Here is a 144,179-nt window from a genome sequence, read left to right as displayed (position 1 = left end):
TCTTCCAATCCCTGAACAAAATTTGACCATTTATTTATATATGTTCCTTGATTTCTTTCACCAATATTAAAAATATTCAACCTACAGATGTTGTATTTATTTTGTTAGAGTTATGGATAGGTATTTCACTTGGGAAAGTAATTGTTATTTTTTAACTTTTATTTAATAAATATAAATTTCCAAAGTACAGCTTATGGATTATAGTGGCTTTTTCCCCCCCATAACTTCCCTCCCACCCGCAACTATCCCATCTCCCGCTCCCTCTCCCATCCCATTCACATCAAGATTCATTTTCAATTATCTTTATGTACAAAAGATCAATTTCGTATATATTAAGTAAAGATTTCAATAGTTTGCACGCACACAGAAACACAAAGTGTAAAGTACTGTTTGAGTACTAGTTATAGCATTACTTCACATAGTACAACACATTAAGAACAGAGATCCTCCATGAGGAGTAAATGCACAGTGACTCCTGTTGTTGACTTAACAAATTGACACTCTTGTTTATGGCATCAGTAATCACCCTAGGCTCTTGTCATGAGTTGCTATGGAAGGCTATGGAAGCCTCTTGAGTTCGCTGACTCCGATCTTATTTAGACAAGGTCATAGTCAAAGTGGAAGTTCTCTCCTCCCTTCAGAGAAAGGTACCTCCGGGAAAGTAACTGTTAAGTGTCTTATTTTAATTTTTGGTTTCCATATACTCATTTAGTATATGTAAATACAGTTGCTATTTGATTCTGGTCTTGCAACTTGGCTGAAATCACTTATTCTAGATATTTGGAAGATTTCTTGGGATTTTCTACATAGATAAGAATATCAACTGGAAATAGGGCATAAATATTAAATGTAAATGTCTGTATTTAAATGTACTTAAATTTAAATGTCTATTTAATTTTCTTACTGCACTGGCTAGGACTACTAATATCATGTTGAATAACAGTCATTAGAACAGACATGTTTCTCTTTATTTTTTGTCATAAGATTTATTACTTATTTGAAAGAGAGAGGGACAGAGAGAGAGAGAGAGAGAGAGAGAGAAAATCTTCTATCTGCTGTTTCACTTCCCAGATAGCCAAAACAGCCAGGACTAGGCCAAGTCAAAGCAAGGAGCCAAGAACCTCCTCCAAGTCTCCCACATGGATAGCAGGGGCCCAAATATTTCAGCCATCTTCTACTGCTTTTCCCAGGCCTTTAGCAGGGAGCTGGATCAGAAGTGGAGGAGCCAGGACACAAACCCATATGGGAGTCTAGCACTGCAGATGGTAACTTTACCTGCTACACCACAATACTGGCCCTTGGACATATTTTTCTTTGTCCATGCTTTTAATGGAATACATTCAGTCTTACCAATAATGTGATGTTAACTGTAGCTTTTTTGTAAATGCTCTTTACCAAGATGAGGAATTTTCTGTGAATTCTCTACTTGCTAATAGGTTTATTTTAATCACAGATGAATATTAAATTTTATCAAAGACCTTTTCTCCATCCATTCAAATTATATTATTTTTTCCATTAACTGTTGACATGGTTGGCTGACTTTGGAATAGTAAACTATCATTGCATTCCTGAAATAAATCTCATCATGAAGCCATCTGGGTCTGGAGATTCTTTTTTGAGATTTTAAATTCCAAATCAATTTTAAAAAGATCTTTAGTTTTTTGAAAGGCAAAGTTATAGGGAGAAAGGGAGAGATACAGAGAGATCTTCTGTCTGCTGGTTCACTCCCCACATGGCTGCAATGGTAGGGGGTTAGCCATGCCAAAGCCAGGAGCCTAGAACTGCATCTGGATCTCCTGCATGAATATCAGGAGCCCAAACTCTCGGGCCATCCCCTGGTGCACTCCCAGATGCATTAGCACGGAGCAGGAACGGCAGCAAACTAGAACTCATATAGGATGCTGCCATTGCAGGTGGTGGCTTGCGCCACTGTGCCACAACACCAGTCCCAGATTCAATGTCTTAATTTTTTTTAAATTTTAAAAATGTATGTATTTTATTGATTTGAAAGGAAGAAAGCAAAGTGAGAGTGAGCGTGAGGTTGAGGGCGAGAGTGAGAGCGCGCGAGAGAGAAATCTACTATCTGCTGATTTGCTTTACAAATACCCACAACAGTCAGGGCTGATGACAAGAGCACAGAATTCAATTTAAGTCTCCAACATGAGTGGCGAGGACTCGGCCAGCATCTGTTACTTCCCAGAGTGTGAATTAGCAGGAAGCTGAAATCAGATACAGAGCGAGGACTCATACCCAGGCACTCCAACATGGCATGTGGGTATCCCAAATATGGAGGGTTGCCCGGGGCACCTGGTTGACTGGGAAAGTCCCTAGCTAAAGGTTGTTCAAACTCCCTAGCTCTGCCCAGAATGGCAAATTACCTACTGGGAAGACCCATTGGACCACAAGAAAACTCATCCTGTGAAGAGACTGCAATTAGAAGTATGCCTCTCAGATTATAGTTCAGGTGGCAGCAGCATGGAACCTCTGGATGTCCTGCCTGCCCACTGCTCTCTTGCAGCATGTTCAATAAATCTAACTCTTCTCACTCCACCTGACAGCTCTGGTGAATTATTTTACCTGCTGTGATGACAGCCTCAATCAGACACTTTCCACAACACCAAGCAGTGTCTTCATAGCTGCGCCACATGTTGGCCCCCATTAATTTTATTGTTAGGACTATTACAATTCTCTATTTCTTATTGTCTGAATGTTGTTAGCTTTGGTGCTTGGGGAATTCGTATATATTGGAGGCACTGTGTCACAGTGGGTTAAGCTGCCTCCTGCAGCATCAGCATCCCATATGGGGGTGGGTTCAAGTTCAGGCTTTTCCATTTTCAATCCTGCTCCTTGCTAATGTGGTACTTGGACCCCTGCACCCATGTGGGAGACCTGGATGGAGTTCCTGACTCCCGGTTGGGCCTGGCCCAGCTCTGACTGTTGCAGCTATTTGGGGAGTGAACCAGTAGATGAAAGATTCTCTCTGTATCTCTATTTCACTCTATAACTCTACCTTTCAAATAAATAAATAAATCTTTAAAAAAAGAATTGATTTATCTATTCTATGCTTGTAAAGCAAAATCAAAATGCCAATAATTGTGTACTCATTTTTTAATATCATTGGAATCACATGTATCATTCATGATATTGGTAATTCATGTCTTCTTTCCTCTTATCATTTCTTCTACAGTATTTTGTCATTATTGGTTTCTTGGTCTTTTTAAAGAATCCTTTGATGGGGCTGGTGCTGTGGTGTAGTGGGGTAAAGCCATCGTCTGCAGTGCCAGCATCCCATATGGGAGCTGGTTCGAGTCCCAGCTGCTCCATTTATGATCTAGCTCTGCTATGGCCTGGGAAAGCGGTAGAAGATGGCCCAAGTCCTTGGGCCCCAGCACCCATGTGGGAGACCCGGAAGAAACTCCTGGCTCCTGGCTTCGGATAGGCGCAGCTCCAGCCGTTGCGGCCATCTGGGGAGTGAACCAATGGATGGAAGACCTCTCTCTCTGTCTCTACCTCCGCCTCTCTGTAACTTTGTCTTTCAAATAAATAAATAAATAAATTTTAAAAATAGAAAATCCCTGATAAGAATTGATTTTCTCTTTTGATTTCAGCTTGTGTCTTTATAATATTCTTCTTTTGGATTTCTACTTTTATTTTTAATAGATAAATAATAATTGTATGTATTTATATGGTACAATGTAATGCTTTGATGTATGTTTTCAATTTTTAATAAAGCTAATTAACAGAGGCTGGTGTTGTGCATTAGGCCACAGGTTGCAAACCTGGTATCCCAAATGGGAATGCCCTTTTGAGTCCCGGTTATTCCACTTCTGATCCAGCTTATTGCTTATGTGCCTGTGAAGTCAACAGATGATGGCCCAAGTCCTCAGCCCCTACCACCCATGTGGGAGGCCTGGATGGAATTTCTGGCTCTGACCTTCCATCTGGCTCATCCCTGCCTATTGTAGCTATTTAGGGTGTTAACTAGAGGATCTAAGATCTCCCTTTCTCTCTGCCTCTCTCTCCCTCTTCTTTTCCTTCTTCTTCTTCTTCTTTCCCTTCTTCTTCTTCTTCTTTTCTCTCTCTCTCTCTCTGTATCTATCTATATCTATATATAGCTATCTCTATCTCTATCTCCAACAAATACATCTTTTAAAAAAGCTAATTAACATATCATCATCTCATATGAAAGAATTACAATTATTTTCATTTTTTCAGCACTTGAAAAACATGCCATTCCTTTTTGGTCTCCATTGCTCACTATGAGAAATCTATTGTTACTTGAATTATTGTTTCCCTGTATGCAATGCATCATTTCTCTACAGCTGCTTTCGGGTTTTGTGGGTTTTTTTATTTTTATTTTTCAGAAGTTAGAATATGCTACATCTTGGCACACATTTCTTTTCCTTTACACCTTTTGACAAATTATAAAAGTTTTCAACCACTATTCATTCAAATTATTTCCTTCTTCTTTCTGATGACATCATGTCTATAGCTTTTATTAGTGTCCCAATATTCCTAAACTTGTTAGTTAGTTTTTCATCTATTTTCTTTCTGTTGTTCTTATTTGGTCAGTTCTTTTGATATGTCTATTGCTTTGTCATTCTTCTGTTGGCTCCGATCTATTATTCAGCCACTGAAAAAGCAGTTTTATTTCAACTGTTATATTTACTTTTTTTTAAACATTTTATCTTTCTTTTTTTTTTAAATTAATTTATTTATTTTATTTATTTATTTTTTTTGACAGGCAGAGTGGACAGTGAGAGAGAGACAGAGAGAAAGGTCTTCCTTTTGCCGTTGGTTCACCCTCCAATGGCCGCCGCGGCCGGCGCGCTGCGGCCGGTGCACCGCGCCGATCCGGTGGCAGGAGCCAGGAGCCAGGTGCTTTTCCTGGTCTCCCATGGGGTGCAGGGCCCAAGCACCTGGGCCATCCTCCACTGCACTCCCTGGCCACAGCAGAGAGCTGGCCTGGAAGAGGGGCAACCGGGACAGAATCCGGCGCCCCGACCGGGACTAGAACCCGGTGTGCCGGCGCCGCTAGGCGGAGGATTAGCCTAGTGAGCCGCAGCGCCGACCGTTATATTTACTTTTTAATTCTGATTTAATTTATTTGATAGCTTCAATTTCTTTATTCATATTTTCTATTTTCCATTTGTTTCTTGAGTCATAATAATTGTTCATTAAAACAAATTTATTGGGGTTGGCGCTGTGGTGCAGCGGGTTAACGTCCTGGTCTGAAGCGCCAGCATCCCATATGTGCGCCGTTTCAAGACCTGGCTGCTCCGCTTCCCATCCAGTTCTCTGCTATGGCCTGGGAAAGCAGTAGAAGATGACCCAAGTCCTTGGGCCCCTGCACCTGCGTGGGAGACCCGGAGGAAGCTCCTGGCTCCTGGCTTCAGATTGGCGCAGCTCCGGTCATTGCGGCTAATTGGGGAGTGAACCAGTGGATGGAAGACCTCTCTCTCTCTCTGCATCTCCTCTCTCTGTGTAACTCTGACTTTCAAATAAATAAATAAATCTTAAAAATATTTATTATTAATGCCCTAAAGTGCCTGTCAAGAATAGGCATTTGGTGTATTGGTTGGAATGCTGAGTTGGGATGCCAGCATCCCACATTGGGTTTGAGGTCCAGGCTCCGGAATCTGATTCCAGCTATCTGTTAATGAGAATTGTGGGAGGCGGCAGGTAATGGCCCAGAGTAGTTGTGTCCAGTGACCCTGCCACCCATATGAGAGGCCTATATTGAGTTCCTGACTCCTATCAGCCTGGCCCAGCCCTGACTGTGGTGGGCATTTGGGAAGTGAAACAGTAGATGGGAGTGTGCTCGTTCTCTCTCTCTCTCTCTCTCTCACTGTCTCTTAAAAAATAATGAAATATCTTTCAGATAATTCCAACATTGAGTCGTCTCAATTTGAAAACTGTGTTGTCTTCTCTCATTCAAATTCTATTGTCATGTGTCTTAGTATAAGTTTTTAAAATTTTATTGGGGACATTTTGGATAATAAATCATAAAATTCTGGATCCTATGTAATCTTCCTTGTTAGCTATTACCCTGTTTAGGTATAGCATACAGATGGGGGTAGATGTTCAGTCCATTGTGGCCAAAGGGGGACATTGACTTGCAGTACCTTCTTGCTAATGAGTGATAGTACTATTTGAGCACTTCTTTCTGTCCTAATAATACCTTCCAAGGAAAAATGAGACACGAACTTTCACTACCTCATTGCAACTGCATTTAGCAAGAAGTTCAGCTCCTCTGCTGCCATGGGGGGTGTGGGTAGAGTGAGACAGAAAAAAATATTACAGTGCTAGCACCCTAATATTAGATTTATAGCCTCTGGAACTGTGAGAAAATAAATGTTTAAGTAACCCAGACTATGAAATTTTGTTATAGCAGCCCAAGCAGAGTAAAATGTATTAGATGTATTTAACTAAAGGGAGTTTAAGAAAGAATAGAATCATATCTAGATAATTTTGCAAAACTGAAGAAAGACATACATCCTCAAATTGAAAAAGGACACTGATTCATGAATAAAATGAAGACAAATAGATATAAACCGGAACACATTTAATGAATTCAGTGGAAGACAGGAAAAAAAAGAAAAGAAAAACAATGGAAAAACATAAATAAAAAAATACAGAATGAGATGGATGAAAAAATCCAAAAGTGTCAGTAATCATAATAAATATAAATGGAAACACTTTTATATAAGAGAATAAATAATAGACACTAAGTGTCGTGTCATTACTATTACCAGAGATTTTGTATAAATTGACACGTGGATTCCAGGCAAGAAAAAAATATAGGTTGAATTTCTGAGTTGGCCAAAGAAATCATTCAAGAAAGCCTGATTACTCCACTGCGTTTTTTTTCTTTTTTGAAGAGTGAATTTATTTTTTAATTGTAGCAAATATAGCTCACTACTTTATACTTTCTTAAGTATTGGGGACAATGTCTTTGACTTCCTTCTTAGGCATCTTCTCTTAAGGTCATAGTTTCCCTGAAAAATTTGCTAGGCTTTATACATTTTAGGGCAATGTAAATGAACAAAACAGTATGGATGTAGTAATAGAATGGCAAGTAATGACTGGGCATTCTAAATAATGATTAAAGCTCAAATTAGTTGTCTTCACCAGATGCCTAACTCAGCCAGTCAGAAGTCCCAGGATTTCCTGATCATAAATATATTTATAAAAAGTTGATGATACTTGTTAAAAAATAGATACTTTAAAGGAACTGTAATGAAACCTAAACTAAAAATTCTCAACCACAACAATATCCGTGTTGTGAATAATTAAAGATTTTTTCATTTCCTCATTGAGTATCTGAAAGTAATCTGAAAGATTAAATGCCACCATAATCTAAAACCTGAAAAATTTTTAGTCATAGACTAGCATAACTTACAGATCACTTATTTTATTTATATTGTACAGTGAAACCTTATTAACAATCTTAAGAAAATACCTCTGCCTTTATAACCATAACTGCATATTCAGATTACATTGGCTTTCATGTTTTTAATTAGATGTATTTAGTTGAAACCAAAAACTGTATTCATGTATATGACTTTTAAAGATAATATGTTTCTATTAGGAAGAAATAAAAAAGCTGAAAAAAGAACTGGAAATTTTTGATCCATTTTTTAAAGAAATTGAAGATTTGAAGTATAATTACAAGGAAGAAGTGAAAAAAAAATTCTCTTAGAAGAAACGTTAATAAAAAGTTTCTGAGCAATTTGGTAGTGAATTAACAAGCCCTGTTACTTGTTATGAACAGTTTGAAAATGAAGATGGAAGTCCTGATAATTTTCCTATCTATTAAGAACCATCAGTAGCCGGCGCCGTGGCTCAATAGGCTAATCCTCCACCTTGCGGCGCCGGCACACCGGGTTCTAGTCCCGGTTGGGGCGCCGGATTCTGTCCCGGTTGCCCCTCTTCCAGGCCAGCTCTCTGCTATGGCCAGGGAGTGCAGTGGAGGATGGCCCAGGTGCTTGGGCCCTGCACCCCATGGGAGACCAGGAAAAGCACCTGGCTCCTGGCTCCTGCCAGGATCAGCGCGGTGCGCCGGCTGCAGCGGCGGCCATTGGAGGGTGAACCAACGGCAAAAAGGAAGACCTTTCTCTCTCTGTCTCTCTCTCTCACTGTCCACTCTGCCTGTCAAAAAAAAAAAAAAAAAAAAAAAAAAAAAAAAAAGAACCATCAGTAACTGCAGTTTTATTTATTAACTTTACAAGTTAAAATTCTGTAGATTAAGCAAATTTCAACTGAAATATTCCCTCCTCTTTACACTTTATCTTTACAAAGGTAAATTAGAATTTTTAGTAAATAAAGTTCTATGGAATACTTATTATAAAAATATAGTTTGAAGACTTTCAGGTTATTTTAAACAGAAAAAAGCTATGGTAAAATGGTTTCTCTACGTTCATTAAAGAGTATGAAGATAAACTAGAACAATTTTAACATTTAAAATGACGGTTTTGTATATATATGTAAAGATTCTCAAATCCTGTTAATTCTTGTCCTTAAATTATCACCCAGCTACAGTGGAAAGAATTTTTCCTTTGTATATGCTTGGGAGCTTACTGTTACTTATATTTTTTGTCTGGGGTTAAAATTTATTGATGCCAAATAAAATTTTGAATAAGCATTTCCATCTGGAAAATTCTCTTCAAATATTAGAAGACATATTGATGTTTCATGGTATTTTTTTTTTGACAGGCAGAGTTCGACAGTGAGAGAGAGAGACAGAGAGAAAGGTCTTCCTTTTTTCGTTGGTTCACCCCCAAAATGGCCGCTACGGCCGGCGCACCGCGCTGATCCCAAGCCAGGAGTCAGGAGCCAGGTGCTTCCTCCTGGTCTCCCATGCGGGTGCAGGCCCAAGCACTTGAGCCATCCTCCACTGCCTTCCTGGGCCACAGCAGAGAGCTGGACTGGAAGAGGAGAAACCGGGACAGAACTGGAGCCCCAACCGGGACTAGAACCCGGGGTGCTGGTGCTGCAGGCAGAGGATTAGCCAAGTGAGCCGCGGCGCTGGCCATTTCATGGCATTTTTACCTATTTGAATATAGCAGAATATTTAGAATTCAAATACAACAATAATGAAGCTAATTTTAATTGCATTTCATCATGGCATTTATACATCAAGTTTTAGATCTCTAAGCCTACCAAATTTCTGATTATCTATTTTTGAAAAGTGATTAAACAAACAGTATCAAAGGTACAGTCATATTTGTTCAAGTTCACGTTAATAACAACTGGTTTTGAATTTGTGTAAGTATCTAGAATTGGCCAGCATAAACCGAGATGATGACGATGGACCATATGGATTTCCATTAATATTTGTTCCTACAAGTTCCAGTGTTTGTTCTAAGAGATCTGCTAGTGGCACAACACTAATTTCCAAGAGTCCAGGATCTTCAGGGTGATGCTTTAATACCAAGGTAATTTCAAATTCATAGTTAACCACAGAGGAATGCCAGCAATACTGTTGTATTTTTGCTACTGGTATCCAGCCAGGAATGTGTCCATTTTCATCAGGCGCTGGATTCCCATTTAACTGTTCTATTCCTGGGAAGATGAAGCCTCAGTGAAAACTCGGTATCCAGCACTCTGGAACCGGTTTGAAGTCCTCCTCAATATTCCAAAAACTTCTTTTGAATTGTCTTTTGAATGTAGAAAATGTTTAAATCTTTTGTCAATTTGTTTGTTGTGTTTTCTATCAAGTCGAGTCCAAAAGTATGGCTGATCTTTCTAAGTAGTAACATAAAAACACGTTCCATCCACTTTTTCTGTTGGAATTGCACATTGGAATGGCCCCTGCATTCACATAGAGGATCCATAAGAAGCTCCTAGCTCCTGGCTTCCCATCAGCTCAGGTCTGGTCGTTGCGGCCATTTGGGGAGTCAACCAGCGGATGGAAGACCTCTCTGTCTCTCCCTCTCTCTACCTGTAATTCTGCCCCTCAAATAAATAAATAAATCTTTAAAAAAGAAAGTTGTAGAGAGATATTTATAGTACGATACCAAATATTTTAAAATAACCACATATATAATATTGGGTGAAACCATATGAAATTGTCAGCATTTTGACTACTAAAATCTTGATTTATAAACTAATAGAATAAAATTCTGAGAGGTTACACATCACATTGATACAGCAGTTAGCTTGGAGGAGTACAAGAAGGACAGAACTTTTGGATGGTAGTCAGAGAGGATTATAGAATTATAAATAAAATGTTAATATTTTACAAGCAGAACACACATCAGTATATTACTTTGTAGTTATCAATTGCTTTTATATATTACCAAATTATGTTAATTGAATATTATCTATAATCCCATTGTAGGAAAGCATTGATGTGTTTTTACATTGCTCTGTTGGCCTCCACCTAGCAGAGAAGATCTTTTGTGACTGAATATCTTTACCTAAGTGTCTACTTCCAACTGGGCTTTGATCTGTCCTTCCAACTGAAATTACACAGAACCTATCGTCACAGCTGGATGATATTTACCAGGTGAATACAATAGAAATAAAAGTTATTGAGCATCATTCAATCCTTTTTGTTGAAAGTTGCAGTAATGTTCCATATAGCCTAGAAAAGTTTTCACATTAGTGGAGAGAAGTTTTCACTGAGGCTTCATCTTCCCAAGTTGAGAAAAATTTAGTATCCATTCCAAATTGCTGCTGGGGTGAGAAGGAAGTGAACTGCAGAGTGAGCTGTCAGCAACTCCCCGGGATCTGAAGGAGCCCAACACGTGCTTTCCACATTCTGACCTGTGCTGTCAATCACCATTCACCAATAGCCCATTCTTCTTATACAATTATCATCTGTTCTCCAGACATCAACATTTGGATATAATTTTTGCAGGCTGTCATTTATCATTATTTTGGGGATAAAGAGACAGTAAAGCATTCTTTAGAGTGGATATTTCCTCTGCAATTCTATATATTCTGGGCATACACAGAAGAAAGTTTCTTCCTTTTTATTTACACTTTTGCAACAGAAATACTAACAGTCTTTCAGAGAGAAAACTGTTAATTGAGAGACCTCAGCTTCCATTCTAGGCAGGTTTTGACTTATAATGATAGACCACATAAGGCACATCAGTCTGTTAGTTCAAGCAAACAATAAACAAGGATAAGAACAAACATGGCACTCTATTATTTAAATAATTTGTTCAAATATATATAAGAATTCCCCTGCATTAAATTGTAATCATTGGTTTAATTCATATCAACTGACCTGACAAGCCTATAAAGTGTTATCCCTTCTTTTTAGCAAATCTTTTTTCTGATTTCTGATTTTTTTTTCTATAAATTATCAGGCATGATCTCAATTTAATGCTGTAGCCAAATTTGTTTTCTCTTTTTTTAAAAAAATAGGTTTGCTTTCAATCACCAAGGTCCATTGATTTTTTTTTTCACTTGTAAGAAAATTAAGATTCCCTGTGTTAACTTTGTAAAGAAATTTCTTTATTTATGTAATGGTATACAGAATTAGGAAATGATGGGAATTGTTTTAAATAATCTAATTACTTCTATATTTATTTGTGCTCTCATAGTAAAATATGCTGCCTTATTACCCCTGGTAGTCTTTTCATTCTTTCTTGATCCTCATTTACACTATCATGAAGACATTTATTTATATGATATTTTTCCAGACATTAGGTCAGAAATGGAAAGATTCACAAAAGGAAACCTTGGAGCGGAATCTCAATCATAGAGCCTCATTACATTAGAGAAGGAAGGGAATGTAGAAATTACTCCCGTATTTTATAGATAAGGATTCTGTTGTTTAAAGAAGGTGATTCACTTAACCAAGAGCACAACAAGTTAATGGCAAAGCTGAGGCTGGAACTTGGGTCTTCTAATTTGTACACTAGTTTATTTATACTACATAAAACAAGGAAAGATTTATAGGAAAAGGCAAAGGAAAAGGAGAGAGATAAAGCAATTCTTTTTGTAACATTTTAGGATACAATCTCAGAACAGCAAAGATATTTAATCTCAGAAACACTTTGAACTTGATTTAGTAATTCAAATACTACATTATTTAGGGTTACATCATAGGAAAAATGGAGAAAAATTATCTAAGAAGCTATAGGCACCACAAAACAGAAGGCATAGGTTATCTAGATAAAATTGCCATCACTGTGTGTTCCATGTGGCACATAATCTGTAGCTTAAAGCCAAGAATTTACATTGTGTTCCAGAAGAGAAAAAATACTTTTTTTTTCCCAGCTATTTGCAGGGAAACGACTGCTGAATGTGGAAGACCAATAAGATGAGATGATCTTACTTCCTAGCATGCTGCATATTAAATTACTTAGGGAAAGAGCACAGTGATGAACTTTTGTGCTCAGGTGGAAGGAGTCATTCTTTTTGTACATATTTATTTACTTTATTGTGTATTTGAAAGGCAGAGGAACAAATTTCTCATTTGCTGTTTCACAAATACCCACACCAGCCAGGGCTAGGCCAGGTTGAAGCCAGGAGCAAGGAATTCAATCTGGGTCTCCAATGTGGATGGTAGAGACCCAACTATTTGACCCATCATCTGCTGCCTCCCAGGATACACATTAGAAGAAATCTTGAATTGGAAGTGGAGACCGGACTTGAACCCAGGCACTCTGATATGGGATACTGGCACCCCAAGTAGCACCTTAGCTGCTGTGTCAAATGCACACCTAAAGTTATTCTTCAAGGTCAATTATTGAGAATGTAGGGACAACTCCCTGGATTCCGTGTCTGGAAGCAGAAGGGCCCTTTAACTGCTGTAGACATCTTACAGGCTACTTATAGTGGCAGTTCCTAAACTATGCAATGACATTATTCAGAACATCTCAAAAAATTCATAGGCATGTCACAAATTACCTTAAAAATATGAAGGAGAAGCAGTTGTGGCCCAGGGGGTTAAGTTGCTACTTGGAGACTGGTATCCCATACCAGAGTTGATGGTTTAAAGTCCAAGATCCTTTACTTCCAACCCAGCTTCCTGCTAATGCATCTGCGAAGGCACCGGAAGATGGCCTAAATACTTGGGTTCCTGCCACCCACATGGAAAATCCAGATAAAGTTTCAAACTCCTGGCTTCTGCTCAGCCCATTTCTGGCTGTTGTGGGCATTTGGGCAGTGAACTAGCATATGGAAGATCTCTCTGTCTGTGTATGTCTCCCAATCTCTATCACTCTGCTTTTCAAATAAAAACAAATCTTAAAAAAATTGAGGTAGGCACAGCAATAGTGAGCACTGGACAGACACTGAACCACTACTCTGTGATAAGTACAGTTTCAACATTAGACATGTTACATTTCTTTCAACTATAGCATTTCTTTGCAAAGCTAGGTTACTTGCAGCTGACATGACAAAAACAAGTACTACTAGGGATGGGAAGATGGTGGGGTATAGCCCAGGGAAGTTCCATTGTGGTGAAAGAACAGCTATGTATTTTGGTTGAGGTGGTGGCTACACAAATCTATAACATATAATAAAACTGCACCCAAGTATACTAATAAATGCATATAAAATAGGTGAAATATAATAAGATCTGCCTGTTATACCAATATCAGTTTCCTGCTTTTGATATTGTACTATAGTTATATAAGATATTACCACTAGGAAAAATAGGGTGAAGACTTTTCTGTACTAGTTTTAAAAATATCTTTATTGAGATGTCATTAACATACTGTACAATTTGCTCATTTAAAGTGTATAATTCAGTGTTTTCATAGAGTACTTAGGCAACTATCAACACAATTCTGTAACATTTTACAATCCAAGATAGAAACTTTGTACCTTTGCACTACCCACAACTCACTCATTCTGTCCATCCTACCCAACCACTTAACTACTTTCTGCTTTATAAATTTGTTCTGTAAATTTTCCATAAATGTAATAAAGCAATATATAGGTTATTATGACCAAATTCTTTCACTGAGCATAATGTTTGTAAGGTGTATCCATGTTGTAGCAAATATCAGTTTCATTTCGTTTTATTACTGAATAGTATTCCATAGTATGGATATGAAATTTTTTCATTTTCAGTTTACAGACATTTGAATGTTCCCTTACATTAAAAGTAATACTACCAGAAGATAGCCCAAGTCCTTGGGCCCTGCAGCTGCATGGGGGACCCGGAAGAAGCTCCTGGCTTCTGGCTTCAGATCAGCGCAGCTCTGGACATTGTGGCCAAATGGGGAGTGAACCAGCGGATGGAAGACCTCTCTCTCTCTCTCTCTCTCTCTCTCTCTCTCTCCCTCTCTCTCTGCCTCTCCTTCTCTCTCTGTGTAACTCTTTCAAATAAATAAATAAATATATAAATAATTTTTTAAAAAAGAATACTATCGTGAGCATTTGTGTACAGGTTTTTATGTTGACATATGTGTTATTTCTCTTTTTAATTTTCATCTTTCAAAACCTTCAGATATACACCTATACTACAATTGAATCATATGATAACTGTTAAACCTGTTGAGCAATGTCAAACTATTTCCAAAGCATCTCTCAATTTTATATTCCATAAAGATTACGATTTATAAGTTCTCATCAACACCTGTTATTATTTTTAAAATTATATCTGTCCTAGTGAGTGCGATATTTCATCTCATTTTGGTTTTGATTTACATTTCTTTTTTAGAAGATTTATGTATTTATTGGATAGGCAGAATGATGGAGAGAGAGGGAGAGAGAGGAAGAGACAGAGTCAGAGAGAGTTTTCATTCACTGATTCACTTCCCAAATACCTCCAACAGCCTGGGGGGCCAAGGTTGAGGCCTGAAGCCAAGAACTCCATCCAGGTCTCCAATAAGAGTTTCAGGGACCCAAATACTTGAGCCATCAAATGCTGCCCTCCCAAGAGCATCAGCAAGAAGCTGGATTGGAAACAGAGGATCCAGGCCTCAAACTAGCACTCTGATATGGGATGGGGGTATCCCAAGCTGGGGTTTAACCCATTGCACCACAAAGCCACCCCATTTGGATATTTATATCATTGCCCAGATTTAGATAGATTTTTACTATTATTTCCTTAAATTAGTTTTCTATCCCTTTGACTATTTTCATGAACTCCTATAACTCAAATATTTACTCTGTTGATTCTGTCCCATAAATTTCATATGCTTTATGTTCCTTTCCATTTTTTTTTCTTGTCTGACTTCGTATTTTGAAATGGCCTAACTTCAAGCTCACATATTTTTTTTTCTTTGATGAATTCTGCTCTTTATTGTTCTCAGTTTTCAGCTCCAAAATTCTATCTCCCTCTTTCCATATCTATCTGTCTATCTATAATTTCTCTATTAAATTTCAAGTTTTGGTCATGTACGGTATTTTTTAAAGTTCACTGAATTTCCTTTAAAAGAAGAATTTTTAATTCTTTGTCAGGCGGCTTGTATATCTGTATTTCATTTGGGTCAACTACTGGGAGATTATTGTGTTCTTTTGGTGATGCTATGTGTCCTTGTTTTTTCATGTTTGTTGCTATTTTACATTGACGCCTGTGCATTTAAAGACGAAAGCCCTTCACCAATGATTAGCCTATACAGAGGTTTGGGGCAAGCCTTTTGATGTGGTGCAGAGGTAGATTTGCTGTTGGGATCCTTGGGCATGCTGACCTGATTCCTGGGTTATCAGTTAGGCAGGCTTGGTATAAGGTACCATGCTGTTGGGCCTGGAGCCTACATCCATGAGTGTGGGCATGTAGCCTCCATTCACAGGCTGGCCTGAAGCCTAGGTTCTTAGGGGCTGACCTAGTACTGGGTTGGCCTTGAGCTTGTGTGTGCACAGACTGGCCAATCATTCGGATGGGCATGGCATGGAATTCACTGGGATGGGCCTGGAGTTTCATTTCATTGGGATTACTTAGTTTCTAGAGTGGGCCTGAAGCCTGAGTTGGCAGAAGATCTGGGTTCGGGTTCCTTGGGGGCTGGCTTGAACCTGAATTTGTAAAGTTGGTTCTGGAACCTCAGTCCACAGGGGCTTGTCTTATACCAAGATATACTGGAATTAGTCAGGACCCTAGATATGTTGTAGCAGGCCTAGATATTTAATCCTCTAGGCTACAGCATGAGACTATGGGTATTGGAGCCTGAAGCCTGGTGCTGACTTGGTGCTAAGACAGCTGTGGGGCCTGAATCCACAGGGTCTTGTCTAGAGCCTGGGGTTGTTTGTATTGGGCTCCATGGTGATTGGCTTGCAGCCCAGAGCTGTAGGAATCAGCCTGGAGTCAGGGCCCACTTGGGTCAGCCTGAAGTATGAAGATCTAAGTGTTATCATGGAGGCTAGATCCGTGAAGACTAGACAAGGTCCTGGGGCAACAGGACCTGGTACATGAATTCACATGAGTGGTACTGGAGCCTGGAGCCTGGAGCCTGGGTCTATGGGGGCTTGTCCAGCACTGGTTTCTATTGTTACAGACCTGGACTCTGAATCTGTTGGCACAGGCCTAAACCTTTGGTACCCTAAAGGTGGGGATTCAGGAACCAGCCTTATTGGGTAGACCTGGATCTTGTGTCCCACGTGGGTACAGGGCCCAAAGGACTTGGGCCATCCTCCGGTGCTTTCCCAGGCACATTACCAGGGAACTGGATCAGAAGTGGAGCAGCCAGCACATGAACCAGCACTCATAAGGGATGTCAGTGCTACAGGCCACTCCCTAACTTGCTCCACCATAGTGCCAGCCCCTCTAATTTCATATCATTGTGGTCAGGGAACATACTTTGTATGATTTAAATAATTTTAAATTTGCTGGGGCCAAGGCTGTGGCGTAGCGAGTGCTGGCATCCCATATGGGTGCCAGTTCAAGTCCTGGCTGCTCCACTTCCCATACAGCTCTCTGCTATGGCCTAGGAAAGCAGTAGAAGATGGCCCAAGTGCTTGGGCCCCTGCACCCATGTGGGTGACCTGGAGGAAGCTCCTGGTTCCTGGCTTCAGATCGGCACAGCTCCAGCCACTGTGGTCAATTGGGGAGTGAACCAGTGGATGGGAGACACCTCTCCCTCTCTCTCTCTCTGCCTCTCCTCTCTCTGTATAACTCTAAGTTTCAAATAAATAAATAAATCTTTAAAAAATTAAAAAAATATATAAATTTGTTGAGGTTTTTTCTGTGCCCTAGCCTAAGGTCTCTCTAAATAGGTCCAGTGAACTTTTCATTTTCTTCAAACAATGAATTTATAATGACATCTACACAAGGTCTTAAATACGATTTCAAGATAGAATTTCTCACCTATGTGGGGACAAAATTTTTCTACATGGGGTTTAAATTTTAACTAGGAAAAATTAAGTAACATTAAAAATTCAGTCCCCCAGTCATACATGTGTTTGATAGTTACCTATAGCTAATAGTTACTCATAGGTATTTCTATGGGACATCACTAGCTTAGATGTTTATTCTTATGTTTGATGAAATTTAAAGTTATGCAGGACCAATGCTCAGGCCAAACTGGGGATTTAAGATATGTAAGAATTTAGTTACCAAGTTCAGTTAGGACCTTTGCTTGAATTCTTCCTCAGATATTTCTGAATTAAGGGGACTCTAAGTTCATCTCAGTTTTCTACAATACCAGAAAACCAACTCTTCAGCCAAGGATCAGGCTAAAACTCCATCCAAGGAGGAATCTGTGGGAAGTAAGAGGTGTTAATGGAGATGACAGAGGCTGGAAGGTAGGGTCATGAAATCAGATTGTTGGTCTCAAAGAATTAGACAAACTTTAAATTTCCAGAGACAGGGATTGATACTGAGAAAACTGTCAGGAAACAAACCAAAACAGCATCCAGTAAGGTCAGATAAGACCAAATAATAAAGATTTGGAACCAGGGAGGTCAGATAAAACTCAATAATGCAACACCAAAAAGAGGGAAGATGAAGAATCAGACAGTAGGACACTAAGTCACAGAAGCTTTCACCCTGGGAAAGAGTTTTATCTTTATTTGCTCTTTTCATGGCTCCAGAAGGTACCTGGGCTCACAGATGCCTACCATTTCAGGGAGCCTAAGTGAAGGGTTGAATTGGATCATTTGATTTTTTTATTCCTGACTGTTTTGACAGATATGAATTGAATGCTTTTGAGATGGGGTGTACTTTCTTCGGTTTACATCTTCCTTTTCCTTCACCATCTCCTTGTTGAGCTTGTACCCAGTCTTCATGATTATATTATTTTTGGGAGGGGCCGCTGAAGACATTTGAGTCTGTGATCTCTGGCCTATGTCCTCCTAGTGCAATTTCCCTTCTTTTAAACCAAAGCAAAAGTGCTGGTGAAGAGTTAAAATTGTATATATACAGGTGTCAAAAGTTAAGCTTAAGCTTACAGGTTTAAACCTTCCTAGTGCAGCTGTAAAAATAAAACAGTAAAGTAGCACCTTGACAGTAGGGACTCCATTTTGGAGCACTTGAGACTGCATTCTGGGAAAGCAACCCCCTCACCGTGAGACTCTGGTCCGAAACTATGATCTCAAATAGTCGGACAATAGCAGTGCACTACATCACCCTTGGCAACACACAAAAACCCCCTAGCATGATTGCTCAAGCTTAAAAGTAGAAAGGTTGCACCTGGGTTACCTGGGCTAATAATGAAGATGTAATTTGTCTATGTCTTAAGATCATAATTGCGGATTATAAGACTTTAGCAACCCCTTAACAACCGTGTATTCTCTTCCCCTTCCCGGTTTTGCGGTTTTTGCCTTTATAAACCCTAACCTTTGTTTATTCGGGGCTGCTCTGCTCATGATGATCAGACAGCCCCAGCATGCTGGATAATCAATAAAACTTCCCCGTACTGTTTGCATAAGAGACGTGTCTCTTGGTGACGTTTTTCGGGCGGTCGACTCTAACACTGGGCCTCCTGAAATGTCCTTAAAGTCATTTATTTGGGAAGATAATGTGAAGGTTAATACGAAACAGGGTGTCTTACACCAAGTTTTTTCTTTAAAGATTTATTTATTTGAGGGACCAGTGTTATGGCCTAGCAGATAAAGCTATGGTCTGCAAAACCGGCATCCTATATGGGGGCCAGTTCAAGTCCCTGCTGCTCCACTTCCAATCTAGCTCCCCACTAATAGCCTGGGAAAAGCAGAAGATAGCCCAAGTGCTTGGGCCCCTATCACCCATATGGGAGACCCAGATGAAGCTCCTGAATCCTGGCTTCATCCTAGGCCAGCCCTGGCTTTACAGCCATCTGGGGAATGAACAAGTGGATGAAAGTGTGCACTCTTTCTGTAACTCTTTCAAAAAATTAATACATCTTTTTTTAAAAAAAAGGGAGACACAGAGGGAGAGAGAAGAGAGAGAAAGAGAGATCTTACATCCGTTGGTTCACTCCCCAGATCGCTGCAATGGCCAGGGTGAGCCAGACCAAAGCCAGGAGCCAACAGCCAGGAGTCAGGAGCTTCATCCATGTTTCCCACATGGGTGGTAGGGGTCCAAGTACTTGGTTTACCTTCTGCTGCTCTTCCAGGTACATTAACATGAAGCTGGACTGGAAGTGGAGCAGCTGGGACTTGAACTGTGCTCGTTAAGGATGCCAGCATCTCAGGTGGTGGCCTAACCCACTGCAATATAATGCAGGCCCCCCGCACTAGGTTTTATAGGACTTTACATCCTGGAAAATCAACATAACATAATATTACATACTGATACATAGTGGGGGGCATGCATGTGTAACATACACAGATACATATATGTGAAAACACTTTTTAATATTGTGAGAGATAAATATGTTAAGATTTCTGGAAAGGGAAGTGTCGCCATGAACTGAAATCATGAAAGGAAGCTTCTTAATGGAGGTGGAATATAGTTTGGGACTTGAAGGATAGATAGAGTTTATCTTGGAAAAAGATTTGAAAGACTTTGTATTAAGGTGAACAATCCTAAAGTGTTAATATTTTGTACCACAAAACAAGAATTTCATATAATTCAACCTAACAGTTTAATAAATAGTATTAAAAAAGGCATTCAGGTAGGGAGTTGGCCATGCTGGAATGAAAGGAGCTTTTGCAGGGGAGAGGAAGACAAACTTAAATGGTTAGGAGATGGCTAGATTAAGAAGAGCCTTATGTGTCAAACTAAGTAACGTGGTCTTGATTATAGGATAGAAGAAATTATTCTAAGCTAGTCAGTAGAGGAGTGACAGGATGACAAAAACATCAGTGTTTTGATAGGATCTTAAATTTAGTTTGAGGCAGAAAGATGGATGAACAATATCACTCATGGTTTGAATTTTAAAGTTTGTTAAAGGTCATTTGCATAAATTTTGGGGCATTGTCATCCGTTCACCATTCAGCATCCCTAAGCTCTTTCCTTTCTTTAGCACAGTATTTACCAACTCAATTCACAACTTCTAGGAATCTCTGAAGGTACTTCTTGGTAGTTGTGGGGGAGGCTGAATCCGGAGAGGCCTAGAGGAAACTTCCTGAGCCTGCCTGGAATTTGAAAACCTGTCTTTAAGTTTCAAATCCCTGGTAGCAAACACCCCAGCCCCAGGGCGCTTCTGCCTAAGGATCATTAAGGTGGTATAATAGGAGTGGCTAGGACCCTTTTACATCATATTACCCCACCCCTTGCCCGCATCCGCTCATCCGCTCTGTACCATCCACTCTGTACCTCAGCTATATATACACCTCCCTTTTACAATAAAGTAAGACCCTGCTTCGACTGGGCTCCATACCGCGCCTTATTGTCCCCCGGGTATGGGGAAGACTGAGTGGCGGGTGGTGTACTTCCCCTCTTCCGTCAAGGCTAGCTGCGGGCAGCCTGCCTAATTCTCTGGCGGTGGCGAGGAACAGTCACCACAGGTAGTAATGGAATTCATTTCACTTTAAATTTAAGTTAAAAATGAAATAATTAAAAAAAATAATTATTCAAATATGTTTGTACTTTAAAATTAAACCATTTGAATGTATATGAGTGCATAGGAAGAGACCACTCACGTTTGTTGTTGGTTAGAGAAAATCACATAAGCATGCTCATAAATCAGTCATCAGTCAGTTTACTTTGGCTAAACACTGCCACTTGCTCTGTTGGTTTTGATCTTCACAGATTTTTTAATTGTTTAAATAGTTTTATATACATAATTATTAGCATTAGGTAAAAATAGGAAACATTGGGGCCAGAGCTGTGGCGCAGTAGGTTAACGCCCTGGCCTGAAACACCGGCATCCCATATGGGAACCAGTTCGAGACCCAGCAGCTCCACTTCCGATCCAGCTCTCTGCTATGGCCTGGGAAAGCAGCAGAAGATGGTCCAAGTCCTTGGGCCCCTGCACCAGCATGGGAGACCCGGAAGAAGCTCCTGGCTCCTGGCTTCGGATCGGTGCAGTTCCAGCCATCTGGGGAGTGAACCACTGGATGGAAGACCTCTCTCTCTCTCTCTCTGCTTCTCTTTCTGTGTAACTCTGACTTTCAAAAAAATAAGTAAATCTTTTTAAAAAAAGGAAACATTGTAATACTGATACTGACATATAATTTAATCAAAAACAAAAATAATTTTGAAAATTGGTCTGAAAATATTCACCAGATACATAAGTTGCTAATATTTTAAAGTGCTAACATTTTATACCATAAAATAGGAATTTCACATGATTCAACCTAACAATTTAAGAGATAGTATTTTAAAAATTTTTATACAACACATGAAGATACATATAATACTTTAAAAAAGGTAAGCGAGAGAAAACAGAGCAAAATCCACATTTAATTTAGTTCTTATTTCCAGGGAATAAAGACTCTCCATTTATTTTCAAGTGACAGCCTGAAAGCTCTCATATCGCATTATATTTAAATAATGAAAATTATGAAGATTTAGCTCAAAAAGTTTGTGGAAAAACATTTTGAGTTTTGAAATCCATGCATACAAATAGTCTATTACAAAAGTTATGGGAAATGCATATATTATGAAAGAAACTACACACCAAAATTCAATTTTTCATGAACTTTTTGAAGCCTACTCTTACATTAATCAGTCAGTTGTTTTATTAAAAAATATAAAATTTAGGAAATATAAACATCTTCTGTTTGGCTACATTCATCCATTATTATAACAAGTAGTTAAAATTACTAGACACAAGGACTTTTTTATATAGTTACAAAAGCTAGGAGTCCATGTTATTGTAGAAAATATGAGCACACTTTGAAAAGTTTGTGGAAAAATGGAATGAAAAGATAAGCTTATTTTTCCATGAACTCTAAAAAACTGGCTTCATATAATATTACATGTGCAATAGCTAGAGTCATATTCTTAGTTTTGTTAATCTGACAAGTAAATATTGTTACAGGAAAACTGGTGATGCATCCGAGCTCCTGTCCTGGTGTCCATGAGGATCTGCCAGGCCAGACAGAACGGTGAGTAGAAGTGAAGTTTTATTTAAGAAGAGAAGCTCTAAACAGTACAATAGGAGGGGCTGGTAGACTATGCCCCAGGGGCTCGCAATCTAGGGGTATTTGAAAGTCTAGCACCTTGTCTCCAAGGAACCAAGGAATAAAGATAGTAGTTACACATTAGTTACTGTGTATGAGGGGAGGAGGGGGAGAGAAGCAGTCTTTCCAGCTTGTTTTTTTTTTTTTTTTTTTTTTTTTTTTTGTAAACCTAGATCTTGCCATGTTTGATAAGTATTTGTTATAAGGGACTTCCGCCCAGTTATGTTTGTTGTTGGGAAGGTGCTGAGGTTGTACGCTCCCTGGCTGGGAGCTGTGGGATGGCATTAGTCTGGCCTGCTTTTGGACCTGAGTTCCCTCAATATGATATGGTACCCTTCTCCAAAAATATAAATCCCCACAAATACAAGGTATTTTTAAAGGAGTGATTTGAACATGAAATAAAAAAAATAGATAATGAAAGTAGTTATAAGATTAAATCCCTGGGGCCAGTGCTGCAGCATAGCAGGTAAAGCCGCTGCCTGCAGTGCCAGCATCCTATATGGGCGCTGTTCCAGTCCCAGCTGCTACACTTCGATCCAGCTCTCTGCTATGGCCTGGGAAAGCAGTAGAAGATGGCCCAAGACCGACGCCTCGCGGCTCACTAGGCTAATCCTCCGCCTGTGGTGCCGGCACCCTGGATTCTAGTCCCGCTTGGGGTGCCAGATTCTGTCCCGGTTGCTCCTCTTCCAGTCCAGCTCTCTGCTGTGGCCTAGGTCCTTGGGCCCTGCACCCGCATGGGAGACCAGGAGGAAGCACCTGGCTCCCGGCTTTGGATTGGCGCAGCGCGCTGGTGGTAGCGGCCATTTGGGGAGTAAACCAACAGAAGGAAGACCTTTCTCTCTCTCTCTCTCTCACTGTCTAACTCTGCCTGTCAAAAAAATAAAAAAAAAATAATAATAAAAAAGAAGATGGCCCAAGTCCTTGGGACCCTCCACCCACGTACGAGACCCAGAAGAAGCTCCTGGCTCCTGGCTTCAGATCAGTGCAGCTCCAGCCATTGCAGCCAGTCAGGGAGTGGACCCGAGAGCAGATAGGAGACCTCTCTCTCTCTCTCTCTTTCTCTCTGTGTAACTTTTTCAAATAAATAAATAATTTGTTTAAAAAAATAAACAGATGAATAAAGATGAAATCCCTTGTATTTAATCTAATAATTGTTTTATATATTCAATTTTCTTTTCTTTCTCTTTTTTTAAAGATTTATTTATTTGAAAGGCAGCATTACAGAAAGGCAGAGGTAGAGAGGTAAGTCTTCTATCTGCTGGTTTATTCCCCAAATGGCTGCAATTAACTGGGCTGCTCCTAAGCAAGGAGCCAGGAGCTTCTTCCAGGTCTTCCATGTGGGTTCAGAGGCCCAATCACTTGGGCCACCTTCCACTGCTCTCCCAGGCTACAAGCAGAGAGCTGGATCAGAAGTGGGGCAGCCTGGACTTGAACCGGCGCCCATATGGGATGCCGGCACTGCAGGCCATGGCTTTACTCGGTACACCACAGCACTGGCCCATTTTCTTTTCTTTATTCAACTTTAATTTCAAATTAAAGATATGCTAGTATCAAATGCACTTGTTCACAAATAGTACTTTTACAATTTACACTTACATATAGACATATTTACACTTACATATAAATTTTATTTTTTATTTAAAAAATTTTGTCCATTGATTTATTTGAGAAGTGGCTGGCACACACACACATATAGAGACAGACAGAAAAAGAGAGAGAGAGACAGTGCTCCCATCTGCTTGTTCACTCTTCAAATACTGGCAAGGGCTGGAATTCTGGGCTGGGCTGAAGCCTGGAGTCAGGCGCTCAATTCAGGTCTCCCACATGGGTGATAGGGAACCTATCACTTGAGCCATCACATGCTGTCTCCCAGGGTGCACAGAAGCAAGAAGCTTGAATTGAGAGCACAGCTGGAACTTGAACCCAGTCTCTGCTATATGGAATATGGACATCCCAACTGGCATCTTAAATATTTGGTCAAATACCTGCCCTGTATTAATTTTAAAGGGAAAATTTATGTGTCTTTATATACACTATAATCATTTTTTTAAATTATGCTATATTTGAATGCTATCTTTGCTAGTGCTATCTTTGAAATACAGATTTTATTTTTATCTTAAAATAACTGCTTTGTTCCACATAATTTTTTTTTTTTAATTTTAAGGGGTTCAAGATGTAAAATGTAATCTAAAGTTAAAGACAGTTTGGTAAATATTGTCTTCAAAGTCCTTCAGTTGCTTGGGAAATTGCTTACTGAAATAAATGGTTTGTACATCGATTCATATGGCAGAGAACACTCATGCCTCTGCACCTCTATTTGGAAATCGAGAAATTGCATTGGCCATCCCTAGCAGCCTGATTATTTCTATGCTGTTTTCTTTAGGTTCTTTCATTGACTATTTTTAATAGGTGACTCATCTGGAAGCAATTCTTGGCATAAATGAGAGCCACGTTTCTCACTTTTGCTTGCAACTAGTTCCCAGGCGAGCTCTCACTCTTTTTCTTTTACAAATTCAGGTTAGTTACCACTTTTCAGGAGGCCTTAGAAATTACCAAAGGAAACAGGCCCCCTGGCCATTCACTTAATCTCCCTGCCAGGCCAGGTTCCTAGCTTGCACAACTCGCCCTTATCCAGCACAGATGCAACAACAGCTGCTAAGACATTGCCCTTTCAGAAGCATACAAGTCACACTTGTTTTCATGGCCATCAAGTTTTTAAAGATATTTTTCTGATGTAACTTCGTGCTCCATTCATCTCACTATGTTATTTTTCCTCCATTACCCCTAACATTTATCTGTGGTTAGAACATTTGAAACCCTCTCTTAATTATTTTGAAATATACATTATTAGTTATACTCACCATGTTGTTCAATAGAATACCAGAACTTATTCCTCATATCTAACTGTAACTTTTTCCAGTTGACCAACTTCTACCTTTTTCCTGTCCTCTCCCCCAAAGCCCCTGATAAACACCATTCTACTCTCTACATCTATGAGTTCTACTTTTTTAGATTCTCTATTTAAGAGAGATCATACAGTATTTGTCTCTCTGTGCCTTGCCTATTTCACTTAACATAGTATCTTCTTGGTTCACCCATTATGTCACAAATGACAGAATTTCCTGGTTTTTATAACTCTGAATAGTATTCTACTGTGTATGTAGAATACACATACATTAAAATTCATTAAAATTCAAATTTTAAAATTAAAATTCATTTATTAAATTCATTCATTCATTAATGAACACATAGGTTACTTCTATATGCCGACTATTGTCAATAATGCTACAATGAACTTGGGAATGCAGGCATTTCTTTCACATACTGATTTCACTTTCATTGGCTATGCACCCTGTACTGGGCTTGCTTGATCATATTATAATTTTATTTTTAGTTTCTAAAATACTTATTTATTTTATTTAAAACAGAGTGACAGAGAGAGGGCAAGATAGAAAGAGGTCTTCCATCCACTGGTTTACCTCCTAAATGGCCACAAGTCTCGGGGCTGGGCCAAAGTGAAACCAGGATCTCAGAGTTCTATCTGGGTCTCCCACATGGTGGGAGGGATCCAGGTACTTGGGTCATCTTCAGTTGCTTTCCCAGGTTCATCAGCAGGGAGATGGATTAGAAGTGGAGCAGCCAGGACTTGAACTGGTGCTCTGAAATGGATACCAGCGTCTCAAGTAGCAGCTTAACCTGTTGTGCCACAATGCCAGACCTATTTTTAAGCTTTTTTGAGGAATCTTCATGTTGTTTTCTAAAATGGCTGTTTTAATTTACAATATCACTAATAGTGTATAAGTTTTCCCTTTTCTCCAGATCCTCAGCAACAACTTTTATCTTTCATCTTTTTCTAATAGCCAGTTTTGCAAACGTGAGGTGGCATCTCATTGTTTTTTTTTATTTATATTCCTCTTATGATTAGAGATGTTGAGCACTTTTGCATATACCTTTTTATTCCTTCTTTTGAGAAATGTTGATTCCAGTTCTTTCCATGCTTTATCCTGTTTTTTTTTTCATTATTATTGAGTAGCTTGAGTTCCTTATAAATTTTATATATTAGCCCCTTATCTGATGTAGGGTTTATAAATATTTTTGCCCATCTGTGGGTTGTCTTCACTTTATTAATTGCTTCCTTTTCTGTACAGAACCTTTTTAGATTGATGTCATCCTACTTGTCTGTTTTTGCCTCTGTTGCCAGTTCTTTTGGAGTAATATCCATGAAATCACTGGTCAGATCAATGTCATAGAACTTTTCCATTGTTTTCTTCTAGCAGTTTTATAGTTTCAGGTATTATATTTAAGTCTTTAATTCATTTTGAATTGATTCTTGTACAAAAGGTGAGATAATGTTCCATTTTAATGCTTCTGTATGTGGATATCCAATTTTCCCAACATCATTTATGGAAGAGACCGTTCTGTCCTCACTATATGTTAATATCTTTGTCAAAAATTAATTGGTCTATAGACACATAATTTACTTGTGGACTCCTATCCTTTTCCACTGGTCTATGTGTCTGTTTTTATGTCAGCACTGTGCTATTATTATTTCTGTAGCTCTATAATACATACTTTAAAGATTTATTTATTTATTTTAATGGCAGAGTTATAGAGAGATAGGGAGAGACAAGAGAGGGAGAGGGAGAGGGAGAGGGAGGGGGAGGGGGAGAGGGAGAGGGAGGGGGAGAGGGAGAGGGAGGGAGGGAGGGAGAGAGAGGGAGAGGGAGGGGGAGGGGGAGAGGGAGAGGGAGGGGGAGAGGGAGAGGGAGGGAGGGAGAGGGAGAGGGAGAGGGAGAGTGAGAGTTCTTCCATCTCCTGGTTCATTCCCCAGATGGCCTCAACTGCCAGGGCTGCATCAGGCCAAAGCCAGGAGTCTGGAGCTCCATCTGGGTCTCCCAAGTGGGTGTCAGGAGCTTAAGTACTTGGACCATCTTCTGCTGCCTTCTCAGGCACATTAGCAGGGAGTTGGATTAGAAGTCCAGCAGCTGGGACTCAAACTGGCACTCACATTGGTTGGTAGTCTCACAGGCAATGGCTTAATATGTTGCATAACTATGTTAGCCCCTTATAACAGATTTTTAAATTCAGGGGCTTGAGTTGTGGCACAGCACTTTAAGCAGTCACTTGGAAATTCCACATCCCAGTGTGCCTAGGTTCTGGGTCCTGCCTCTGCTTTTGATCCAGCTTCCTGCTAGTGTGCACCCTGGAAGGCAACAGGTAATGGTCAAAGTACTTGGGTCCCTGTCACCCATGCAAGAAACCCAGATGGAATCCCTGGATCCAGGATTTGGCCTGGTCCAGCCCAGGGCATTTGGACTATCTTTCAATATTCATTTCACATTCCCTTCCCCTCCCTCCCTCCTTTCCTCTGTTTTTCAAATAAATAAATAAATAAAAGTAATAAATACTTTAAAAATCCAGTCCATATTGTGATGCCTTCAGTTTTGGGATAAATGTTGCTTTGGGGCCAATGTTGTGGCACAGCATGTTAAGCCACTGCTTGCTATGATGGCATCCTATACTGGAGGCTTGATTTGGGTCCTTGCTGCTCTACTTTCCATCCAGTTCCCTGCTCATGCACCTGGGAAAGCAGCGAAAGATGAATCAAGTACTTGGGCCCCTGCACCCACGTGGGAGACTTGAGTGGAGTTCCTGGCTCCTGGTTTCAGCCTGGCCCACTCTTGGCTTTTGTGGCAATTTGGGGGAGTGAACCAGCAGCTGGAAAATCTGTTTATCTCTCTCCGTGTCACTCAGTTTTTCAAAAAATAAAATAAATCTTTTTTTTTCCAAAAGATTTCTTAGGCTATTCAGGGTCTTTTTGGTTCTAAACACATCTAAGGATTGTTTTTCTATTTCTATAAAGAATGAGATTAAAATTTTGATAGAGACTTCACTGACTCTATCACTTTAGGTAGTATGGATATTTTAGCAGTATTTTTTTTTTTGACAGGCAGAGTGGATAGTGAGAGAGAGAGACAGAGAGAAAGGTCTTCCTTTGCCGTTGGTTCACCCTCCAATGGCCGCTGCGGCCGGTGCGCTGTGGCCGGCGCACCGCACTGATCCGATGGCAGGAGCCAAGTACTTCTCCTGGTCTCCCATTGGGTGCAGGGCCCAAGTACTTGGGCCATCCTCCACTGCACTCCCTGGCCACAGCAGAGAGCTGGCCTGGAAGAGGGGCAATCGGGACAGAATCCGGCACCCCAACCGGGACTAGAACCCTGTGTGCCGGCACCGCAAGGCAGAGGATTAGCCTAGTGAGCCGCGGCGCCGGCCATTTTAGCAGTATTAACATGTATTAATATAGGATATTTTTCTATTTAGTTGAATACTACCTTAGAGTAGTAATATGTGATATAATATAATAGTAGAGTTGTCTTAAAAGTAGATCTGTTCATATTTACAATTTCTTCAGAATATGGTTCTGATCAACCATCACATTAAAGAAATTAAACTGGAAACTTAAAAATATCTTCAAAGAAACAAAAATGGGAATATAACATATCAAATCTCATAAGTCACAAAATCAGTTCTAAGGGGAAGTTCATAGCAATAAATGTCTACATGAAAAAAGAGGAAATATTTTAAATAAACATCTTTTTATCTCAAGGAGCTAGAGAAAGAAGAACAAACTAGCCCTAATCTTATTAAAAGGAAGGAAATAATAAAAATCAAAGCAAGGGCTTAAGCCACTGCTTTTTACATGACATCCCATATGAGTGCTGGTTTTAGTCCTTGCTGCACCATTTAAGATCCCTATTAATGCTCCTGGAAAAGTAACAGAAGATGACCTATGTGCTCCCTTGGCATCCTCATGTGAGACCCAAATGGAGTTCCAGGCTCCTGGCATCAGCCTGACCAACCTCAGCAGTTGCAGCCAACTGATGGAAGATCTCACTCTGCCTTTCAAGTAAATAAATAATCTTTAAAAAAAGATCAGAGCAGAAATAAATGCACTAGAAGTTGGTAAAATAATAGAAAAGATCAATAAAATTAAACATTCTTTCTTTGAAAAGCTAAATAAATATGGCAAACTCTTGGCTAGATCTAGAAAAAAAGAGAGAAGACTCACACAACTAAAATAGTCAGAGGAGACATTACAATGATAACAGAAATACAAAGGACCATAAGAGACTACTATGAACAGTCATAGGACAACAAACTGGATAATCTAGAAGTAACAGATAAATCATTATAAACATATAACCTACTAGGGCTGAGTCATTATTTTAAATGCTCCATTTCTGTAATAGGCTAAGATAATCTGAATCCCTTGCAATACACAAGATTACAAAGTGCTATCTCAGCTGCTGTATTCCCCATTAGGGTCCATCTCTTAAAGTTCCACAGCACTTCCCAGTACTGCCACCAAGGCCTGGGAACCAAGCTTCAAATCACATATATCCTTGGAGACCCAAACCATATTCAAACCATAGCTGCTGTTATCTCATTGGAGCCTCACAAGGATGCTGCAAACCAGTCAGAAGGAATGGTTCATCCACACTCTTTTCTAAGTGCCTATCATGTGCCAGGCTCTTTGCCAAGTACATATACAATTCACTGAGTTGTTGAAAGCATTTCAGTGGTATATGTTCCATTACTATACTATAGTTAACAGATGAGGAAACAGGTTCAGAGTGGTTGAGTAACATACCCTAAATTACACAGCAGCAGAACTCCTGGCAGAACCAGGAGTTATACACAGGCACACATCAAATCTGTTCTCTTTATATCAATAAAAAATTTAAAAATTTAAAAAAAATTTATTATTTTAAATTTTTATTTGCTGTTTTAAGGGGCAGAGCAGGATGGCAGAGAGCAAGAGAGTGAGAGCGAGAGAGCACTTCTGTTGGCTGATTTACTCCCAAAATGCCAAAGCTGGGAGTAAGGAAATCAATCCAGGTCTCCCGTTTAGGTGACAGGAAACCAACTACATGAATCATTACCACTGCTTCCCAGGGTCTGCATTAGTAGGAATCTGGAATCAAGAGCTAGAGCCAAGGGCTGGCATTGTGGTGGAGTGGTTTGTGCCACCACTTGCAAAACTGGCATATATCAGAGCACCAATTTGAGTCCTGGATGCTCTGGTTTTGATCTAGCTACCTGCTAATGATCCTGAGGAGGCAGCAGAAGACAGCCTGAGTGCTTGGACCCCTGACAGCCACAGAGAAGATCCAGGAGCAGAGATCTGGATTCGGTTCTGGGATCCTGGCTTCAGTGTGGCCCAAACCCAGCAAGTGCAGCCGCTTAAGGAGCAAACCAGCAGATGGAAGATATCTCTCTCTGTCTCTCCCCTTCTCTCTCTGTCACTCTGCACTTCAAATAAATAAAAAGTCAATCTTTAAAAAGCAAAAGATTCAGAACCAACAGTGAAATCCAGGCACTCTTGATGTGAGATATGGGTGTCCTAATCAGTATGTTAACTGCTAAGCCAAACGCCTGCTATACTTTCTTTAAAGAAGGAAAACAACAAGTATTAAAATAAACAATAATAAAATTAACTGGGTCAGTGCTGTGGTGTAGTGGGTAAAGCTGTGACCTGCAGTGCCGGCATCCTATATGGGTGCCGGTTTGGGTCCCGGCTGCTCCCCTTCCAATCCAGCTCTCTGCTATGGCCTGGGAAAGCAGTAGAGGATGGTCCAAGTCCTTGGGCCCCTCCACTCATGTAGGAGACCCAGAAGAAGCTCTTGGCTCCTGGCTTTGGATTGGTGCACCTCCGGTTATTGTGGCCATCTCGGGAGTGAACCAGTGGATGGAATCTCTCTCTCTGTAACTCTTTCAAATAATAAATAAATAAACCTTAAAAATAAAATTAGCTATATCACTATAAAATAGGTAAAAGATATAGCAGATATTTCATCAAAGAGGATATACATGGGGCAAATAAGTAAATGAAAAGATGTTCAATATCATTAACAACTAGGGAAGCGCAAATTAAAACCATAATGAGATATCACTACATACCAATCAAAATGACACATGACAACTGTGAAAAAATAATAATAAACCTCTTAAATGTCAATTAATAAGGGATTGGCTGAAAACATGATTAATCTGCATTACAACTAGTGTGTTTTGTCTAAAAAGGCTAATGACATGGAATGATTGAGGTAGTAGATTGCATATATACAAAATATACATGTATACAAACCTGAATAAAGCAAGATACAGAACAATATATTTGAGGCTGGAATTGAGGTACAGCAGGTTAAGCTGTTGTTTGTTACACTGGCATCCCATATCAGAGCACCAGTTTTAGTCCCAGATGCTCCACTTCTCACCCAGATCCCTGCTGATGTGCCTGGGAAAGCAATGGAAGATGGCTCAAGTGCTTGGGCCCCTGCCACCTACATGGGAAACCACGATGGAGTTCTTGGCTCCTGGTTTCAGCCTGGCCCAACCCCAACCATTGCAGTCATTCAGGTAGTGAACCAGTGGATGGGAAATCTCTTTCTCTGTCCCTCACTCTCTCTTCACTCTGTCTTTCAAATAAATAAATCCTTGTTAAGAAGAAGAATATATTCAGTATGATATAATAAAATCACCCAAATAGCATAATGCATTTTTAAAAAAGGCTTATTTATTTATTTGAAAGTCAGAGCTGTAGAGAGAGAGGGAGAGACAGCACATCTACCGGTTCACACTCCAAGTGGCCACAAAGGCCAGGGCTGAGCCAGGTGGAAGCCAAGAGCCAGGAGCCTCAACTGGGTCTCCAACGTGGATGACAGGGGCCGAAGCAACTGGGACATCCTCTACTGCCTTTCCCAGGCCATCAGTTTGGAGCTGGATTGGAAGTGGAGCAGCCAGGACAAAAACCAGTGCCCATATGGCATGCTGGAGTCACAGGCTTCAGCTTCACCTGCTATGCCACAACGCTGGCTCTCAAAGTATGATACGTTTTCTATGGCTATATAAATGTGCATGTAAAACAATAAAAAAAAGTCTGCAAAGAAACAAACCAAAGAGGAAGGAACTATGGCAGATAATGAGAAAGTAGCAGTGGAAGGGGTCTGTATTCTTATTTGTAAATATTTTATTTTTTTCCATGGAGAAAGTAATTTGCATACAAAATGTGAAACCAAAAAAAGGTAGACTCACAAAACCATTTACACCTGGATTTGAAACTCTAGATGTTTAAATTACTAATAATGTAAATTTTAGTGTATCTCCTACCATTCTAGGCTCAACTTTTATGTCTAATGCTATGGTTTAAATACTCCCCAAAACACCTGTTGAAACTGAATTGCCATTGTAACATGCACTTGTTAAGAGGTGCAACCTTTAAGAGGTGATTAGGTTATAGGGCACTGCTCTCATGTGTGGATTAAGGCCATTATCAAAAGTGTGGGTTAGTTATAAAAGGGTGGAGTTTGGACCCTTTCCCTCCCTTTCTCTCCCCTGCTCTCTCCCATTTTATGCCTTCTGCGATGTTGTCTTGTAGCACAAAAGCCTTCACAGAATGCAGTCCCTTCTTGGATTTTTAAGCCTCCAGAACCATGAGCTACATAAACTTCTATTATTTATAAATTAACTAGGCTCAAGTATTCTGTTACAGCAATACAAAATGGGCTAATCCATAAGAATTGTCAATCAATAAAAGTGCTTAATAAAAATAAAAATAATATAAAATCTTTAAATGCTCTGATCTGATCTTTTCATCCTGTTAGTTAACTGTTGGCTGAGATCCTACTAGTTACCCTTCCCCCAGAATTGAACAAGACCTCATCTAGACAACCAACTGAAGCCATCAACCTCTTGGGGGCAGAGGGAAGATTAAGATTTTCTCTTATTTTGTTTTGTTTTAATAAATAAATCTATTGAAAACACAAAGGCTAACTTGTTATCTACTGCCTCTCCTACACTTGCCTTCCTGTGCCTTTTTCATTATCTGTACTTGGATGTGCTTCTCTGAAGACAACTGGGAACAACTACTGGACTGGGATTCAGATAACCTGGATTTGATTTCTTGGTCTGCTGCAAATGACTGGGGGACATTAGACAATCTTTGAAACACCTCTTTGTTAAATGGGCAAATTCTTTCCCATCTTCATCTGTTACAAACATTTCTGTACAGAAAAAAAAAAAACAAACTCAACTCAGTTTTGCGTAATCTCATAACACGCTTCTCACACCAGGTTTGTGGGCATTTTTTTCTTCCCACCAAGCAAGCAATGCTGCAGAAGCCAACATCACCTGGGTATTCTCTAATTCGAGTTGAACTCCGACACTATCTATCCGGAAGTAGCAGCAGGTATCCTAGGTAGAGTCCTCAATTCCTAAGACTGTCCTCCACTTCAGATGCCAATATAAATCCTAGGGTTGTTTCAATCATGCTCCTGAGACCAACCTGCTATAAATCCAAGTTTCTGTTATTAATTATCAGTTTCAATTAATTTGCTAGAGCTGCTCACAGAACTCAGGGAACATTTTTGTTTACTGGCTTATTATAAAAGATACTACAAAGGATACTGATAAACACCACATGAAAATATGGATAGGGCAAGGTGTGGGAGAAGGGAACCCAAACTTCAATACTTTTTTTCCAGCATGCCAACCTCTAGGAATGCCATATGTTCAGCTCTCCAGAAACTTTAGAAATCTCATCCTGTGGGGTTTTTATGAAGGCTTCACTAAATAGACATGATTGATGAAATCATTAGCCAATAATGAACAACTTAACCTTCAGCCCTTCTACTCTCCCCAGAGGTTGGGGAATGTAAACCAGAAAGTCCTAACCCCTAATCCTACCTTGATCTTTCCATGGATAACACCACAGCTCCATTTCCAGTACGAGCTCTCCGCTATGGCCTGGGAAAGCAGCAGAAAATGGCCCAAAGTTGTTGGGCCTCTGCACCCCTGTGGGAGACCTGGGAGAAACTCTAGGCTCCTGGCTTTGGATCGGCCCAGCTCCACCCACTGCAGTCATTTAGGAAGTGAACCAGTGGATGGAGGATCTCTTTCTCTATCTCTCTCACTTTCTCTCTCTCTCTCTCTCTCTCTCTCTCTGTGTGTGTTTGTGTGTGTGTGTGTGTGTCTGTGTGTAACTCAGCCTTTCAAATAAAATAAATAAATCTTTTTTTTTAAAAAAATGACACTTATCATTTTGGAAATTATAAGGGTTTTATGCCAGAAAACAGGGACTAAGACCAAATACAATTATGCATTATTTAATGACAGTATGTTCTGAGAAATGGGTTATCAAGGTGATTTTGTTATTGTTCAACCATCATAGAGTGTACTTACACAAAACTAAAGCATGTAGTCAAGCACATAGACTTCTACATACCTAGGCTATTGGCACAATCTATTGTTCCTAGGCTATATACCTGTGTGACATGCTACCACACTGAATAAAGTAGGCAATCGTAAAACACTGGTAAATATTTTTGTATCTACACATATCTAAACACAGAAAGGGCACAGTAGAATATGGCATAAAACACAAAAAATGGTACAATGTTAGAGGGCTCTTGCCAGGAGTGGAGCTTGCAGGACTGGAAGTTGCTCTAGGTGAGTTAGTTAATGTGAAGATGCAGACTTTATAAATACCGTGCACTTACACTACAGTATATTTATAAACTTTTTCCTTCTTCAATAATAACCTAATCTTTGCTTACTAAAACTTTATTTTCTAAAATTTTAATTTAAAACCCATTGGAACAATAATAGTTACTTCAAAACACAATCATCTATATAAAATATTTTCTTTCCTAAAATCCTTATTCTATAATCCTTTTTTCTATCGTACAATGTTTTTATCTGGGTTCTTTTTAAACATTTTGATAGCAACTAAGACACAAACATACAAATTAGTCTAGGCCTACACGGAGTCAAGATCATCAGTATCACTGTCTTCTACCTCCACATCTTGTCCCATTCAGAGTCATTGAGGGGCAGGAACACTCATGGAGCTGATATCCCCTGTGATAAAGATACCTTCCTCTGGAGTACCTTCTGAAGAACTGGTCTGAGGCTGTTTTACAGAGAAGCATTTTTGTAATTAGAAGGAGTACACACTAAAATAAATACTAGTAAATATTTAAACCAGTAATAATATCATTTATTATCACTATCAAGTATCATATACTGTACATAATTGCATCACTATATATTTTACAACTGACAGTGTAGTAGTTTCACTTACACTAGCAGCACCACAATCAAACAATGTGTTGAGCTAAGATGTCATGAAAGGCATGATGTCACCAGGTGATAGGAATTTTTAAGCTCTCTTAATTTATGGGCTCATTCTGGTATATGTGGACTGTTGTTTAGCAAAACATCAGTGTGTGGCACATAATATCATCACAAAATCAAACGAAAAATAAAAGTGAAAATGCCTGTCTACTATAAAGATTCACATAAAAAGGAAAATATTACTATATTAATAGCATACTGCCCTTTAAAGTGATTAACCAATGATTTTTAATAAAATATAATTATTAATAAATAATTTTTGGCAGGTCCAATTTAACCTCACAATAAGCTTCAGGCAGATTATCTACCTTCTTTGTATGAATAAGTTGAAACACAATGCTTTTAGCTTTCCCAATGTAACATTATTAATAAATAGTGAAGCCAAGAATCAAAAAGGTGGCCATCTGAATCCAGAGCCTGTGTACCTTTCCAAATGATATGGGATAAGTTAGCTAGCTGAGTTGGAGGTCAGAAATCACAAGGCCCTTCCCCATGTGATTCTTTCTATTTCATCTATCTGTCAGAACACCTACTTTCCCAGGATGACCTATTGTCATCTGGGGGAAGGGTCGCCATGTGTATATGTATATCAAGCTCCACATGGAATTTTATGGAGGTGTCATAAACCTCTCCGTGACCACATTATCTTATAAAAGGGTGTGCTGGGAGGTGCTCCTCTCCTTCTGTCAGACAGGATGAGAGAAGGTTCTGAGGGTGTTCCCTGGCTTTGTTTCCCTTCCTCCACTCCCTTTTTTCTCTGGTCTACTCTATGCCCATGTGCTTATGTTTGCTTTCTTATTTTCTAAATAAACTTTATCACTTCATTCACCATATATGTATCTGTACATAAAATGCCTTTTAAGTCCAAGGCAAGCACTTGGATTAAAATTAAATCCCACTTCTCCCACATCACAAGTCCACAAAGCCATCTTGGCTTTGTGCAGAATGGAGAAAAAATGTTGAAGTCAGTGAAATAACACAAGGCTCCTAGAACACTTTTTATAAAATAGAATTATTTAATAATATAAAATCAAAAAAAATTTTATCTCAGTGAAGAAAAAATAATTATTTAGAAATATTTTCTGGGGCTGGTGCTGTGGCATAGCGGGTAAGGCCGCTGCCTGCATGATGGCATCCTATATGGGTGCCAGTTTGAGTCCTGGCTGCTCCACTTCCGATCCAGTTCTCTGCTGTGGCCTGGGAAAGCAGTAGAAGATGGCCCAAGTCCTGGGGCCCCTGCACCCGCATGAGAGACCCAGAAGAAGCTCCTGGCTCCAGGCTTCAGATTGGCCCAGCTCCTGCCATTGTGGCCATTTGGGGAATGAACCAGTGGGTAGAAGACCTCTCTCTTTCTGCTTCTCCTTCTTTGTGTAGCTCTTTCAAATAAATAAATAAATCTTTTTTTTAAAGAAAGATTTTCTGTATTAATTCTGCTTGACTTCTACCTCTGAGAAGCCAGTTCCATAAAGTCTCTCATTCACCTTGTATGCAGAACTGCAGGACATTGTATCTAGGAAAAGTAAAATTAAGCTTAACAAGTGAAAGTCTGGAGGATTTACCTGTACTCTCTTGAAAACAGCCATTTTGTATCCATTTACTCTATTTTAAACTTAGCTCTAATGTGAACAGTAAGTACATATCAAGTACTTTAAATTCACCTTTGCATGTTCAAATACATCATTTGCATTTCAAGCTTTGTCCTAGAAATTCATTCAAATTAAATTATCAAGAACCACCAAACTAGAGAATTTTTTCAGCTTTTTTCTACATCCCTGAAAGACAATAGCTGCCAAAATAGTAATGAAGACATGGACCACTGAATATAAAGGAAACTTCAAGGTCATTTCAAGTTATCCAACCCTGAAAAGGGGTTGCAGTGATATGCTTTGAGGTCATCTCTTCTTTCAAAGTCAAATCGCAGAAATGCAATCCTTCAGCAATCAGGGGTCTAATCTGGTCTGTGTTTGTTTATTTGGTGGTTGGAAAAATTTCTCTGTAATTTTTTTAGTTTTTCATGAAAGGCCAAAAAAAGCTTAGAAGCAGTGAAGTGTAGTGGTTAAGAGCTTGAGCTCCAGAACCAGCTGGATGGGTTCTTGATTCTACCATTGATAAGTGAGTGACCTGGAGCAAATAACTTCTTTTTGTCTCATTTTCCTAAGCTGGGTATGAGACTGTTTGGAGGACTAAATGACATTTGCCATGTAAAACATTTAAAACAATGTCTGACAGTTGGCAAGTGATGAATAAATATTATATCCCATCTACTATAGCCTAACGGTTAGTACTAGTTCAGGACCACTGTATCTTTATTTACCTTTAATTTCCCTCTATCACTCCCAATTTAATACCACCAAAAATAATTCCCTTCTTATTAGAGGTATTCAAAGTACCTGTCTGTTTGCCTGACTGACACACTATGCCTATTAATAAGCAGTTCAGTTGAATAATCCTGGACAGCAAGAGTTGTTCACTTATTACATGAATTTGGTTTTCTCTCTTTCTCCTGCACATGGACAGGATATGTAACTAAGAAAAAATGGTAAGAGAGATGCAATATTGATGGCTTTAAAGAAGAGAAAGGAGCTATGAGACAAGTAATGCAGATGACCTCTAGATGCTGGAAACTCCAAGAAATAGAATCTCTCCTACAGATGTGAGAAAGGAATATAATCCTTGATTTTATTCTGGTAGGACCCATGTTGCAGTTCCAATCTACAGAAATTTATGGTTTCAATGACTTAGGATATCTGGGCAAATTGCCCTCAACCATGGTGAATCCCTGATATTTCCAGCTCTTTTCAGGAGGTACCCAGGGGCTGGCTACCTTATTGAGTAATCAGCACCAAAAGGAAGTAGAATCGCCTGATTCATGTTCTTAAATAAAGAGGGAATGTGGTCTTCCACTTTCTTCCTCCTTTTATGTGAATTTAGTCCCATAATTACAAATCCATTAATGGACCATAATCAACATCTAAATTGGGGATTTATCATGCCTGATCTCACATTGGAAAGTTCCTGCCTAAATCTCAAAAGGTCAACTTGACTAAAATTTCTCTTTTTTCTGCCTTTATGGTAAAAACCCCCAGTAATTTATTGGGAATCTTCTGTTCCAACTTTATATTCCTCTGGTAGGATTTTTAGCTGTACTAGAAAGAAAGAGACCTACAGAGCAGCAGAATTAGGCAATTTTCACTCACATTTCTTCCTATACAGGGTCAAAATCGTGTGAAGCACTGTTCAAATTCAAACACAGCTGAATCTTCTTTTTACTAAACTCAGTTGGAGGAATTATGGAACAGGAAAGTTAATTTCTTCAATACCTGCCAGGAAATCAATACAATTTTTCTTCCAGGTTTAACTGCTGGAAATCAAGCTCTGAGCTGTCTCAAGGAGACTTTTGAGTTGCAAGCACAGCTTCTATCATCCTGCCATCTTCCACTCCCTCTCCCCAACCTTTCTCTTCTCTTTGCCTACCCTTTCATTTTCCCCTTGTTTTCTCTACACTCTCCTCCTTCTTTCTCTTCCTTTCTGTGTCTTAAGGAAGGAAATCTATTTGTTGCCTAGATGAAAGCTTGTAATCGCCATCTACTGGTTACAGGATTTAAGTACAGGTTGCTAGTGTGATGAGCATTTGCATAAGGTCCATGAGGTGATAATTTCACTCTTTAATAGTACAGTTCAAATTTTGTCCTGAAAACAAGGTAAACTTCTGCTTTTTTATAGGATGCACTTTTAAGGGATTTTCAGTCTACAAATACTAAATTATATTTTATTAAACCCTTGAAGGAGATTATGCTTAACTCACCAAGTGTTTGGCCCACAGTATGAGTTCAGTGAGTGCATTTTGAAAAAAAAATTTTTTTAATTGTACACTTGAAGGAAAAACAGATGCTCTGTGTGTGTGTGTGTGTGTGTGTGTGTGAATACTAACTAATAGAGCAATAACTTCCCAACTAGATTTCCTGTCTTTATTACCTTTCTCTGTAATCCACTCTATGTTTGTTACTAGGTTACTTTTCCCAAAGTTGAGCTATCTGTTGATACCAAGAAATTTTAAGTCTCCAGTGACTCTCCATTTCCTACAGAATGAGATTCAAAGTCAACACCCCAAGTTTCATATCTACCACCCTCAAATTTGACCTCATCCTAATTCACAGGCTCCATCTCTTAAATTCCCCTTCTCAACTGAGTTACTTGTCTTCCCAAAATATGTCTTCCCCCCAAAAATTTCACCCTCTCTATATCTTCTATTCAAAATCTGACTCCCTCCCTGTTCTGCATTTTATATCCCCTAGCCTCTTCAAGTTCCATATTTCCTTCCCTTTTAAATTTTGATTTTCAACAGCACGTAAATGCTTACTCCATAACTGCCTTCTTGTTCTGAACTCCCGATCACATTCTCTTGGTATTTCTTGTCTCTCTGCATTTTCTATTTTGCATGCTGATTATTTGAGGACATGTTGTATTCTTCCTACTACATTGTGAGCTTCATAATCTCAGCAGCAAATATTAATACTTTTTAATACTTATAGTTCTGGGATGCTGAGAAGTAGTATCAGACCTAGTATTTAGAAAAGGCTGAATTGTTAGCTATGATTAATGCAGTTGTTATTGTTGTTCCTTTTTTAAACAAATACTCCTAGACTTACCCAAAATTATTTAGCTTCAGAACTCAGAGTCCAGTTGTGCTTTTTTCATTGGAAACTCCTGTCTCTTTTCTTTTATGCAACTGTCTTCTTTTATAAATTAGTAGACATAGGCAATAGTCAAAGAGTTAGCTGTGTGACTTTAGGTATATGAATACCTATGTGCTTAAGTTTCCTCACCTGTAAGTGAGCTAACAATAGCATCTACTACATAGAGACATTGAGATTATATAAGTTATGGTACATGCTTACAATAATGTGTGAGACACAGTAATACTATAAAATTGTTATTGTTACTGCTATTTACAGAGCAACATTGTGAAACAGGCACTTTGATATATATTGTCTCATTTAATTCTCAGAACTCTGTATATTAATAATTGGTTTTTGTTTTGCAGATGGGAATACCAAACCTCAAAATATCACACAGAGCAGAATTTAAATGCAAATCTATTTGCTGCACCACAGAAGGCTGAGGAAGCACTGCTGTCAATGTTCCGTAAAGCTAACAATGTTTGCAAATGTAGAAAAAGAAGGGATTCATTTATAACATGTGACTGAAGGAGGCCCTGCCCCCAAATCTTTCCACTTTCTTTAGTGCTACAGCGTCTTTAGTAACACTTCTATTACTTCATTCCATGAGTTAAACATTGCCCTCTTTAGACTCTTGGAAGGAATCGCAACTCAGCATGAAGGAGTTTATCATATACATTAATACTAATAGAAATACTCGAAAGAAGTATCCTTAAAAGAGAACCATTTTCCTTAGGCCAACTTTGATACACTAACCTCAGAGAATCTGATCTAACCTAAATTCCCATCTCCATTTGTAAGCAACAAGTTTAGGGTAGCCGAGTCAGGTTCTGGGTTCAAATTCCAGCTTTGCTACTTGTTTGCTTTTTATTTTTTATTTATATAAGGTGAACAAATTTCATGTATTTCATATATACAGATTTAGGAGCATAATGATACTTCTCATCCTATCTTCCCTCCCACTCACACTCTCACTGTCTCTCCTCTCTTTCTTTTAAATTTTTTAAAGATTTTTTTTATTTATTTGAAAGTCAGAGTTACACAGAAAGAGAAGGAGAGGCAGAGAGAGAGAGAGAGAGAGAGAGAGAGGTGTCTTCCATCCGCTCGTTCACTCCCCAATTAGCTCCAATGGTGGGAGCTGCACCAATCCAAAGCCAGGAGCCAGGAGCTTCTTCCAGGTTTCCCATGCAGATGCAGGGGGCCAAGCACTTGGGCTATCTTCTATTTCTTTCCCAGGCCATAGCAGAGAGCTGGATTGGAAGTGGAGCGAGCGGGACACAAACCAACACCCATATGGGATGCTGGTGTTGCAGGTAGCAGCTTAACCTGCTATGCCATAATGCTGGCCCCAGCTTTATACTTTCAACTAACATGTTCATAAACATTTTTTAGTCCTACACAATTGAAGTAGACAAATATCTTTTTTTTTTTTTTTTTTTTGACAGGCAGAGTGGACAGTGAGAGAGACAGAGAGAGAAAGGTCTTCCTTTTGCCGTTGGTTCACCCTCTAATGGCCGCCGCTGCAGCCGGCGCACCGCGCTGATCCTGGCAGGAGCCAGGAGCCAGGTGCTTTTCCTGGTCTCCCATGGGGTGCAGGGCCCAAGCACCTGGGCCATCCTCCACTGCACTCCCTGGCCATAGCAGAGAGCTGGCCTGGAAGAGGGGCAACCGGGACAGAATCCGGCGCCCCAACCGGGACTAGAACCCGGTGTGCCGGCGCCGCAAGGTGGAGGATTAGCCTATTGAGCCACGGCGCCGGCAGATTATTACACCTATTTTATATTTGAGGAAACTGAGGACCTCTGCAAGAGGTTTAGTGACTTCTCCAAGATCACACTTTCAGTGAGCAACAGAGCAGACTAAATCTGCACAATCAAGTTAATTTTGCAGGACTTGATTTCATTTCTTATAGTTGTTTAATTTTGCTTGCTGCCTTTTACTTTCATGTACTTTCTGCCAATGGCCTTCCCTTTTGTCTACCAAAATCACCTGTCTTTTGTATTTTCAGGAAAAACATAAGTGAAAAATTTGTAACATATTTAATGTACAACATAATGGATGGTTGTATTAGATTTGCTGCTCACTGTCAAAGCAATTCAATTAACACACCACAAATGTGAAAATATGGTTTAACTTGTTGTTATGCATTTTTTTATCAGTTTCAAGTCCTGGGGAAACAAAATACGAAGATATCTCTCAGCCGTGTGGAAAGAGTAAACTCTCCCAGGAAGGCAGAGCTCTGTGATTTTCAGTACATAAAAATGAGTACCATAAAATGACTAAGTAGTAATGTTTCCCCATGTTCTGCTTGTTCTGTCTCTGCTTTTCTCTCTTCCACCTTTTTTTCCCCCACATTCTTTCTTTTTTACTCCCCAACCACCACAGGGAAGAAAGCCTAAACTTGAGTTTTCTGACTTTTGTCATTTGAAGCACAGCCTCTAGATTCTTAAGTAGTATTCTACACATTATTTAGGGTGTTCAATTGTCCTATTAATAGCATCTGGGCCTTGTTACATGGGTTTCCTTTCAGGCACGTGGAATCATATTGCAATGAAACAGAGGTCATAGCACATTTTTTTTTCTTTTTTCCATTCTTTACTTTCTTAGAGGTGAGGTGAAGGGGTAGTGATAAGTAATTTACCTAGGAAATAGCTAGCCAAAGAGCTAAAATTTTCAAATGATCAATTATCCAGAGGGAGGAGAGAGTATATGATCATTTCTTTCCCTTTGCGGTGGAATGAAAGCAAGCAGATGTTGGCCGTCACAAGTCCACACTAGACAGATTTCATGACTGCCCTTCTACTTCACTGTCTCACTTTAATATACAACCCAACATTAATCAAACATTTGGAAGCATCCTATATCAATTCTGCATAATCCAGCTCTATGATTTACTGTCTGATTCTTTCAGCTCCTGTTCCTCTTGTTTGACTTTCATGAGGAGTCGCAGAGGTCAGTCACCTTAGGAGCTGTGAGTAGCCTTTCCAGCTCCCATTTGTTGCTGTCAGTCCACCCTGCTGCCTGGCCCCACAGACCTGCAGGATGTGTTCCTGCTCACCAACATTGCAATGGTAATTGATTTGCAGGAGCCCTATCTTCAGTTCTCTTTAGGTCTCCTCCCAGGTTTGCTGCTCACTGTCAAAGGGAATTCAATTAACACACTACAAGTGTGACAAACTCTCCAGTGTTCAATGCAGTTACCAGCTGTCTTGACGTTTCAGTACCATCCAATTTTTGGCTGTCCTGAGACCCAAGAATAATGGGAGAACTCTTCCAAGTTGTTTCCTTTTCTCCTCTCTATCCTCATTTTCTTTTGTCACTAATCTGATGGAAAATGATTCAGTTTGTGTATCTAAGAGCCATATATTAATATGATCAAAGGGAAAATATTGAGTTCCTATTTAAAATCAAAGCAAACTCTGAAAACAATTTAATGTATGCCACATTATCATCAAATTATTGACCAAATGGTGTCAGTATATTTCATTCCTTCTGGATGCTGCCAAAAGCACTTCATAAATCTGTAGCCTTTTCTGATTCCCTTAATTCACAAATAATTAAGAATTCTACAAACAATTAAGGTGACATACATTTATAATGTGTCCAATTGGACTTTCAAAAACTGTATTTGGGAAACACTCCAAAATTAAATAATACTCTACCTACCTATGTCTGAGACTTTCAATGCTCTATTACTGGGCATTGTTCAAACAACAGTCTGTGCATTTTATGTGAGGGTGAATGTAATAATGTTTCTTAAAAGAAAAAAGAAAGATTAGACAAGTTGTCTCATTGAACAGACATACCATGTTTTGACAGTTTGTGTCTGTCAACTTATGTATATTCAAGAGTAGTAAGATGTATTGTGTATTAACTTAAGGAGAAAATTACATTTGTTTAATATGCTTGAGACATTTAGCAATGAGTTTCTCTGAGTTAATCTGTCAATGAAATTTGAATTTAAAGAGAATGATGCCAATGATATGTTAACCTCAATTTTAGGATTCATTTTCCATAGGTCACAAATCAAAAGAAATTTCTTTCTTTCTTTCTTTCTTTTCTTTTCTTTTCTTTTTTTTTTTTTTGTAAATGCAACATACAAACTTTATTTAACACAACAGGGAAGTCAACCAGGCACTTCCATCCGGGAGACGGGCCAGGGGACAGCTCTCTAACTATAACTAACTGCAGCTGCGTTAACTGGGCTCTCGCTGTGAAGAATACAGCTCCCGCACAGGCATGGATGAAGAACTGTACACTCCAGTATTCACTGAATACTACCTTATATACACATATACAGTAACTTGGGAAGAGCCGACGTCTCCTGCACACTTCACTTCTGTTGATCTTTTGGAAGAGGTCGTCTAAAGAGAAGAATATGCGGCTCTGGCTCATGAATCATGTAGTGAACCCATCCCAGACTCTGCTGCACACCAAGTCGCCTCCATTCTTCTTCAGACATCAGTTGGGTTTTGGGTACTTGTTTGGAGAGTTCTCTGGGTAACATGACATGCCGGTACTCGTAGTGCTCGTCGAAGTACTTGTCCGAGTAATAAATCTGCTTGTGAGCCATCCTGCCGGTGCGCAGCGGACGGGCAGAGAAAAACGAGAGTGTGAAGAGCGGGCGCAGCCACTGCACGTCCGACCCTGACCAAGGCAACGACTCAACTCAAGAAATTTCTTAAGTGTAGATGCCATCACACACATTTTAAGCAATAGAATTAAAAGCAAGAAATATAGGATTTTGTATCAGTCTTGCCAGTTTCCTGCTGTGTGGCCCAGGGGCAAGGAAAGGTGACTTGTTGCTATAGACAGCTACTACAGCTGAAGATGGGAAACTGACATCTTTTTCCTTACAGATTAAAAAAAAAAACTTTAAAAATTAATTATTTCTCATTTTGTTTTCACTACTAAACCATTTTGGAGGAAGTTGCAAAAATCATGATGCTTTACCTCTAAATATTTTTTTTTTGACAGGCAGAGTGGACAGTGAGAGAGAGAGACAGAGAGAAAGGTCTTCCTTTGCCCTTGGTTCACCCTCCAATGGCCGCCGCGGCCAGCGCGCTGCGGCCGGCGCACCGCGCTGATACGATGGCAGGAGCCAGGTACTTACCCTGGTCTCCCATGGGGTGCAGGGCCCAAGCACTTGGGCCATCCTCCACTGCCCTCCCTGGCCACAGCAGAGAGCTGGTCTGGAAGAGAGGCAACTGGGACAGAATCCGGTGCCCCGACCGGGACTAGAACCCGGTGTGCCGGCGCCGCAAGGCGGAAGATTAGCCTAGTGAGCCGCGGCGCTGGCCTACCTCTAAATATTTCAATGAATGTATACTAAGTATAGAAATTTGACTTTTAAGTTTTCATTTTCATTATATTTGAATAGTAGACAGAGACAGAAAGATACACACAGAGATCTCTCCCATCTGTTGGTTCACTCCCCAGATGTCTGCAACAGCCAGGGGTGGGCCATGCTGAAGGAGAATAACGCTTCATTTGTGTTTTCCAAGGGGGTGGCAGAAATCCAAGAATTTGAGTCATAACAATGTTTTAAAATTTTTAATTATTAGAACCTTATACAAAAAATAAAATTTCAAATTCAGGCCATTTAACATTGATGCAATTCTGTTATTCTATATATCATTCATTTTAAAATGTTGCTATCAGAGGATGAATTTTGAAATGATCTGAATAGAGGGACAAGTAGCATGATTAGGTAAAGGGAGGAGCTAATACAATTGCAAAAATTGTGTGAACCTCTGAAACTTCAGTTTGTCTCAATTTAGCCTAATTTAAAATGCTCCCCAAAATACGATGCTCTAGATATTTGTTCCTCTTCCCCTTCTCCTTCTTGCCTTTCTCCACCAGCTAGAGAAAGGTTTTATAGCAAGGAAGGGACAACTGTTGGTAAAAAAAAAATGTATTGGGTAACACCATTATTCCTGAAAGCTTAATTTTAAAGTTGATCACAATGGTATTAAGAATCCACTGGAACAGAATAATTTAATAGCATATGATAAATGTAGATTCATTCTTGGTTCAACAACGAAGACTGAATCCATCAATGGAAATATACACCACTGTCTTTTCAATTACTTCCATATTTTTTCCCAAATTTCAAGATACACAGTCTAACTCGTGATGTTGAGGTAATGTGGGATCCTCAACAATATGCTTGCACAAAGTACTGATGTTCCAAAGGGGGTTGATGTTTATCATTGCTCAGACATCCTATGAATCTAACTCACTAGAAAGGAAAATGAATGAGGGGAATACCTAGGCATTAACCAAGCTCCCTAAAACATCCAGTCTCCAATGGTCCAATGCTGCCTGAATCCTACCCCAAAGACTAGGATAGATAGGATTTGGAAGATAGAGACTGTCAACTAGATTTATACTACTTAAGAGCCTAGACATTTAGGAGGATCATTCAGACTTCTCTGAAAATGTCAGTAAGCCCAAGAGGAGACATGAAAATACAGCCTGGTTGTGTAAGTATCCTTATGTTGATGGTGGTTGTGGTTGAAGTGGGGGAGGGGGTAGGGGAAGCATATATTCAAATCCAGCAACTTCTTTATTGTAGTGATTAAGTATGTGGATTGTGAAGCTAAGATAGGGTACAAATTCTAGCTCCATAGCTTACTAGCTGTTTAATATGGGACAAATTACTCAATATTCCCATGCTCTGCAAAATGGGAATATAGTATATCCTTGTTTCATAATATTATTATGAGAATTAATTAACTTTTTTTGTTTTTAAAGATTTTACTTATTTGAGAGGTAGAGTTACAGACAGTGAGAGGGGGAGACAGAGAGAAAGCTCTTCCTTCTGTTGATTCACTCCCCAAACGGCCGCCACAGTTGGTGCTGTGTCGATCTGAAGCCAGGAGCCAGGTGCTTCCCCTTGGTCTCCCATGCAGGTGCAGGGGCCCAAGCATTTGGGCCATCCTCCACTGCACTCCCGGGCCACAGCAGAGAGCTGGACTGGAAGAGGAGCAGCCGGGACAAGAACTGGCGCCCACATGGGATGCCTGTGCTGCAGACAAAGGATTAACTTACTGTGCCACGGCACCAGCACCACAGAATTAATTAACATTTATAAAATGATCATTTTCTTTAGAAAGCACTCTGTGAGTCCTTATAACATGCTCTTGAAACAATTCTTGATGGTAAACATCTACATGACTGTTGCTGGAAATATGATGGAAATGTGTTAGAGGAAGATATGAAAAGTGAGTATAAGGCATGTAAAAGATTTAGTAAAAGGTGATGTCTGTTTTCTGTTAGTTCCTTTGTCAATTAGTTGTCTGAATCCTGCCTCATCTTCATGCTTTCTTATGTCTTTGCCTGGATGAAAATCAAAACAAACCAGGATAAAGTGATCAAAAAATAAAGCTTGGGGTTAGTATTGTGGCAGAGTGGGTTAAGCTGCCACTTACAACACTGGCAGTCCATACTGGAGTACCAGTTCAAGTCCCAGCTACTCCATTTCTGACCCACCTTCCTGCTAATGTGCCTAGGAAGGAGAGGATGATGGTTCAAGTACTTGGGCCCCTGCAACCACGTGGGAGACAATGATACAGATCCTGGCTCCTGGCTTTGATCTGGTCCAGTCCTGGCCTTGGTGGCATTTGGAGAGTGAATCAGTGGAAGTAAGATCTCTCTGTCTCCTCTTCTCGTTCACTCTGCCTTTCAAATGAAAATAAATACATCTTTAAAAAAAACCACAAAGCTTATATGTACAGATTAGTATGTAAAGGATATGTGAACAAAAAATTCATCAGCAAAGGAGTGTCTAGAATAGATGCCATCATACAGTTCAAGAAAGTTGGCCTTAGAGCACCTGGTGGGTTTCCACTCATTTCCAAGTTCTCCTACAGGGGCAGGCATCTCCAAACCTGTTGCGCAGCCTTTGTTCTTACCCTTCATGATACCCAGAATACCTTCTCTTTCCATCGATATCTATCCTCCAAGCTCATTTACTTCACAAAGTTCTCAGAACCCTCAAAGCCACCCTGAAATATAATGAACCATGAATACTGAAGTGAGAAAGATTACACCTTTGCTCCTGCCATTTCCTAGTTTATGATTTCAGGAGAATTACCTAATCTCCTGAAGGTTCAGTTTCTTTAGTCAAACAAGAATATCTACCTGATCAGGCCCATATGGGGATTAAATGAAATAATTAGCATGATTATACAATAAATGGTAATTTAATACTTTTATTACAATTTATTTATTTCATGAAATTCTATCTGTACCCTTTAGGAATGAATACTTTGCATTTTAATTTTGGTGAAATTTCCTTATTATGAATCCTGATGAGGCTGGTGTTGAGGTATAGTGTTAGATAAAGCCTGGCTGCTCCATTTCTAAACTAGCTCCCTGTTAATGTCCTGGGAAAGGCAAAGGAAGATGGCCCAAGTGTTTGGGATCTTGCCACCCATGTGGGAGACCAGGTTAAACCTCCTGGCTCCTGGCTTTGGCCAGGCCCAGTGCTGGCCATTACAGTCATCTGGAGAGTGAACCAGTGGATGGATGATCTCTCTCTCTCAGTCTCTCCCTCTCTGTGACTCTGCTTTTCAAATAAACAAACAAATTTTTAAAAATAAATAAATGAATAAATGAATCCCTGATGACAGAGGTCATATATATATATGAATCAAAACCTGTTGGCAATTAGTAGAAACTCAACTCAAAATAACTTTAAAAATAAAGGGAGTTCATTTATATGAAAACTCTAGGAAGATCAAGAACCTCAAAAAATATTTAAAAAAAGGTTGGTCTCTGTTTTTCTTTTTGTATATGTGTGTCTGTGCAGAGGGCTTGCTTTTAACAGTGCTATTCCTACATTTAACCAGCTACAAATCCCAGTGGAAGAAATGGTATCTTTTCAATAGTTCTAGCAAAAAAAAATTGGAGTTAGGTTTTAGACTAAGTTACCCTCCTACACTATATATTTATGGCTTAGGTAGCAATGATTCTGACTGGCCAAATTTGGGTCATATGATAACCATGCTTGCTACAGAGTGATATCAGCCCTGTTGGATCCACATGGATTAAGAATGAAAAAGGGATGTATCCCAGAGTAAAATCAGTATTTTGGAATGATAAAAAGGAACAGATGTTGGGAAGAAAAATAATTATGTGGCATTTTGTAAAACACAGCCTCCCATGAGAATATTTTAGGCATGGAAAGCCAAGACACTCTGGCAAAAACAAAAGAAAAGAAAACAAAATACACCTATATGAAAGATCTCTGCGAGTGAGATCTCAGTGGAAAGAACAGGTCATCAAAGAAGGAGGTACCTTTCTCTGAAGGGAGGAGAGAACTTCCACTTTGACTATGACCTTGTCTAAATAAGATCAGAGTCTGCGAACTCAAAAGGCCTCCATAGCCTTGGCAACTTATGACAAGAGCCTAGGGTGATTACTGACACCATAAACAAGAATGTCAATTTGCTAAGTCAACAACAGGAGTCACTATGCACTTACTCCCCATGTAGGATCTTTGTCCTTAGTGTGCTGTACATTGAGATTTAATGCTATAAACTAGTACTCAAACAGTATTTTTCACTTTGTGTTTCTGTATGGGTGCAAACTGTTGAAATCTTTACTTATTATATGCTAAATTGATCTTCTGTATATAAAGAGAATTGAAAATGAATCTTGATGTGCATGGAAGGGGAGAGGGAGCGGGAGAGGGGAGGGTTGCGGGTGGGAGGGAAGTTATGGGGGGGGGAAAGCCATTGTAATCCATAAGCTGTACTTTGGAAATTTATATTTATTAAATAAAAGTTAGAAAAAAAAACACAGCCTCCCTTATAAATGTGGAAGCCATCAAACCTAGTATCCTTAGTTTTTTTAAATCAGTCTCATCCTAAGTGTCTACAAGCCCACAGACACAATGAAGATAACCTACTGTGTAACTATGGGGAGAAATAGCTTAAAGCAGTGATGTTAAACATGAGATCACATTCAGTTCCTTCAACTTCCACTTCTGGCCAAAATGGAGTAACAAGGACCATGTTTACTCTCTTGCCTGAAAAACAATTAAGAAGAAGTATCTAAGGTATCAGGCCATAAAGTGAACCCTATAATTGCACAGGTTACTGAACTGAGAAAGTTTCCAATTTACATAACAAAGAGAGGAAACTGAGGTAAACCCCTGTGTTGAATAAAAGAATTTGAGAATCAAGACAACAAAACGGGCTGGAGTTTACAAAAGAAAAGACCAGAGGGAAGAAGGCTGCAGAGAACAAACCCTGGGGAACTTCTGAAGGCCCCCTTTGAGAGTTCAGCAGAATGCTCATCAGTGCATACCTATAAGGAAACCACTGGAGAAAAAACTACATGATAGTTTTTTTATGCTAGTTTTATACGAGCACAAAGAACAGTGCTCAGACAGGGCTAGAAATTAGTGCCTGCAACCACCACACTGGATTTTCAGAATTTGCACAATTCCCAATTTGCAGTTAATAAGGTACTTAGAAAGAGCTTGCCTCAGTGATGGGAAATAATGAGCCTTGAGTCTCCAGACTAAATCCTGCTTTGGTACTTCCTAACAAATCTTACAATGACAACCTATAATGAGCAATTTTTTTTCCAAGTGACTTAATTATGGCCCAGAATACTTACAGAAAACAAAAAATATCCAGCATTCATAAAATTAAATTCATATTTGACATCCAGCCAAAAACTAGTCATATAAAGAAATAAGAAAATATGTCATAAGGGGAAATGTCAATCAATAAAAAGTGATCCAGAATTGGACCAAATGTTTGAATTTGCAGAAAAATTTCTAAAGATACAACTACAATGCTTGAGACTTAAAAATTCACTGTATGGGATTAATAGCAAGCTATATATCTCAGAAGAAAAAGTAAACTTGAAGATAGCAATATAAACTATTCCAAATGAAGCAAAGATAAAAATTAAGAGTGAAAAGAGTTATCAGCAAGCTCAGAAACATCTTCAATAAATGCAAAATGTGTAGTTAGAACACCTCAAAGAAGAGAGGCAGAAAAGTACTGGAAGATGTAATGGCTAAATCTTTCTAACTTTTGATGAAAACACAAATCTACAGACCTAGTGAAACTCAAGTTCAGATTCACAGTTCAGTGAACCTCAAGCATCAAAATTATAAAGAAAACTTAATTACACCAAAGTGTACCTTACGCAAATTATTTTAAAAGGTGATAAAGAGAAAATCTTAAAATCAACCAGAGGAAAAAAAGACATTACATACAGAAGAAAAAGATGAGGATGAAAGCATTTTTCTTCTCAGAAACAATGCAAGCAGAAAGACAGTGAAACAACATCTTTAAAGAACAGAAAGGTGAAAAAAGTATACAAATCTATGCTACTAAGTGAAATTAATTTTTCAAAAATGATGATTAAAGACTTTTAAGATACATAAAGGCTGAAAGAATTCATTAGCAGCAGAGCTGAATTATAAGAAATGTTAAAGAAGTGTTTCAGGCAGAAGGGAAACAGCACTAGATGGAAATATGGATCTACACAACGGAATAAATAGCAGTGATGACTGATAATGGTAATTACATGAGTATACACACACAAGCAGAGGGAGTATTCAAAAATGTCATGAAAATGCCTATTTTAAAGAATGTTTGCATAGATTTCAGCTTTTTGCACCAAAAAAACTAATTTTTTAAAAGATTTTATTTATTTATTTGACAGGTAGAGTTACAGACAGTGAGAGAGACAGAGAGTAAGGTCTTCCTTCCATTGGTTTACTCTCCAAATGGCCGCAACGGCTGGAGCTGAGCCGATCTGAAGCCAGGAGCCAGGTGCTTCTTCCTAGTCTCCCATGTGGGTGCAGGGGCCCAAGGACTTGGGCCATCTTCTATTGCTATCCCAGGCCACAGCTGAGAGCTGGACTGGAAGAGGAGCACCTGGGACTAGAACCGGCACCCATATGGGATGCCGGTGCCGCAGGTGGAGGATTAACCTAGTGCGCCACAGCGCTGACCCCTAAAAAAACTAATTTTAAAATTCCATTTTCCATACAATTTTTAAGTACTCTCACACACAATACCTAAAAGTTTACTGCTAATATGAGTATAAATCTATAAATAAGATGAAGTAATGGAAATAAACATATAATGTTATTACTAATCAAATTAAAACTGGAGTGATTAAAAACATACAAGGAAGGTTGGGGGGGACAGAAAAAGTGCTGTTTTCTCATTATTTACTTGTGCATTTAATAAACAAATAGTCATTCTGAATCTATGTAGTAGTAGGTCTCTGAAAACAAAATGAAAAACCTAAATTGCTGTGGTATGTATGCTCTCATCTTGCCTAATTTCAAGCTATTTGAATCATCCAACTCACAAATCTCCTGAAATTTTAAAATACAGGCTCTCCTGAGTCAGTCCTGGCCAGCTTGAGCATACCCACGATTCCAAGATACCAAAATGTGGGCACAGAGTGAGTCATTTTATTCTTAAGAAGAGACTCTCCTTTGTACTAAATTTTTTTTTTTTGTTTAGAATTTAAACACTGAAAAATCAAAAGGCACAAAATGATCCGGGGGCTATAAATAGATGTGGAACAGGATTTACAGTAGCATTCTACACTCCCTTCTTTCTTATTAAATCAGTTAGGCTTTCTTTTGGTTTTCGTAAACCTAGATACCTGCTGTCCAAATAATAGAATCTGGTAGAACACTTTCACCAGAGAAACTGGGTATGCCCGCTGATGATGAGAGGATAGGCCTTTCAGGGTGTTCAAAGTCTATTTGGTACATTTTTTAAAGAAAAGTTAGTGTCTGTCATGGATTTCATCAACTTCCAGACTGTATCAATTCATCCCAGTCTTCTCTAAAAGATTGGAATTAAGGGTTGCCACTGATAGAGGGCAAATTAAGGTTTCTCATTATGAAATTTAAAGCAAATCTTGATGAATGTTGACTTAATTATCTTTGTATTACTTTTTATTTTTTAGTGTGTGTGATAGGTAGGGGGGATAAAGAGGGTGAAAGTGGGTTTTATTTTTTGCTCTTCTTATTACTGGTAAGTAAGATGGGCTTGGTGTTCTCACACCTGTAATCTCACGTGGGAAATGGAGTAGTGACCATAGATAATCATGGGATTTCTGGTACAATACCTTAAAAATCAAGGAGATGAAATCTCATCAACCTCCACTTTGAATATGACCTTGTTAAACAAGATAAGAGTCGGTGAACTCAAAAGGCTTCCATAGCCTTGGAAACTCATGACTGGTGCATAGGGAGATTACTGACGCCATAAACAGGAGTGTCAATTTGTAAAGTCAACAACAGGAGTCACTGTGCACTTACTCCTCATGTAGGATCTCTGTCCTTAATGTGCTGTACATTGAGACTTAATGCTATAATGAGTACTCAAACAGTATATTTCGCTTTGTGTTTCTGTGTGGGTGCAAACTGTTGAAATCTTTACTTAATGTATACTAAACTGATCTTCTGTAAAAAAAAAAAAGAAGAAATTATCAATTCCCAACTTGACTCTCACTGGGATTAAACATGACAATAGGTCTGATCTGATTTCATCATCATTTAAAAATCATCTATTATTTTTCACTTTATGTTTGTGTGGGAGCAAACTGTTGAAATCTTTACTTAATGTATGCTAAACTGATCTTCTGTATATAAAGAGAATCGAAAATGAATCCTCATGTGAATGGAAGGGGAGAGGGAGTGGAAAAGGGGAGGGATGCGGGTGGGAGAGACGATATGGGGGGGAAGCCATTGTAATCCATAAGCCGTACTTTGGAAATTTATATTCATTAAATAAAAGTTAAAAAATAAAATAAAATAAATCCAGATTTTTAAAAAAAATCAAGGAGATGGTTTCTCATAAGTGGGACTTTTAAGTGACCACGTATAATCTTGATGGGCAGTCATATTTGGCATATGTACGCCATCTTTGGCATACATCTGCCATTCACTTTAGGATTAAATATATCATTCACCCCTCTGCCCACTCCTAATGCCAAAGCAGTGAACTTTAAAGATGACTTATTTATTTATTTGAAATACAGTTACAGAGAGAGTGAGGGAGGGAGAGATTTTCCATCTGCTTCACAACCTAGATGGCCACAGCAGCTTGGACTCGGCCAGGGTGAAGCCAGAGCCTGGAACTCCATGTGGTTTTCCCCATGTGGGTGCAGAGGCCCAAGGATTTGGGCCATCTTCCACTGCCTTCCCAGGCACATTAGCAGGGAGCTAGATTGGATGTGGAGTAGCCAGGACTCAAACAAGCGCTCATGTGGGATGCCAGCATTGCAAGCAGTGGCTTAAACCACTGTTCCATGATACCAGCCCCACTGAATTTTAAAACTACCACACAATCTGTCCAGAAATGAAAACTATTTTGTCTTACCTGGATGATAGATTAGGGAGGGGAGATAAGTACTATTCTAAGTATGAACATTTTCCATTTAGTGTGCAAGGGAGTCCAGAACAGCATGTACTAGCTGAGGGATGTCCCAAAGCACATATTGTTAGAAATACATGCCAACTTGGGGCTGCCGCTGTGGCATAGCAGGTAAAGCCGTTGCCTGCAGTGCCGGCATCCCATATGGGTGCCGGTTCGAGTCCCAGCTGCTTTACTTCCAATCCAGCTCTCTGCTATGGCCTGGGAAACAGTAGAAAATGGCCCAAGTCTTTGGGCCCCTGCACCCACATGGGAGACCCGAAAGAAGCTTCTTGCTCCTAGCTTCGGATCTGCGCAGCTCCAGCCATTGCAGCCAACTAGAGAGTGAACCAATGGATGGAAGACCTCTCTCTCTCTCTCTTTTCCTATCCTTCTCTGTGTAACTCTTTCAAATAAATAAATAAATATTAAAAAAGAGAAAGAAATACATGCCACCTTCACTCCTCAGTTCAGAATAATCTCTTAGCTGAGGGGGATTCTTAATCAAACACATTAATTCTGTGGCCTCTAAGACAAAGTCTTTCTGTTCAATGGTGCCTGGAAACTCAACCTGTACTTACAGCTTAGGATATGAAGAACTCAGGGTGATGGGGAAGGAAGGCAGACAAGGACAGTAAGAGATAGAGAACATGAAATGGTGACAAAGTCCAAGATCTAACAGCAGTAATACTAGGATCTCCTCATAGCTGGGCCATAATTTCTGGTGATCTTAACCAAGTCTTTTTACCTTTCTGATTTCCATTAGTATCATCTTAATAAAAATATTGGACCCAATGCATTATATAGGGCTTTCTTGTAACAAGATTCAATGCAGCTTAGTTCAGTTTACAAAGCGCTTTCTACATATATAATATTTAATGATCCTGTAAATAGCATTCTGAGATAGGTAAGAGTGGGTGTATTCGTCCCCAGTTGACACACAAGGAAACTGAAGCTCAGAGGCTAATATTTATCACTTATTTTTTTGGCCAATGAGTGAAAAACGCTATGTGGATCATCTCCCTTAGTCTTCATAATGACCTTTTGAAGACTTGCTTTTTTTAAAAAAAATTTACTTATTTATTTATTTGAAAGACAAAGCAAGAGGGAGAGGGCAAGGGAGAGGGAGAGACTGTCAGGTCTGAGCCAAACCAATGCTGGGAGCCAGGAATTCCACACGGCTCTCTCACATGGATGGCAGGGACCCAAGTACTTGGGCCATCATCTGCTGCTTTTTGAGGCATATCAGCAGGTAGCTGGATCAGAAGTGGAGCAGGGGCTTGTACTATGGCAGAGTGGGTAAAGTTGCAGCCTGCAGTGCTAGCATCCCATATGAGCACCAGTTCGAGTCCCAGCTGCTCCACTTCTGAACCAGCTCTCTGCTATGGCCTGGGAAAGCAGTGGAAGATGGCCCAAGTCCCCATGTGGGAGACCCGGAAGAAGCTCCTGGCTCCTGGCTTCGGATCAGCACAGCTCCGACTGTAGCAGCCATTTGTGAAATAAACCAGTGGATGGAAGACCTCTCTCTCTCTCTCTGCCTTTCTGTAACTCTGCCTTTCAAATAAATAAATAATTTTTTTTTAAAAAGTGGAGCATCCAGGACTCAAACTCTGTTCCTATATAGGATGCCAGCATTTCAAACTGTAGCTTAACCTGCTGCACCACAACACTAGCCCCTTTTGAAGACTTTTATGGTAGATAGTATAATTATTTACATTTTACAGATGAAAATATTGGGGCACAAAGAGGTTCAATGATCTACCTATGGTTATCTAGATGGAAAGTGCCTAGGTTTTGTGTCTTGCACACAACAATAATGACATATCTGTTTTTCCTGTTAAGAGCACAAATGGATGCTTGCTTTTGGGAACAGTAGGTAAGAATCAGGGAACAAACAATCAATCAGGATTAGGGAAAACATAAACCTGTTTTGGGTAAGCAGACCCTTGGCAACATTGTGAATATTATCTCTATCACCCTCAGTAAGCTGGCTAGGCTAATATTCCGCCTGTGGCCCCGGCAACCCGGGTTCTAGTCCTGGTTGGGGCGCCGGTTCTGTCCCGGTTGCTCCTCTTCCAGTCCAGCTCTCTGCAGTGGCCCGGGAAGGCAGTGGAGGATGGCCCAATGTGGGGAGCAGCTCGGACTAGACTGTTACTGGAATTAAGACTTATTCTATGCACCTGCTCTCCCACAATATGGCGCTGGGAGAGAAGAAAACAGCTTCTACACAGCTGCCTCCAGTTCAACCAATAAACTGTAGGACTTGCTCCTGATTGGAGGAGAGCAGCGTACTCGGCGTGTGGGCAGCCGAGTTGGGATTGGCAGAGGAGGACTATAAAGGAGGAGAGAGACGGCATGCACCAGGAACATCTAAGGGGAACATCTGAGGGAACGCCTGTGCAGCCCCCGAGAGAGCCGGCCGGCGGAGTGCCGCTCCCCTGCGGAAGTGGGGAATGTGGCCAGGGGGAACCGCCCTTCCAAGGAGGTGGAAGGGACAGTAGCCAACCCGGGAAGAACCAGCAGCAAACCCGGGGAGGGCCGAGCAGACGAAAGAACAGCGCAGGGTCCTGTGTCGTTCCTCCATGAAGAGGGGGAGCGACATAATGGTGCCGTGACTCGGATATGAAGCCTAGGAAGGGCTTAGTGTCGTTCCTCCATGAAGAGGGGGAGCGACACCCAAAGTGCTTGGGCCCTGCATCCACATGGGAGACCAGAAGGAAGCACCTGGCTCCTGGCTTCAGATCGGTGCAGCACACCGGCCATAGCGGCCATTTGGGGGGTGAACCAGCGGAAGGAAGACCTTTCTCTCTGTTTCTTTCTCTAACTGTCTAACTCTGCCTGTTACAAAAAAAGTTGTGAGCTGGTTCCATAGGCCCTTATTTTCTAAAGCTCAAGGAAGTGGTAAAGCACAGTTTCTAGAGAAAGGGGTTCACAATCCTCAAAGGCCAGGTGACAATCTTCTAATTGCCTGTTTAGAGAAGTGGTTCAATTGGTCTGATTTTTAAGCTTTTCTGGTGATTCTACTATGTAATCAGGGTTCAAAATAAATGCATTTCTTACTGATGGCTGCACATGGAAATCATCTGGAGGGGAGCTGGCGTTGTGGGTTAAGCTACCACCTGTGATACCAGAATCGCATATTTCGTGCCAGTTTTGAGCTCCAGCTCTTCTGCTTCCAACTCATGTTCCTGCTAATGCACTTAGAAAGGCTACAGGTGATGGCCTAAGTGGTTGGGCCCCTGCCACCCATGTCGGAGACCCGGATGGAATTCCTGGCTCCTAGGTATGCCCTGGCCCAGCCCTGGTTGTTCTGACCATTTGGGTAGTGAACCACCAATGGAAGATCATCTCTATCTTTCCCTCTTTCCATCACTCTGCCTTTCAAATAATTTTTTTAAAAAAGAGAAGAAATCATCTGGAAAATTTTTAAATTACAAAAGTGCCTAACCCTCAGGAATTCTGATATAATTTGTGGCTTAAACTCACTTTTGATTTATTTTACTTATTTGAAAGACAGAGTTACAGAGACAGGTAGAGACAGAGAGAGAGGTCTTCCATCTGCTGGTTCACTCCCCAGATAGCCGCAATGGCCAGAGCTGCGCCGATCCAAAGCCAGGAGCCAGGCGTTTCTTCTGGGTCTCCCACGTGGGTGCAGGGGCCCAAGGACTTGGGCCATCTTCTACTGCTTTCCCAGGCCATAGCAGAGAGCTGGATCAGAAGAGGAGGAGCTGAAACTAGAACGGGAGCCCATATGGGATGCTGGCGCTTCAGGCCAAAGCTTTAACCTGCTGCACCACAGCGCTGGCCCCACTTTTGATTTTTTATAGATTCCTGAGTGATGTTACTGGAGATCCACGAACAAAAACTATGGAATTAATTAGAAAGCCTAAAAACTACTATAAGCTCTACCATTTACTAACTAAATAACCTTGGGTAATTGAGTAAGTAACTTAATCTTAGTTTCTTCATTTTTTTATTTGAAAGGCAGAGTTATGGGGAGGGGAGAGAGGGGAAGAGAGGGAGAGGGAGTGAGCATCTTCCATTTGCTGGTTCACTCCCTAAATAGCTGAAATGGCCGGGGCTGGGCCAGGCCAAAGCCAGGATTCCAGAGCTTCTTACGGTCACTCATGTGGGTACAGGGGCCCAAGCACGTGGGGGCATCTTCCATTGGTATCCCAGGTACATTAGCAGGGAGCTGGATTGGAAGTGAAGCAGCCAGGTTTTGAACTGCTGCCCATATGGGATGCTAGCATTGAAGGCAGAGGCTTAACCTGTTACACCATAACGCCTACAACTAGTTTCTTCATTTTTAAAAGAGAAAACAGTAAAACATCGTGCTGTTATTCTGATAATTAAATGAGATCAGGCTTGTAAAGTGCTAATTTCTGGTATGCAGTAAGTGCTTTAAAAAGTTACAGTGATAAACTACTATGCAGAATAAAAAGCACTTGATAAATTAAATCTTATAAGGTGGTGGTTGTTAAGCTTTAGGCATGCATCAGAATCACCTGCAGGCTTGTTAAAACACAAGTTGCCTCTCTCCATGTATACTTTAAGTCTACTGTAGATAATAAAATGACTTTGTAACAAGTTCCCAAGTGCTGCTTCTTTTTTGAATATTACACTCTGAGAAGCACTGTAAGATTAGCTTTAACAGTTTTAGTCGCTCTCAAAAAAAAAGGATAATTTACGACGTTTTACTAGTGTAACTTAAGGTACTTCAATTTAAGATGGCTGCTCTGTCATTGTGTCATCTCTCATGCTATGCAAAGCTGCCCCACAGTGACCTCTGTAATGGTAGTGGAGGAGTTCTCATGGCTCAGTCCAACTGGGAGTATGGGGTGGAAAAGCCCCTTCCTCCCCTCTGTAAATACATTTGTGGCTACAGCCTGAGAGGTGAGTGGTATTCCAGTGTGCACAGTGCCATGCTGTGTTGTCCCACTTGCTGCACCTTGCCTGGGACCTGTTGTAGTCCCTTGGGTCTTCTCAGAGTCACTGACTTAGTTGTTTTATAAGAGTTCTTCTTAGTTCATATTGAAGGTTCAGTCAAATTAAACACTTAAAGCCTTCTATTCTGTAATTCCTATGGAATGCCCATTTGGTTTCCATCTATATCCTAGCCATGCTACTCTAGCTGCCTCGAGAGGTGACAAAATGATTTTCTATCTCTTATAAACAAGAGCCATAGTGGATGCATCTGAGATGGATGCTCACAATGTAGCTCTACTGGAAACGACTGCAGAGCTGAAAGAAAAGACAATGCTAATTTACACTCACTAATAAAGAATCTGAAGGAAATGACTTCTGACCAGTCCACGTCAGAAAACTGATCCAGAATCAAGACGTGAGTATTGCTATCTTCAACAACAGGTGCTAACTGGTCATTTCTTTGAAAAAACTGACTAAATGATCTCTTTGTGCAGAAGTATGAAACAAGACCCCTACCTTACATTTTACACAAAAATCCACTCAAAATGGATCAAGGACCTAATCTATGACCCAATACCCTCAAATTACTGGAGAACACTGGGGGAGCTCTGCAAGACATTGGCATAGGCAAAGATTTCTTGGAAAAGACCCAGAAGCACATGCAATCAAAGCCAAAATTGACAAACAGGATTACATCAAGCTGAGAAGCTTGTGCACAGCAAAAGAAACACTCAGCAAAGCAAAGAGGCAACCACAGAATGGGAGAAATCATTTGCTTAATATGTTATCCCTCTTAGTATTTTTTTTTTGTTTGTTCTACTTAATACTTTTGGTTGAATACTGTAATCAATACACAATTCTTCTTTTTTTTTTTTTTTTTTTTTTTTTTTTTTTTTTTTTTGACAGGCAGAGTGGACAGTGAGAGAGAGAGACAGAGAGAGAAAGGTCTTCCTTTTGCCGTTGGTTCACCCTCCAATGGCCGCCGCTGCAGCCGGGCGCACCGCGCTGATCCGATGGCAGGAGCCAGGATCCAGGTGCTTTTCCTGGTCTCCCATGGGGTGCAGGGCCCAAGCACCTGGGCCATCCTCCACTGCACTCCCTGGCCATAGCAGAGAGCTGGCCTGGAAGAGGGGCAACCGGGACAGAATCCGGTGCCCCAACCGGGACTAGAACCCGGTGTGCCGGCGCCGCAAGGTGGAGGATTAGCCTATTGAGCCACGGCGCCAGCCACAATTCTTCTTAAGTGCTGAAACTTAACTGAAAAGTGATTGCTGTTAAATATAAGAGTGGGAATAAGAGAGGGAAGAGATGTGCAATTCGGGACATGCTCAAGCTGACTCGCCTCAAACGGTGGAGTTAGAAACATACCAGGGGATTCGAATTCAATCCCATTGAGGTGGCATGTACCAATGCCATCTCACTAGTCCCAGTGATCAATTTCTGTTCACAATTGATCATAATGATAGGACTAAGAACCAAAGGGATCACATAAACAAGAATAGTGTCTGCAAATACTAGCTGATAGAATAAAAAAGGGAGAGAATGATCCAACATGGGAAGTGAGATACACAGCAGACCCATAGAATGGCAAATGTCCTAAACAGCACTCTGGCCTCAGAATCAGCACTTAAGGCATGAGGATCCGGGTGAAATGCCCATGAGAGTATTTCAGGCATGGAAAGCCAAGACACTCTGGGGCGGGGGGAAACTAAATGAAAGATCTCCACTAGTGAGATCCCAGTGGAAAGAATGGGTCATCAAAGAAGGAGGTACCTTTCTCTGAAGGGAGGAGAGAACTTCCACTTTGACCATGGCCTTGTCTAAATATGATCAGGGTCAGTGAACTCAGGGGGCTTCCATAGCCTTGGCAGCTCATGACAAGAGCCTAGGGTGATTACTGATGCCATAAACAAGAGTGTCAATTTGTTAGGAGTCACTGTGCACTTACTCCTCATGTAGGATCTTTGTCCTTAGTGTGCTGTACATTGAGACTTAATGCTATAACTAGTACTCAAACAGTATTTTTCACTTTATGTTTCTGTGTGGGAGCAAACTGTTGAAATCTTTACTTAATGTATGCTAAACTGATCTTCTGTATATAAAGAGAATCGAAAATGAATCTTGATGTGAATGGAAGGGGAGAGGGAGTGGATAAGGGGAGGGTTGCGGGTGGGAGGGACGTTATGGGGGGGAAGCCATTGTAATCCATACTCTGTACTTTGGAAATTTATATTCATTAAATAAAAGTTAAAAAAAAAGAAATTATTTGCCAACTATGCAACTGATAAAGGATTATAACCAAAATATATAAAGAGCTCAAGAAATTCCAAAACAACAAGACAAATGATCCAGTTAAGAAATGGGCAATGGACTTAAACAGGCATTTTTCAAAAAAGGAAATTCCAATGGCCAACAGACACATGGAAAAAATGCTCAGGATCACTAGGCATCAGGGAAATGCAAATCAAAACCACAATGAAGTTTCACCTCACCCCCATTAGAATGGCTCTTATACACAAATCAACAAACAAAAAATGGTGGCAAGAATGTGGGGAAAAAGGTACCCTAATTCACTGTTGGTGGGAAAATAAAGTGGTATAGCCATTGTGGAAGACAATATGGAGATACCTCATAAATTTCTATATATATATCTACCATTTGACCCAGCCATCCCACTCCTAGGAATTTACCCAAACAAAATGAATCAGCATATGAAAGAGTGATTTGTACCTCAATGTTTACTGCAGCTCAACTCACAATAGCTAAGATTAGAATCAACCTAAATGTCCATCAAATGATGACTGGATAAAGAAATTATCGTATGTATATACCATGGAATATTAGTAAAAAAAATAAATAAATCCTATCATTCACAACAATATGGATGCAACTGGACTCCATTACCCTTAGTGAAATAAGCCAGTCCTAAAAAGACAAATACCATACATTTTCCCTGATCTGTGGTAACTAATAAAAGTACCTAAAAAGTAATCTACAGAAGTGAAATTAAAATTTGAGATTTTATGATTATTTACAGCCCTTGACTGTTGAGGATGTTTTTTTCTTCATACTATTTGTTGAACTCCTTACTTAGTATAGGGTTAATCTTATGAGTATAAAGTAAACTGAAAATATATTTTTGTAAAAACTTAAAGAGTGGGAATAGGAGAGGGAGGAGGAATAAGGGTGGAAGTGTGGGTGGGAGTTAGGGTAGGATGGAAATTATCACTATGTTCCTGAATCTGTATATATGAAATATATGAAGTTTGTATAACTTAAAATAAAAAAATCAAAATAGTGTAACAAGCGATAAAATATAGAGTTGTCTTAAAAAAACAATGGTGGGAGCCGGCGCCGTGGCTCAATAGGCTAATCCTCCACCTTGCGGCGCCGGCACACCGGGTTCTAGTCCCGGTTGGGGCGCCGGATTCTGTCCCGGTTGCCCCTCTTCCAGGCCAGCTCTCTGCTATGGCCAGGGAGTGCAGTGGAGGATGGCCCAGGTGCTTGGGCCCTGCACCCCATGGGAGACCAGGAAAAAGCACCTGGCTCCTGGCTCCTGCCAGGATCAGCGCGGTGCGCCGGCTGCAGCGGCGGCCATTGGAGGGTGAACCAACGGCAAAGGAAGACCTTTCTCTCTCTGTCTCTCTCTCTCACTGTCCACTCTGCCTGTCAAAAAAAAAAAAAAAAAAAAAAAAAAAAAAAAAAAAAAAAAAAAACAATGGTGGGGATAATGTTTACCTCTAAGCTGATTTTCTAAGTGAATTCTAAGCAGTTTTCAGATGAAAAATTAATGTCTTCTGTCTTGGTTTCATTTGCCTTAAGAACATGGTTTAGTTTCTTATTTCATAATACTAATTTTTGAAAACTTTCTCTGTAAATTTAGGAAACAGGATGAATGTCCTATGTGTCCTATAATCCAAAGGTATGTGGTTGGTTCAAAAACAGAATTGGGCTTAATGCTGACTATTAGTAATCTTACATGGAGCAGCTGTTACGTTAGTATTGATAAATCATTTTTCTTATATAAAATATAGGTATATAACCTGCAGGTGATAAATTAACTGGTAATAAAAAATTTGTCTCTTCTGTTTTAAACCGAGCTTAACAGGATAAAAGAAAGGTAACAAAGCATGGGTTGACTAGGAGACATCCTTGTAGCAAGTTGCTTCCTACATTTAATTTTAAGATGAGTCTTTGTCATCTTCCAAAGCGGTAGACAGGTAAGAGGCTACTCTGAATGGTATTTTGTAAGGGAGTCAAAGAAGCTTCTGCAGAACTTTTCTTTCCATCAGTACTTCACAAGAGCTGCAGTTCCTCCTGATTTATACTCCCAACTTGGAAAAGACGCCACTAAAGCGGCTCATCCTCATGAAAAGATTAAATTCATGTCTAAACATATACTAAGGCTATAAAACACATTAAAGATGGCTAGGATATGATTATTTCTCAGTGGAAAGAGTCAGAAAAATGTTCTCCAGTGTAACAGGGGAGATTATACCAAATGAACCAAGGCTGGCAGATTTGTGTCCTGGCCCTGACAACTGCAGAGGTCATCACTTCTGTAGGAATAAGATAGGTTCTGGTCCAAAAGGGTAGGTAGGCATAGCTTATCTGTTGCATACTCTTCCTACTGCTTTTCAGTGCTTCTACTATATACTTCCCTCACTTTGCCCAGCCCTGGATTCCCAGATTTCCAACCAAGACTCTTTCTGGGTAGGAGGCATTATGGATGCTAATCTACACCCCAGTCAAAATCAACTTGGACTTAATTTTCATTTCTCTAATATCTGGCTAGGCCTAGGCAGTTGACTTGCTGAATTTAGACACAGAAATTCACACTTAATATATGAATTACTGGTGCTATTTAATGGGGTATTTCAAGACATTTGCATGAAAATTAGCTCAAAGGAATGAGTTTCAAATAAAGGAAAGCCAGGCATTGTAGACAGTGGTAGAGTTTTGGTTGTTTTTAATATGTGTGATAGTATGCACTGGGTAGTGGGGTGGTGGTACTCTGAAGCAGTCTTCACAACTTATCCTCTCCATTTTTGGAAGCAGGCAATATAATTTGATTGCCAGGTGGTATTTGGGCAAAGGGTGCCAATATTCTCTAAATCAGAGAAAGTGGGGAGAGAGTTCTGGAAGCTTAGCTCCACAGGTTGGGTTTAGATAGATCTTTACCTCCAGGAGCCAATGTTTGGCCTAGCAGTTAAGACACTGTTTGGGATGCCCATATCCGATATTATGGTGCCTGGGTTTGAGTCCCAACTCTGTTTCTCATTCCAGCTTCCTAATTATGTATACCCTGGGGAACAGCAAGGTTATGGCTGAAGTACCTGGGTCCCTGCTACCCAAGTAGGAGACCCAGATGAGCTCCTGGTTCAGTCAGTCTGTTGCAGGCATTTTTGAGTGGACCAGCAGATGGGAAATGTCTTCATGTCTGTCTCTCTGCCTTTCAACAAAAAGAATATTAAAAAAAATCTCTTTACCTCTAGATATTCTTCTATAAAACAAAATCAGTAACATCCTGTCTTATATTCCTCTTTAGGATTATGAAAATGAATTTTCATGGCACATGTGGAAATTTGTTCTAAATGAGTAGATGTTAGAAGAATTCAGGTTTTTTAATAATTATGATGGTAAAATTTTAAATTGTTATTTTATGAGAAAGCTGAGGGTTGGTAAAACTTGACACACTAGAACAGTTATACTATTAAAAGTGCTCTTTTGGAAACCTGTTACAGTGAAATGAACACTATGAGAAACGGTGACTTGATCAGCCCTCACCCTGACTGTTGATGAGCAACTTGATATGTTATCCCTCTTAGTATTTTTTTTGTTTGTTCTACTTAATACTTTTGGTTGAATACTGTAATCAATACACAATTCTTCTTAAGTGCTGAAACTTAACTGAAAAGTGATTGCTGTTAAATATAAGAGTGGGAATAAGAGAGGGAAGAGATGTGCAATTCGGGACATGCTCAAGCTGACTTACCTCAAACAGTAGAGTTAGAAACATACCAGGGGATTCCAATTCAATCCCATCAAGGTGGCATGTACCAATGCCATCTCACTAGTCCCAGTGATCAATTTCTGTTCACAATTGATCATATTGATAGGACTAAGAACCAAAGGGATCACACAAACAAGAATAGTGTCTGCAAATACTAGCTGATAGAATAAAAAGGGGAGAGAATGATCCAACATGGGAAGTGAGATACACAGCAGACCCATAGAATGGCAAATGTCCTAAACAGCACTCTGGCCTCAGAATCAGCCCTTAAGGCATGCAGATCCAGCTGAAAAGCCCATGAGAGTATTTCAGGCATGGAAAGCCAAGACACTCCGGGGGGGGGGGGGAACTAAATGAAAGATCTCCACTAGTGAGATCTCAGTGGAAAGAACAGGTCATCAAAGAAGGAGGTTCCTTGCTCTGAAGGGAGGAGAGAACTTCCACTTTGACCATGGCCTTGTCTAAATATGATCAGGGTCAGTGAACTCAGGGGGCTTCCATAGCCTTGGCAGCTCATGACAAGAGCCTAGGGTGATTACTGATGCCATAAACAAGAGTGTCAATTTGTTAAGTCAGCAACAGGAGTCACTGTGCACTTACTCCTCATGTAGGATCTTTGTCCTTAGTGTGCTGTACATTGAGACTTAATGCTATAACTAGTACTCAAACAGTATTTTTCACTTTATGTTTCTGTGTGGGAGCAAACTGTTGAAATCTTTACTTAATGTATGCTAAACTGATCTTCTGTATATAAAGAGAATCGAAAATGAATCTAGATGTGAATGGAAGGGGAGAGGGAGTGGGAAAGGGAAGGGTTGCAGGTGGGAGGGACATTATGGTGGGGAAGCCATTGTAATCCATACTCTGTACTTTGGAAATTTATATTCATTAAATCAAAGTTTAAAAAAGTGCTCTTTTGATGCGAATTAATCATTCTTCACATTGTAGAGTCAAAAAAGACCACTGATTTAGAAGTAGCCCAAGAGCAGAGATGTAATAGTGGCCCTTTTTGGGAGTCTGTACTTTGGAGGTCTCTTGGAGAACCCTAAGTGGCCTGCTGGCCTTCCCTAGTGAGTTCTTTTCATTGGAACTCAAGATCCTCTGGGACTGTGAGATGCTGTTCTGTGGGGAGCAACCCGGACTAGACTGAGTTACTGGAATTAAGACTTATTCTATGCACCTGCTCTCCCACAATGTGGCGCTGGGAGAGAAGAAAACAGCTTCTACACAGCTGCCTCCAGTTCAGCCAATGAACTGTGGGACTTGCTCCTGATTGGAGGAGAGCAGCGTACTCGGCGTGTGGGCAGCCGAGTTGGGATTGGCAGAGGAGGATTATAAAGAAGGAGAGAGACGGCATGCACCAGGAACATCTAAAGGGAACATCTAAAGGGAACATCTAAGGGGAACACCTGTGCAGCCCCCGAGAGAGCCGGCCAGCGGTGTGCCGCTCCCCTGCGGAAGTGGGGAAAGTGGCCAGGGGGAACCGCCCTTCCAAGGAGGTGGAAGGGACAGTAGCCAACCCGGGAAGAACCAGCAGCAAACCCGGGGAGGGCTGAGCAGACAAAAGAACAGCGCAGGGTTTAGTGTTGCTCCTCCACGAAGAGGGGGAGCGACACTGTTCCACACTGGCTCATAATTCCAGCAAATAAGTAGGAAATTATTGGTTTATCAACAGCAAATATTCAAGTATTCAAGGCACTTGAAATGATCCAGGATCACTTTGAATCATCCCACTGGGAGGGAGAAACAACTAACTTACAGGAGAGTTTTGATGTATTTGTATCAGATATCTTACCCTAATAGCAGAAGCCCTCAGCTCCCGCCTCCCAGTACTGAATTAAATGAGCAGTCAGCTCATGCAGAGAAGGCTTAAGATAATGAATCCATTTTCAACCCCAAAAGCCTTAACAGCCTGTCATCCTCAGAAAAGTCATGGCTCCTCGCTGGTCAAACTTGGCTCCCATGGTTATCCAGCACAACTTGTTGCTGAAGAACAAAGGGCTGCAATGAAGAGATGACCATCCCTGTGTAAGGTGGGCATAAAGGAGTCATTTCATAATTTTACTGGGACTCAGGAAATAGGGTTACAATGGTGGGCAACGTTGGATGTTTCTAAAATGCTAATCTCTGTGTAATTAGAGGGGTGCCTCAGACAGGGGTAAACTTATAAATAGAAGCAGAATTTCCCAATTAAAAAAATCACATAAGCCTTGCAATTATGCCTCGAATTTTACCAACTTAACTTGTGTTAAGCATTGCCTTTTTCCTAAGGCCTTTAATTAGGAAGCAGTATATGTAGAGATTAAGAACCATGGCTCTAATAAGGGCTCAGCTATTTAATAACTTTTCATCCTAAGCAACTATCTTAACTTCTCTAAAGTTCAGTTTCCTCACCTTATAAAAGGGTTGTTAGGATGAATAATGAGATGATATTTATTCAATGCATGTAGGAAGGAAATGCTAAAAAAACAGAAGCAGCTATTATTGCCTACAACCCAAATTATCCTGCAAATTTCTCAAAATCTCTGAGTTTGGCAATATACCTTTTTCCAGAGACAATCTGGCAGACTGTAAACAGCATTGGCGTTGGATTCAAACAGATACTGGATTAAATCCAGGCTCTCTCTCAAGCTATGAGACTTGGGCCCAGCCTATTATAAAATGGGAATAAGATCTAACCTTATGGGGCTATTTTGAGAATTCTAGGAGATAACATTTGTGACAAGATTGCTACATAGTGGGCATTCAGCAAGTGTTAGTTTCTTCTTGGAAAAGCAATGGACTTTGAAAAAATATTTTTGGAAGTTATCCTTAGGGAGAGATAGAGAGAGAGCTTCCATGTGCTGGTTCATTCCCCAGATGGCTGCAATGGCCAGGGCCGGACCAGACAAAGCCAGGGGCCAAGAGCTTTTTCCAGGTCTCCCATGTGGCTGGCAGGGGCCACAACACTTGGGCCAATTTCCATTGTGTTTTCCAGGCCACTAGTAGGGAACTGGATAAGAAGTTGAGCAGCCAAGACATGAAATGGCACCCATATGGGATTCTGGCATTGCATCCAGTGGCTTTACCTACTATGCCATGACACCAGCCCCAAATGCAATGGACTTTAACATGTGATGGGACAGAAGGCTGCTTAAAGTAGGGTAATGGGCCTTAAAAGAAAAACTTGTGACACTGGAGAAAAACATATCTTTTGGCCTTCATCTAGGATGTGGATTCTCTACTATCAAGATGATAGAAAAGGTCTAAGGACCCAGTGCCATAAAATGTTAGTACACCATAATATGAAGCCATATGGACACTTTGTAGCTGTATATGGGCTTAGGAGGTCAGACAATGTACAGATCAGGGCATTTAAGGTGCTTACTATGCTTGTGGAGGCGTTTTTTTTATAATCATTCCACATCTGCAGGCATATGATGGGCTTTTTTAAAATGAAGTTTTTTTTTGAAAGGCAAAGTTAGAGAGGAGAGTTGAGAGAGAGTGATTTTCCATCCACTGGTTCACTCTCCAAATAGCCCGTTGACCAGAACTGGGCCACGCCAAAGCCAGGAGCTAAGAGCTTCTTCCAGGTCTCCCACACAGGTGGCAAGGACCTAGGGACTTGGGCCATCTTCCACTGCTTTCCCAGGCACATTAAGCAGGGAGCTGTATGGGAAGTGGAGCAGCTGGGACATGACCTGGTACCCATATGGGATGCTGGGACTGCAGGCCCTAGCTTTATGCACTATGCCACAACACCGGCCCCTTGTTCTTAGACTTTCTTTTGTTGAATCTAAATAGTAAATACTCCACATAGAAATTTTTTCATTAGTGTTACTTCAACACACAATTCCCTTTATGTTGAGTGACATAAAATCATTGTGCTATGTTGTTTCCCAAAACTTTGTATCTTTTCCTCACAACGATTTCATATTATTTTGATAAATCAAAAGCTAAACATGTCAAGCTCCAGGATGAACAACTCTGAGTAAGGTTTCTAAGTGGTACACAGAGTTCATTTTATGAACCTTCATTTGCAACATGGGGCCCAAATTTGCCTTAATGACCAAGCAACATATTAAATGAAAATTCTTTCCTTCCTTTACTAAGTTTAAGAACATAAAACAGTACAAGTAATTTATTTTAAGGAATAAATTTCTCTTTAACATTCCATTTGGACTTTCCTAACTGGAGGTTGGAAGGCTTTTAGCTGTCTGGGAGACAAAATAACTCATGGGTTAGTCATTAATATATAAACTACTTAAGTATTACAGGCACTTTAGTCATTTATTTGTAGCAAAGGACTGCCAAGAACTTTGTATTTGCTTCTACAGTAAGAAAGCAGTGTTTTTACAAACATACAGACAAAATCATCAATAGGTTAGTCAAACTTCATTTTTGCAATTTCAGTTGAATAATATTTACCTACTTGAAAATGTTTCCCAGTGTGAGAAATGAAAAGCTTGACTACAAGTACAACTTAGTTAACTTTATAACAAACTGATTCCCTTGTTAGCTTGTAGGAAAAAGTGGCTGTAATTTCCAAATTAGAGGAAAGTCATATTTTGCTGACAGGACTGAGGAAAAAAGAACCAATCCTCACCTAGAATGGCTCTGATAAACAAATGTTTGTCTCTGGTTGAACTATCTTTACTTGAGAATTTTATTAACAGTTTTCACCATCTGTCTCAGCAATAAAATCAACACATTATATACTGTGAATGACACTAAGGATAAGGAATAAAATTAGTCACATTTGTGATAAAATTGTTTTTCAGTAGCTTTATCAATTTAGTCAATCTATTTGTCAGGCTGTTCCCTAGTTTCTAAAAATCAAGACAACAATCATCCACCCACTCACAGGATTCTTTTGAGCCATAATATAGTAAAGTCCCCAGAATATTGTTCCTAACACGTAATACATGCTCAAGATATGTGGTAGATCTAAACCTCTCTGGTATTTGCATATTTGCATCTCCTCCTCCATAAAATGGGAAGTACTAAAATTGTAGGTCTTCTCAAGGACTTCTGAGACAAAAGATACAAAGATATGAAGATCTATAACATAGCACTGCATTTAGAATTCTTTTTGGTAGATGGCAGAAAATAGAAAAGAATGGAAGGGAATGTATTGTATTACAACAACTTACTGCAATTTATGTCACCAATGTTGTTTGAAAAGACGTGTAGAAATGGAATCTAAGGCACAGAAGTTAGAAGTCAGCATCAGACTTGGGGCTAGCAATCAAATGAATCATTTAATGTCACAATCAGGGATTTTTTTTACAGCCTACCGAAGAGTCAATTTAACTTTATCTTGAAGCCATTTTCTACTAGCCAGCACTGAATCCAAAGAAAATTAGGCTGTTTTTGGCATCCTATAAATCATTTGGTTTTACTTTCTCAACAGATAGCTAGAATTTTTATACATACCTCTTCAGATAGTCCAGATGATCTTTTCCCATAATGTTCTAAACCTAAAAGCAAGTTCATCTTCTATGATAACTTACCTGTTCTCTCATTCTGGTTTCTTCTCTCTAGAATGACTGGTAAATTAGTTAACCAGATAAAATAATCCAGCTGCTAATGTCTACCTAAAATGATCCACAGGAAGGTACACAGCTTTAGGAATCCATACATATGAGTAGGGGAACAATTTTTATCAATTGCATTATCTGAAGGGTGAAGGTGTAGCAAAATGTTTCTGAACATTTGACCTTATATATTCAACCAAATTATATAATCAAATACTTTGGAAAAACATCAGGATAAAATGAGATTAGTAGGGAACTAAAACTAAAGGAAGGTACTGTGGGGAGCAATCCGGACTAGACTAAGTTACTCGAATTAGGACTTATTCTATGCATCTGCTCTCCCACAATATGGCGCTGGGAGAGAAGTAAACAGCTTCCGCACAGCTGCCTCCAGTTCAACCAATTAACTGTAGGACTTGCTCCTGATTGGAGAGCAGCGTACTCAGCCGAGTTGGGATTGGCGGAGGAGGACTATAAAGGAGGAGAGAGACGGCATGCACCAGGAACATCTATGGGGAACATCTAAGGGAACCCGTGCAGCCCCCGAGAGACCCGGCCGGCGGTGTGCCGCTCCCCTGCGGAAGTGGGGAATGCGGCCAGGGGGAACTGCCCTTCCACGGAGGTGGAAGGGATAGTAGCCAACCCGGGAAGAACCAGCAGCAAACCCGGGGAGGGCCGAGCAGACGAAAGAACAGCGCAGGGTCCTGTGTCGTTCCTCCACGAAGACGGGGAGCGACATAATGGTGCCGTGACTCGGATATGAAGCCTAGGCAGGGTTTAGTGTCGTTCCTCCACGAAGACGGGGAGCGACATAATGGTGCCGTGACTCGGATAGCAAACTTAGGAGGGAAGAAACGGGAAGAAGTGGGAAATTACCGGAGAGAGAGACTAGCAAACAGCCTAGGGAAAAGCCGGATGAAAAGGGTGCCGGAAGAAGCTATTGAAAGCCTAGGCATAGACTCGGATTCGGACTACGGGGGGAAGCTGGGAGAAATCTCTAAGGTCGAAAGCGAAAGTGAAAGCTAGAACAAACAGACTCGGACGCGGACTGTGGGGAGAGGCCAGGAGAAATGAGGGAGGAGTATTGTTGGAAGAAAACTTAGGGAAAAATACCGGGTAGAGAAAAATGTTAGGGAGGATGAAGCCGCGAGTGCAGGCCGAGGCGGAGATATAAGCCACCTTGGAATTCTTCAAGTCACCCTGGGGAGCAAGAGGCGAAGATCTGGAACCAGAGGCAGAGACGTGGGCCGCCAGGTTGGAATTCGCCAGGTTAGTCCGGGGAACTTGGACTGAATGCCGGTGGTGGCGGAAACATTCGCGGAAGCCGCCGCGTGCAGAGAGAGCACGGGGCGTGAATAGATGGGGAACGCCGGGGCTGGCGCGAGGCCGTGGTGCGGGCGCGAAGTGCGTGGAGACCGCGGAGCGTGCGCGCAGAGCCGGGAACCTGCCGGCGGGGCGAGGCGCCGGGAAGCCGCGCAGAGCCGTGAAGCTGCCGCGGGGCGAGCCGCCGAGAAGCAGCCTCGGGGCGGAGCCCGCCGGCGGGGCGAGGCGCCGGGAAGCTGCGCGGAGCCGTGAAGCTGCCGGCGGGGCGAGGTGCCGGAAAGCCGCAGGGATAAGAGAAACAGAAGTTTGGAAGTGAAGTAAAAGAAAAATAGGAATGCTGGAAGATAGAAGTAAAATGGGAGAAATAGGAATGCCCGGAGATAGAGAAATAGAGAAAAATAAGGCCTCCCCTCAACATGCCAATTAGAAGGCTTGGATTCGGTCTGCCCGATTAGTGAGGCGATGAGCACCTGGGCGGCTAGCCGCAGGTCACCGAAGACAGGCACGAATTAACATCAGTAAAGCTTCCCCACAATGCAACAATTAGGAGGCTTGGATTCGGTCTGCCTGATTTAAGGCGGTAAGCGCCAGCAAAGCTCGACCAGAGTATGAGCTGCAGGTCACCGAAGATAGGCACGAACCAACACTAATAAGTCTCCCCCACAATAAGGCAATGAGAAGGCTTGGATTCGGTTTGCCTGATAGGTTTTGTAAGCCCCTGCGGGCAGAGCAGAGCATGCGCTGCAGGGCACCGAACACAGGCATGCATCAGCGCCTAAAAACCTCCTCACAATGGCGAAGAGAGGACCCGGATTCGGTTTTCCTGATTGATAGGACTTGTAAGAGCCTGTGGCAACTCTAGCAAGTAGAGCAGAGTGTGTGCCGCGGGACACCGAAGACAGGCGCGTATCAACGCTAAAAAATAAAAAGAAAGGGGGATCTGTGGGGAGCAATCCGGACTAGACTAAGTTACTCGAATTAGGACTTATTCTATGCATCTGCTCTCCCACAATATGGCGCTGGGAGAGAAGTAAACAGCTTCCGCACAGCTGCCTCCAGTTCAACCAATTAACTGTAGGACTTGCTCCTGATTGGAGAGCAGCGTACTCAGCCGAGTTGGGATTGGCGGAGGAGGACTATAAAGGAGGAGAGAGACGGCATGCACCAGGAACATCTATGGGGAACATCTAAGGGAACCCGTGCAGCCCCCGAGAGACCCGGCCGGCGGTGTGCCGCTCCCCTGCGGAAGTGGGGAATGCGGCCAGGGGGAACTGCCCTTCCACGGAGGTGGAAGGGATAGTAGCCAACCCGGGAAGAACCAGCAGCAAACCCGGGGAGGGCCGAGCAGACGAAAGAACAGCGCAGGGTCCTGTGTCGTTCCTCCACGAAGACGGGGAGCGACAAGGTACTGTGATATCTATCTTTGATGATAGTTTTGTCTGACATGTTACTTTTTAATTATCCAATCAATTATTAAGTTGAAATGTAATTATACTAAAAAAGTAAGAATTCACAGGTTGTGAGGCTATTAGTTTAAGAACAAGAGCTTTGAAAAGAATGTTTATGACATTTATCAAATAGATGAATCCATTAGTAAAACTGATGTTTATTGATTTTTAAGACAAATCTGATATCTGTTAAATAAAAGTATGAGCAGTTACTTTTAGATCAGAATCCTTTGTATTTCTACATTTAAGTGATATTCACAATTTAATTTTATTCAAGTCAAAAGAACAAAAGCTATACAATTCCTAGCAATGGAAAATTTAAAAAAAAGTGTTTTTCATAGATATTTTACTCTGTAAATAATCTCTTCTATGGCTGTCCAGAATGTTCCAGTAGAAACAAATAAAGTTATTCTTTAAGTAAAAAAGACAAAACATCAATTATAAACAAAATGGAAAATTTCAACATTAAAGTCATAACTATATAGTCAAGTAGAGCAAGACAGTTAAACAGGTTCTACCCAAATTTAGCAGAAGAGTAGTTTCTCATTTCATTCATCAGTGAATACAGTCTTCATTTACTCAAACACAGTAGAAAACATCATATATGAACTGTGGATACTTGGCAAAGAAGTGTTTCCAGAATGGCATTTAGAATGGCTTCATGACTTACAATTGAAAGATTTTCTAAACAGATCTGCTCTTTAAGAGAAGTTTATGAAACACCGCAATTTTTTCATGCATTAATCTTGCAGTAAATAAGGAAAAGTACCATACCTACTTAACCTAGGTTAGTAGGATAGTTGCTAAAATATAACTTTGTCACCTCTCCACATTTGAGACTGCTACACCAGAAAACTGCAGGCACATGCTGATTTGTTCATTTGAGTAAAATATAGATATTCCTGGGGAAATGACAATTGGTACAGCTTCTCATCAAACATTTCCTCCCAAGAATCCTGGGTTTCCAGAGACTGTTCTTATTTACAAACATCAATTTGGAGTCCCTCTACACCCTATGTTGTGCTACTGACATCTATTGGGCTAGAAGTTATCTGCATAACTGAATAAAACAAATTATTTCTACTTCATTTCTTCCAATTATTCAAGAGTTATTGCTTTAAGAGAAAAAGAATGAACGCAATGGGCCAGGACTCTCAGTAGTGGTAACTTGAGTTCATTAAATTTTGTTTTCTTTGTTGTCATATTGTTGGTTGGCTTATCACGTAGGCCAAGATTTTGGGACACTAACAATCATATGGAAAAATATAGATTATATTTATACTATGCAAATTAAACTTTTAAAATATAGCATAACAAGAGTTGAGTAGAAATAAAATAATTAAAATATGTCTTAGAATTTCTCTTGAAAGTATGAAAAGTTAAAACTTTTTTGGGAGTCTTCACATGATATTTAATAAAGAAAATTTGAAAACAAGCAAGCCTTAAATCCTTTGATTAAATGGGGCACGTCTTTTTCTAATTATATAGGAAAATTATCAATTAAACATTTTTAAAATTTATGGCATTTAAACAGTAGTCATGTTACTGGGCAAAAATTCTAGTGATAGTTTAAATTTAAAAGCTGATGAATAGATTAAAAGTCAACTACATTTCTGCTTCAAACAAACACAAAAAAGGCACTGTCCACGACATGACACTAAATGAGGTATTTTGGCTAAACTATATTAAGTAAACATGCTTTCCCTGCTCATATTTATTTTTATGTATCACATATCATTGAAATTAGAGATAAAAAGCTAATTTGAATTAAAAAAATCTTTGTTCTATATTTTATTATGTATAAAGTACTTTAGAGTATTTTGGTGCAAGACTTTTCTTTAACTTTTGAGGAAAATGTATAATGTACAAGAAGCTACTGCTAACTGTATCAAAGACATCTAAAAAATACATTCTTTACTCTTTTGCACCTAATGTATAGAACTATAAAATCTGTCAAGGTGGAAACTTCCTGGAATTTCTTAAAGTATTATAAAATTAGCAAGGCAAAAGATATATAGTATGTTCAGTATAACTGGGTTACAACTTATCTATATATAAACAGAAAGAATCTCTCAAAAGCAAGTGAAACAAGCAGAAGCAACAGTTCTTTAAATTACACTTGATAATACCAGATTTCAGGACATACTACAGCGCAGTTGTTATCAAAACAGCATGGTACTGGTACAGAAACAGATGGATAGACCAGTGGAACAGAATTGAAACACCAGAAATCAACCCAAACATCTACAGCCAACTTATATTTCATCAAGCATCTAAAACCAAGTCCTGGAGCAAGGACAGTCTATTCAATAAATGGTGCTGGGAAAACTCGATTTCCACGTACAGAAGCATGAAGCAAGACCCCTACCTTTCAGCTTACACAAAGATCCACTCAACATGGATTAAAGATCTAAACCTATGACCCAACACCATCAAATTATTAGAGAACATCGGAGAAACCCTGCAAGATACTGGCACTGGCAAAGACTTCTTGGAAAAGAACCCAGAGGCACAGGCAGTCAAAGCCAAAATTAACATTTGGGATTGCATCAAATTGAGAAGTTTCTGTACTGCAAAAAAAAAAGTCAGGAAAGTGAAGAGGCAACCAACAGAATGGGAAAAATATCTGCAAACTATGCAACCGATAAAGGATTAATAACCAGAATCTACAAAGAGATCAAGAAACTCCACAACGACAAAACGAACAACCCACTTAAGAGATGGGCCAAGGACCTCAATAGACATTTTTCAAAAGAGGAAATCCAAATGGTCAACAGGCACATGAAAAAAAGTTCAGGATGACTAACAATCAGGGAAATGCAAATCAAAACCACAATGAAGTTTCACCTCACCTCAGAACAGCTCACATACGGAAATCTACCAACCACAGATGCTGGTGAGGATGTGGGGAAAAAGGGAAACTAACCCACTGTTGGTGGGAATGCAAACTGGTAAAGCCACTATGGAAGTCAGTCTGGAGATTCCTCAGAAACCTGAATATAACCCTACCATACAACCTAGCCATCCCACTCCTTGGAATTTACCCAAAGGAAATTAAATCGGCAAATAAAAGAGTTGTCTGCACCATAATGATTATTGCAGCTCAATTCACAATAGTTAAGATCTGGAATCAACCCAAATGCCCATCAACAGTAGACTGGATAAAGAAATTATGGGATATGTACTCTATAGAATACTATACAGCGGTAAAAAAAAATGAAATCCAGCCATTTGAAACAAAATGGAGGAATTTGGAAAACATCATGCTGAGTGAATTAAGCCAGTCCCAAAGGAACAAATATCATATGTTCTCCATGATCGTGACAACTAACCGAGCACCAAAAAGGAAACCTGTTGAAGTGAAATGGACACTATGAGAAACAATAACTTGATCAGGCCTTGCCCTGTCAAGGAACAACTTATTACTTTATTCCTTTTAGTATTTTTTTGTTCTACTTAATACTATTGGTTGAGCCATGTAATTAACACACAATTATTCTTTTTTTTTTTTTTTGACAGGCAGAGTGGACAGTGAGAGAGAGACAGAGAGAAAGGTCTTCCTTTGCCGTTGGTTCACCCTCCAATGGCCGCCGCTGCAGCCGGCGCACCGCGCTGATCCGATGGCAGGAGCCAGGATCCAGGTGCTTTTCCTGGTCTCCCATGGGGTGCAGGGCCCAAGCACCTGGGCCATCCTCCACTGCACTCCCTGGCCATAGCAGAGAGCTGGCCTGGAAGAGGGGCAACCGGGACAGAATCCGGCGCCCCGACCGGGACTAGAACCCGGTGTGCCGGCGCCGCAAGGTGGAGGATTAGCCTATTGAGCCACGGCGCCGGCTTCACACAATTATTCTTAGGTGTTTACATTTAACTGAAAAGTGATCCCTGTTAAATATAAGAGTGGGAATAAGAGAGGGAGGAGATGTACAGTTTGGCACATGCTCAATCGGACTTACCCCAAATGATAGAGTTAGAAATGTGCCAGGGGATTTCAATTCAGTCCCATCAAAGTTGCATGTACCAATGCCATCTCATTAGTCAAAGTGTCAGTTTCAGCTCATAATTGATCTTAATGACAGGATTAAGAGTCAAAGGGATCATATAAACAAGACAAGTGTCTGCTAATACTGACTGATAGAAATAAAAATGAGAGAATGATCCAACATGGGAAGCGGGATACACAGCAGACTCATAGAATGGCGGATGTCCTAAACAGCACTCTGACCTCAGAATCAGCCAAACTTCCACCTTGACTATGACCTTGTCTAAATAAGATTGGAGTTGGCGAACTCAAGAGGCTTCCATAGCCTTGGCAACTCATGACAAAAGCCTTGGGTGATTACTGATACCATAAATAAGAGTGTCAATTGTTAAATCAACAACAGGAGTCACTGTGCACTTATTCCCCATGTAGGATCTCTGTCTTTAATGTGTTGTACTCAAACAGTACTTTATACTTTGTGTTTCTGTGTGGGTGCAAACTGTTGAAATCTTTACTTAGTATATACTAAATTGATCTTCTGTTTATAAAGATAATTGAAAATGAATTTTTTTAAACTTTATTTTTATTTGACAGGTAGAGTTAGAGACAGTGAGAGAGAGACAGAGAGAGAAAGGTATTCCTTTTGTTGCTTCACTCCCCTAATGGCCAGTATGGCCGGCACTGAGCAGATCAAAGCCAGGAGCCGGGTGCTTCCTCCCGGTCTCCCATGCGGGTGCAGGGACCCAAGCACCTGGGCCATCCTCCACTGCCCTCCCAGGCTGCAGCAGAGAGCTGGACTGGAAGAGGAGCAACTGGGACTAGTACCCGGTGCCCCAACCGAGACTAGAACCCAGGGTGCGGGCGCCACAGGTGGAGGATTAGCCAAGTGAGCCACGGCGCAGACCTGCAAATGAATCTTGATGTGAATGGGATGGGAAGGGAGAGGACGATGGGATGGTTGCGGGTGGGAGGGAGGTTATGGGGGGAAAAGCTGCTATAATCCAAAAGTTGTACTTTGGAAATTTATATTTATTAAATAAAAGTTAAAAAAATTACACTTGATAACATAGATGAGCAAGTTTCTGTAATAGTTCATCCTGGAGAAAGCAAATTTTACAAGTCACCAGGCTGTGACAAATATAAATGACACATTTCAAGTAAGATTTAAAATACAGTCTCAAAAACTCACATAAAACCAACACTAAGAATTTAATTTTTAAATAATTCAGAAGATATGGAGAACTTAATAGAGCAGAAGCTATGAGAGAAATTTAATCTCTAAATAAAATGTGCCTGCAAACAAAATGCCCAACACTACAGAATTAAAGGTCAATCACATTTTGCTAATTTACAACAATGTAATATTAGAGTAGAAAAAATTTTTTATAAAAAGCTGAAAATGGCCGGCGCCGCGGCTCACTAGGCTAATCCTCTGCCTTGCGGCGCCGGCACACTGGGTTCTAGTCCCGGTCGGGGCGCCGGATTCTGTCCCGGTTGCCCCTCTTCCAGGCCAGCCCTCTGCGGTGGCCCGGGAGTGCAGTGGAGGATGGCCCAGGTGCTTGGGCCCTGCACCCCATGGGAGACCAGGAAAAAGCACCTGGCTCCTGGCTCCTGCCACCGGATCGGCGCGGTGCGCCGGCCGCAGCGCGCCAGCCGCGGCAGCCATTGGAGGGTGAACCAACGGCAAAGGAAGACCTTTCTCTCTGTCTCTCTCTCTGTCCACTCTGCCTGTCCAAAAAAAAAAAAAAAAAAAAGCTGAAAATATATACAAATGCTTAAATAGGTGTATTTTCTAAATTATTTAAATACATATATGTCAAGACATGGCAATCAAGATAAAATTTAACCTCTACCTGTTCCATCAATGCAACAATTATGCCAACAGAATCTGTCTGACCTTGTGGTAGTTCTACAGTGAGATCAAGGCTAAAAATCAATTAAAATAATTAGCATAAATGAATGTTAATATAGGTATTTTTCTTTACCTAATTATAATTAGCTATAAAATAGGCATTGAGAAGTTGAATATTCCAATTACATTTTAGCTTAATTCAAATAAAAATAAAATAGGTTCAATTTTATAAATGTAAATAGAATTTAAACACACTGAAGTCTACCTGGGAAATGATCCCATCTTCTGAACAAAAGATCAAAATAATGGCCACCTGATACACTAGATATACTAGAGATTACTATGTGAAGGAAAATTCATATGCTGAGGAAAAGATAAAACAGGAAAGTAGCCTTGGGATTCTTATCTACTATTTGAATTAACTAAATTTAGTGTTTAGTTCCCAAACTATCCTTAGTAGGAATCATTACTTACATCCAACCATACAAGGAAGGCTCAGAAACATTAAAGACATTTGTGAAAGATCACCCTAGTGACAGAGATAGGATTTGAACTCATGTTTGTCTACCTCTAAGGCCCCTGATTATAATCTCCACTGTACTACTCTTTTGGGATATAAATGTTCCTTTCTGTTAATTTCTACACTAGTGAATGCCAACTCCAGTTTGAAAACTCTACAAGAACTTTAGTACCTTTAATAGCCATTATGTGATTATACACATAGATTTTTTTTTTGACAGGCAGAGTTAGTGAGAGAGAGAGAGAGAGAGAGAGAGAGACAGACAGACAGACAGAAAGGTCTTCCTTTTGTTGGTTCACCCCCCAAATGGCCGCCAGGGCCGGCGTGCTGCGCCGATCCGAAGCTAGGAGCCAGGTGCTTCCTCCTGGTCTCCCATGCAGGTACAGGGCCCAAGCACTTGGGCCATCCTCCACTGCCTTCCCAGGCCACAGCAGAGAGCTGGACTGGAAGAGGAGCAACAGAGAAAAAATCCGGCACCCCAACCGGGACTAGAACCCGGGATGCTGGCACCGCAGGCAGAGGATTAGCCTAGTGAGCCGTGGCGCCAGCCCTACACATAGATTTTTATTGAAACTGTAAAGATATGCCATACAAGTTGAGTATCCCTTAAACACAACGCTTATGAACAGAGGTTTCAGACTTTTGAAGTTTTCTGGAGTTTTGAATATGGATTTTATTGGAATTTGCAAATATTCCACTTTTTGAGCATCCCTAATCTGGAAACCTGAAGCCCAAAATCACCCAATTTTAATCTTTATCTTGAAAAATGTATTTTTGTTCTTTTTCTAAAAAAAGAGATGTATTTATTTGTTTGAAAGGTAGAGTGACAAAAAGAGGACATAAAGATGAAAATTTTCCATTTGCTAGTTCACTTCCCCAATGGCTCCAATACCTGTGCTGAGCAAGTCCAAAGCCAGGAGCCAAGAACTCCATCTAGGTCTCCTATGTGGGTGACAGGAACTCAACTACTTGAGCCATCATCTGCTACCTCATGATTGTGTTAGCAGGCAAATCGGGTGGAACCAACGTGGCTGGAACATGAATCGGCACTCCAGTATAGGGTGCTGGCATCCTAAGAGGCAGCCCAATCCACTGTATCACAATACCGTTTCCTGTACTTTTATTCTTTACTACTATGTTATGTTGCAGTATATGCCAGAGAATACTGATAAAACACATGTGTGTAGCACAGTCAAGTCATTCCTTCAATCACGAAGTACCTGGATTAAACAGCCCATAACAGACATCCTATTTCCAAAAAGAAATACCACAAATGGATATAAAATATTTATTTTTTAAAAAAGAAATGACCATTTGCAAAGCTGTTGTATTTTTAACCCCTTGGACACTTTTCACATACTGTTCAGTTTTCAGGATTCGAACTAGACTTATGACTCCAGGGCTTGATTATACCATAATTCTTTTGGAAGATTCTTTTCTAAAAAAATCACACATTTGATATGTTGTATACACTATATATCTTACAAATGTTTAATCATTCCTGCCTCCATTGATCAGTTTCATGTATTTCTTATAACACACCAAATGAGTTTATTGCTAGACATTTTAAGGAATACTAAGATTATTTGAACAAAGCCACATGTTTATGAACATAGTAAGGAACTGCATGACTGTTGGAAAGTCCTTGAAACACTACATTCTACAGTCAAAAACTTAACTATGACCATTGATGGTAAATATAAGTATTTTCATCCACGTTATATAGAATTTCATAACCTCCAGATATTAAATCAACATTACCCCCAAGGCATCTAAATATTTTCTTTCACAGCTTCATCTGCCATTTCTTGAAGTAGCATATCCACTTGGTTCTAGAAAAAGAAAATGAGAATTTACATGTTTTTTAGTTGTTATTTATTTTTACTTATTTGAAAGGCAGAGAAAGAGAGACAGAAAGGGAGAGAGAGAGAGAGAGAAGGAGGGAGGGAGGGGGATGAAGGGAGGGAGGGAGGGAAGGAGGAAGGAAAGAAATAGAAAGGTAGGAAGGAGGGAGGGAAGGAGGGAGGGAGAAGAAAGACTGATCTTGTATCTACAGGTTCACTTCCCAAGTACCTGCAACCGTTGGGGCTTGGGAGGCTGAAGCCAAGAAATTAGAACTCAGTCTGGTTCTCTCATGTGGGTAGCAAGGACTCAAATACTTCGAGTCATCACCTGTTGCATCCTAGTGCGAGCATCAGCAGGAAGCTCTCAGAAGGAGAGCCAGGACTTAAACCTAGGCACTCTGATATGAGATGTGGGTATCTGAAGTGGTAGCTTATTCAATGAACAATGTCTGCTGTATTTTAATGGCATTTGTTTTTAGAGTGACTTTTGTTTCTCATTTTGTTTTTAAAAGGGGAGAAATGGCCTATAATTTTGAAAAGAAAGCTTTTTAAAAATATATTTTAACACCAAAGGAAGCTGAATTATTCAGAATAAGATTTTCCCCCTGAATATTAAATCCTAAAGCCTAAAATATTAGAAGCAAGATTCAGATATCATTTGAATCTGAGTAATATGGCTCTAACATACTGAGACAATTTATAAAGCTCCATTATAACATACTAAGTGAAATTGCATTTTACACATATCAAATTGTTAAGTTTTTCAAAGATTTATTTATTCAAAAGTCAGAGTTACAAAGAGAGAGGGAGAGACAGAGTGAAAGATCTTCCATCCTCTGGTTCACTCCCCAGATGGCTGCAACTGCCTGAGCTGTGCCAATCTGAAGCCAGGAGCCAGATGTCTCTTCCTGGTCTCCCACACGGGTGCAGGGGCCTTAGGACTTGGGCCATTTTCTCTGCTTTCCCAGGCCATAGCAGAGAGCTGGAATGGAAGAGGAGCAGCCAGGACCAGAAACGGCACCCATATGGGATGCCGGCAGTGCCGGCAGAGGATTAACCTACTATGCCATGGCGCCGGCCCCTCAACTGACTTTATACACATATGATTAACTCTATGTTAAATAAAGAGTTCAACAAATAGTATGAAGAAAAAAAAACTGTTCCTCAAAAGTCAAGATAAGGGCTGTTCAAATCATTGCTTCTCAAAGTGTCAATTACACTTCTACAGGTTTTCTTTTAGGTGCTCTATTAGTTATCAAAGATCAGGGAGAACATATGGTATTTGTCCCTTTGGGACTGGCTTATTTCACTAAGTATGATGTATTCTAGATTCATCCATTTTGTTGCAAATGATTGGATTTCATTTTTTTTAAATGCTATGTAGTATTCCATAGAGACCATATCCCATAATTTTTTTAAAGGCATTTTTAGCTTTTATTTAATGAATATAAATTTCCAAAGTACAGCTTATGGATTACAATGGCTTTTCCCCCCCCATAACTTCCCTCCCACCCGCAACCCTCCCCTCTCCCGCTCCCTCTCCCCTTCCATGCACATCAAGATTCATTTTCAATTCTCTTTATATACAGAAGATCAATTTAGCATATAATAAGTAAAGATTTCAACAGTTTGCACCCACATAGAAACACAAAGTGAAAAATACTGTTTGAGTACTAGTTATAGCATTAAATCACAATGTACAGCACATTAAGGACAGAGATCCTCCATGAGGAGTAAATGCACAGTGACTCCTGTTGTTGACTTAACAAATTGACACTCTTGTTTATGGCATCAGTAATCACCCTAGGCTCTTGTCATGAGTTGCCAAGGCTATGGAAGCCTTTTGAGTTCACCAACTCTGATCATATTTAGACAAGGTCGTAGTCAAAGTGGAAGTTCTCTCCTCCCTTCAGAGAAAGGTACCTCCTTCTTTGATGACCTGTTCTTTCCACTGGGATCTCACTCGCAGAGACGTTTCATTTAGGTTTTTTTTTTTGTAGTACAGAAGCTTCTCAATCTGATGTAATCCCATCTGTTAATTTTGGCTTTGACTGTCTGTGCCTCTGGGGTCCTTTCAAAGAACTCTTCGCCAGTGCCAATGTCTTGTAGAGATTCCCCAATGTTGTTTAATAATTTGATGGTTTCTGGTCATAGATTTAGTTCTTTAATCCATTTAGATAGATTTTTATGTACACTGTAAGGTAGGGGTCTTGCTTCATACTTCTGTATGTGGAAATCTAGGTTTGGCATGGTAAATCTCTTTTTTGTCATCCAAGGGGAAGTTTGTTCTTGTCTGTTGGCGTAGACTCAGCTGAGCTCCTCTCCTTGAAGGAGACCAGTGCCTGGGTGCTAGCCCCAGTAGGTATACTATTTGTCCACTCTGCCACAAGGACCTGTGCAGTCCCCAGTGTAAGCTCAGATTCCCCAGCAATGTCCCTCTCCTGGTAACCAGGGAGCCCTGATTGTATGGAGCCTCCCATAGTGACTGCCCAAAGTCCCAACCACACCCTGAGTCCTCCCGCGCAGCCTCAGTGTTTTCACAGACCTGGCACACAAGCCTCCCACATGCACTCAGCCCCCTGTCTGTTCTCCCCACCAGACTGAGGAGTCTCTGCTTGGCTCGTTGCTGGATGCAGACATGAGCTGGTGCAGCAGTTATGTATGTCCAAAGTGGTGCCTGCTCTCTGTCAGCTTGTTAAAGGATGCTGTTGCAGTGTGATCAGGGAGAGAGAACACATGCCCCCGCTTTGTTTTTTCTCCTCTAGTTTGGCAGGTAAACTATACCCTACAGGGCTCCAAGTGGGATTCCCTCTAGACTCTTGCTGCAGCTTTTTCACCAGTACATTGGGCTGCTGGAATCTGGTCTCATTTCACTCTCCAAAGCTGGTGCAGAAGCTGAGTTATACGTGTACACGCCCTCCACATAGATCCACTGTGTCCCTCCAATTTGCATAGTTTCCTCTGCTGTTTTCTCCCTAACTCTTCCCTGAGACTGCAATCTTTCCACTTTTTTATACTATCTTCTCCTAGACTAGAGCAGCAAGCTCCCTCCTACTCTGCCATTTTAATCCAATCTCCCATACTGTGTATCTTATCTGACCACAATGGAATGAAGCTTGAAATTAACAACTTAAGAAACTCCAGAATATATGTAAACACATGGGGACTGAATAACACTCTCCTGAAAAAAAACAGTGTCATAAGAGAAATCAAAAGGGAAATCAAAAAATTCTTGGAAGTGAATGAAGACAACAAACATCAAAAATTATGGGTATCACAAATGAAAAGAGGGAAGTTTACAGTAACTTCTGCCTACATCAAGAAGTTGGAAAGGCATCAAATAAATGATCTAGCAATGCATCTCAAGGACCTAGAAAAACAATAATCCAAACCAAAAATTAGTAGAAGGAAGAAAATAATTAAAATGGAGAAGAAACAAAATTGAGACCAAAAAATGATACAAAAGATCAGTGAAATAAAGAGCTGGTTTTCTGAAAAAAAATAAAAAAATTGATACACCAGTGCACCAATTTAGACAAAAAAAAGGTGTAGAAAAAGACCTAAATTAATAAAATCAGAGATGAAAAAGGTGATGTTACAATGGCTACCGCAGGAAAAAAAGAATCATCACAAATTACTACAAACAACAAAATGCCCACAAAATTGAAGACCTAGAGGAAATAGATAGATTTCTAGACATACAATCTACCAATATTGAATCATAGACACAGAAAACCTAAATAGACCAATAACCAAGATGGACATGGAATAATTAATAAAGTCTCTCCCAAATACAGAAAAACCCAGGACTGAATGGCTGCACTGCATGATTCTACCAAATTTTTAAAGAAGAACTAAATCCTAATTCTTCTCAAACTATTCAAAACAATGGAAAGGGAGGGAATCCTCCCAAACTCTTTCTGCAAGGCCAGCATCAACTTAAATCCAAAATCAGAAAAAGAACAAAGAAAACTATAGACCAGTATCCCTCATGAAATAAGTGAAAAATCTTCAACAAAATACTAGCTAGTAGAATCCAACAACACATCAGAAAAATCACTCACCAAAAGTGGCATTTACCCATAGTAGGCAGTAATGGTTCAACATATGCAAATCAATGTGATACAACCAATTAACAAGTTGAAGAATACAAACCATAGGGTTATCTCAATATATGCAGAAAAAGCATTTGATAAAACAACATTTTTTATGGTAAAAAAAAAACCTTAAGCAAATTGGGTATAAATGGAATATTACTTAGCAGTCAAAGCAATATATGGCAAATCTACAAATAGCATCACAATGAATGGGGAAAAGTTGGAAGCAGTTCCACCAAGAAGTAGAACCAGACAAGGGATTCCACTTTAACCATTACTATTCAATACAGTTATACAAATTTTAGCCATATTCATTAAGCAAGAAAAAAGAAATAAAAGGGATACCAAATGGAAAGGAGCAAGTCAAATTATCTATGTTCATGGATGACATGATCCTCCACATACAGGGAAAACAAAAGAGTCCACTAAGAGACCAATGGAACTCATAAGAGTTTGGTGAAGTTTCAGGATATAAAATCAAAACACAAAAAGCAAGAGTGGTTGTACACAAAGACAATGCCATGGCTGCAAAAGAACTTTTCAGATCACTACCTTTCACAATAACTACAAAACATTTAAATACCTTGGAATAAATTTGACCAAGGAGGTGAAGATCCCTATGATGAAAATTATAAAAAATAAAGAAAGGAAGAAAGAAAGAAAGAAAGGACACAAAACACGGAAGAATATTCCATGTTCATGGATTGGAAGAATTAATACAATCAAATATCCATACTACCTAAAGAAATTTACAGATTCAATGTGATACCAATAGAAATACCAAGGTCATTCTTCAGAGATCTAGAAAAAAAGGATATTAACATTCACATGTAAACACAGGAGACCCCGAATAGCTAAAGCAATCTTAAACAACCAAAACAAAGCCTGGGACATCACAATACCAGATTTCAAGACATACTCAGGGCAATTATAATCAAAACAGCCTAGTACTGGAACAAAAAATAGACATGTAGAAAATGGAACAGAATAGATATCCCAGAAATTAATTCACAAATCAGCAACCAACTAATCTTTGACAGAGAAGCTAAAATCAATCTCTAGAGAAAGGACAATCTCTTCAACAAATGGTGCTGGGAAAATCGTATCTCTGCATGTAAAAATATGAAACAAATCCCCTACCTTACACCTTATATAAAATCAAATAACAATGAATCAAGGATCTAAATCTATTACCTAATACCATTAAATTACTAGATGAAAACATCAGGAAAAGTCTGCAAGACATCGGCATAGGCAAAAACTTCTTGGAAGAGACTCCAGAAGCACAGGTAATCAAAGCCCAAATTGACAAATGGGATTACATCAAATTGAGAAGCTTCTGCACTGCAAAGGAAACATTCAACAAAGTGAACAAGCAACCAACAGAATGGGATAAAATATTTGCAAACTAAACAACTGATAAAGGATTAATATAACAGAATCTATAAAGAGCTCAAGAAACCCAACAGCAACAAAACAAACAATCCAGTTAAGAAATGGGCAAAGGACTTGAACTGCGCTGATACCAAGCCTGGAGCCAGGTGCTTCCTCCTGGTCTCCCATGCAGGTGCAGGGCCCAAGCACTTGGGCCATCCTCCACTGCCTTCCCTGGCCACAGCAGAGAGCTGGACTGGAAGAGGAACAACTGGGACAGAATCCGGCACCCCAACCCGGACTAGAACCTGGGGTGCAAGCGCCGCAGGCAGAGGATTAGCCAAGTGAGCCATGGCCATACTTATCTTTTAATTGTATTTCCATGAACTTTCCAGAACTATTTATTTATTTATGAGAGAGACAGAGAAACAGAGACAGAGCTGCCATCCACTGGTGTACTCCCAAAATGGTTGTAACAATTAGAGGTAGGCCAGGCCAAACTTGGAAGCTGGCAACTGAATACAGGTTTCCCCCATATGTGGCACAGACCCAACTACTTGAGCCATAAGCTGCTGTCCCTCCCCCAAGAGTGTACATTAGCAGGAAGCTACACTAGCAATTAGTTAGTAAGGGTCAGGAGCAAGTACAGCAATTAGAAGCTTACCACAATAACTGAGATAAGATATACTGGTGCCTTGGATATAGATAGGAGCACTGTAGACAGTAAGAAGTGGTCAGGTTCTGAATACATTTGCTGAGGGTATGAAACTGAAAGGTAAAGCATGACTCTCTGCTGTTATTTTTTTTCTGAGTAATAGAATTGCCTTTAATCGATATAACAATAGTGATACGGAGGAGGATGTAGTATAAGGAGTTTTAAGTTTGGTTTGCTCCTACAATATCCAAGTAGAAACATCAAGTAAGCAGTTGGATACAGGAAATTGCAATTCAGGGGACAAAAATAGGCTACAGATGTACACTGTATTCATTAGTACACAAATGGTATTTACAACTAAGAGAAACTACCTTAACTCACCGGAGTCAATATAGAAATATAAAGAGAACAAACAAAAAATAGGCCTACAGACTACGTACTGTTGAGTGTGGTAGCCTGGAAGCCAATGGAAGAAAGTGCTTAAATGAGCAAGGACTAGTGAACTGTGACAAATGCTACTGGCAAGTCAAGTAAAATAACTATGAGAACTTACCATTATATCAAGTAATGCAGATTTTGCAGTTTCTATGGAAGTGATGGTATAAGCCTAAATGGATATAGTACCACAAGGAATAGTAGGAGAGGAGCTAGAAAGAACCAATGAACATGGACAAGTCTTTCAAGTTTTGCCATAAATGAAATAAGGGAGAGCAGCAAGAGTCAGAAATGGGGTGAAGAGAGATTTTAAAAATTTAAGGATGGGCCAGCGCCACAGCTCAATAGGCTAATCCTCCGCCTGTGGTGCCGGCACACCGGGTTCTAGTCCCGGTCGCAGCTCAGGATTCTGTCCCGGTTGCCCCTCTTCCAGTCCAGCTCTCTGCTATGGCCCGGGAGTGCAGTGGAGGATGGCCCAAGTCATTGGGCCCTGCACCCCATGGGAGACCAGGAGAAGCACCTGACTCCTGGCTTCGGATCAGTGCGGTGCGCTGGCTGCTGTGCGCTGGCCGCAGTGGCCACTGGAGGGTGAACCACCAGAAAAGGAAGACCTTTCTCTCTGCCTCTCTCTCTCACTGTCCACTCTGCCTGTCAAAAAAAAAAAAAGATTTAAGGATGTATGTGTGCTGACAGAATTTAGTAGATAGGAAAACTGGTGATGTGGAAGAGAACTGTTAGAACAATGGTATTGGACATTGAAAAGGGAAAGTAGAGCCGGCGCCGTGGCTCAATAGGCTAGTCCTCCGCCTTGCGGCGCCGGCACACCGGGTTCTAGTCCCGGTTGGGGCGCCGGATTCTGTCCCGGTTGCCCCTCTTCCAGGCCAGCTCTCTGCTATGGCCAGGGAGTGCAGTGGAGGATGGCCCAGGTGCTTGGGCCCTGCACCCCATGGGAGACCAGGAAAAGCACCTGGCTCCTGGCTCCTGCCAGGATCAGCGCGGTGCGCCGGCTGCAGCGGCGGCCATTGGAGGGTGAACCAGCGGCAAAGGAAGACCTTTCTCTCTCTGTCTCTCTCTCACTGTCCACTCTGCCTGTCAAAAAAAAAAAAAAAAAAAAAAAAAAAAAAAAAAAGGGAAAGTAGACAAGGGGTGAAGCTGGCTTTTACTAGGCATGTAGACAGTTTATTGCAAGAACAGGGAATTGGCAGATACAAAAGATTTCTCAATGAAATAGAAAGCAAGATCATCGGCTCGAAATGACAATTGGAAAAGAATATTCTGAAGTTTGCAAAGACAGGAGAAAATATGAAACTATCATTTAAGTGAGAAGAATATATGGATTAGAGATATTATCAACCACCACTAAGTCATGTTGACTCTCAAGTTTCTTTTAAATTGGACAGTTTGGCAAGATGTCAAAACATTGAAACATATTCCATGACCCAGCAATTTTACTTCTAGGAATCCATCCTAAAAACACAGAGATCACAATAAATATTTATGTGCTTTCAGAAATTTTCACTACAGTGGTATTTAAAAATGGCATTAAAGTTAGCTATCACTTAGATGCCCAATAATATAAAAAATATTATGTGAATTATAATAAACAGTACACTATTTATATAAAATAATGTTTCAGACAATAGTTAATGATATATAGAGAAAGTCTCACAATATAAATAGCAAGGGCAGTAGGCAGGTCCTTCATTCATCTGTCCATCCATTTACGAACACTTACCAGATGTCTTTTATGTATCATTTGAGACACAACACTAAATAAGACAAGGTTCCTACTGGTAGAAGGAAACAAAAATGAATAATACAACTAAATTAGATTGTAGTAAGTGCTTTAATAAAAATAAGCTACAGCAATCTGATAGGGTAATAAAGTTGATGAAATACTTTAGACTAGGTAGTTAGGAAGGGTCACTTGAGGAAAATAAATTTAAGCTGAGAACTAAGTGGCCAGAAGTAACCAGCTCTATAGAGACCTGGGGAGGGGGTGGAAATTCTATCCAGGGAGAGCAAAAAGCTAATGCAAGCCCTCAAGACATGATTAAGCTGTGTTCTAAGAAAAGCATGAAGTTCAGTGTGTGTACTAGGGCACAGTGATTAGGGGGGATAGTGTTGGAGATAGGAGTAGAAGGAGGGCGTAACCATATAGAGCCTTAGGGTAAAGGATTTTGGATTTTGCTTTAGGTGATACAAAGCTATGGGAGGGCTCTATGCAGCTCAATGATATGATCATGATCTATTGTTAAAAATTACCATTTTGATTACTACTGGGGAAAGCAGGCCCATAGATGGCAATGGAAGACACAGGGATACCAGCTGAGAGTTTAGGGAAGTGACACAGGCAAGAAAGGATGTGGTTTAGGTTAGTGTGTTAGGAATGAAGGTGGTAAGATTTAGTCAGGTGCAGGATACAGTTTGGAAGTAGACTTGCTTTGGACTAGATGTGTGCTAAAAGAGTAAGTAATGATGCTTTCAAAAATTCTGGCTTGAATAAATAAGGATGGGGTTGCTATTTACTAGGATGGAAAATACTGGAGCAGAAGCAGGCAACAATTATGTTTTAGCATGCATTGTGGAAGGAAGACAAGCATTCTATATTTGGAAAATATATGGTTTGAGATGATTGCTATATATCTAAGTAAAGATGACAAAGAAACAAAGGCTAAAACAATCTATTTTCCCATTCTTTACCCACATGTATATCTCAACTTGCTGTAACCTAGACTTTGCCTCTTCTATTATACTAAAATTGCTCTTGCTAAGATTATCTCTCATTCTACTGGCTATATCCAACCAACCAGTATTAAACTTCTTACTTGCTGTATTTTGCTCTGCCAACCAATTTCTCCTTGAAATGTGTCTCCTCTTTAGATTTTACACATATGTCTTTTTTTATAACAAGTTTTCTTTTATTTGAAAGGAGATTTATGAAGAGGGAGAGGGACAGGGAGAGGGAGAGGGTGAGGGAGAGGAAGAGAAAAGAGGGAGGGAGGGAGAGAGAGAGAGAGAAAGTATTCCATCTGCTGGTTGATTCCCCAAATGGCCACAACTGCCGGAGCTGGGCCAATCTGAAGCCAGGAGCCACGAGCTTCTTCTGGGTCTCCCATGCAGGTGCAGGGGCCCAAAGACTTGGGCCATCTTCCACTGCTTTCTGAGGCCATAGCAAAGATTTGGATTTGAAGTGGAGCAGCTGAGACTTGAACCCGTGACCATATGGGATGCTGGTACTGCAGGTGGTGGCTTTACCTGGTGTGCTACAGCACCTACCCCAAACATACTTCTTTACTCATGGTTCTCTTTGCTTCTCTGGTTGGTCTTTTCTTATCCTTGGGGATTAATTTCACTCTTCCTCTAACACCTTCCACCAATCCAGTTAAATATTGATGTTTCCCAGTTAGGCTTTTTCAACCTGGTATGGTTCTCATTTCCCTGATCAAACCGATTCATGCCTGTGAGTTAAAACCACTTACTCAGTGGCCGGTGCCGCGGCTCACTAGGCTAATCCTCTGCCTTGCAGCGCCGGCACACCGGGTTCTAGTCCCGGTCGGGGCGCCGGAATCTGTCCCGGTTGCCCCTCTTCCAGGCCAGCTCTCTGCTGTGGCCCGGGAGTGCAGTGGAGGATGGCCCAAGTGCTTGGGCCCTGCACCCCATGGGAGACCAGGATAAGTACCTGGCTCCTGCCATTGGATCAGTGCGGTGCTCCGGCCACAGTGCGCGGGCTGCGGCAGCCATTTGAGGGTGAACCAACGGCAAAGGAAGACCTTTCTCTCTGTCTCTCTCTCTCACTGTCCACTCTGCCTGTCAAAAAAAAAAAAAAACAAAAACACTTACTCAGTACTGAGTCTGTCATCTCCAGACCTATCTTCTGAGCTCTATAACTAAAGATCCAATTACCTACTAGATTAGTACAGCAGAATAGGAACCTCTCATTTAGCCTATAGAAAGCTCAATGTTTCCCCAGAACTCAAAACATTTTTTGCTACTTCTCCATTTCAGAGAAAGCTACACCATCCATTCAGCTTCCCAAGCCAGATAATGCCTGACAATTTCCTCTTTTCACTCTCAACGTTGTTCAGTCACCAAATCCAGATTCTTCATATCAATAGCTTTTTAAATTCATCACCTTCTCTCCATTCCTACCCTATACTGCCCTGATAGAGGCAATTTACTGTTTGCCTAGACTATGACAAAACTTTCTTATCAGAAAATCTATCTTTAGTTTTAGGGTCCTTCCGTAGGGGTTGGCAGTAAAAGGCCAGAGAGCAAATGTTTTAGACTTTGTCAGCCACATGGTCTTTGTAGCAACTACTCAATTCTGCCATTGTAGAACAAAAGAAGCCACAGACATTATTAAATGAACAAGTGTGGTATGTTTCCATATAGCCTTATTAAACAAAACAGGAAGCAAGCCAGATCTGACCTGCAGACTGTAGTTTGCAGATTCCTGTTATAATCTTCCTTGTCAAAATTTTGGTCAACCTAGCAGAAGTAATTTGCTCCATGTAACTTCCATTACAATGTTTCCCATTGTTTGTCGTCATCCTTATGATGAAATTAAAATGTTTTCAATGACATACAAAGTCCTTCATAACCTGTCCTCCTATCTTGTCTAATGTCCCTGCAATACTGAATTATAGTTCCTTAATATGCTATGCTCTTCACTTTCATACATTTGGTGTTTTCTCTGCCTTATTTTCTCATTGATCAATTGAACTTGGACACAAATGAGGCTTTAAGGAGTGAAAATGATAGTGATGAATTTTATCATGGACTTGTTAAGACAATTGTGGTATTTTCCAGCATGTAGGTATATATTCAAGTCTGATGTTCAAGAGAGAACAAACATGGTAGTCATCAGTACAGTTAGTAATTGAGCATAGGAGAGTAGGTAGGAGTACAAAAGAAGAAAAGAAGTACAGAAATCTGAGAAAATTTTTATGAACATTTTTCCTTTTTGGATGCAGGCAGGTAGCTGCCACCCCTGCCTCCCCATGTACATGCCCAGCAATAGCCGGTGTTACCTCACTGCCCCCACCCAAACAGCAAGGGCCACAATTTAGAAGAATTCCTTCGCACTCCATGCAAGCTCTACTGTGTCAGTTGCCAGGCAATGGAAGGGGAGAGGAAGCCCCACCTATAGGAACCTTCTATGTGCCCAGCACCATCGAAGTGAGCAGGGCCGCAGTGAGTGGGAGATCTATGCAACTGCAATCCACAGACCTAACCAGATAAAAAAATCCACCACCCCCAATGATACCAAAGCTGGTTGGGAGGACCACAAACAGAGGCCCTGGAAACACCTTAGTTTCATTATAAACAAGACTGGCTAGTGGGGTGGAGTGGCTCCACTGACAATCCATGACCCAGAAAGCCCTGGGAGTGGAGTCTGAGAAAACAATGCCTGTATAAGAGGAGACAGAGTGTGGCTGGGCCCTGGGCAAGTACAGAGCACTTCCCTGTACCCCCTACCCCGAGCTCCTTAGTTACCTATAGCAGCTCATAACACAGGGAACTGTGCTCACAGGAAACACTCTACAGATCAAATGTGCAGTTCATTGAGCAGTGCGGATGAGTGTTGAGCATACTGGGGACTAACACTGGGAACTGCAGCTGTGAGAAGGGTGGGTCACACCAATAGACATGATCATTCTTCTCCATCCAGATAATCAGTGGAGAGCTACCAAGCCCAACGGGGGTCTTACATTGGATACTTGCCCCACCCTGGAGTACTGAACAGAGCACCCTGGCCACACCCAGCACACATCTCTTGATATTCATTGAAACTATAGAAGTCTCACAAAGCTACAGAGACACAGACCAAAGATAAAACCCAAGAGAAAATAAAAACTACACAAATGCTGAAGAACAAAGGAATAAATTTAAGAAATAAGAATAAGGAAAACACTATGAGTCTCCCAAAGGAACACTACAACATTTCCATATTAGAAGGTGAAGATGAAGAGATTGACCAAATGCCAGAAACAAAATTCAGAAAACTAATCACCAGATTACTTGAAGAAATCAGAAGCAAATTAACGAACTAAAGAAAACTATATATGATATGAAATTTTTGCATGAAATTGAGATATTAAAGAGAAATAAGAATGAAATACTAGAAATGAATAATTCAATATATCAAATAAAAATGCAATGGAAAGTTTCAACAACAGAGTAGGTGAGGCAGAAGAAAGAATAACTGAACTAGAAGACAAATCTCTAGAAACTCTATAGTCAGACTAAAAACAACAAGAAGAAATTAGAAAACTAAAAAAGACTTTTGGAGATCTACAAGATACTATCAAATGACCCAAAATACAGGTCCTAGGAGTTCCTGAAGGTATGGAAATTGTGAAAGGAATAGGAGATCTTTTAAGTGAAATAATAACAGAAAATTTCCATGGCATTGTGGCCATCTGGGGACTGAACCAGCAAATGGAAAACCTCTCTCTCTCTGCCTCTCCTTTCTGTGTAACTCTGACTTTCAAATAAATAAATAAATCTTTTAAAAAATAAAAATAAAAAAGACCCAAAGCCATAAAATTAGAGGTGAAAAAGGAAATGTAATAGAAACCACAGAAATAAAAAGAATCAAAAGAAATTACTGGCCGGCGCCATGGCTCAATAGGCTAATCCTCTACCTGCGGTGCCGGCACACCAGGTTCTAGTCTCCGTCGGGGCACCAGATTCTGTCCCGGTTGCCCCTCTTCCAGGCCAGCTCTCTGCTGTGGCCCAGGAGTGCAGTGGAGGATGGCCCAAGTGCTTGGGCCCTGCACCCACATGGGAGACTAGGAGAAGCACCTGGCTCCTGCCTTTGGATCAGCGCGGTGCGCCAGCCGCAGCGCGCCGGCCGCGGCGGCCATTGGAGAGTGAACCAATAGCAAAAGGAAGACCTTTCTCTCTGTCTCTCTCTCTCACTGTCCACTCTGCCTGTCAAAAAAAAAAAAAGAAAGAAAGAAAGAAAGAAAGAAAGAAAGAAAGAAAGAAAGAAAGAAAGAAAGAAAGAAATTACTCCAAAGAGTTGTACGCTAACAAAGTGGGAAACCCAGAAGAAATGGATAGATTCCAGGACACATACAACCAACCTAAAATGAGCCATGAAGACAAAGAAAAACCTCAACAGACCAATAACCAGACAGAATTCAACTCAGTAATAAAAATCTGCCCAACAAAGAAAAGCCCAGGACAGGATGGCTTCACCACTGAATTCTACCAAACATTTAAAGAACTAATTCCAATTCTTCTCAAGCTATTCAAAACAATTGAAAGGGATGGGATCCTCCCAAATTCTTTTTATAAAGCAAGTATCACCTTAATTCTTAAACCTGGGAAAGACACAACAGAGAAAGAGAACTACAGACCTATTACCCTGATGAATATAGAAGCAAAAATCCTCAACAAAATACCAGCCATTCTAATCCAACAACGTCAGAAAGACAATTCACCCAGACTAAGTGGGATTTATCCCTGGTATGCAGTGATGGTTAAACATTTGAAAAAAAGGGGTTGGTGCTGTGTCGTGGTGGGTAAAGCCGCTGCCTATAGCGCTGACATCTCATATGGGCGCTACTGCGAGTCCTGGCTGCTCCCCTTCCAATCCAGCTCTATGCTATGATCTGGGAAAGCAGTAGAAGATGGCTCAGGTCCTTGGGCTCCTGAACCCTATGTGGGAGACCTGGAAGAAGCTCCTGGTTCCTGGCATTGGATCAGTGCAGCTCTGGCTGTTCCAGCCATCTGGGGAGTAAAGCAGCAGATGGAAGACCTCTCTCTCTCACTGCCTCTCTTTCTCTGTCTGTGTAACTCTCACTTTCAAAATAAATAAATCTTTAAAAAATTTGCAAATCAGTCAATGTGATACATTAACAAACTGAAGACCAAAAACCATATGATTACCTCAATAGAAGCAGAGAAAGCATTTGATAAAATATAACACCCTTTCATGATGAAAACTCTAAGTAAATTCGGCATAGAAGGAACATTCCTCAACACAATCAAGGCAATTTAGGACAAACCCATGGCCAGCATCATATTGAATGGGGAAAAGTAGGAAGTATTCCCACTGAGATCCAGAACCGGACAAGGATGCCCACTCTCACCACTGCTTTTCAATATAGTCCTGGAAGTTTTACCCAGAGACATTAGGCATGAAAAAGATATCAAAGGGATACAAATTGGGAAGGAGGAGGTCAAACTATCCTGACTTGCAGATGACATGATCCTATATATAGAGGATCTAAAAGACTCCAGTAAGAGACTATAGAAATTCATAGAAGAATTTGGAAATGTAGTAGAATATAAAATCAACACAGAAAAATCAACAGCCTTTGTATACAGAGACAATGCCATGGCTGAGAAACAATTTGTCAGATCAGTACCTTTCACTATAGCTAGCAAAAAAAAAAATCAAATACCATGGAATAAATTTAATCAAGCATGCCAAAGATTTCTACGATGAGAATTACAAAACATTAAAGAAAGAAACAGAAGTTACAAAAAAATGGAAAAATCTTCCAGGTTCATGAATTCGAAGAAACAATATCATTAAAATGTCCATGCTACTAAAAGCAATTTACAGATTCAATGCAATACCAATCAAAATACCAAAGACATTCTTCTCAAATATAGAAAAAATGATGCTGAAATTCATATGGAAATACAGGAGACCTCAAACAGCTAAAGCAATCATATACGAAAAAAAACAAAGCTGGAGGCATCAAAACACCATGTATGTTTCAAGACATACTACAGGGGCCAGTGCTGTCACGTAGCAGGTAAAGCCGCCACCTCCAGTGCTGGTATCCTATATGGGCACTTGTTCAAGACCCGGATGCTCCACTTCCGATTCAGCTCTCTGCTATGGCCTGGGAAAGAAGCAGAAGATGGCCCAAGTCCTTGGGTCTCTGCACCCACGTGGGAGACCTGGAAGAAGCTCCTGGCTCTTAGCTTCAGATCGACTCAGCTCCAGATGTTGTGGCCATTTGGGGAGTGAACCACCATATGGAAGATCTCTCTCTCTCTCTCTCTGCCTCTGTCTCTCTGTAACTCTACCAAATAAATAAATCTTAAAAAAGATGACATAATGCAGTTTAGGTATGATCAAAACAGCCTGGTTCTGGTACAAAAACAGATGGATAGGCAAATGGAACAGAATAGAAACTCCAGAAATCAATCCAAGCACCTAAAACCAACTTATCTTTGACAAAGGAGCTAAAATCATTCCCTGGAGCAATAACAGTCTCTTCAACAAATGGTGCTTGGAAAACTGTACCACTACATGAAGAAGCCTGAAGCAAGACTCCTATCTTACACCTTTCACTAAAATCCACTCAAAATGGATTAAAGACCTAAACCTATGACCCAATACCATCAAATTATTAGAGATCATTGGGGAAACCCTACAAAACATCGGCGTAGACAAAGAGTTCTTGGAAAAAAACCCAGAGGCACAGGCAATCAAAGCCAACAATGACAAATGGGATTACATCAAATTGAGAAGCTTCTGAAGTACAAAAGAAACAATCAGCAAAGTGAAGAGGCAATCTAAAGAATGAGAGAAAATATTTGCAAATTATACAACCTATAAAGGATTAATAACCAGAATATATGAAGAGATCAAGAAACTCAACAACAACAAAACAAACAAACCAGTTAAGAAATGGGTAAAGGACTTAAACATTTTTCAAAAGAGAAAATCCAAATGGGCAACAGACACATGAAAAAACGTTTGGGATCGCTAGCTGTCAGGGAAATGCAAATCAAAGCTATAATGAGGTCTTACCTCACTCCCATTAGAATGGTTTTCATACAGAAATCAACAAACAACAAATGCTGGTGAGGATGTGGGGGAAAAGGTACCCTAATCCACTGTTGGTAGGAATATAAACTCGTCAAGCCACTATGTAAGACTGTATGAATATACCTCAGAAATCCGAATACAGTTCTACCATATGACCCAGCCATCTCAATCCTGGGAATGTACTGAAGGGAAATGATATCAGCATATGAAAGAGCTACCTGTACCTCCATGTTTATTGCAGCTCAATTCATGACAGCAAAGATGGAATGAACCCAAATACTTGTCAACGGAAGACTAGATAAATAAATTATGGAATATGTACATCACAGAATACGATACAACAGCAGTTAAAAAAAAAGGAAATTCAGTCATCTGCAACAAAATGGATAAAACTGGAAAACATCATACTTACTGAAATAAGCCAGTCCCAAAGAGACAAATTCTATACATTCTCCCTGACCTGTGATAACTAATAGAGCACATAAAAGGCAACCTGTACAAATGAAACTGACACTTTGAGAAGCAATACTTTGAACAGCCCTTCTCTTGACTGTTGAAAAACAGGTTTTTTTTTAATTTTTGTTTTTCTTTTATTATATTTTCCTTATCTTCTTTTATTTCATACTAATCCCTAAACTCTTAACATAGAGTTAACCATATGTGCATAAAGTTAATTGAAAATAGATCTTAGTAAAAAATAAGAGTGAGAATAAGAAAGATAAGAAGAAGAAGGGTGGGAAGATGGGTATGGTGGGAAGAATTATCAAGGTCCTAAAGTTGTAATTGTGAAATGTATGCAGTTTGTAACTGTAAAAAGCAGTATAGTTCTGCATACATTCATATGGACATATTTTTTTATTTATTTGACAGTTAGAGTTATAGACAGTGAGAGAGAGAGAGAGAGAGAGAGAGACAGAAAGAAAGGTCTTCCTTCTGTTGGTTCACTCCCCAAATGGCCTCCATGGCCGGCGCTGTGCTGATCTGAAGCCAGGAGCTAGGTAATTCTTCCTGGTCTTCCATGCAGGTGCAGGGGCCCAAGCACCTGGGCCATCCTCCACTGCCCTCCCGGGCCACAGCAGAGAGCTGGACTGGAAGAAGAGCAACCGGGAATAGAAACAGCACCCATATGGGATGCCGGCGCTGGAGCATTAACCAAGTGAGCCACAGCGCCGGCCCCCATATCGACATATTTCTAAGGCTACAGTTTAAAAACTTGCCATGGGACCCCAAAATTCCCTTAAGCTGGCTGGTAAAAATAGCAGCTTAAGTGTTACAGAGATCATATGGATAGGAAAAGGGGTAAAGTGATCAGATATATAGGATCATGTGTTAAAGTGATCATATAAATAGGACTAAGTGTCTGGTAATAATAATAGACAGAATTGAAAAGGAGTGAATGCTCCAACATGGGAAGCAGTCCATACAGCAGACTCATAGAATCACAACCACCTTATGTAGCACTCTGACCTCAGAATCAGTCCTTAAGGCATTCTAGTCTGGCTGAAATGCCCAGGGGAGCATTTCAGGCATGGAAAGCCAAAGCACTGTGGCACTATATTCTACATAAAGGACCTCTGTGGGTAATAAAGGACCCAGTGGAAATAAGCAGCTACCAAGGAAAGATGTACTTTTCTTTGAAGGGAGGAGAGAACTTCCACTTTGCTTACATCCTCGTTGAGTTAGTGGATCCAAAAGGCTTCAGGGCATGTCAAGAGCTTCAGGTGATCACTGATGCCATTCATAAGAGTGTTAATTGTTAAATCAACAATAAAAATCACTGTGAACTAACTTCCTATGCAGGAACTCTGTCCCCCAAATAGTTGTATCATGATACTTAATATTAAATCTTGTTCTCAAGAATCACCTCCTTTTAGTGTATTAAGTGGAGGATATTCTTATGGCTCATAAGTTATAGATACATCTAAGAGCTCACAAAAGATGTATAATTCTTGGGTTCTTCTTTAAAGATAATCAAGTTTCTAAAAGGAAAGAAGTAGGAGGAAGGAAGGGAAAAAATGAAATCAGCTTTGAGATACAATAACTCTGAACAGCCCTTGTCTGAACTGTTGAGGAACAGTTTTGTTGTTGTTTTTCCTTTTTCTTTCTCATACAAAGCATTGCATGCTTTACCTAGAATTGAGTTAATCCTCTGTATATAAAGTTAAATGAAAATAGATCTTAGTGAAAAACAGGACAGGGAACAGGAAAAGTTGTAGGAGAGTGGGTGGGAGAGCAGGTACAGTGGGAAGAATTACTATGCTCATAATGTTGTATTTATGAAATGCTTGCAAGTAAATGAGAAAAAAGCTGTAAGAAACTAATAAAAAATTTTTACGAAACAAACTGAGAAAGGAACACCTGTGAAGGATAATAAGAGGCAGTCAGGGTAGGGGAACCCAAGTATGCAATGTAACAGAAGCCAAGTATATAGTTTTAAGGAGAGTAAAATCAATGATATAATATATAGCAGAAGAAGGGCTGAAAATTAGCCTTTGGATAATTCAGACCATGACAAAGTGCTTGGCAGAGTGACCTTTGAAAGTCACTGTGACTTTGTCAAGTGCAGTTTCAAGAAGTGAGGCAGTGATGTGGGTTTGCCCTAAGAAGTTAATGAGAAGATAAGAAGCAAAAAATAATCAGTGTAGACTCTTCTCTAAAGGAGTTTTCAGAAAAAGGAGAAAGTGTATGAAAATTAGAAGGATATCAAGGTCAAAGAACAAGTTATGATTGAATAAATCTGAAAGCATATTTATAGAGGAAGGGAGGGGTCAGTTAAGATTAAGGGAAGACAGAAGATATAAAAATTAAAGGGGATCACTCATGAAACAAATACTCAGAGATAAGAGCATGTGATGAGGTCAAGAGCACAGGTAGAGGAAATGCAAAGGAACTTTTGAAACAAGAGGGTAAAGGATATAGTTTAGTTGAGGAAGTGTGTTGGGGGGCAGGTCTTATAGAAGGATCACTAGAAAGCTGAGGCACTTTTGATGCCTCAACTTTCTAACATAGAAAGGAAGATAATTTGCTGAGTGAAAAAGTGATTTAGTACGTTTGGGCCACTATAATAAAATACCATAAAGCGGTGGCTTAAAACAACACAAAATTATTTCTCATAGACCTGCAGGCTGGAGAGTCTAAGATGAACGTGCTGGTAGTCACTGTCTATGGAGAACCCATTTTCTGGTTCACAGATTGTCCCTTCTGTGTCATCACATGGTAGAAGAGGCAAGGCAACTCTCTGGGGCCTCATTCACTAATCTCATGCATAAAGTCTCTGTCCTCATGACTTATTCAACTTCCAACAGCCCCATCTCCTAATACCATCACACTGATTATTTTTATTCCCTCATCTCTCATTAACTTCTCAGACCAAAGTATAATTCAAAGAGTACATGAATTTAGAATTTTGATACTGCCAAATTGCCCTCTAAAGTTATATTGGTTTTCATTCTCACCAACACAATTTAGGTGCCTTTCTCTATGTCATTCATAACAAAGCACATGATCAAACTTTTCAACCTTTCTAAATCTAATAAGTGCTATTTTATTATAATTTACATTTTAAAAGTAAGGCAATTAGGAGTCCTCCAAGATGGTGGAATAGTGAGGGCGTGCACTGATAGCCCGGGAAAAGACAGTTTAATAAAAGAGGAGATACTGTAGTTTCAGGGAAAAGTTAGAAAAAAGGCAGAGGAAACTGCTCCAGAACTAGTGGGACACGGTGGACCTACGTGAAGGGCAAGGGCGCCCATGGATCGGGACCCCAGTTGTGGAGTCTATGCGCCAGTGCTGGAAAGGGAGGTGAGGCGAAAACTCAGTAGCCTGAGACATTGGCGGGGAAATGGCAGGAAGAGCCTAGAGGGAACAAGACTTGAAGCCCCGTTGGGGAAACTTCACCAGGCTAACTAGAAGAGAGAAAAAACAAACAAACAAATAAATAAAAGGGACTGGAATAAGAGAGGGAAGAGATGAACAATTTGGGACATGCTCAATTGGACTTGCCCCAAATGGTGCAGTTAGAAATGTGCCAGGGGATTCCAACACAATCCCATCAAGGTGGCATGTACCAATGCCATCTCACTATTCCAAGTGACCAATTTCAATTCACAATTGATCACACTGATAGGTCTAAGAGTCAAAGGGATCACAGAAACAAGACTAGTGTCTGCTAATACTAACTGATAGAATAAAAAAGGGAGAGAACGATCTAACATGGGAAGTGGGATACACAGCAGACTCGTAGAATGGCAGATGTCCTAAACAGCACTCTGGCCTCAGAATCACCCATTAAGGCACTCGGATCTGGCTGAAGAGCCCATGAGAGTATTTTAGGCATGGAAAGCCAAGACACTTTGGCAAAAACAACAACAACAACAACAACAACAACAACAACACACAAACCCAAACCTAAATGAAAGGTCTCTGCGAGTGAGATCCCAGTGTAAAGAACAGGTCATCAAAGAAGGAGGTACATTTCTCTGAAGGGAGGAGAGAACTTCCACTTTGACTATGACCTTGTCTAAATAAGATCAAAGTCAGCGAACTCAAGAGGCTTCCATAGCCTTGGAAATTCATGACTAGAGCCTAGGGTGATTACTGACGCCATAAACAACAGTGTCAAATTGTTAAGTCAATAACAGAAGTCACTGTGTACTTACTCCTCATGTGGGATCTGTCCTTAATGTGTTGTTCAATGTGAATTAATGCTATAACTAGTACTGAAACAGTATTTTACACTTTGTGTTTCTGTGTGGGTGCAAACTGATGAAATCTTTACTTAATATATACTAAATCGGTCTTCTGTATATAAAGATAATTGAAAATGAACCTTGATGTGAATGAATGGGAGAGGGAGCGGGAGATGGTTGGGATGTGGGTGGGAGGGAAGTTATGGGGGGAAAAAGCCATTGTAATCCATAAACTGTACTTTGGTAAATTATATTTACTAAATAAAAGTTTTTTAAAAAAAGGAACCAGTACAAACACGACTTTCTCTCTCCACTCACCTTACGAAGGCAAGCAAGACAAAGAGCAGGTGCCATTTTGAACATATGTAAAAGCTGTGTCCACCATCAGCCAAGCAGAAAAACCTGACTCTGGTGAGGAGAAATAACAGGAGGTTAGGACCTAGTGAATGTGTGGAGCTAATAAACTGAGACTGTGAAAAACTGACGGTCTGTGAGAGAACTCACGAAGTACCCCAAACGTGAGTACTCTCAGGACAGTACACAAACTCAGTAACCTTGGCAACCTGGTGGGAGACTGCAGAGGAATTTCAGCTTACATTGAGGTTTTCATAGATCCTTTTTGTGGTCCATGGGACAGGGCAGATGAATATTATACCCACAGGGGCCAGATTTCAGACACTGACCACCTTCAATTCCATTCAGTTGTGCGGAATTACTTCCCTTCCGAATAAAAAAAAAAAAAGCGAAAGAGCGAGAGCAAAGATTTACCACGCCTAGGCTGGGTGTGTCACCTTTGGCATACCCTTAACCCTGAAGAACCAAACAGAGCTCTCTGGCCACACCCATCACAAGCCTCTAAGGATCCATCAAAAGCAACTTAATCTAGAGTCATTGTATAATGAGAAAAACCACTACAGCGAAGAAACCAAAGATATTCTACAAAATGCCAAGCAACAAACACAGAAACTGAGGAAACAAGAACGAGGAAGACATTATGATGACCCCAAATGAACAAGACACCCCAATTCAAGATTATGAAGATGATGAGATAGAAGAAATGCAAGAAACAGATCTCAAAAAATTTATAAGAACATCAAGAAGTTCTCAAAAACAAATTCTTGATCTACAGAAATCCTTACTAGACAGGATAGAAATTTTCTCGCATGAAAATGAAATATTAAGGAGGAATCAAAATGAAATGAAGTAACTAGTAGAACATGAAACTGTGATAGTGAAGAGAAATCATAATGAAATGAAGAATTCAATGGATCAAATGAAAAAATGCATTAGAGAGAAAGATGCAGCACTGAAAGAAAATCACAGACCAATATCCCTGATGAACATAGACGCAAAAATCCTCAATAAAATTCTGGCCAATAGAATACAACCACACATCAGAGAATTCATCCACCCAGACCAGGTAGGATTTATCCCTGGTATGCAGGGATGGTTCAGTGTTCAGAAATCAGTCATGTGATATACCACATTAACAGACTGCAGAAGAAAAGCCATATGATTATCTCAAATCAGTCATGTGATACACCACATTAACAGACTGCAGAAGAAAAGCCATATGATTATCTCAATAGATGCAGAGAAAGCATTCGATAACATTCAACACTCTTTCATGATGAAAACTCTAAGAAAATTCGGCATAGAAGGAACATTCCTCAATACAATCAAAGCAATTTATGAAAAACCCATGGCCAGCATCCTATTGGATGGGGAAAAGTTGGAAGCATTTCCACTGAGATCTGGTACCAGACAGGGATGCCCACTCTCACCACTGCTATTCAATATAGTTCTGGAAGTTTTAGCCAGAGCCATTAGGCAAGAAAAAGAAATTAAAGGGATACAAATTGGGAAGGAAGAAGTCAAACTATCCCTCTTGGCAGATGATATGAATCTTTATTTCGGAAATCCAAAGAACTCTACTAAGAGACTATTGGAACTCATAGAAGAATTCGGCAAAGTAGGAGGATATAAAATCAATGCACAAAAATCAATAGCCTTTGTATACACAGGCAATGCCACGGCTGAGAAAGAACTGCTATGATCAATCCCATTCACAATAGCCACAAAACAATCAAATACTTGGAATAAACTTAACCAAGGACGTTAAAGATCTCTACGATGAGAATTACAAAATCTTAAAGGAAGAAATAGAAGAGGATACCAAAATATGGAAAAATCTTCCCTGCTCATCAATATCATCAGAATGTCCATTCTCCCAAAAGCAATTTATAGATTCAATGTGATACCAACCAAAATACCAAAGACATTCTTTTCAGATCTGGAAAAAAATGATGGTGAAATTCATATGGAGACACAGGAAACCTCAAATAGCAAAGCAATCTTGTACAACAAAAACAAAGCTGGAGGCATCACAATACCAGATTTCAAGACTACTACAGGGCAGTTGTTATAAAACAGCATGGTACTGGTACAGAAACCGATGGATAGACCAATGGAATACAACAGAAACACCAGAAATCAACCCATACATCTACAGCCAACTTATATTTGATCAAGGATCTAAAACCAATCCCTGGAGTAAGGACAGTCCATTCAATAAATGGTGCTGGGAAAACTGGATTTCCATGTGCAGAAGCATGAAGCAAGACCCCTACCTTACACCTTACACAAAGATCCACTCAACATGGATTAAAGATCTAAACCTATGTCCCAACACCATCAAATTATTAGAGAACATTGGAGAAACCCTGTAAGATATTGGCACTGGCAAAGACTTATTGGAAAACACCCCAGAGGCCCAGGCAGTCAAAGCCAAAATTAACAATTGGGATTGCATCAAATTGAGAAGTTTCTGTACTGCAAAAGAAACAGTCAGGAAAGTGAAGAGGCAACCAACAGAATGGGAAAAAATATTTGCAAACTATGCAACCGATAAAGGATTAATAACCAGAATCTACAAAGAGATCAAGAAACTCCACAACAAAACGAACAACCCATTTAAGAGATGGGCCAAGGACCTCAACAGACATTTTTCAAAAGAGGAAATCCAAATGGCCAACAGACACATGAGAAAATGTTCAGGATCACTAACAATCAAGCCGGCGCCGTGGCTCAATAGGCTAATCCTCCACCTTGCGGCGCCGGCACACCGGGTTCTAGTCCCGGTTGGGGCGCCGGATTCTGTCCCGGTTGCCCCTCTTCCAGGCCAGCTCTCTGCTATGGCCAGGGAGTGCAGTGGAGGATGGCCCAGGTGCTTGGGCCCTGCACCCCATGGGAGACCAGGAAAAGCACCTGGCTCCTGGCTCCTGCCAGGATCAGCGCGGTGCGCCGGCTGCAGCGGCGGCCATTGGAGGGTGAACCAGCGGCAAAGGAAGACCTTTCTCTCTCTGTCTCTCTCTCTCACTGTCCACTCTGCCTGTCAAAAAAAAAAAAAAAAAAAAAAAAAAAAAAAAAAAAAAAAAAAAAAGTAAGGATCACTAACAATCAAGGAAATGCAAATCAAAACCACAATGTTTCAACTCAACCTGGTTAGAACGGCTCACATACAGAAATCTACCAACCACAGATGCTGGCGAGGATGTGGGGAAAAAGGTGCACTAATCCACTCTTGGTGGGAATGTGTACTGGTAAAGCCACTATGGAAGTCAGTCTTGAGATTCCTCAGAAATATGAATGTAACCCTACCATACAACCCAGTCATCCCACTCCTTGAAATTTACCCAAAGGAAATTAAATTGACAAATAAAAGAGTTGCCTTCACCTCAGTGTTTATTGTAGCTCAATTCAGAATAGCTAAGACCTGGAATCAACCTAAATGCCCATCAACAGTAGAATGGAGAAAGAAATTATGGGACATGTACTCTACAGAATACTATATAGCAGGAAAAAAATGAAATCCGGTCATTTGCAACAAAATGGAGGAATCTGGAAAACATCATGCTGAGTGAAATAAGCCAGTCCCAAAGGGACAAATATCATATGTTCTCCCTTATCGGTGACAACTAATTGAGCACCAAAAAGGAAACCTGTTGAAGTAAAATGGACACTTTGAGAAACAGTGACTTGATCATCCCTTGTCATCACTGTTGATTAACAACTTAATACTTTATCCCTTTTAGTATTTTTTTTGTTCTACTTAGTACTATTGGTTGAACTCTTTAATTAACACAAAATTATTCTTAAGTATTGAAATTTAACTGAAAAGTGATCCCTGTTAAATATAAGAGTGGGAATAAGAGGGGGAGGAAATATACAATTTGGGACATGCTCAATATGACTTGCCCCAAATGGTAGAGTTAGAAACGCACCAGGGGATTGCAATACAATCCCATCAAGGTGGCATGTACCAATGCCATCTCACTAGTCTAAGTGATCAACTTCAGTGCACAATTGATCATAATGATAGGACTAAGAGTCAAAGGGATCACATAAACAAGACTAGTGTCTGCTAATACTAACTGGTAGAATAAAAAAGGGAGAGAATAATCCAACATGGGAAGTGAGATACACAGCAGACTCATAGAATGGCAGAAGTCCTAAACAACACTCTGGCCTCAGAATCAGTCCTTATGGCACTCGGATCTGGCTGAAGAGCCCATGAGAGTATTTTAGGCATGAAAAGCCAAGACACTGTGGCAAAAAAGGAAGAAGATCTACATGAAAGATCTCTGCAAGATCCCAGTGGAAAGAATAGGCCATCAAAGAAGGAGGTTCCTTGCTCTGAAGGGAGGAGAGAACTTCCACTTTGACTATGACCTCGTCTAAATAAGATCAGAGTCAGAGAACTCAAAAGGCTTCCATAGCCTTGGCAACTCATTACGAGAGCCTAGGGTGATTACTGAAGCCAGAAACTAGAGTGTCAATTTGTTAAGTCAACAACAGGAGTCACTGTGCACTTACTCCTCATGTAGGATCTCTGTCATTTATGTGTTGTACACCGTAAATTAATGCTATAACTAGTACTCAAACAGTATTTTTCACTTTGTGTTACTATGTGGGTGCAAACTGTTGAAATCTTAATTAATATATGCTAAATTGATCTTCTGTATATAAAGATAACGGAAAATGAATCTTGATGTGAATGGAAGGGGAGAGGGCCTGGGAGAGGGGAGGGTTGAGGGTGGGAGGGATGTTTTGGGAGGGAAAAAGCTATTGTAATCCATAAGCTGTACTTTGGAAATTTATATTCATTAAATAAAAGTTAAAAAAATAATGCTATTAGAAACTGAGTGAAGCTGAAATCTTTTTGTGTTCAATATTTTAATGTGAACTACTTGATGTGCTCTGCCTAATTTTTAATAGTTAGTCATTTTCTTATGAACTGGTTTAAAAGCTCTTTTATATCAAATAGATTTGCTGTTATATTGCTGCAAACATTCTTTTTTTGTTGTTTAAGGAATACAGCTTCATGCATTTAATATATACGGATTTGGGAACATGATGAGTTTTGCCCCCTACCTCCCTCCCACCCATACTCCTGCCTTTCTTCCTCCTCACTCTTCCTTTCCCCTTTCTTAATTTTACGGATATCAATTTTTCAGTTAATTTTTATACTCATAAAATTAAGCTTACATTAAGTAGAGAGTTCACCAATTAGTATGAAGAAAAAAACAAAACCAACCAACCAAAATATTGTTCCTTGAAAGTCAAAGCAATAGCTGTTCAAAATCATCACATCTGAAAGTGTCAGTTTCACTCCTATAGATTACATTTTAGGAACTCTATTGGTTACCACAGATCAGAGAGATGATATGGTCTTTGTCTTTCTGAGACTGGCTTATTTCACTGAATATAATGGCGTCTAGTTGCATCCATTTTATTGCACATGAAAGGATTTCGTTTTTTACCGCTATATAGTATTCCACAGTGTATATAGACCACGATTTCTTTATCCAGTCTTCAGTTGATGGACATCTGGGTTGATTCCATATTTTAGCTATTGTAATTTGAGCTGAGATGAACATGGGGTTACAGATCATTCTTTCATGTGCTGATTCCCTTTCCTTTGGATACATTTGCAGGAGTGGATGGCTGGGTCATATGGCAGGTCTATATTCAGCCTTCTGAGATATCTCAATATTGTCTTCCACGGTGGCTGTACCAGTTTATATTCCCACCAACAGTGGATTAAGGTACTCTTCTCCCCACATCCTTGCCAGTATTTGTTGTTTGTTGATTTCTGTATGAGGGCCATTCTAACAGGGGTGAGGTGAAACCTCAATGTGTTTTTGACTTGCATTTCCCTGATGGCTAGTGGTACTGAGTATTTTTTTTCAAGTGTCTATTGGCCATTTGAATTTCCTCTTTTGAAAATGTTTGTTCAGGTCATTTGCCCATTTCTTGAGTAGGTTGTTTGCTTTGTGGTTGTTTAGTCTCTTGAGCTCTTTATAGAGTCTGGAAGTTAATCCTTTGTCAGTTTCATAGTTGCTGCAAATACTCTTTGCCAGGTATTTTGTTTTGACTTCTGAAATTTTTAAATCTATAGAATATTTTTAATATAGTGAAATTTATAGTATTCCTTTTTTTGGCTTTTGATTTTTGTGTTTTCCAGCCTCCATTCCAAGATTTAAAAACTGTGCCCCTCATCTTCTTTTCCAGTATACAGATGGTTTTATTTTTAAGAGTTTCTATTTTTAACCTACATAAAACATTTTGGTATACAGATCTGCACATTTTAAAATCAAATCCTTTGTAAACTTCAATGCAAAATGCCTTCTAAAATATTTTTTTTAACTTTTATTTAATGAATATAAATTTCCAAAGTACAGCTTATGGATTACAATGGCTTCCCCCCCATAACGTCCCTCCAACCCGCAACCCTCCCCTTATCCACTCCCTCTTCCCTTCCATTCACATCAAGATTCATTTTCGATTCTCTTTATATACAGAAGATCAGTTTAGCATACATTAAGTAAAGATTTCAACAGCTTGCTCCCACACAGAAACATAAAGTGAAAAATACTGTTTGAGTACTAGTGATAGCATTAAGTCTCAATGTACAGCACACTAAGGACAAAGATCCTACATGAAGAGTAAGTGCACAGTGACTCCTGTTGCTGACTTAACAAATTGACACTCTTGTTTATGGCCTCAGTAATCACCCTAGGCTCTTGTCATGAGCTGCCAAGGCTATGGAAGCCCCCTGAGTTCACTGACCCTGATCATATTTAGACAAGGCCATGGTCAAAATGGAAGTTCTTTCCTCCCTTCAGAGAAAGGTACCTCCTTCTTTGATGACCCATTCTTTCCACTGGGATCTCACTCATGGAGATCTTTCATTTAGGTTTTTTTTTTTCCCCCAGAGTGTCTTGGCTTTCCATGCCTGAAATACTCTCATGGGCATTTCAGCCAGATCCGCATGCCTTAAGTGCTGATTCTGAGGCCAGAGTGCTGTTTAGGACATTTGCCATTCTATGGGTCTGCTGTGTATCTCACTTCCCATGTTGGATCATTCTCTCCCTTTTTTATTCTATCAGCTAGTATTTGCAGACACTATTCTTGTTTATGTGATCCCTTTGGTTCTTAGTCCTATCTAAAATATTTTAATAGAAAAAAAGGATGTTGCAGACCATGAGTTGGAATAGACAGGGAAAATAAACAGTTAAAGGAGGATGAGTAAAAACCTTCAGGGAAGTAGAAAATAGAGGAAAATGAAAAGCAGATTATGAAGAAGAAATACATAGCAGGAATAATAGAATCATAATATACTAGACCTATATGCAGGTACACTTCTCCTTGTCAATCAATTTGTTAATATAATATTAATTAGGAATTTATATAGTAGCATAACTTGTACTTTTAAAATGTGTATTTCTATTTTTCATCTACTTGAAAGCCAGAGCAAAAGAGAAAGAGACAGACAGACACACCTTCCATCTGCTGTGTCACTCCCCAAATGTCTGCAACAGCCAGGTGGACCAAGCTGAAGCTATGATCCTGGAATTCCCCCCATTTAGGTCTCCGACATGAGAAACATGAACCCAAGCATTTGAGTTTTCATTGCTGTCTCCCAGGATGCATTAGCAGGAAGCTGGATCAGAAGTGGGGTAGCCAGGACCAGAACTAGCACTCCAATATGAGACACATGCATCACAAGCCATGGCTTAACCTGCTTTGCCACAATACCTGCCCCTCTTGCATATTTTAATATTGCTATGCTTGCCTAGATTTGATACCTCAAAATCACTGTTTTGATCTCTAAATTCCTCAGTATACAAATATACTATGCTAAAAATCTTTCTGCTATTTATGTTTCGTTGCAATATTTGGACACATGTTTTTAGTAAATCATAATCCTAATACATCAATGCTAAGTTTACTTTATCCTCTAACAGTCTAAGTACTTTCATCTCCTTTTCTAAAAGTTTTCTTCTCTTAAAAGTTTTCTTAATTGAGATTACAGACAAAATAACCAAAGTGACTTAATTTTAAGATTGGATATATGTTATTACCAAATATAGGAATATCTAATAAGGTAATACATCAAAAATAGGTATATAAATGCACATGTGCAGAAAATAATTAATACAGTGGGCCTGAGACTACTATCCTAAGAAAGGCCTACTTTTAAATCTTGCTCTTAGTTGGCATCTAGGAACTTGAATTTGGGGATGGATCTCAGAACTGAAAAGACTGGCATACTCACTGTGTCTTAACTGTACTAGCAATGGTAATATATGGCATATGGCAAACTCCTTATTTCCTTCTGGGGATCATGAATTTTGGTATGTGCTGGGCATAAAGTATCTATGTGACTATGGCTAAAAATCCCAGGCTCCTAGGCCCAGGAAAACTTCCCTGGTAGATGATGTTTCCTATATATAATTATTCCTATATAATTATTTGGAGAAATTAAGTTTATCCTGTGTGACTTTGAGAGGACACTAGGAAGTCTGAGCTTACATCCTGCAGGCTTCACCCATGTGCCTTTTCCCTTTGTTGATTCTACTTTGAATCTTTTTATTGCAATTTGTAATAAAAAAGCCATAAATACAACTATAAACTGATTCCTGTGAATCCTCTTAGCAAATATACAAATCAGAATGTACACTAATGCCATCTAATGCTTAGTTATAAAACTTTAGAAACTGCAGACATTAAAATTAGCCAAGAATGTTAAATATTCTTACCATATAGACTCTATACTTCTCAGCTTTGTTACACCTATAAGCCATAGGACAGTCTTTGAATGTAGGTAACAGAATAGTTACAATCAGTCTTGGGGTTCATAGTTACACAGGGAAGTAACAGTAAACATTTAAACATAGTGACAAACACAACCATTATTAACTATGTAGGATAATAATTTATTTAAGGAGATACAAGATCCAGAATGCTAAACCACTAAATAATCTTTCTTCATTGTAAAACACTGTATAAAATTATCTGTCCTTTCATGAGTTAAAAAAATTAAAAATGTTAAAAGTGGCTTACCTTTTTAATTTTGGCCTTTTCAGCCTTTTCTTCTATATCACATTTCTTGGCATTCCTATTAAGTTCTTTTGCAGCAAACTTCAAGTTAAATGAGTGCTCTGAACATAAAGATTAAGGCTATTTGAAAAGTCATAAGATAGTCAACTATCTTCAAAGAAGATGTTAAAGTTATATAACTTATCAGATAAAAGTAAGCTATTTAAACCAACTAATCACAAAGTTTTTGAAGAAAGAATAATTTGTGCCTCTATTATACTTGTTTTCCATTTAAAAAATCAAATTCACAGAAGATAGAGTACTTATCAATTATAAAGAGAAAAATAACTCTACAGTGGAGAAACCTGTCAGAAACCTCCTTAACCAATGTTAACTTCATCAGTAATAGGACATTTCAATGTCATTTACCTTCTGAAATGAACAGAGAAGGCCATTGCATCACTACTATAACCAAAAACAAGCAAACAAAAACACTTCAATCTATGTAAGAAAAAAGCATTAGACAATTTTGAACTGAAAGATAAATATAATGGAACAGTGTATTCATAACAGTGCAAATAGAATGTTTATATAATTCATCCAAAAGTATCGAATTAGTGATTGGCATCTGGCATAGCATTTAAGCTGGGTAAGACACCAACATCCTATACTGGAGTGCCTGAGTGTGATTCCCACTTCTGGCTCCTGATGACAGTTCTTGCCAATTCAGACCCTGGGAGACAGCAGGTGACAGTGCAAGCACCTGGGTCCCTGCCACTCATGTGGGAGATCTGGATTTAGCTCCTAGCTCTGGCCTCAGCCCAGGTCCAGTCAGTGCAGGCATTAGGGGAGTGGAATCAGTAGACAGGAATGTTCTTCTCTTTCCGTCTCTTGGTCTCCCTCTCTCTGCCTCTCAAATAAATTTTTTTTAAAGATTTTATTTATTTTACTTGAAATTCAGAGTTACACAGAGAGAGAAGGAGAGAGAGAGAGAGAGAGAGAGAGTGAGTCTTCCATCCGCTGGTTCACTCTCCAGATGGCTGCAATGGCCGGAGCTGCGCCGATCTGAAGCCAGGAGCCAGGAGCTTCTTCCAGGTCTCCCACACGGGTTCAGGGGCCCAAGGACGTGGGCCATCTTCTACTGCTTTCCCAGGCCATAGCAGAGAGCTGGATTGGAAGTGGAGCAGCCGGGTCTCAAACCGGTGCCCATATGGGATGCCAGCGCTTCAGGCCAGGGTCTTAACCCGCTGAGCCACAGCACCGGCCTCCTCAAATAAAATTTTTAAAGTGTCAAGTTATTTAAGAGCAAGTAAAAACTGAATATCTGTCACAAAAGAGAAGACTAAGCAGACACAGTGACTAAATGCAATGTGTGATCCTGGATTGGAACCTAGAAGAGAAAAAGGGCATCGGTGGAAAAACTGATAAAATGTAAATAAGATCTCTATAGTTTAGGTTAATAATATGTAGTGATGTTGATTTCCTTTTGTTAATAATTATACTATGGTTTTGTAAGACATTAGTATTAGAAGAGGCTTGGTTAAAGGTATACAAGCACTGTCTGTATTATTTTTGTAAATTTTCTTTAAATGCAAAATTAAAAACTTTAAATTATAAAAAAATCAAAAGTGTAAAAAGAAAAGAAAAAAAAACAAAAAAAAACAAAACAAAAAAAATCAAAAGTGATGTACTCCCTCTAATAAAACCCCAATGAGTAAATATCATAATTTTTTTTCATGTTCATGACCTAAATATATACATGAAGTATATACACATTAATATGACAAAGGAACATGAATTACTTAAAAATCAACTAGTATGTGTCATGGTTATGTCACTGGTTAGGACAATTTTATATATTTTCTGGCCTTTAGAAAAAGGTAAAATTTACTTTTTAAAAAACCTTTCTTCTGCATTTCTTCATGACATCTAAAAAAAAGATGGAGGGTTCATTTTTGTGAAAGGTGTTATACATCACATAGTTAAAAATACTGACTTTTGAATTAATTATATCCCTATCAGAAGACAAAAATGATTTATTGATGAAAGCAAAATAAAAAATTAAGCTATCTTATTCTTCTCTCAATGGCTTATGGTTTGAATTATTTATGGATAATAAGAGGGAAGAATATGTTACCCTGAGTAGTTTTTAGGGTATAAATTCTAAATATACCTAGAATTGTTAAGAATTAAGTGCATGCATATGATTTTTTGTGTAATTTTAATGTAAAATATACTTTACATTTATATAATTTAATACTTTGTTAGGTGACTGAGAAAGTTATAGCTCCTTTTATATACATGGTTCGTCAGGCGTTTTCAACCTCAGCACTATGAACGTTCTGGACCAATCTTTATTGTGGGAGCTGTTCTACAAATAGCAGCATTCCTGGCCCTTGCCCACTAGATGTCAGTAGCACCCTCCTTCTCCCAGATAAAACAACCAGATATCCAGACACTGCCACAGGTCACTTAGGATAAGTGATGTGGGGAGCAATCCGGACTAGACTGAGTTACTGGAATTAAGACTTATTCTATGCATCTGCTCTCCCACAATATGGCGCTGGGAGAGAAGTAAACAGCTTCTGCACAGCTGCCTCCAGTTCAACCAATAAACTGTAGGACTTGCTCCTGATTGGAGGAGAGCAGCGTACTCGGCGTGTGGGCAGCCGAGTTGGGATTGGCAGAGGAGGACTATAAAGGAGGAGAGAGACAACATGCACCAGGAACATCTAAGAGGAACATCTAAGGGGAACACCTGTGCAGCCCCCGAGAAAGCTGGCCGGCGGTGTGCCGCTCCCCTGCGGAAGTGGGGAATGTGGCAGGGGGAACCGCCCTTCCACGGAGGTGGAAGGGATAGTAGCCAACCCGGGAAGAACCAGCAGCAAACCCGGGAAGGGCCGAGCAGACGAAAGAACAGCGCAGGGTCCTGTGTCGTTCCTCCACGAAGACGGGGAGCGACATAATGGTGCCGTGACTCGGATATGAAGCCTAGGCAGGGTTCAGTGTTGCTCCTCCACGAAGAGGGGGAGCGACAAGTGAGAAGAAACTGTTCGCTGATGAATATCATAATCACTAATATAAATGAAAATAAATAAAAAGAAATGAAATTTTCATTTTAAATCATCTCACAAATATAAACCCTGTCCCTACAAGAAAAGTCACTATAGTTAAAAGCCGAATTATAAAGGCATCTTTTTTTTTTTTAAAGATTTATTTTATTTATTTGAAAGTAAAAGTTACAGAGAGAGAGAGAAGGAGAGGCAGAGAGAGAGAGGTCTTCCATCTGCTGGTTCACTCCCCAGATGGCCACAATGGCCGGAGCTGCGCCAATCTGAAGCCAGGAGCCAGGAGCTTCTTCTGGGTCTCCCACATGGGTTCAGGGACCCAACGACTTAGGCCATCCTCAACTGCTTTCCCAGGCCATAGCAGAGAGCTGGATTGGAAGTGGAGTGGGGGGGAATTGAACTGGTGCCCATATGGGATGCCGGCACTGCAGGCAGCAGCTTTACCCACTACTCCACAGTGTATAAAGGCATATTTTTATGTGAGTTCATATAATTAACATATTATCTTTTAAAGGAATGATCTCAGCTTTCCTTAAATCTGAAATTTGCCATAAACTGAAAATACTGAGGACTGACTACTGAATGTCTATTACAGCCAAGTCCTATTTAATAGTTAAGATTGAGGGGCCAGTATCATTGGCACAGCAGGTAAAAGCTGCAACCTGCAATGCTGGGATCCCATGTGTGTACTGGTTTGAGTCCTTGTTGCTATACTTATGATCCAACTTGCTGCTAATGTACTTGGGAAAGTAGTAAAACATGCCTCAAGCACTCAGGCCGCTGTGACCCACATGGGAGACTTGGATGGAGTTCCAGGCTCCTGGCTTCCACCTGGCCCAGACCAGGCCAGTGCACTCATTTGGAGAGTGAACCAGCAGATGGGAGATCTCTATCTGTCTCTGTCTCTCCCCCTCTCTCTGTAACTCTGCCTTTCAAATAAATAAATATTTAAAAACAAAAATTGATCAGTGAAAACATCCCAAATTCCTATCTTCTAGTTTCTTATAGAGATAAATACTCCAAAATTAACAGATTTATATTACAAAAGTCCATTCAATACAATAATGCTTTTTATCATCTCATCAGAAAAAGACACAAACAACTTCTAGAAATATGGAAGACTACAGATTTGGAAAAACAATTTGAAATACTACAGAATTGCAATAAAAGTCCTTTTATTATAAATGCAGAGCTTAACTTGCAAAAATCAAGGGAAATCTTAGGGAACAGAATCAAATCTGAAGCCCCCAAGACCCCTATGGCTATGGTGAAGTGTTGGAACTGAGCTTTCTGAATAAAGCTACAACAGTATCACACGGGCAGGTATAAAAAAAACCTCATTAGCTGGCAAAGGAAGATGTCAAAATTAACCGTCTGAGCTTCAGCTTGGAAGTCGGAAAAGGAGCAAAATTTCTCTGAGAATCTATAATCACATCCATGTCTTCATGTGGATTTGGGTTTCAAATATATAACACTGGAATGATCTTGGAATGATCTTGGAAACACTACCTTATAATATTAACTTAAAGTAGTCCTTAATTCAAGAAGTTCAAGATTCCCACAGGTTTAGATCAATAGATGGTAAAATTAGATACAGCTGAGGAGGAAATTAGCAAACTGGAATACAGATCTGAATTACAATGGCAGTGAAAATATCTGTTAATATGGAAGAGAATAAAAGATAAAGGAAACACAATAAAAAGGTTTAACATCTGGAATCCCAGAAAGACATAATAAAAAGAATATAAAGAAGATTGTGATATTCAAAGAGAAAACACCCAGGAGTCTTCCATAAACAAATGAAGAGAATAAACATTTAGATTCAGGAAACACCAAAACTCCAATCAAGATGAATAAAAATAGATCCACACTAGATACAACACAGTAAATTTCTGGATACAAAAGTTAAAACAACTCTAAGGGGCAGCTGTTATGGCACAAAGGGTTAAGCTACTGTTTGGAGTGCCCACATCCCAGACTGGAATGCCTGGGTTTGAGTCCTACCTTCAACTCTGCTTTTGACACAGCTTCCTGCTGAAGCAACCTGTGAGATAGCAGGGGGCTCAGTTACTGAGTTCCTGACACCCTGGGTTGCTGGCTCCTGGCTTGGACCAGTTCTAGCTGTTGCAGGCATGTGGGGAATGATTTTTAAAAAGATTTATGCTTTTTGAAAGGTAGAGTGACACAGAGATAAGGGAGACAGAGACAAAGAGAAAGATCTTCCACATTCTAGTTCACTCCCCAAATGGCCACAATAGCTGGGGCTGGCCCTGGCTGAAACCAGGAAGCAGGAACTCCATCCCAGTTTCCCACATGGGTGGAAAGCGTGCAAGGACTTGGGGCATCTGCTGCTGCTTTCCTACGTCCATTAACAGGGAGCTGGATCAGAAGAGGAGCAGTCAAAATTTCAACTGGTGCTCCGATATGGGATGCCAGCATCACAAGCGGTGACTTAACCTGCTGTACCACAACGCCAGTCCCTTGAGAGCTATTTTAAACAGTGAAATCACCACCACCAACAAAAAAATACAAATACAAAAAATGTGGCACTAAATAGCAAAAAAAGACAGCTGTTTATAGTGAGAGTTAAAATAAGAAGACTGAGAGTATTTATTGCCTTGCTTGACATGAAGTGAAAACATGCACAGTGGGTGACAAAAATTTTCACTGCTATGCACTTGTCCTAGAATGATCAAGAAAATACCCCTAGTATTGATTTTCAGGTTACAAAATTTAGCAAGTAGGTGAATTTGCAAATACAGCATCCATGAATAACAAAAGTCAACTGCACATGACAAGAAACAAAATTAGTTCTGATGGAATGAAAGTATGGCAAGCAATGAGACTGGTGAACCCCTGGATAAATCTGGAGAAATATTAACTACATCAGATAATCATAATGCCTCTTTGGGGGAAAAAGAGGTGAAACATAAACAGAAAATGGAACATGTAAGAGAGAATGAGATGACTGAAATTAAATATTTTGCAACATTTTTATTATTCAGAAGGAAAGCATTTCTAATTAACTTTTACGTTAACTATGCACATTACAATCCAAAGGGTAGTATGTAACTTCCAAAACAGTAGAGGCAAAAATGGAGTGAACTACTTAATAAATCCAAAAGAGGGCAGCAAAGAGAAGTGAATCACAGAGAAAATAGTCCATTCAAATAACACAACAGAAACAGCCCCCAAATGTCAGGAGGGTTAGAAAATAATGAAACAAATTACAGCTATGTGTTTTAAACAGGCCTTTAAAACAAAGACATATCAAGGTAAGATGTAACGACAGGAAAAGGTATAATGGAGAGATACTATTCTAAATTATTCAGGCATAATTAGTGTCAATCAAAACAGTATATGCAAGCAGTATCAGAATTTTTTAAAAGTGGCTACTATAAAGTGATAAAAAGTAAATTCACAAGTTGATGAAATAATTATACATTTCTAAGTACCTCTAAGATAGCATCAATGTATCTATATTAAACTGACAGAAAAACAGATAAATCTTGGGAGATTCAGTTAACTGACAGAACTAAATAAGGATACAGGAGTAATGAAAGACTGTATTAAGAAACTTAATTTAATAAGTATATAATAGCCAGTCCTGTACATAAAATTTGAGATAGCCAGTCCTGTACATAAAATTTGAGAATATACATCTTTCAGCATACGAGATATATGGAAACTCATTATGCAGTGCGGCATAAAGATATCTGAAATAAGATCACAGTCAAACCTGTTAATCTAACTCAATACTTAGGTAATGAGTATGTGAATTCTCTTCACAATTTTCCTCCAGGAATTTAAAACTATGCTAAAATTTTGATAAAATATATATTTGGAAATAAAAAAGCACTATATCCACAAATAGGTTAAGGAAGAAATTATAATGAACATTTTTAAAAAGATGTAGAATTGAGTGAAAATGAAATGAATAGAATGTGGTTTGTGAGACATCGCTAATGTCATACACAGAATTCTCTAGCCTTAAAAGCCTCATGTTAGGCAGCAATGTAAGAAAAACATTAATATGGTAAGCATTAATTTCACATAGTCAGGAATAGGATAGAACACACCCAAAAACCACAGAGGAAAATGATAGAAAACATACAAGAGGTAGGATTAAAATATTCAAAGTAGAGTTCTCAATAAAGAGAAAGAAAATTAACATATCTGTAGAAACTGATCAAAGAAAAGTGAACGCATAAATAGTATAAAATAAAAATAAGTGTAGATACAGCAGAGATATTTATACAAGGAGAACAGATTTAATGTATACAATTTTAAGCATATGATACTTCCCACCCTCCCTCCTTCTTCCTGCCTTTCTTTATTTTTCCTTTTAATTTTTGCAATAAAATACTTTTAATTTACTAGGGGCAGACATTTGGTGTAGTGGTTAAGATGCTGCATTTGGGATTCCTGCAACTCATACTGAAGTGCCTGGGTTTGACAATGGGCTCCACTTCCAATCCCAGCTTTCTGCTAACATGCTCTTTGGTAGGCAGTAGGTGATGATTTGAGTAATTGTGTCCCTGTCACCCAAGTGAGGGTCCCAGACTGTGTTCTGAGCTCCTGGTTTCAGCCTAGCCCAGTCCAGCTATTGCAGACATTAAGGGAGTGAACCAATGGATGCAAGATCCTTCTCTCTCTCTCTCTTTCAAATAAGTAATACATTATGAATATTATTCCAATTGTAAGTCTTAGACAAAATGGACAATCCTAGATCACTGAAACAAACTCAAAAAGAAAAAGAAATCTGAGTAACTCTAGATTCCTAATTCAACACCTTAAACATTTTAACATCTAAATAAAGTAATGAATAAATAAAAGCAGCAGGCCCTGATCATTTTACTAGTGCATTATACCAATCTTTTAAGAAAATCCAATTCCTATATTACCCAAAACTTCAAAGAACAGAAAAATAATACTTCTTCTCAACATTGATACTCAAACCAGAAAAGGCCACAGAGCATGTGAATAGATATTTTCACGACCATCTTCTTTATAAACAGAGACACAAATACACTCAACATATTAGCAACCACAGAATGTATTAAAGGCACTTAAAATGTAAATGTTTAGGAGTGAAACTGACATTTTAAGATTTAATGATTATTTATATCCCTGTCTCTACTACTGAGGAACAAGGGTTTTTTTTTCTTCATATTATTTGTTGAACTCTTAGTGTAGGGTTAATCTTATGAGTTTAAAGTAAACTGAAAATAGATCTTTGTAAAAATTAAGAGTGGGAATAGGAGGGGGAGGAGGAGGAAGGGGGGCAAGTATCACCACGTTCTTAAATCTGTATATATAAATACATGAAATTTGTATACCTTAAAAAATTTTTAAAAAAATGCTTCATGATCATGAGTGTACCTTAGGAACAAAATTATGACAGAGCATTTAACAAATTGTTCACGTATTTAACCACAAAAGAAAAATAAAACATAAATGATAATCTCAATACACAAAAAGAAAAAAAATTAACTAAAATTTAACATTTTATGGATTCATCAAGATGAGTGGTTCATTACTGAACTCTCAGAAAATTAGCAATGCAATAAAACATCCGTAACCTGAAAAATGTCTGCCAAAAATACAGCAGACATAACTTTCAGCAGTGAACAATTAAAATTTCTTCTAAAATAGGTAACAGGAAAATGATGCTGTTCTAATTTCCTTTTATTAAAACATTGTCCTAAAATCATAGCAGGTATGATAAGAAAAGCCAAATGAATAAAAGGTACATGAATTAGATGAATTACAATGGAAATCATCAGACCATCATTATTTTCAGATAATACCAATATCTGCATGGAAAATTGAAGGTATACACATTTTCCAACCCAGTAATACCTCTCCTAGGTATATGCCCCAAATGTCTCATGTTTACAAAGGAAATATGTACAAAAATTATTATGGCAGTATTGCTTGCAATGACAGAATTAAAAAGGAGTGAATGCTCCAACATGGGAGGCAGTCCACACAGCAGACTCATAGAATGAAAAATGCCCTAAAGAGCACTCTGACCTCAGAATCAGCTCTTCAGGCACCTGGTATGGCTGAAAAGTCCATGAGAGCATTTCAGGCATGGAAAGCTAAAGACATTGTGGCAAAAAAATGTCCTACATGAAGGATCTCTGTGAGAGAGACCCCAGTGGAAAGAAGGAGGTACTTTTCTCTGAAGGGAGGTGAGAACTTCCACTTTGATTATGGCCCACTCTAAATACAGACAGCGATTGTAGACTCAAAAGACTTCCATAGCCTTGGCAGCTCATGTCAAGAACCTTGAGTGATCACTGACGTCATACCTAAGAGTTTTAATTGTAAAGTTAACAACAGGAGTCACTGTGCACTTTACTCCCCAGGCAGGACCTCTGTCCTTAATGACTTGTACTATGAGAATTAACTGTAAAACTTGTTCTCAAACAGTTCTTTAAATTTTGTGTGTGTGTGTGGCTGCAAATTGTTGAAATCTTTACTTAATATAGAGTTGGTCTTCTGTATATAAAGTTAATTAAAAATGAATCTTAGTGAAGAATAGGATGGAAGAGGGAGGAGAAGGTGGGATGGGAGTGGGGGGGGCAGACATGGAGGGAAGAACCACTATATTCCTAAAATTGTACTTACGAAATTTGTACTCATTAAATAAAATGTTTCTAAAAAAAGGTTTCTTTCTGGAGTAATATGTAAACAGTTACTTTCCTAAATAATCAAATTATTGCTAAAGATATGTCAGGAATATATTCTCTTTGAAAAGATATGGGACTTATAAAAGCAATCTAAAACTTCACACTCTTGAGTACTTCTGAATTCTTTTCAAATAACATAAAAAGTGATTTCATTGCCAGAGGAATATTTTAACTATGAAAAGTACTTCATACAATGCAACAATGATTGGTAATACAAAGTATGGGGATGGACACAGTGGTCCAGTAGGTGAAGTCACTGCTAGTGATGTCTGCATCCCATATTGTAGTGCCAGTTTCAATCCTGGCTGCTCTGCTTTGAGTCTGGCTCCCTGCTAATGTGCTTGCGAAGGCAATAGGTAATAATGCAAGTGCTTTTGCCTGTGACACCCAGGGAGAAAATCAGGATGGTTTTCCTAGCTCCTGGCTGGTCCAAACTTGCTACTGGGGCCATTTGGGGAGTGAAACAAAGCATGGAAGGTCAGTCTCTCGCCTCCTCTCTGATGGCTGCCTTTCACATAAATACTTAAAAATACTCACAAAGTATAGAAATCTTAACAGTAACTTGCAGTTCTGACTACTACAGCTGTAACATAACACTTAATTTCATAAATTCAGAGAGCACAAACACAATAGCCAAGATCTTTTCAATTTAAGAAATTTTATATGCCAAGGCTAGAAGTACATTTAAGGCTATATGAATTTTAATAGACTTCTATTCCAAATAGTTTTATACATTCAGAAATTAATATGGAGATGAGCTTCCTGACTTTACTCTTATACTATAATATCAAGGAGAGACAAGGTAACTGACACTTTGGGTAAAGTTTAAACAAGTAATTCATGGAAAATGTATTTAAAAGACAATTTTATTTTGGTGCAAGAAAGATCCTTTGATGTCCATGCACATTTTTTCACAATATGAATTTTCCATTAATTTTTAAGGATCCCAGGTATGCACGGATTTAAAAAATTTTCTGTGCCAAAAAAATTTCATTTTTCATGAATGTCTATTTTATGTATGTTAAAATGTTTATTTACTTAAAAGGCAGAGACACAGAGAGAGACACACACAGAGAGACAGACAGTGATCTTCCACTTGCTGGTTTACTTCCCAAATGCCTGCAACAACCAGGATTGGGACAGGCCAGGTTTCCCACAGAGGTGGCAGGGACCCAGGCACTTGAGGCATCACCTGATGCCTCCCAGGGTGTGCATTAGTAGGAAGCTAGTATCAAAAGCAGAACTGGAGGGCCAGCGTTGTGGTGTAATGAGTTAAACCATCGCCTGCCATGCCTGCAGCCCATATGTGCACAGATTCCATTCTAGGCTTCTGTATTTCTGATCCAGCTCCCTGCTAACATGCCTGGGAAGCAGAGCAACATGCCCAGGTTCTTGGACCCCTGCACCCACATGAGAGACCCAAAAGAAGCATCTGGTTTTGACTGGCTTAGCCCCGACTATTTGGAGAGTGAACTAGAGTTCGGATGATTCATTCTCTTTCTGTCTCTCTTTAACTCCACTTTCAAATAAAAAAATCATTAAAAAAAGTGGAGCTAGAACTTGAACTCAGGTACCTCAACGTGGGATGCAGGTTAAGCTGTTGCCTGTGATGCCAGCATTCTATATGGGCACTGGTTAGAGTCCTGGCTGCTACACTTCTGATCCAGCTCCCTGTTAATTCGCCTGGGTAAGCAGTCGAAGATGGACCCAGTCCCTAGGGTCCCTGCCCCCAAGTGCAGACCTGGACGGAGTTCTAGGCTCCAGGCTTCAGACTATCCCAGCCTCAGCGACTGTGGCCATTTCCGGAGTGAACCAGTAGATGGAAGACCTCTCTCTTTCACTCTCCCCAGCCCTCTCTTTCTGTAACTCTGTCAAGCAGATAAATTTTAAGCATTGCACTAAATAGATGTACCTTTTAATAGGGAATGTCTGTGAATAAGACACATCTTCAGGAGAATCTAGGCTAGGTCTTCCCAGAAGTGATTGTGTAAATGCATGTTTTTTCTAACACCTCTTAAAGCAAAATCTCAAGTGGAATATCAATACACAGAAAAAGTAGCTCTCCAAGACACTTAGAACTCTGTCAAACGTGTCTTATGCTGTACCTTTTGGAAGCACTGTAAAAACAGAACAGATTTTGGAGTCAAGCCAAATCTTTTACTCTTTGTTTACAAACTGTGGCTTTCTGAGCTTTGATTTCCTCTTCCATAAAATGGAGATCATATGACTTGTCATAAAGCATTGCATTAAGGATTTGACATAATGTATACAAATCTCCAAAACAATGTTTACCCTACAGTAGGTGTTCAGTAAATGACAGCTTTAAAATTATCTCCTCAAGACTTTGCAAATTCACCTATCTTAACTGGGCAATACGGTTAGAAATGAAATCAAAAGTCAAAATGTCTCCTTAAAACATTCTATGTAGTTGCAGTTACTGTGATGACAGGCGCATGACAGTATTTTTACAGTGCTTCCAAAACATCCATATATGTATTACTAAATTATTGCAGTAAAATTTCAATAAAAACGAATCAACACATTGGGTATATTAAAGCAGCCTTGTTTTAAGATCAAATTCAATTCAGTCTTCCTCCTGCAGAAAAATCATTGGTCATTTACTATAGAAATTTACAGAAGGAATCTCTAGAGCAGGCATTGTGTTACAGTCAGTGGGTTGGGCTGCCACCTGCAAGGCTGGCATCTCACACGGGCGCTGGTTTGATTTCTGGCTAGTTCACATCTAATCCAGCTCCCAGCTCATATGATGGGGAAAGCAGCAGAAGATGGCCCAGTACTTGGGTCCCTGCCACCCACATGCGAGACCTGGATGGAGTTCAAGGCTCCTAGCTTCGGCCTGGCCGAGCCCTGGCCTTTGCAGCCATATTGGGAGTGAACCAGCAAATGGAAGCACGTTCTTTCTCACTGTCTCTCCTTCTCCCTGTTACTCTGCCATTCAAATAAATAAATTTTAAAAAAGGGAAATGTATGGTAGAAATCTCATGTTCCAATGTATCATTGAAATAAGTTATCCAAACATAGTAGGGCAGATCCTATTTCATTTCAAATGCCAAGATCAGGTTTATGCAATCTGCTGCATGCATAGAAGTAAAGGTTCAAAAAAGGAGGTAAGAGGAAGGATAAAAAATAATGTTGCACCAGCACATGCCTGGAAAAAAATAAAAGTAATGGGATTATTTATCCATTCATCTCATGTGAAGAAGTGGCATTAGGCATCAGAGTTTTTCCCTTTTGTAGCTCCCAGCATGTTTTTTTATTTGACAGGCAGAGTTAGACAGTTAGAGAGACAAAGAGAAAGGTCTTCCTTCCATTGGCTCACCCCCCAAATGGTCGCTATGGCCGGTACTCTGCGCTGATCCGAAGCCAGGAGCCAGGTACTTCTTCCTGGTTTCCAACACGGGTGCGGCACCCAAGCACTTGGCACTATCCTCCACTGCCTTCCCAGGCCATAGCAGAGAGCTGGACTGGCAGAGGAGCAACCCGATGCCCATAGGGGATGCCTGCGCCGCAGGTGGAGGATTAACCAAGTGAGCCAGAGTGCCGGCCCCTCCCAGCATGTTTTTAAAAATATTACCTCTATATGACTGCTTTGTCTTTCAATGACATTTACTTTTCAAATCTTGCAGGCATACAGACAGACAAATTTAAATTTCAGAGGCAGAGAGACCCCATCTGCTCATTCATTCCACAATGTCAGGATTGGGCCTGGCCAAAGCCAGGAACTGGGAAGTGAATCCAGGTCTCCTTTGTGGATGGCAGGAACCCAATCACTTGGGCCCTTACTCTGCCTCCCAGGGTCCACATTTGCAGGAAGCTGGATTCAGGAACCAGAGACAGGACCAAATCTAGGCACTTCAAGGTCAGACACCAGCATCTTAACAGCTCAGCTAAAGGCATCCTTTTCTCCCACCATGGCCCCACTGCAGTAAAGGAAATGAAGTTCCAAAGATTAAAGGTAATGACCCCATGTTCCAGGTACTTTTACTCTAATGGAAGAGATAGGTAAGTCAACATTCTACAATGGAGAAAGTACTAAAAACAAGCATGAAAGCAGATGGAGAAGGGAGTCCCAAGTAGCTACTGATGTGAAGTGCAACTCTGATATTCCTAGGTTTGGCACGGATGGTAAATTAGCAGGTTAGGAAGACAGAAAGCTGCCTATAAACGAATCATCCTTGAACAAAGTCTGAAGAACAAACTGAATTAACGAGAACAGAGCATAAGTGTACTATAAAAGGAAAACAAACAAACAAAAAAACCCACAAACAAAAAAGCAGCAAGAGCCAGAGAAGTATCCCTTAATTACATCCCCCTCATCTTTCCTTTATATAGTTAATTAAATACAACACCTTGTGTGAATATCGGTCACATATTACTTTAATTACATATCTGCAAAACACCTACATGACTATGTCACAATAAAACCTGTGCATTTCATCAAGTTTTTCAGAAAAAGATTTATTTCAACAGGCAGTGAGAGTGAGAACGAGAGCAAGCATGAGAGCGATTTCTTTCATCCACTGGTTCACTCCTCAAGTGGACAAAACAGCCTGGGCTGGCCCAAGCTGAGGCCAGGGTCCCAGAACTACTACCTGGGTGCAGGGCCCAAGCACTTGGGTCACCTTCTGCTACCTTTCCAGGGGCATTAGCAGGTAGCTGAATCGGAACTGCAGTTGCTGGGACTGGAACCGGTGCCCATAGGGAATGCCAGCATTGTAGGTGGTGGCTTAACTAGCTGTGCCAGTATATTGGCCCCTCATCTAGTGTTTTAAATTGAGATTTGCCACTGCTTTACACAGTGTGTTTGCCTATCGAAGACACAGTCAGAATTACTGTGCTAACTGAACCACTAGGAAATTTTGTCTTATATACCATAACAATATGATTTTTGCACTTTATATAGGTGACAAATAAGAGATTCCCAAGTTTCAGATCAAAGTATTTATGGAAGAAAGGCCATTGCCTTCTTTTCTACACCCGTGAAACATGACAGTCTTTATAAATGTACCAAGGGAAATAATCACAGCCAGATGGTATGAAGAAAGTTCAACCTCCTGACTTCCATCTGACTGAGGGGAAGATGGGGACTTCTGTGTAGTAGGTATTAAACTATTGAAAGCAGCACCGTTAACTCTGACTACAGTCAGGAACTCCTTATAGTGGAAATCAGCAACCAATTATCCTGTTATTATCGGGACTCTCATAGGGGAGGCTTAAATAGGGCAAAACTAACTTACATTACAGTAGGAAACAACAACACTTTGAGAACCATTACTTCAAATCCGTTCAAAAGTTCTTGGAAAACAGGTAACAATTCCCACTCTTTTTCTTCCTAATTCCTAGCAGCATATTCAAAACATTACAATTTAGCAAGCACTTTCATTTCGTCTTCTCAACAGCTTATAAGGTTGCAGGTCAGTTAGTGTGTTTCCCAGATGAGTAAACTTTTCATGGCAGAGGCATTATGATTTGCCCTAACTCACAGATGTCTTAAGAGTAACTGGGATTAAAAATTCATCCTGACTCACAGTTCAGTGCTCTTTTCTGTATGATGTTTGTACACCTGTACTTTCTTCTCAGGCCTTGTACTGCAGTGATAAGTGGGCCTTTGAGTCATTTACTTTGTTCATGCAAAGAGCCTATCTGTGTCCCTGCCCCAAAGGTTCACATTTTTTTAATGGATGATTTTGGCCAGTCGGGCACATGATGCAACATTAACGCTATTCTGAGTCTGTCTTACACCTTAACCCATTCACCTACTGTCTTAGTAAACGTCAGGTTTACAAACTAACAAAGTGCAATGAGCTTTAACATGAGCTATCAAACAATTACTGCTGTACACATTTTGTCATGTTTCCAAGTTTCATTCAGTGGCAAGATGCTAACAAGCTGCTCTATTTTCTGTAATGCCAACTCCTGGAAGAAGAAGGAATTACAGCGACAGTGAAAAACAATCGCATCCTTCTCCAAGTCAGCGCTTGATGCAGCTGGGTTCTAAGCCCCCTCACAATGCTTAAATGGGGACGCAGGTGCAATTGTTGGCTCTTAAAGCTCTAGGGAACTGTATGAGTTTCTCCAGATGTTAAGTCAACAAGCACTGTTACCAACAAGCAAGCATTTTCTTAGCTTAAAGGGCCAGATGACAGTAAGCGCTTTGCCTCACTACCAGTCACTTCCCTCCTAACAAAGGGAGAAAGGCAGTAAGACAGAAGCTGTTTACCCTCATATTCCATTCGGGAACCTACACCGCCGCCCCAAACCTTTAGCAAGTCCCTGCTGCCTCTCTTCTCGCGGCACTTCTCACTAATTTCCCAGGAAGAAGGCAAATTCACCGAAAGGACGGTGGACAGCTTTCAATAAGTAGGGTTCTAGCTCAATCATCTCCCAAAACCAGTTCAGAGGCTTTCCTGATGCATCCTCAAATAGTGCACCTCCCCAGATTGCAGGATGCCAGCAGCTCCCAGAAAACAAAAACAGAAACTGTTGGCGCCTACCAATCGGCGCCAGCGCCCTTACTCTTCAACTGGACAGAAATGGTCACCACCAGGCGCCCCCCGCCGGAACCCCAGCCCTTCTGCCGTTCCCTAGGCCCCAGCCGCAGTTTTTCGGACGGCAAAGGATACTCTCCATATTCAACACAGTCCCGCAGCTTTCCGCAGCAGGAGACTGCCCAGAGCAATGGCTAAGAGCCCCGGCCTGGTCCAGACCGCCCAGTGCCCAAGCTCCTCGGGTTGCCGTCTCACTTCCTGTTTCTGCTCCTGGTCCGCAAGGGGCAGAGCCGTGTGCACGCGGCGAGGGGCGGGGCTTGGGCTACGCCACAATGGCGGCGTTGAGCAGCGTCGGTTAGGTTGGGCGCCCGTCGCCTGGGGGCGTTGCAGCGCTTGAGAGCAAGAGGTCCCACCCTCTGTCTCTCTCTGGAAGCTGTTTTCGCGCGCAAAGTTAATCTAAAGAGAGCATGAGGGTTTCCGTTGGCGCCCTAAGCTTCTAGTTCTTTCTTTAGGCCTCAGGACTCCTTTCCACCTTCCGCCTTTCCTCTTCCTGAGATTTCGCCTTATCCCTGACCCTCAGTTCTCAACGTTTAAGTCATAACGGCTGAAGGAAAAAGGTATAGGACTTTTAAAATACCTTTTGGAGATCATTATAATCGTGTAAGGGCGGAAGCGTGTAGCGCGGTGGGTAATTGGAGTAGCGGCGGGCGTTCAGCTGAGGTGTTAACATCATGCGCCTGAAAGTGTTAGGCTAGAGGGGGAAGACAAAAATGGGAAGGCTGGCCGTCCTGTGGATGCGAAATACGTATTTTGACTATGAGGTTTCTTACTGATTTTACAAAAGATGATGCAAGGCAAAAATTTCTGTGAAACATCTCTAATGGCGCGAGTGTTAATGGAAACACTAGATAGCGGTTAGCATGTTATATGTGAGGTATATTTTATATGTGACAAAGGATATGTACTAGATGCAATCTCAGGATATAGGGATACGAAAGGCACCTTCGGCCGCGGTGTCGTAGCTTTTCAGTTTAAAACTATCGGAAATTTTACGGGAGACCTGATCTTATCTTGGAAGAACACTCGCTGTAATTATTCGCTGCTGGAAGAATATAAGGTGTTCGGCTTTACAATTCATCTTAAAAAGTTCGGCGTGTGGGAGAAGTGCGTATACAATTGGATAAGCTGCTTTATTTATTTATTTATTTATTAATTTATTTTACTCTCTGGGATTGTTTCCTTTGCAACCAAACGTGGTTCTAAAAGCTAAGGTTTACTCTTTTGTGATAAAGATTGGTGATCGATTTCAGAGTGTCACCTAATTTAATAAACACTCAATGCTGGTGAAACCAAGCTTTTTGAATTCCCGGCTCTGGGGAAGTACAATCGGCATATCATGCCCAGAGGTAAAACTTTTTTTTTTTTTTTTAAGATCGCTTTTATCTTCATCTCACTTTATAGCTGAGATATAAAACTTTATGAAACCAGACATAATTTAGCAGATTTCATCATTGGGAAATCAGTTTCCATACGGGGTACACAATTGTATTTTACTGTCCAAGAACTTTGCTTTGCATTTAAAGGTATCTTTAAGAAGAACTGTATCCTAGATGCTGTCTTTTTAAACATAGCTCTTTTTTTTTTTTTTTGGTAAATGCACATACAGACTACTGCTGCTAAAGTTAGCATTTCGGTGTTTCATATCAAGATTGAGTCCTTCGAGTTACATATAGTAGGTAACTTTAAACAATAATGCTTTTTAAAAAGTGTTTTAAAATGTTTTTTGCACACTGTGGACTTTATGGAGAGCTTCAGGATAGGATTTGTTTTCTTACTAAAATTAAGATCTGGAGGTACTTTTCTATTAGGGTGCTTGTTGTTGATGTTCATCTGAAGTTAAAGAACAGTAACCTATAATGCCCACTTAGAAGATTAAGAAATAATATATCCATTTTATCAGCCTTTGACTCCAAAAATCGCCCTCATGGTTTTTCTGGAATATTTGAGTTTTTGAAGCTGGATTTACGACTTTTCTCTTAGGGACGATAACAGATGTACTCAAAGTACATGTAGAGGTATATTCAGTTACAGCTGAAGAGAAATTGAAGTGTGCTAAAATCATAACACTTTTACAGACAAAATATAGAAGGAATATAAAATTTTAGTTGTTTTTAGTAAATATTGAATACCTATAAATAATATTTGGAAACCGTGGACAAAGTAAACCAAAGCAATACAGCCGTTACGTGCTTGTGACCTACCACCCGATATTAAGAAAAATAATTATCATTTCCTTTGCAGTCATATTCCTTCCCTCTTTATAGGCAGCTTCTTTGTTACATTTATGTATTACTGCCCTGGTTTTATCTTTACCATAGTGTTTGCATCCTTAAACAGTATATTATTTATTTATTGTTGCATTTTTTTAACTCTGTGTAAATGAAAGCATGCTGCTTTTCTTTTTTTGTGACTTGCTGTCGTAACTCCCAATTTTTCTCATCCGAGTTATTGGCTGTAGCTATGGTTCATTCGTTTTCATTGCTGTATAGTATTCCACTGCATAAATAGTACATTGTAATTGATCTGTTCTCCTCATGATACTTGCTTTGTTCCTAGCTCAGTACAGCCCATATAAGAGCATATTACTCTTAGTTTAACACATACTCTGATTACACACTTAACACCGAGAACTTCTTTTAGTCCCTAACCATTTAGGGTGACATCTGGATATGCATACTTTATCTAATTAATAATTAATGTTAGCTCTTAAAAAGCCTTCTTTTCTAAGAGAATTGTTTGAAATGCAACACAACACTGAGGTAGTGAGAGAGAAAGAGAGAGAGATTGAGAGAGAATATGAATATAATCTTTTATCTGCTGACTCATTCCCCAAGTGGCTGCAGCAGGCGGGTCTGGGCCAGTCTTTTCCAGGAGTCAGGAACTCCATCCTTTCTCCCACATGAGTGTTAGGGACCCAAACACTGTTCTTATGCCTTCTCAGGCACATAAGTGGAGAGCTGGTTCAGAAGTGGAGCTGCTGGGACTTGGTTTGGTGCTCTGATATGGGATAGATTAGCCCACTGAACCACAATGCCGGCCCCAGAAGCCTGCTTTCTTAAAAGTAATGATTTTACTATCTCTGCAGATATAGTTTATTCATTCATTGTTTATGTTTATTCATATTCCTTATTGTTTTGGCTTATCATGGACCCTCTCTTTGTTCCTTCCTCCCTACAAGATTTACCAACACTTTCTACCCTGTGTCATCTAAACAGGCACCTACAGTTTTCTTCTTTCACTCTTGGAATAGGGCAACAATGATAGCGACCATAGCTGTAGAATTTTCCAAAAAGTTCTTTTGGGACCTTTTAACTGTTTATATAAAGATTTAACAAAAGGAGCCGATGCTGCGGCATAGCGGATAAAGCTGCCGCCAGCAGTGCCAGCATCCTCTACGGGCGCCGGTTCGAGTCCCGGCTGCTGCACTCCAATCCAGCTCTCTGCTATGACCTGGGAAAGCAGTGGAAGGTGATCCCAAGTCCTTGGGCCCCTCCACTCACATGGGAGACATGGAAGAAGCTCCTGGTTCCTGGTTTCAGATCAGGGCAGCTCCAGCCATTGTGTCCAGTTGGGAAATGAATTAGCGGGTGGAAGACCTTTCTCTCTCTGTCTCTCTCTCTCTCTCTCTGCCTCTCCTTCTCTCTGTGTAATTCTTTCAAATAAATAAATACATCTTTAAAAGAAAAAAAAAGATTTAACTAAAGAAGTACCAGTCATATATTGATAGACTCAGATGCAGTAAATTTCACCCATGGATACTTAGAAGGATTATGTTTTAAGATCTGTGAATTTTGGTTGAAATAATTGAGATGTAAAAAAACCAATGCAGTATCTTAACTGAGAACTATCGAATGTTAACCTTTGGCATGAACAAAGCTAATGTGATAAGTTTTAATAATTCTCCAGGAGTTGCAGTATTTTGTTGATTAATTATTCTTATTTCTCTATGTATTTGTAATCCAGTGTGTTGCTGAACAATCTTTTCTTTAGTTGAAACAGTCCTCAAACAATTGCAGTTAAGAACCTAAAGATTTATTGTTTTGTGTCAACAACTTCTGTCTCTTTCAGTAAATGACTTTAGGGTGATTAGAAAATTTGATGATGCCTAGAAGTTAAACTCCTATTGACACGAAAAGAAAGGATGCAACTAGAAATGAGAATTGTGTGGTATTAATAGTATTTCTGAAACTATGGTGTCCTTATTAAAAATACAGAAGGCTGTTCCCCACCTCTGTAGATTGTATGAGAGTAAATTTGGAGTGCCTCTCGGGGGTCTATATTTTGCCTCTGTTTGCATAGGCTAATATAAAGTCATATGAGTACTTTATCTCATGAAATAGCTTAATTTGGATGGAATTTAATCATTCACAAAATCCTCACATACATAATTTCATTTTGCACTTAATGTAATCTGAGGTAACTGGAGCAGGCATATTATCATCTTTTCACCAGAACAATTAAAAAACCCACAGAAAATCTCAGGGAAATTATTTGGTTTGCTTAAGCAAGTTCTGAGTAAGTAGAGTCAGTGCTCCCTACAGTAATCTTGGTTTCCAACCCAGTAGTTTTGAATGTATATAGCAGACTGGTAAGGAGGAATAACAGAACCACTACTGTTGCTTCCTTTTCATAAGTCCCTTGCCTGCTTAGTATAAGAATAAAGTGAGGAAGTAATGCAGCAGGCCAGCGGTGTTCCTGTTTTCTATGTGAAGAAATCTGTTCAGTTTCTTAGAATTCCTAGAGAGTTATAAACTGAGGGCCTTTGCTGCATATTAAAGAAGAACAATTGCAATCAGTATATCATTCCTGTGGCAATTTCTGTCACATTATATTGTGAATAAAATTTTTCTATAGAAATTAAATGATTTAAAAACTCATATATGAAACATTTAATCCTTTTCAGCCTGCTTTATGGCTGGTTTTGTTATTTGATGTGCTAATTTGGGCAACTTAATTTACATTCTAGCAGTCTCTGTAGATAACTAAAAGCCCAGTGAAGTATTTTATAATTTCAGGCTACTTAGGCCATGCTTAGGATGTTGTTTGAAAGAAAGAAAAAATACACTTAACATATTTCACATTTCTGCACCTTCATCTAGGTAAACCTTTGGATGATTTGATGAAGGATGAATGAACCTATTTCTTTTACACACATACCAGGGACAAGCTTGTGGCTAACGTTAGTTGATAATGTTGTGCAGAGGATACTTGACACCAACTCGTTTCTTTGTGGGTCCAAAATGAAAAAAAAAAACATTTTGTATACGGTTAATTCTGTAAACAGATGCATGTTTAAAAGATCTATGATGGTCTTGTAATCTTAATCTAATATATTTTAGATATTTTAATTTATTCCCTCTTGGGGAATACATTTAGTATAGTGTAGAAAATAATTCATGACATTTTCATATAAGGTTCTATAACTTTTCATACATAAACATGAAATTTGTTGTAGAAAATTCTTTAAACCAAACATTTTAATTTAGGACTTCAATTTAATCTGTTCCTTGAATCTATTTTTATGTGGCCCTTAAAAACATATCCAAAAAAATTCATTGCTAATATAGCAATAAAAATACTTTGGGTACTGACAAAAAAAAAAAAAAAAAAGGAACAAGACAACAACTTTTTTTTTCCCTGAACAAAGAACACCTTGCTGGCTTCATCATTGTTTTAGATTTGAGTTACATAAGAGGGTAACCAAGAATTTTTTAGGTTACAGTTGAAATAGATTAGAGCTACAGAAGAGAGAAACTCAATTATACAAAGAAGTTATGAGGTAAAAAAAAAAAGATGGGGTAGGAAACAAGTTTAAAGAGGAGAGGTATCAGCATATGAAGAGTTATCTGTACCCCCATGTTAACTTTGGCACAATTCACAACAGCTAAGAAGGAGGGTAGGTGGGAGTATCACTATTTTCCTAAATCTGTATATATGAAATTCATGAAACTTGTATAATTAAAAAAAGAAAGAAAAAGAAATAAAAAGAAAGTGTGACCACAAGAAAATTGTGTAAAAAATTAAAATTATAGTCAAGAGGAAGGAATTTGATTAGCTACTATAGGTGACTTGGAAAGTTACGCAATTTATAATTAGGAAGTAAAAGGTGAACACAAGGAAACCAGAAATACTGAATGTAGGATTCAAGTGAATACAAAAAAAAAGTCTTGGATATTTAGTAAAAATACATCCACACATTTACCATCTCTGTAGGTGGTAAGACTTCAACCTTATATATTTTTTTAAAGTTTTTATTTTTATTTTTTTACCTTTTAATTGTACTTTCCATGAACTTTATGAAGTTCCCAGGTATAATGATATATTCTTTTTTTAACTTTTATTTAATGAATATAAATTTCCAAAGTACAGCTATGGATTACAATGTCTTCCCCCAATAACATCCCTCCCACCCGCAACCCTCCCCTCTCCCACTCCCTCTGCCCTTCCATTCACATCAAGATTCATTTTCGATTCTCTTTATATACAGAAGATCAGTTTAGCATACATTAAGTAAAGATTTCAACAGTTTGCTCCCACACAGAAACATAAAGTGAAAATTAATGGATGATTTTTTAAATGATGATGAAATCAGATCAGACCTATTGTCATGTTTAATCCCAGTGAGAGTCAAGTTGGGAATTGATAATTTCTTTTTTTTTTTTTTTTTTTTTACAGAAGATCAGTTTAGTATACATTAAGTAAGGATTTCAACAGTTTGCACCCCCATATAAACACAAAGTGAAATATACTGTTTGAGTACTCGTTATAGCATTAAATCTCAATGTACAGCACATTAAGGACAGAGATCCTCCATGAGGAGTAAGTGCACAGTGACTCCTGTTGTTGACTTTACAAATTGACACTCTTGTTTATGGCATCAGTAATCTCCCTATGCACCAGTCATGAGTTTCCAAGGCTATGGAAGCCTTTTGAGTTCTCTGACTCTTATCTTGTTTAGACAGGTCATACATTATCCCTCTTAGTAGTTTTTTTGTGTGTTCTACTTAATATGATTGGTTTAATTCTGTAATTAATACACAGTTATTCTTAAGTGTTGAAATTTAACTGAAATGTGATCCCTGTTAAACATAAGAGTGGGAATAAGAGAGGGAAGAGATGTACAATTTGGGACATGCTCAAGCTGACTTGCCCCAAATGGTAGAGTTAGAAACATACCAGGGGACTCCAATTCAATCCCATCAAGGTGGCATGTACCAATGCCATCTCACTACTCCAAGTAATCAATTTCAGTTCACAATTGATCATAATGAAAGGACTAAGAGTCAAAGGGAGCACATAAACAAGTCTAGTACCTGCTAATATCAACGTTATATTAATAATAAATGGTGATTTTTGGTGATTATAATATATTGGTATCAAGATTTTTTGAGAAACCTTTAATTTAACAGAACACTGCAGACTTTCAAATTTTCTTTTGCAGGACACTTTTTCAATGAAATATTTTGTTATTACCTAAGATGATTGATTCTTAAAGGATACTATAGCAAGGAATAAGGAAGAATTTACTATTATTTGAGAACCTTTCTTATTTTCAGATGATTCCAAATTAGTTTTTGGAGTTCAGTGATTCATAAATTCTTTATTACATTTTATTACATGCATAAGTGCTCAGTGAATCTCATTTCAATAAACACTTTTCCTTTTCTCTATTATTTCTCCACTCAGGACCTGTTTGAAGAAAATTCTTAAGAAAAAGCAAAAATTCTTTTTTTATTTTTTTAACTTTTATTTAATGAATATGAATTTCCAAAGTATAGCTTATGGATTACAATGGCTTCCCCCCATAACGTCCCTCCCACCTGCAACCCTCCCCTTATCCACTCCCTCTCCCCTTCCATTCACATCAAGATTCATTTTCGATTCTCTTTATATACAGAAGATCAGTTTAGCATACATTAAGTAAAGATTTCAACAGTTTGCTCCCACACAGAAACATAAAGTGAAAAATACTGTTTGAGTACTAGTTATAGCATTAAATCACACTGTACAGCACACTAAGGACAGAGATCCTACATGAGGAGTAAGTGCACAGTGACTCCTGTTGTTGACTTAACAAATTGACACTCTTGTTTATGGCATCAGTAATCAACCTAGGCTCTTGTCATGAGCTGCCAAGGCTATGGAAGACCTCCGAGTTCACTGACTCATAATTTTTAGACAAGGCCATGGTCAAAATGGAAGTTCTCTCCTCCCTTCAGAGAATGGCACCTCCTTTTTTGATGACCCATTCTTTCCACTGGGATCTCACTCACAGAGATCTTTCATTTAGGTTTTTTTTTCCCCCCAGAGTGTCTTGGCTTTCCATGCCTGAAATACTCTCATGGGCATTTCAGCCGGATCCGCATGCCTTAAGGGCTGATTCTGAGGCCAGAGTGCTGTTTAGGACATCTGCCATTGTATGGGTCTGCTGTGTATCTCACTTCCCATGTTGGATCATTCTCTCCCTTTTTGATTCTATCAGCTAGTATTTGCAGACACTATTCTTGTTTATGTGATCCCTTTGGTTCTTAGTCCTATCATTATGATCAATTGTGAACAGAAATTGATCACTGGGACTAGTGAGATGGCATTGGTACATGCCACCTTGATGGGATTGAATTGGAATCCCCTGGTATGTTTCTAACTCTACCGTTTGAGGTAAGTCAGCTTGAGCATGTCCCAAATTGTTCATCTCTTCCCTCTCTTATTCCCACTCTTATATTTAACAGTGATCACTTTTCAGTTAAGTTTCAGCACTTACGAAGAATTGTGTATTGATTACAGTATTCAACCAAAAGTATTAAGTAGAACAAACAAAAAAAAATACTAAGAGGGATAACATATCAAGTTGCTCATCAACAGTCAGGGTGAGGGCTGATCAAGTCACCGTTTCTCATAGTGTCCATTTCACTTTAACAGGTTTCCTTTTTGGTGCTCAGTTAGTTGTCACCTATCAAGGAGAACAAGTGGTATTTGTCCCTTTGGGATTGGCTTATTTCACTCAGCATAATGTTTTCCAAATTCCTAACAGGGATCACTTTTCAGTTAAAATTTAAACACCTAAGAATAATTGGGTGTTAATTACAGAGTTCAACCAACGGTACTAGAACAAAATAATACTAAAATGGATAAAGTATTACATTGTACATCAACCGTCAGGACAAGAGCTGATCAAGTCACTGTTTCTCATAGTGTCCATTTCATTTCAACAAGTTTCCCCTTTGGTGCTCAGTTAAGTTACTCATTTTTATTTGTGAGTGAAGTGAAGACAAGGTAAAAACAAAAAAGATAGTTTTCTATAAAAATACTGTCCTGCACTCCTGTATGTCATTGTACTTGCCACAGAATGTACACCTTTCATTCCAGAGACAACCTTTATTTACTGCTGTTTATCCTAGATTGATTTGGAGTCTCAAGTCAAAATTCTGGGAGTCATGCCCATGGTTCTTACTTTGTTATATTGTATTTGCTTAGAACAAAACCTAGTATGTTTTTTAAATTTGTTTTCTGTATTTTATTACACACATTCTATGATGTTTGAATATTGTTTTATTGAAAAATCAGCTGTAGTGTGGTCCACAATTCCTTACCTTTAAATCAGAGTCTAAGCCAACACTTGTAGATGCTTTTGGATGGACAGTTCTTTGCTTTGGGTTGCTGTCCTGTGCAATGTAGGATCCCCCTAGATATGAGTGAGCCCCTCCAACCTCAACTTGTGACAGCCAGATGTTTCCCCATATGTTGCCAAGTATCCTCTAGGGAGCAAAATCTCGTCCAGTTACAAATCACATAGTTTACTTTAGAATATTCTAACACTACCTTTTTGTTAAAGCAACAAAAATAGCAGCAGAAACATCTTTTAGCCTACTTTTTTGAGGAAGGACGATAGTAAGAAACAGGCAACCATATCACCCATAGGTTTTTAACCACTTTACTTAAACTAGGAAAGCTAGAATCTAGGGATAGGATTTTGTAGGCATTATAAAATCTGTTAGAATGGAGTCACTGGAAAGAATAGATTATTTGGAAATATTCAGAGCTGATTTGCAGTTCTGGTTCCTATACTTAATAGCTGATTATCTTGAGGAATTTATTTAACCTCTTTGTGTCTTGATATCTTCATCTGTAACAACAGGGATGATATTTATTTTATAGTTGTATTTTTAGGATTAAATGAGATCCTTAAGTGATGTTAGAATGCTTAGAACTGAGGATCAGAAATGCTAACTATGTAAATTGCCTCTGTATGAAAACACCCTCAACAAAGGGGTAAGGATAATCAGAAATAATATTTCAAACAAGAGGAAGTCAAACTGTTATAAAAAACGTGATACCTTAGTATATAGAAAAAATTAGATATTTTTATTTTCCATTATTTAAGACAGGATTAATACTAGAAAGGGACCCCAGAAAGATAACTGAAGCAACTGCCAGAAAGGATTTTATCAGAAGACACTGTTTAATAATCATCTGCCGAGAAAGAAGAGATAAAATTGATTTATTTTTTTAACATTATTAAATATAAATTTCAAAATATAGCTTATGGATTACAGTGGCTTTTCGCCCCTCATAACTTCCCTCCCACCTGCAACCCTCCCATCTCCCACTCCCTCTCCAATTCCATTCACATAAAGATTCATTTTCAATTATCTTTATATACAGAAGATCAATTTAGTATATATTAAGTGAAGATTTCATCAGTTTGCACCCACACAGAACATAAAGTGTAAAATACTGTTTCAGTACTAGTTATAGCATTAATTCACATTGGACAATACATTAAGGACAAATCCCACATGAGGAGTAAGTGCACAGTGACTCTTGTTGTTGACTTAATAATTTGACACTGTTGTTTATGGCGTCAGTAATCACCTTAGGCTCTTGTCATGAGTTGCCAAGGCTATGGTAGCCTTTTGAGTTTGCTGACTCCAATCTTATTTAGACAAGGTCACAGTCAAAGTGGAAGTTCTCTCCTCTCTTCAGAGCAAGGCACCTCTTTTTTGATGGCCTATTCTTTTCACTGGGATCTCACTCGCAGAGATCTTTCATTTAGGTTGTTTTTTTTTTTTTTTTTTTTTTTTTTGCCAGAGTGTTTTGGCTTTCCATGCCAAAAACACTCTCATGGGCTCTTCACCAGATCCGAGTGCCTTAAGGGCTGATTTCTGAGGCCAGAGTGTTGTTTAGGACATCTGCCATTCTATGAGTCTGCTGTGTATCTTGCTTCCCAGTTGGACTGTTCTCTCCTTTTTCATTCTATCAGTTACTGTTAGCAGAAACTATTCTTGTTTATGTGATCCCTTTGGTTCTTAGTCCTATCATTATGATCAATTGTGAACAGAAATTGATCACCTAGACTAGTTTGTTGGCATTGGTACATGCCGCCTTGATGGGATTGAATTGGAGTCCCCTGGCACGTTTCTAACTCTACCATTTGGGGCAAGTCAGCTTGAGCATGTCCCAAATTGTACATCTCCTCCCTCTCATTCCCACTCTTATATTTAACAGAGATCACTTTCAGTTAAATTTAAACACCTAAGAATAATTGTGTGTTAATTACATGGCTCAACCAATAGTATTAAGTAGAACAAAAAAATACTAAAAGGGATAAAGTATTAAATTGTATATCAACAGTGATGACAAGGGCTGATCAAGTCACTTTTTCTCATAGTGTCCATTTTACTTCACCAGGTTTCCTTTTTGATGCTCACTTAGTTGTCACTGATCAGGGAGAACACATGATATTTGTCCCTCTGGGACTGGCTTATTTCACTCTGAATGATGTGCTCCATATTTCTCCATTTTATTGCAAATGACCAGATTTCATTGTTTTTTACTGCTGTATAGTATTCTATAGAGAACATGTCCCATCATTTATTTATCCAGTCTACCGTTGATGGGCATTTAGGTTGATTCCAGGTCTTAGCTATTGTGAATTGAGCTGCAATAAACAGTGAGGTGCAGACAGCTTTTTTATTTGCCAATTTGATTTCCTTTGGGTAAATTCCAAGGAGTGGGATGGCTGGGTTGTATGGTAAGGTTATATTCAGGTTTCTGAGGAATCTGCAGATTGACTTGCATAGTGGCTGAACCAGTTTGCATTCCCACCAAAAGTGGCTTAGTGTCCCTTTTTCCCCACATCCTCGCCAGTATCTGTTGTTGGTAGATTTCTGTATGTGAGCCGTTCTATCCAGGGTGAGGTGAAACCTTATTATGGTTTTGATTTTCATTTTCCTGATTGTTAGTGATGCTGAACATTTTTTCACATGTCTGTTGGCCATTTGGATTTCCTCTTAAGTGGGTTGTTTGTTTTGTTGTTGTGGAGTTTATTCATCACTTTGTAGATTCTGGTTATTAATCCTTTATCTGTTGCATAGTTTGCAAATCTTTCGTCCCATTCTGTTGGTTGATTCTTCACTTTCCTGACTGTTTCTTTTACAGTACAGAAACTTCTCAATTTGATGCAATCCCAATTGTTAATTTTGGCTTTGATTGCCTGTGCCTCTGGGGTCTTTTCCAAGAAGTCTTTGCCTGTGCCTATATCTTGCAGGGTTTCTCCAATGTTCTCTAATAATTTGATGGTGTTGGGACATAGGTTTAGATCTTTAATCCATGTTGAGTGAATTTCTGTGTAAGGTGAAAGGTAGGGGTCTTGCTTCATGCTTCTGCACGTGGAAATCCAGTTTTCCCAGCACCATTTATTGAATAGACTGTCCTTACTCCAGGGATTGGTTTTGGATCCTTGATCAAATATAAGTTGGCTGTAGATGTTTGGATTGATTTCTGGTGTTTCTCTTCTGTTCCATTGGTCTATCCATCTGTTTCTGTACCAGTACCATGCTGATTTGATTACAACTGCCCTGTAGTATGTCTTGAAATCTGGTATTGTGATACCTCCAGCTTTGTTTTTGTTGTACAAGATTGCTTTAGCTATTTGAGGTTTCCTGTGTCTCCATATGAATTTCAGCATCATTTTTTCCAGATCTGAGAAGAATATCTTTGGTATTTTGATTGGTATCACATTCAATCTATAAATTGCTTTTGGGAGAATGGACATTTTGATGATATTGATTCTTCCACTCCATGAGCATTAAAGAATTTTCCATATTTTGGCATCCTCTTCTATTTCTTCCTTTAAGATTTTGTAATTTTCTTCGTAGAGATCTTTTACGTCCTTGGTTAAGTTTATTCCAAGGTATTTGATTGTTTTTGTAGCTATTGTGAATGGGATTGATCTTAGCAGTTCTTTCTCAGCCGTGGCATTGCCTGTGTATACAAAGGCTGTTGATTTTTGTTCATTGATTTTATACCCTGCTACTTTGCCAAACTCTTCTACAAGTTCCAATAGTCTCTTAGTAGAGTTCTTTGGATCCCCTAATTAAAGAATGATATCATCTGCAAAGAGGGATAGTTTGACTTCTTCCTTCCCAATCTTTATCCCTTTAAATTCTTTTTCTTGCCTAATGGCTCTGGCTAAACCTTCCAGAACTATATTGAATAGCAGTGGTGAGAGTGGGCATCCCTGTCTGGTACCAGATCTCAGTGAAATGCTTCCAACTTTTCCCTATTTAACAGAATGCTGGCCATGGGTTTTTCATAAATTGCTTTGATTGTATTGAGGAATGTTCCTTCTATACCCAGTTTGCTTAGGGTTTTCATCATGAAGGGGTGTTGAATTTTATCGAATGCTTTCTCTGCATCTATTTAGGCAATCATATGGTTTTTCTTCTGCAATCTGTTAATGTGGTGTATCACATTGATTGATTTGCGAACATTGAACCATTCCTGCATACCAGGGATAAATCCCACCTGGTCTGGGTGGATGATCTTTCTGATGTGTTGTTGCATTCTATTGGCCAGTATTTTATTAAGGATTTTTGTGTCTATGTTCATCAGGGATATTGGTCTGTGATTTTCTTTCAATGCTGCATCTTTCTCCGGCTTAGGAATTAAGGTGATGCTGGCTTCAGAGAAAGAATTGGGAGGATTCCCTCTTCTTCGATTGTTCTGAATAGTTTGAAAAGAATTGGAGTTAGTTCTTCTTTAAATGTCTGGTAGAATTCAGCAGTGAATCCATCTGGTCCTGAGCTTTTCTTTGTTGGGAGGGCCTTAATTACTGTTTCAATTTCTGTTTCAGTTATGGGTCTATTTAGGTTTTTTATGTCTTCCTGGTTCAATGTAGGTAAGTTGTATGTGTCCAGGAATCTATTCATTTCTGATAGATTTCCCTGCTTGCTGGCATACAAGTCCTTGAAGTAATTTCTGATGATTCTTGTTATTTCTGTGGTGTCTGTTGTTATGTTTCCTTTTTCATCTCTGATTTTATTGATTTGAGTCTTTTCTTTTTTTAATTATTTGGGCCAATGGGGTGTCAATTTTGTTTTTTTTTTTTTTTTTTTTTTTTTTTTTTAAAACAAGCTCCTTGTTTGGCTGATTTTTTGTAACTTTTTTTGGATTGAATCCTATTGATTTCTTCTCTGATTTTAATTATTTCTCTTCTACTAGATTTGGGTCTGGTTTGCTGTAGTTTTTCTAGATCCTTGAGATGTGTTGAAAGCTCATTTATTCGGCGCCTTTCCAATTTGTGGATGTAGGCACCTATGGATATAAATTTACCTCTTAACACTGCTTTTGCTGTATCCCATAAGTTTTGATTTATGTTGTGCTGTTGTCCTCATTTACTTCCAGAAAGTTTTTGATTTCTGTTTTGATTTCTTCTATGACCCAGTATTCATTCAGGAGCATGCTGTTCAATATCCATGTGTTTGCATACGTTCTAGGGATTCCTGAGTTGCTAATTTCCAACTTCATTCCTTTATGGTCTGAGAAGCTGCATGGTATGATTATAATTCTTTTGAATTTGCTGAGACTTGCTTTATGACCTAGTATGTGATCAATCCTAGAGAAGGTTCCATGCACTGCTGAGAAGAATGTAAAGTCTTTATGTGTAGGATGAAAAGTTCTGTAGATATCTGTTAGATCCATTTGGGCTATAGTGTCGATTAAATCTACTGTTTCCTTGTTGATCTTCTGTCCTGTTGATCTGTCTATTTCTGAGAGTGGAGTATTGAAGTCCCCCAGTACTATTGTATTGGAGTCTAAGTCTCCCTGCAAGTCCCTTAACATATCTTTTAAATAAACCGGTGCCCTGTAATTAGGTTCATATACATTGATAATTGTTATATCTTCCTTTTGAATTGATCCCTTAATCATTATATAGTGCCCCTCTTTGTCCCTCTTAACAGTTTTTGTGTTAAAGTTTATTTTGTCTGATATTAAGATGGCTATGCCTGCTCTTTT

The 144,179-nt window shown here is 39.6% G+C and overlaps 1 long non-coding RNA gene and 2 pseudogenes across 1 annotated transcript; all 3 read right to left on the bottom strand.

The window, feature by feature from the left end:
- Positions 1-9,130: 9,130 nt before the first annotated feature.
- LOC103351947 (RNA ligase 1 pseudogene) lies at positions 9,131-9,819 on the bottom strand (annotated as a pseudogene).
- A 34,488-nt stretch (positions 9,820-44,307) lies between these two features.
- Positions 44,308-44,944, bottom strand: LOC100345453 (cyclin-dependent kinases regulatory subunit 2 pseudogene; annotated as a pseudogene).
- A 34,759-nt stretch (positions 44,945-79,703) lies between these two features.
- Positions 79,704-129,117, bottom strand: LOC103351912 (uncharacterized). The gene is made up of 3 exons (XR_011385626.1): positions 128,958-129,117; positions 112,572-112,669; positions 79,704-82,097 (listed from the first exon to the last, which is right to left on the bottom strand). It is a non-coding gene; the product is annotated as an uncharacterized lncRNA (long non-coding RNA).
- Positions 129,118-144,179: the final 15,062 nt, after the last annotated feature.

This window comes from Oryctolagus cuniculus, chromosome X (assembly GCF_964237555.1).
Source record: "Oryctolagus cuniculus chromosome X, mOryCun1.1, whole genome shotgun sequence".
In the NCBI taxonomy this organism is placed as follows: Eukaryota; Metazoa; Chordata; class Mammalia; order Lagomorpha; family Leporidae; genus Oryctolagus; species Oryctolagus cuniculus.
The sequence above is the reverse complement of the archived record's forward strand: the minus strand, read 5'-3'. Positions and strand labels throughout refer to the sequence as shown.